At 42.8% G+C, this 117,954-nt stretch overlaps 3 protein-coding genes, 1 non-coding gene and 1 pseudogene across 11 annotated transcripts; 3 read left to right on the forward strand and 2 right to left on the reverse strand.

The window, feature by feature from the left end:
* The first annotated feature begins 8,688 nt into the window (after positions 1-8,688).
* On the forward strand, positions 8,689-63,055 carry KLHL23 (kelch like family member 23). Of its 4 annotated transcripts, XR_008381291.1 has the most exons (5): positions 8,747-8,961; positions 9,887-11,101; positions 19,316-19,468; positions 60,166-60,400; positions 62,195-63,055. XR_008381291.1 is itself a non-coding variant. In XM_053597861.1 (4 exons), exons 2-4 carry the CDS (start codon positions 9,889-9,891, stop codon positions 27,997-27,999), a joined length of 1,677 nt encoding a protein of 558 aa, XP_053453836.1. In that variant the 5' UTR covers positions 8,689-8,961; positions 9,887-9,888; the 3' UTR covers positions 28,000-30,519. The 4 variants fall into 4 exon arrangements, 3 of the variants coding, with proteins under 3 accessions (XP_053453836.1, XP_053453838.1, XP_053453837.1); XM_053597861.1 differs by lacking the exons at positions 60,166-60,400; positions 62,195-63,055 and adding an exon at positions 27,689-30,519 and having other exon boundaries at positions 8,689-8,961; XM_053597863.1 differs by lacking the exons at positions 60,166-60,400; positions 62,195-63,055 and adding an exon at positions 42,811-42,937.
* Positions 63,056-64,806: 1,751 nt separating this feature from the next.
* Positions 64,807-65,042, forward strand: LOC128590543 (DNA-directed RNA polymerases I, II, and III subunit RPABC4-like; annotated as a pseudogene).
* Positions 65,043-66,506: 1,464 nt separating this feature from the next.
* SSB (small RNA binding exonuclease protection factor La) lies at positions 66,507-80,429 on the forward strand. Of its 3 annotated transcripts, none has more exons than XM_053597867.1 (12): positions 66,507-66,631; positions 68,659-68,733; positions 72,642-72,745; positions 72,830-73,004; positions 74,476-74,583; positions 74,674-74,774; positions 77,082-77,153; positions 77,707-77,749; positions 78,450-78,590; positions 78,935-79,121; positions 79,409-79,540; positions 80,055-80,429. In XM_053597867.1, the coding sequence occupies exons 2-12, from the start codon at positions 68,668-68,670 to the stop codon at positions 80,141-80,143; spliced, it is 1,218 nt and encodes a 405-aa protein (XP_053453842.1). In that variant the 5' UTR covers positions 66,507-66,631; positions 68,659-68,667; the 3' UTR covers positions 80,144-80,429. The 3 variants fall into 3 exon arrangements, with proteins under 3 accessions (XP_053453842.1, XP_053453843.1, XP_053453844.1); XM_053597868.1 differs by having other exon boundaries at positions 66,545-66,659; XM_053597869.1 differs by lacking the exon at positions 66,507-66,631 and having other exon boundaries at positions 68,653-68,733.
* METTL5 (methyltransferase 5, N6-adenosine) lies at positions 80,125-99,609 on the reverse strand. 3 transcript variants are annotated; one of them, XM_053597874.1, is made up of 7 exons: positions 99,203-99,609; positions 95,456-95,570; positions 94,622-94,803; positions 93,261-93,343; positions 82,752-82,803; positions 80,632-80,681; positions 80,125-80,246 (listed from the first exon to the last, which is right to left on the reverse strand). In XM_053597874.1, exons 1-7 carry the CDS (start codon positions 99,309-99,311, stop codon positions 80,208-80,210), a joined length of 630 nt encoding a protein of 209 aa, XP_053453849.1. In that variant the 5' UTR covers positions 99,312-99,609; the 3' UTR covers positions 80,125-80,207. The 3 variants fall into 3 exon arrangements, with proteins under 3 accessions (XP_053453849.1, XP_053453848.1, XP_053453850.1); XM_053597873.1 differs by having other exon boundaries at positions 80,632-80,699; XM_053597875.1 differs by lacking the exon at positions 80,632-80,681.
* Positions 85,467-85,601, reverse strand: LOC128591061 (small nucleolar RNA SNORA2/SNORA34 family). The gene has a single exon (XR_008381497.1). It is a non-coding gene; the product is annotated as a small nucleolar RNA SNORA2/SNORA34 family (small nucleolar RNA).
* Positions 99,610-117,954: the final 18,345 nt, after the last annotated feature.

Raw genomic sequence — 117,954 nt, forward strand, 5'->3', positions numbered from 1 at the left:
TCAGCCAAAAATTTAAGATTGCTATGAGCTATGACAAGATGACGCTCTACTGAGGGTAAACAAAGTGAGACTGTCCTCCCCACACAAAAAAAAGGCCAGGTGCAGTAGCTTACACCTGTAATCCCAGCACTTGGGAGGCTAAGGCTGGTGTATTGCCTTAGCTCACAAATTCAAAACCAACCTAAGCAAGAGTGAGACCTTGTGTCTAATAAATAGCCAGGTGTTGTGGGCCTATAGTCCCAACTACTTGGAAGGCTGAGGCAAGAGAATTGCTTAAGCTCAGGAGTTTGAGGTTGCTGTCCACTATGACACCATGGCACTCTGCCAAGGGTAACAAAGTAAGATTCTTTAAAAAAAAAAAAAAAGGCTCGGCGCCTGTGGCTCAAGTAGCTAAGGCACCAGCCACATACACCTGAGCTGGTGGGTTCGAATCCAGCCCGGGCCTGCCAAACAACAATGACGACTGCAACAAAAAAAAAAAAAAAAAATCCAAAAATAAAAAGATTACACTGAGAAGAGCAACAATTAAGGATTTTCTGACTGGGCACGGTGACCATGCCTGGCCAACATAGTAAGACTGACCCCCCCCCATCTCTATAAAACATTTTATTTTCTTGATTTTTATGTATCTCAGAACTTTCATAATGACCCACATAAATGGAATACACATTTATGAAAAATATTGTTTGTATTGTATGCATTAATATTTTCTAAATCTTATGCTTGATGATATGTATCTAGATAATCTGGTTTTAATCCTCATTTTTTTTTTTTTTGTAGAGACAGAGTCTCACTTTATGGCCCTCGGTAGAGTGCCGTGGCCTCACACAGCTCACAGCAACCTCCAACTCCTGGGCTTAAGCGATTCTCTTGCCTCAGCCTCCCGAGTAGCTGGGACTACAGGCGCCCACCACAACGCCCGGCTATTTTTTGGTTGCAGTTTGGCCGGGGCCGGGTTTGAACCCGCCACCCTCGGTATATGGGGCCGGCGCCCTACCGACTGAGCCACAGGCGCCGCCCTTAATCCTCATTTTGAAATATAAACATCTAAATTGAATATATGGCTTCTTATTAGATTGCATTACACTTAGTGAAACAAATGTATTGATATACACTAACTAGGCTTTTTGAAATGTAAGATTCTTTTTCTTTACAAAAAAAGGAATCCCTGTTTTCCCAAAAGATAAGCAAATTCTCCATGGCCAATTTTTATCATGGTTAAATGTGCACTTACACAATAGCGATGTTAGGGTTAAACGTAAATTAAAAAGACTATAAAAGTGATGATAGAGTTGTATGTAGAAGCAGAGTAGAGGACCTCCTCTTTGGACCAAGTCTCTCTAGGATTGTTGTAGCAGGCCAAATTCTAAAAATGGCACTCAAGATTTCCTATCCCCTGCTGTACTCATCCTATGTACTCCCTGCTGCTGTAAATTTGATGTATCTACTATAGTGATTGGGTTATTTATAGGAGACCTAAAAACAAGGAGATTATCCAGGTGGGCCTGACCTAATCACATGAGCCCTTTATTTTATTTTTTATTTTTTTGAGACAGAGTCTCACTTCATCACACTGGGTAGAGTGCTCTGACATTGTAGTTCACAGCAACCTCAAACTCTTGGGCTCAAGCATCCTCATCCCTCACCCTCATGAGTAGCTGGGACAACAGGCACCCACCACAACACCTCCCTAGTTTTTCTATTTTTAGTAGAGACAGGGTTTCACTTTTGCTCAGGCTGGTCTTGAACTCCTCAACTGAAGGGATCCACCCACTTCAGCCTCCCAGAGTGCTAGGATTACAATTATGAGCCACCACACCTAGCCCACATTGGCTCTTTAAAAGCAGAAAGTTTTCCTGACTGGTTGCAGAAAAGATTTGAAGCACAAGAAGGTTTCAAAATGCCATTGCTGGACAGAGGTATGTAGTAAGGAATGTGGGCAACTTCTGGGAGCTGACAGTAGCCCCTGGCTGATTGCCAGCAAAGAAACAGGACCTCCTGCAGCTAAATGTAAGAAAATGAATTGTGCTGGGCGGCGCCTGTGGCTCAGCGGGTGGGGCACCGGCCCCACATGCCGAGGTTGGTGGGTTCGGACCCGGACCCGGCCAAACTGCAACAAAGAAATAGCCGGCAAGAGGGACTTTACCTAACAATTGCAATCAGTGTAACTGGCTTATTGTACCCTCAATGAATCCCCAACAATAAAAAATAAAATAAAATAAAATAAAAATAAAAAAAAAAAAAAAAAAAGAAATAGCCCGGCGTTGTGGCGGGCGCCTGTGGTCCCAGCTACTTGGGAGGCTGAGGCAGGAGAATCGCCTAAGCCTAGGAGTTGGAGGTTGCTGTGAGCTGTGTGACGCCACGGCACTCTACCAAGGGTGATAAAGTGAGACTCTGTCTCTACAAAAAAAAAAAGAAAAAGAAAATGAATTGTGCTAACAACTATATGATCTTGGAAGAAGACCCTGAGCCTCAGATAAGAAACATAGCCCAACCTGACCCCTTGATTTTGGCCTGATGAGACCCTGAGCAGAGAACCCAGTCATATTATGCCCAAGTTCTGACCAACAGAAGCTATGAAATAATAAATGTGTTATCTTAAACTACTAACTGTATGGCAGTAGACAATGAATACAGTATCTAATCCCATCTCTTAAGGAACAGATAGCCTAATTTCACAGGCTTTTTTGTAATTACTTACATATTTGGCCATTTATCTTATAAAAAACGGAATCAATTTTTATTCTTCTGACTAAATACCAAACATCATTAGATGTATGAAGAGATGCTAGTTAAAATGTCTCTTCCCTTGGGAGTTTTAAGGTTGATCTAAGTTTTCTGCTAATTTATTTTCTAATTTTTTAGTAAGATGAGTGCTTTTTAAAATATAAAAACAAATTTAAAGAAACGCACACCCCACCTACCAGTAAAGGGGGCAGATCGGAGCTACCAGACAAAATTGACTACATAATTTGCAAGGCCCAGAATACAATGAAAATACAGTACTCCTTGTGCAAAAAATTGTGAAGAATTCTAAGAGACAGTAGAGCATAAAATTAAGAGTGGGGTCTTTCTGAACATGGAGCCCTGTATGATTGCACAGGTCAATCCATGAAGCTGATTCCTTCCCCACACCTTCCCCAGCAACTTACAGATAAAAAGCTTAGGGTGGCGCCTATGACTCAAAAGGAGAAGGATGCAGGCCCCACGTGCTGGAGGTGGTGGGTTCAAGCCCATCCTCGGCCAAAAACTGCAAAAAAAAGAAAAAAAAAGCTTAGCCAAGGACTATACTTTTTTTTGTTTTGTTTTTTTGTTTGTTTTGCAATTTTTGGCCAAGGCTGGGTTTGAACCTGCTATCTCTGGCATATGGAGCCAGCGCCCCACTCCTTTGAGCCACAGGCACCGCCCAACCAAGGGCTATATACTTTCCAAAGGCCCCATGCATTTTTACTATTTGGGTGACATTAGCAAACTAATTACCCATAATGCTGCCATGTAGGGCAACCAAATTCTTTCAGAATTTTCTCTAAGTGTGTGTGTGTGTACATGTTTGTTTGCTCTTTGATACAAGTGAATTATTGTTTGGGGGTTTTGTTTTTGTTTTTTGAGACAGAGTTTCACTATGTTGCCCGCAGTAGAGTGCAGTGGAATCACAGCTCACAACAACCTCAACCTCTTGGGCTCAAGTGATTCTCTTGCCTCAGCCTCCCAGGTGGCTGGGACTATAGGCACCTCCCACAACAGCCGGTTATTTTTTTGTTGTAGTTGTTGTTTAGCAGGCCTGGGCCAGGTTCAAACCCGCCAGCCTCGGTGTATGTGGCCAGCACCCAAAACACTGAGCTATGGGCATTGAGCCTACAATTATATTTTAAATACATATAAAAAACATACTGTACAAGTTGACAATGTGTAATGTGATTTTAATAATCAATGGAAAAAAATTATGACTGTCCTGTGGCCTTTAAAGTTTTTTTGTTGGAACATTAAAAACCCTCTTTTTTGTTGTTGTTTTTTGAGACAGAGTCTCACATGTCACCCTCAATAGAATGCCGTGGCATCACAGCTCACAACAACCTCAAACTCTTGGGCTCAAGCAATTCTCTTGCCTCAGCCTCCCAAGGAGCTGGGACTACAAGGCCCAACACAGCACCCTGCTATTTTTTGGTTGCAGTTGTCATTATTGTTTAGCAGGCCCAGGCTGGGTTCAAACCCAACCTACTCACTGAGCTATGGGCGCTGAGCCTAAAAACTCTCTTACTGTTATAAATGTATAGGAAATGATAAAACAGAATAAGACTAATATTTACTTAGTAGATTTCAGTTTTATTTATTTATTTATTTAAGACAGTGTTCCTCTGTCACCCAGACTAGAGTACAGTGGCATTGTCATAGCTCACTGCAACTTCAGACTTCTGAGCTCCAGTGATACTCCTGCCTCAGCCTCCTGAGTGACTGGTATTACAGGTGGGAGCCACCACACTTGGCTAGATTTTCTGTTTTGTTTTGGTTTGTTTTTTTTTTTGTAGAGATGGAGTCTCACTCTTACTCAGGCTGGTCTTGAACTCCTGACCTCAAGCAAGCCTTCTATATCAGCCTTCCAGAGTGCATTGCACTTTAAAACATTAAAGGCCAGGTAAGGTGACTCACGCCTACAATCCTAACACTCTAGGAGGCCAACGCCGGAGGATTAGTTGAGGTCAGGAATTTGTGACTAGCCTGAGCAAGAGTGAGATCCCATCTCTACTAAAAATAGTGCTGTGGTGTGCATTTGTAGTTCCAGCTATTTGGGAGGCTAAGGCAGGCAGATTGATTGAACCCAGGAATTTGAGGTTGCTGTGACCTAGGCTGACATCATGGCACTCTAATCTGGGGCAACACTGTGACATTCTGTCTCAAAAGATAAATAGTCTGAGCAAGACTGAAACCCCGTCTTACTAAAAATAGAAAAACTAGCTACGCGTGGTAGGTGCCTGTGGTCCCAGCTACTAGGGAAGCTGAGACAAGAGGATCAGTTGAACCCAAGAGCTTGAGGTTGTTGTAGCCATGATGCTATGGCACTCTACCCAGGGTGACAGAATGAGACTTTGTCTCAAAAACAAACAAATATTGCCTGTAGCTCAGTGGCTAGGGCACTGGTCACATACACCAGGACTGGCGAGTTTGAACCGGCTCAGGGCCTGCCAAACAACAATGACAACTACAACAAAAAAATAGCTGGGCATTGTGGCAGGGGCCTGTACTCCGAGCTACTTGGGAGGCTGAGGCAAGAGAATCACTTGCACCTAAGAGGCTGAGATTCCTGTGAGCTAGGACACCACAGCACTCTACTCAGGGCAACAGAGTGACACTGTCTCAACAATCAATAAATAAATAATACTTAGCAGTATGGATAGCACATCTGTTTTCTTGAACAGTGTCATTAATTTATTTGAATTATGGAAGCTAATTATATTTTTCTGATTATATCAAATCTATCAGCACTTGCAACAGTCTCTTTGATAAAGCATGTGGTAAAGGAAAACTACTCCAGGTAATATCCTTCAAAACCTACTCTTCTGGCTTGGCGCCCCTCATCTCAGTGGTTAGGGTGCCGGCCACATACTTGCCCAAGCTTGCAGGTTCAAAACCGGCCCAAGCCAGCGAAACAACAATGACAACTACAACAAAAAAATAGTTGGGCACTGTGGCAGGCGCCTGTAGACCTAGCTAATTAGGGAGGCTGAGGCAAGAGGCTTAAGCCCAAGAGTTTGAGGTTGCTGTGAGCTGTGACACCACAGCACTCTACCAAGGGTAACATAGTGAGACTCTGTTTCAAAAAAAATAAATAAATAAATAAAAATAAACCCTGCTCTTGTCTTGGTAAGGTAAAGCATTCTAATAGTATATGTAATATATACGAATACATACATACTTTCAGGGAACATCAGGCAATGGAAGCAAATGTTTAATTGGTTTAATGTTTAAATGTTTAATTGAACCAATCTGAAATTATTGCACAAATGAAAATAAGTGAATTCTATTATTTAAAAATCATTTATTATTACTTGTGGTTAGGATTCTAAAAGCCTTTGCTCTAACTTAGATGGAACCTATAATGTTTTCTATGCATAAACTCGGCAAAGAGTAACTATAGCTACAACAACCATCTCTACACTTCAGTGACAAAAATAGAAAGAAAGAACACTGCTTAAATCAGTCACAATTGCGTCCTTGAATGGCAACACTGACAATAGCATCACTATCAGTTATGAAGGACAAACTGTAATTACAATTAACTACAACGTTCTTAATTTTTGAAGAAATGTTAATGAAATGATTTCCAAATTGATTTTGTGATGGAAAATTAACATTTATATACCAAATTCTAAATGCTTTCACATCAATAATTTTATTTTTTCTTTCTAATAACCTCATGTTAGCTTAAGAAAGTATTGATATTGCCTATGTTTTCCAGATTAAGAAAATTAAGAATCAGAATTTAGTAAGTTCTGAAAGGCTATGTGTTAGATAAGTGGCATAAGTGGCAGAAATAAACCTTAATGCTGAAATTAAATCTCGTATGCTTTCCTTCTCTACTAAACTGTTTACCAGATGTTGGGATGTTAAACCTTTCATTTTTGGTCCAAAACACATTTTCTTTCTTTTATTTATTTATTTTTAAATCATAAAGAGGTAAATCATGTATACATTAATGCATTTATGGGGTACAATGTGCTGATTTCATATACAATTTGGAATGCTTACATGGTACTGGTTAATATATCCCTCATCTCATTTACTTAATTATTGTGTTAAGACATACTCTATACTTAATAGAACCTACATGTACCCTTGCAATGTGTACCATAGGTGTGATCCCACCACCACTCTCCCTCCATCTGACCTCCCCACCTTCCCATCCTCCCCCCTCCTTCATCCTGGGCCATAGTTGTGAGCTGTTCTTCTTTTTTTTTTTTTTTTTTTTTGGCCGGGGCTGGGTTTGAACCCGGGACCGGCGCTCTACCCCTTTGAGCCACAGGCACCACCCTGTGAGCTGTTCTTCATATGAAAATGTGAGTGATTGTAAATTGGCTTCATAATAGTACTGAGTACATTGGATACTTTTCCCTCCATTCTTGAGATACTTTACTAAGTGGGATAGTTCCAGCTCCATCCATATAAACATAAAAGAAGTAAAGTCTCTATCTTTTTTAAGGCTGCATAATATTCCATGGTATACACATACCACAATTTGTTAATCCATTCATGGGTTGATGGGCACTTGGGCTTCTTCCATGACTTGGCTATTATGAATTGAGCTTCAGTGAACAATCTGGTGCAAATATCTTTGTTATAAAGTGATTTTTGGTCTTTTGGAAATACTCCTAGTAGAGGAATTGCAGGATCTTCTTTTTTTTGAGATAGAGTCTTTGTCACCTTTAGTAGAGTGCAATAGCATCAGAGCTCACAGCCTCCCTGGTAGCTAGGACTACAAGGTGCTGGCCACAATGCCTGACTATTTGTTAGAGACTGTCTCACTCTTGCTCAAGCTGGTCTTAAACTCCTGAGCTCAGGCAATCCACCTGCCACAGTCTCCCAGACTGCTATGATTACAGAATCGCTTAAGTCCAAGAGTTTGAGGTTGCTGTGAGCTGTGACACCATGGCACTCTACCAAGGGTAACAAAGTGAGACTCTTGTCTCAAAAAAAAAAAAAAAGGAGGTATTTTATGTGATTGGTTTGGGGAACAGAAAGTATTTGGCTTTCTTGGGTTGGTCCTGGTATGGAAATAGGGGTAAAAATAGGAAAGTTGAAAGCCGTTGAAGACTTCCTAACTGTTCTGGTCCAGTGATTACAAAGGTTGTGGTTTGTGTTCTTCTGTGGTTCAGAGATCTGTTGTCAGATACTTTCTGGCCATTGTCCACCTGTATATTTTGTTCCTCAGCCCATACTCTGAGAAACACACTGAACTTCTCTCATTATGACCACCTTCCTCTTTTACTGTGCCCAGACTGTAAAGTCATCTTTCACTGCTCTATTACCAATACGTACCCCTATCAGGCACTCATAAGGCGCTTAATGAATCTTGCTAACAAACCAATGAGTGATACATGAAAATATTTGATATTGGCTTGGCTATTGGTGGAACAAGAAAGTGAACTTTGTGGCATATAGCAGGTGAATATCTTTATGTGAATGGACTGTCAGCAAAAAGGCTGGAGGCTGCTCCTTCCAGCTACTGCGCTCTAAATTAAGTAAGCTGAATCCTAGAACTGGCTGACCCCAGTTTTTCCTCAAAGTTGGTTAACCCATGATGTGCCAGTCCGCCCCCTCCTGAGCGCTATGCTGGGGGTGGGATGGCGTTTGTGGGAAAGGGCGGCTACTTCTGGCATCTTGAAGGCAGCTCCAGTCTTAGACCTTTAGTTTTGCCACATTCTCTCCACACTTTTCCCTCTATGTCTCCTCACCATTAGGGCTTGGGGTGGTGACAGCTACTGAGGCAGGGGGAAAGTACACACTCACCCAAATATGGTCTTAACTCGGGACTCAGAGTTTATCGATGAGAAGACGCTCAAGAGTGTGTGAGAGGGAGAGACAGAGCCGAGTTAAGACGGGAAAGCCAGCGGAGCGGACGGTCCCGGCAGGGAAGCTGGCCCACCTGCTGCTGGGGGACCCTCGGGGAGGGGCCGCAGCCGCCCGCCCCGCTCCGCCCCGCCCCGCTCGCCCCACTCGCCGCGCTGCCGCCGGTCCGGGGGAGGTCCCGCGAGTGGCCCAGCGCCCAGGCTGCACGGGGTGCTGTTCGGGTGGAGGTGGGGGAGCTGCCGGGACACCAAAATAGGAGCCGCTTGTGGGCTGGAGCTGCACTAGCAGGCAGCCTCCGCTGCGCCTCTTCCAAAGATGGTCAGAGGGTCCGGCGGCGCCCCCGCTCCTGCTCGCTGCTAGCCCGCAGGTCAGCGCCGCGTCCCGGAACCTCGGCCTGAGGTAGGTGCGATGCGGACCCGCCACCCGAGGCTAACGGCGGGAGGGAGCGGGCAGGGAGGCCAGGCGCGGGATGGCGAGGCCGCGCCGCCTCCGGAGCCGGCCCGCGGCCGAGGAGCGCAGACAATGGCCGCGCGGGCGCCGGGCCGGGCCGAACGCGGCGCGCGGGGCCGCCTGTGGTGCCCTCCCCGCACCTGTGCCGCTGCCCGGACAGGGACGCGGGTGCCGGGCCCGACGGGCGGCACGCGGTGCCCTCGAGTGGAGCCCGCGCCAGGCCCCGGGGCGGGGCGGTCTCCGGGCGGGAACGTGGGGCGGGAGCCCGGGCGCGCGGAAGCCCCTGAGGCGGGCGCCGGGGACGGGGTGGGGGCTGCCGGGGCCGCGCCGTGCCGGGCCGCTTTCCGCTCTCTCCTCCCGTAAGCTAAAAGGCACCAGATTTCCCTTTTCAAAGATTTCTTCTTGTCCACTTATATCTCGGTCATCCCTATCCTGGTATTTCCATGTGCTTTGAAAGGGAGACAGAGGTAGGGACAAGGGTTGAATTGGGGCCCAGCTGAGTCGAGGCGGCTAAGATCCGGCCTTGAGTGGGATGACCCTTGGGACACTTAGCTTGTCTCGGGACAGCCAGGCCAGGGCAGATTGTGGAGACTGTGTGCGTGGGGTACCATTTCAATACGCTCTAAAGAACTACTGCAAAATATCGGATCCTCATTTCAGGCACCAAGCTACCCTAAATTCAAATTGACCACCATGTAAATTATGAAACAATTCATCCACGTTTTGCATTTGTTGCTTGGAATACTGAAGTTAAGTCTAGTTGCGGAGTGTATCCAATGCTACTCAATCAGTAGAATGACTGGAATATTTAGCATTGATTATTTGAGGTAATGTGTAAAATTGAAACACGTTTATTATTTCATATTTATTGCAGCTATGGCTCTAAAAGGACAAGAAGATTATATTTATCTTTTCAAGGATTCAGCACATCCAGTGGATTTTCTGGATGCCTTCAGAACATTTTACTTGGATGGATTATTTACTGATATTACCCTTCAGTGTCCTTCAGGCATAATCTTCCATTGTCACCGAGCTGTTTTAGCTGCTTGCAGCAATTATTTTAAGGCAATGTTCACAGCTGACATGAAAGAAAAATTTAAAGATAAAATAAAACTCTCTGGCATCCACCATGATATTCTGGAAGGCCTGGTAAATTATGCATACACTTCCCAAATTGAAATAACTAAAAGGAATGTTCAAAGCCTGCTTGAAGCAGCAGATCTGCTGCAATTCCTTTCAGTAAAGAAGGCTTGCGAGCAGTTTTTGGTAAGGCATTTGGATATTGATAATTGTATTGGAATGCACTCCTTTGCAGAATTTCATGTGTGTCCAGAACTAGAGAAGGAATCTCGAAGAATTCTCTGTTCAAAGTTTAAGGAAGTATGGCAGCAAGAAGAATTTTTGGAAATCAGCCTTGAAAAGTTTCTCTTTATCTTGTCCAGAAAGAATCTCAGTGTTTGGAAAGAAGAAGCTATCATAGAGCCAGTTATTAAGTGGACTGCTCATGATGTAGAAAATCGAATTGAATGCCTGTATAATCTACTAAGCTATATCAACATAGATATAGATCCAGTGTATTTAAAAACAGCTTTAGGCCTTCAAAGAAGCTGTCTACTAACTGAAAATAAGATACGCTCTCTAATATACAATGCCTTGAATCCCATGCATAAAGAGATTTCTCAGAGGTCCACAGCCACAATGTACATCATTGGAGGGTACTACTGGCATCCTTTATCAGAGGTTCACATATGGGATCCTTTGACAAATGTTTGGATTCAAGGAGCAGAAATACCAGATTATACAAGGGAGAGCTATGGTGTTACATGTTTAGGACCCAATATTTATGTAACTGGGGGCTACAGGACGGATAACATAGAAGCTCTTGACACAGTGTGGATCTATAACAGTGAAAGTGATGAATGGACAGAAGGTTTGCCAATGCTCAATGCCAGGTATTACCACTGTGCAGTCACGTTGAGTGGCTGTGTCTATGCTTTAGGTGGTTACAGAAAAGGGGCTCCAGCAGAAGAGGCTGAGTTCTATGATCCATTAAAAGAGAAATGGATTCCTATTGCAAATATGATTAAAGGTAAGTGCAGACTATGTTTATTCTGTATTTTTTAGATGTCTGGGGTTAGGCCAGCCATCTCACTTCTCTTGAATTTATCATTTTGGGGTGCTCTCTGGAAACTATATTGGATTATACAATCAGTGTTGCACAAAATGTTCCAGGTGAAAATATGGCATAGCTTGGCCTTCACTCATCTGAAAGTTACATGATTAGAATACACGAATCAGGATAGAAAAGAAATACCATTTATATAGGGAAACAATATTTTTCATTCTACTTTATATCTTAACTCTAGATCTTATTGAAGATCTTGCTTCAAGTACTAAGAATTTATTCTTAAGTCAAAGGCTAAATGAAGAGACAAATCTGGATCATTTTATGAGTTCATGTTTTAAGTTTTTTACTTGCTTTTAAAATTGAAACCTTTTACTTCTGCTTTAACTATTTAACTTTTCTTACACTCAGGAGATCCTTCATGAAAACCTTGGAAGGTTTGTTCCCTATACAATGAAAGGACATTCTCCCAAGAACTAGAAACAAATAACTGCTACTTTTTGTGATTCAGTCTTACCTCAGCTTAACCGAGAGGGACAGACACCATACCCTCTCTCATGTGGCCCACAGAGCTAGGCACACTCTTGATCTCAATATCTGTGTGGTAAACACTGTATTTTCTTCTGTATTTGGTGGTATGTTAGCCTTGTTCTCCTCTCCCACTGGAAAAAAAGTTCAACTGGAATCTTACTTCATTACATCTATTCATTGATGCTGGGAAGTTGCACAAAAACAGCTGGTAGTTTGTTACCAAATTTTCTCCTAAATGATTCTTCCCAGGCCTTTCTGTTTCTTTTTTAATGCTAGTGAGGGTGTGGGAATTTGACCTGGTCTGAAAATCTGACCTGGTATGATCCTCGGATGACAAGCAGGAAGCTGAAAGGCAGAATGGTCTTGTAGATTAGGCACACTGCTTCAGAGCTAAACTGCCTGGTTCCAAATCCACTTACTTGGTGATGAGTTTGGGCAAATTATTCAATCTCCCTGCATCTGTACAATGGAGATAACAATATTATCTAGCCTAAGGTCATTGAGAGGAGTAAATGAATGTATGCTTGTGAAGTGCTTAAACAGTGTTTGGACAGAATAGCGCTCAGTAAATGTTAGGCATGATTGTCATGAACATCATTATAGAGGATGCCCACTTCTTTAACATCATGTCGGCTTTGATAGGGCAGAAACACCTTTTGATAGGGCAGTGGTCATGACTAAACCATGACCATTCTTACACATGCCCACAGGTTTAGCAGTAGTTGGTAGAGTGGGAGAAGGTAGCTTAAAGCCTATTGCTATTGCCACTCTGGTTTTTGGCTTTGCCAGAGCTTAACCACTACTTACTGACTCTTAATGTCCTGACTCCTCTCCTGAAAAAGAAGTAAGGAAAGTAATATTTTAGCAGTTATAAATAAAGTTTATTACTTTAGTGACTTTTTTTTTTTTGTGGTTTTTGGGAGCCACAGGTGCCACCCCTTTAGTGAAATTTTTTAAAAATTGTATTTGTATTTCTTTTCGTGCTTGCTGAAAAAAAAAAAAAAGTATCCTCTGTCAAGGAAAGCCATCTATGTTCTTGCCTTAGCCTTGAGTGGAATAGGAGACCCTCACATGCCAAAGCCCTCCTAACTTTCACCTGGGTCTGAAATTCTAGTTTTATACTTGTAACTTGAAGCTTTGATTCTTGTGTATATCTAATCATTACAGAGAGGGGTAACAATTTTTGTCAATTATGTGTGACGTTGACCAGTACTTGTTCTGACGGTTAGACTCATACTGAACTTTTAGTTTCCTGTTTTTATGTAGAAAGGATGACATTTTTCTCAGTATATTTTAACTTGTCATGAAATGAACTAGCAGCTTTCTCTGGTGATGAGAACTTTTTTTTTTTTAGAAACAGAGTCTCACTTTATCACCCTTGGTAAAGTGCCGTGGCATCACATAGCTCATAGTAACCTACAGCTCTTGGGTTTAGGCGATTCTCTTGCCTCAGCCTCCCAAGTAGCTGGGACTATAGGTACCCACCACAACACCCAGCTATTTTTTTGTTGTTGTTGCAGTTTGGCCAGGGCCAGGTTCGAGCATGCCACCCTCTGTACGTGGGGCCAGCACCCTACTCACTAAGCACCCTACTCACTAAGTTCTCATCACAGGCACCGCCTAGGTGATGAGAACTTTTTTTTTTTTTTTTGGTAGAGACAGAGTCTCACTTTATTGCCCTTGGTAGAGTGCCATGGCGTCACACAGCTCACAGCAACTTCCAACTCCTGGGCTTAGGTGATTCTCTTGCCTCAGCCTCCCGAGTAGCTGGGACTATAGGTGCCTGCCACAATGCCCGGCTGTTTTTTTGTTGCAGGATGGCCGGGGCTGGGTTTGAACCCTCCACCCTCAGTATGTGGGTCTGGCATCCTACCCACTGAGCCACAGGCGCTGCCCTTTTTTTTTTTTTTTGAGACAGAGTCTCATTATGTCACCCCCGGTAGAGTGCTATGGTGTCACAGCTCACAGCAGCCTCCAACTCTTGGGCTTAAGCGATTCTCTTACCTCAGCCTGCCAAATAGCTGGGACCACAGACGCCCACCACAACACCTGGCTATTTTTGTTTTTATTGTTTTTGTCATTGTTGTTTACCAAGCCCATGCCAAGTTCGAACCCACCAGCCAGGGTGCAGGTAGCTAGTGCCCTAACCACTGAGCTACAGGCGCCAAGCCTCATTTCCATTTTTGTGATGTACAGAGAAAAAATAAATACTTGGTTATTTAGGAACTACTACATTTTTTTCTTTAAAAAACCCACTTTTAGGGTGGTGCCTGTGGCTCAAGGAGTAGGGTGCCCGTCCCATATGTTGGAGGTGGCAGGTTCAAACCTAGCCCCGGCCAAAAACCAAAAAAAAAAAAAAAAAAAAACCCACTTTTATCTTGCAGTAGACATGAATGAGGAGATTGAACATTGACTGCATCCTGCACATAATGATGCTAAGTAAAAGTTGGTGGAAAGACAAAACCAACTTTTCAACTAGAATGCCTCCTCATCTTTCTTCCTCTTCATCTCCCCCAACTGAGCCCATTTCCTCATCCTCCTTACTTTCTGTGTCATCAGTGTTTCCTACTTTTCCCAGCTCAGAACCTAAAATCAGGGTGGTTTATCTCCAGCTCAGTCAGTCATGCAGTCCTGTCCGTTTTAGCTTGTCTCTTACCTCTGTCCTCTTCTTTCCATACTTCTTCTATTTTTTTTTTTTTTGAGACAGAGTTTCAGTTTGTCACCCTTGGTAGAGTGCCGTAGCATCACAGCTCACAGCAACCTCCAAATCCTGGGCTTACGTGATTCTTTTCCCTCAGCTTCCTGAGTAGCTGGGACCTTAGGCGCCCACCACAACGCCCGGCTATTTTTTGTTGCGTTTTGGCCCGGGTCGAGTTTGAACCCACCACCTTTGGTATATGGCGCTGGCGCCCTACCCACTGAGCCACAGGCTTCGCCCTCCATACTTATTCTAAATCAGAACCTTAGTACTCCTGAGCTGGGCCAGTACCTAGATCTTTCTGACACCTCTCATCCTTCCTTTTTAGTCTCTCCTTTCTCTGTTTAAAAACCTTAAAAATTTAACTAAATAGGGCGGCGCCTGTGGCTCAGTGAGTGGGGCGCCGGCCCCATATGCCGAGGGTGGCGGGTTCAAACCCGGCCCCGGCCAAACTGCAACAACAACAACAAAAAAAAAATAGCCGGGCGTTGTGGCGGGCGCCTGTAGTCCCAGCTACTCGGGAGGCTGAGGCAAGAGAATCGCGTAAGCCCAAGAGTTAGAGGTTGCTGTGAGCCGTGTGACGCCACGGCACTCTACCCGAGGGCGGTACAGTGAGACTCTGTCTCTCTAAAAAAAAAAAAAAAAAAATTTAACTAAATAATATCCCGATTCTTAGTTAGGTTTTAGTATCCTTTGCCATGTGGCTTCAACTAACCATGCCAGCCTTAATTCCCATGCAACAGTGTGCCACCTGCCCCGGTCATACTGGGCTACTTGACATTGTCCAGTAAGCCTAGGCACAGACCTTTCCCTCTTGTTAGAATGGCTTTCTCTACTGTCTTCCTGCCAGAGTCCTACCTCTCTAGGCCTGGGGTCAGTTCTGCCACCATCTGCTGTGATTTCTGTGGTTAAAAGCGTTGTCTCTTTTCATTTATCCCCTTTTATGGTACTTCTTCTAGATCTTGTATTCTAATTATAGTCAAGAGTTGCTTAAGGATGGAGGAGGGGGTACATTTTCAGAAATGTGTCATTAGGGGTAGGTGCAAGTGGCTAAGGGGCCAGCCACATACATCTGAGCTGGCGGGTTCGAATCCAGCTCAGCCGCCAAACAACAATGATGGCTGCAACCCAAAAATAGCGAGGTGTTGGGGCAGGCACCTGTAATCCCAGCTACTTGGGAGGCAGAGGCAGGAGAATCGCTTAAGCCCAGGAGTTGGGAGGTTGCTGTGAGCTGTGATGCCATAGCACTCTACCCAGGGTGATAGCTTGAGGCTCTGTCTCAAAAAAAAAAAAAAAGTGTCATTAGGCAATTTTCTCATTGCGTGAACATCATGGAATATACTTATATAAACCTAGATGGTATATAGCCTACAGAACTATGTAGTATAGCCTATTGCTCCTAAGCTATAAATCCGTACTGAGTACTATAGGCCAGAGATGTCCAACCTGCAGCCTCCAAGCTTATTTTTGGAGGACTTTTTTTGCTTACCTGTGATGTCAGATATCACAAAAAGTACTCATGGACTTTTTTGTGCTATTCAGCCATTGTTAGTGTTTGTATATTTACTGTGTGGCCCAAGACAACTCTTATTCTTCCAATATGTGGCAGAGGTAAATACTAGATTGGACACTCCTGCAACAGGCAGTTATAATATAGTGGTTAGTATTAGTATCTCTAAACATAGAAAATTACAGTAAAAATATGGTATGAAAGATAAAAAATGATACAACTGTATGGGTCCTTAACCATGAATGGCAGTTATACATAGATAAACTGGAAGTTGCCCTGTATGAGTGGTGAGTAAATGTGAAGGCCTAGAACATTACTGTATATTTCTATAGACTTTATAAACACTGTACACATGAGGTATACTAAATTTATTTTAAAAATTTCTTCAGTAATAAATTACCCTTAGCTTTCTATAATATTTTTACTTAATAAACTTTTTTTTTTGAGACAGAGTCTCACTGTGTTGCCCTTGGTAGAGTGCTGTGGCATCACAGCTCACAGCAACCTCAGACTCTTGGGCTTAAGCGATTCTCTTGCCTCAGCCTCCCAAGTAGCTGGGACTACAGGCGCCCACCACAACACCCAGCTATTTTTTTGTTGTAGTTGTCATTGTTGTTTGCCTGGGCCAGGTTCTAACTGGCCAGCCCCCATGTATGTGGCAGACGCCATAGCCGCTGAGCTACAGGTGCTGAACCAACTTAATAAACATTTATTTATTTATTTATTGAGACAGATTTTCTTTTTTTTTTTTTTTTTTGGTTTTTGGCTGGGGCTAGGTTTGAACCCGCCACCTCTGGCATATGGGACCAGCGCCCTGCTCCTTGAGCCATAGGCGCCACCCAAGACAGATTTTCAAGCTGTCGCCCCAGGTAGAGTGCTGTAGCATCATAGCTCACAGCAGCCTCGAACTCTTGGGCTTAAGTGATCCTCTTGTCTGAGTTTTTCTATTTTTTAGTAGAGATAGGGTCTTGCTCTTGCTCAGGCTGGTCTCAAACCTGTGAGCTCAAGCAGTCTACCTGCCTCAGCTTCCCAGAGTGCTAGGATTACAGCCATGACCCACCACACCCTGCTACTTAATAAACTTTTTTTTTTGGAGACAGAGTCTCAAGCTGTCACCCTGGGTAGAGTGCCGCATCACAGCTTACAGCAACCTCAAACTCTTGAGCTCAATCAATTCTCTTGCCTCATCCTCCCAAGTAACTGGGACTATAGGTGCCTGCCACAACGCTTGGCTATTTTTTTGTTGTTGTTGCAGTTGTCGTTGTTTTAAACTGGCCCAGGCCAGTTTCAAACCTGCCAGCCTCCGTGTAAGTGGCCAGTACCCTGCCCACAGAGCTATAGGCACCGCTCCACTTAATAAACTTTTAAATTTTGGGCAGCACCTGTGGCTCAGCGGGTGGGGCACCGGCCCCATGTGCCGAGGGTGGCGGGTTCAAACCCAGCCCCTGCCAAACTGCAACAAAAAAATAGCTGGGCGTTGTGGCGGGCGCCTATAGTCCCAGCTACTTGGGAGGCTGAGTCAAGAGAATCACCTAAGCCCAAGGATTTGGAGGTTGCTGTGAGCTGTGTGACACCACGGCACTCGACCGAGGGCGATAAGGTGAGACTCTGTCTCTACAAAAAAAAATAAATAAAATAAACTTTTAAATTTTTTTAAACTTTTTTTTTTTTTTTAGAGACAGTCTCACTTTGTCACCCTCGGTAGAGTGCCATGGCGTAACACAGGTCACAGCAACCTCCAGCTCTTGGGCTTAGGCGATTCTCTTGCCTCAGCCTCCCAAGTAGCTAGGACCACAGGCGCCCACCACAACGCCCAGCTAATTTTTTAAAACTTTTTGACTCTTGGGTGGCGCCTGTAGCTCAAGGAGTAGGGCGCCGGTCCCATATGCCGGAGGTGGTGGGTTCAAACCCAGCCCTGGCCAAAAACCACAAAAGAAAAAAAACTTTTTGACTCTTTTTTTTTTTTTTAATCATCTTTTTTTTTCTTATTGTTTGGGATTCATTGAGGGAACAAAGAATTAGGTTACACTGATTATACTTTTTGATTTTTGTGTAATAACACTTAGCTTAAAACACATTGTACAAAAATATTTTCTTTATATCTTTATTACCTTTTTTCTAATTTTTTTTTAGCTTTTAAACCTTTTTGTTAAAAACTAAGATGCAGGCCAGGCACCCGTGCTCAGTGGTTAGGGCGCCAGCCACATACACCAAGGTAGGTGGTTCGAACCCGGCCCTGGCCTGCTAAACAACAATAACAACTACAAAAAAAAAAAAAAGAAACCCAGCCAGGTATTGTGGCAGCCACCTGTAGTCCCATCTACTTGGGAGGCTGAGCAAGAGAATAGCTTAAGCCCAAGAATTTGAGGTTGCTATAAGCTATGACGCCATGGTACTCTACCGAGGGCAACATAGTGAGACTCTGTCTCAAAAAAAAAACAAAGATGCAGGCTGGGTGTGATGGCTCATGCTTGTAATCCTAGCACTCTGGGAGGCTGAGGTGGATGGATCACTTGAGCTCATGAGTTCAAAACCAGCTTGAGCTAGAGCCCAGACCCTGTCTCTTAAAAAAAAAGAAAAGAAAAATAGCCAGGCACTGTGGCAGGCGCCTGTAGTCCCAGCTTTTCCAGAGACTGAGGCAATAGGGTCACTTAACGCCCAGGAGTTTGAGTTTGCTGTGAGCTATAATGCCACGACACTCTACCCAGGGCAAAAAAGTGTCAAAAAAAGAAAGAAAGAAAGAAAAACTAAGATGCAGACACATACCATTAGCCTAGGCCTACACAGGGTGAGGATCATCAATATCACTGTCTTATGCCTCTATATCTTGTCCCACTGCAAGGTCTTCGGGGTCAATAACACACATGGAGCTGTCACCTCCTGTAACAGTGCCGCCTTCTATAATATATCCTGAAGGCCCTGTTTGAGGCTCCTTATGAGAAATACACTTATTTACCCAAGCATTATCACAAATGTGTGAGTAATGCTTTGAGCTATTATTCTTTATAACAGCTATGATGTTCATAGGTGATAGGAATTTTTTAGCTCCATCATAATCTATAGGACCACTGTCATACATGTATGTGGTCTGCAGTTGCCTGAAACATTGTTTTCCATGACTGTATTAGTATGTATGTATCACTCTCTTAAAAGAGCACAAGGAGCCTTCCTTTTTAATTTCATCCCTCAATACCTAGTACAATACCTTCAATTTACCATCCATAATAACAAAAACAATAGAGGCGGCGCCTATGGCTCAAAGGAGTAGGGCGCCGGCCTCATATGCCAGAGGTGGAGGGTTCAAACCCAGCCCTGGCCAAAAACTGCAAACAACAAAATAAATAAATAAAATAACAAAAACAATAATAAACTTAGCTCAGTATTCATTGCAAAAAGGAATGAAGATCAATCTAACGGTATGATTTTAATTAACACACAGGTGTGGGAAATGCTACTGCTTGTGTCTTACATGAAATTATCTATGTCATTGGTGGCCACTGTGGCTACAGAGGAAGTTGCACATATGACAAAGTCCAGAGCTACAATTCGGATATCAACGAATGGAGCCTGATCACCGCCAGTCCACATCCAGGTAACAAAATACTGTCTCAAATAGTACTTGTTGTGATGCAGTTTATCATCATAAGGGATGGCTAAAAAGTGGGCTGGAAATAGAAAATGCTAATTTTATAGTAGACTAGGCATATATCTGTCTAGAAGTAATCGTAATTAGATTTCAATTAGATCACGTCCACAAATATTTTTCCTGATGTCTTTACACAATGCACATTTTAAGCCAAGTGTTTAAAAGTGGTAGTTTCTTTAAATTTTTTTTTTTTACGAAAGTTCTTTTTTTGTCTTTTCTTTTCCTTTGCTGTGTGCTTTCTTCCATTCACTACATGCAGTCTATAAAACACACTTTTTATATAGAGTTAAGCACTGATCTACCTACCAAATAGGAAGAGTGTCTGGTGATTGAAATTTAACCAGAGATTCTTTACCCTTTTAGCCCCATGTTCTCTCTGGAGTTCAGTTACATTAAGTATCATCACTCCTATGATATACAGAGCCCTATGTAGGCCTTACCTTAACAACCATAAAGGAAACATGTTGTCTGCCCAGGGAACAGCCTGCCTTCTTTGATGTCTTTTGTTCTTTGACTTGTCTCTGAAGAGCTGGGTTGGGGATAGGGACCACAGGTTTTCGCCTGTCATTGTTATACCATGTGTTTTTTTCATTAGGAAAGAGTCACATCATCATATCACCATTTCACTTTGAATCATTTTCCGTAGAGCATCAAGATTCCATGTGGGTCACTGGACAGTGTAGTTGAAATTCACAAGCTTGAACTGTCTGAGAGTAACAGTAATACCGAATATTCTTGAGCACTTTAGGTCAGGCACTGGCTAAGTGCTTTGTAAGATGACCTTAAATTTTCTCTATAGCTGTGTGACTAGGTATTGTTTATCACAGTTGTACATATTTGGAAATGGAAACTTAGAAAGAATAAGTAACTTTCTCAAGGTCACACGGTTTGAAAGTGGTGGACCAGGATTCACATTCTGGCATTCTGAATTCTATAACCTGTGCTGTGCCCACTAAGCACTGCCTCTTCAGAGAGCAAGGAGACTCTCCTGCTTTTGACCACTGTAGCTACTTCGAACCCACAAATTATCTATCTCATCTTATGGTTCAAGTTGTATAGCTTATTAACTACTTGAGTCTAAAAGGCAGTGTGACTTAATTCAAAGTATTAAAACCCATGGAAAATTGAAAATGAATCGTAAGATAGGCTCATAAATGAGCCTATCTTATGATAGGTTAGGGCGCCAGCCACATACACCAGAGCTGGCAGGTTCCAATACAGCCCAGGCCTGCCAAACAACAATGAGAACTACAAGCAAAAAAAATAGCTGGGTGTTGTGGCGGGCGCCTGTAGTCTAGCTACTTGGGAGGCTAAGGCAAGAGAATCACTTAAGCCCAAGAGTCTGAGGTTGCTGTGAGCTGTAATGCCACAGCACTCTACCGAGGGCAACATAGTGAGACTCTGTCTCAAAAAAAAAAAAAAATCAATCTAAGATAAACATTAAACTGCAGTATAAATCAATGGGAACATATAATGCTACTTGTAAAGTTTTGATTTACAATGGACTTTTTCCTCACAAAATGTAAAAAATAGGCATCAAATTAATGCACCCTGTTCTAGTTAGCTTTCATAGTGCTAAAAATATTTTTGAACTGGCTCATGACCACTATTTAAAATCTAGGAAATTTCAAATTAAAATAATAATTTCTGGCCTTTAGAAAAATTGGAAGATCGGGCAGCACCTGTGGCTCAAAGGGTAGGGTGCCGGCCCCATATGCCAGAGGTGGCGGGTTCAAACCCAGCCCTGGCCAAAAATTGCAAAAAAAAAAAAAAAAAGAAAAATTGGAAGATCTAGTAGCCTTGGACATATTCCTTCCAGGCAGCAATCACTGAAGCAGGTCATAGCTATTCCCATTAGATGAGGCTTATGTCCTCCATTTCACCATAATCCCTCCAATTCTTATCATATCCCATACCTGAGGACCTGTGCCCCTGGCCCTCACCACTCAACTAGTCTGTTATCTCCTTAAGTATTTGCATCAGCCTCCACTGAATTGCAGCAAGATGGACTGCTTTTGCACTCTTTTTGGAGACAGAGTCTCATTAAAGTGCCCTCAAGTAGAGTGCTCTGGCATCACAGCTCACAGCAACTTCAAACTGTTGGGCTCAAGCAATCCCCTTGCCTTGGTCTTCCAAGTAGCTGGGACTACAGGCATCCACCACAGTGCCCAGCTATTTTTAGAGACAGGGGATCTTGCTTTTGCTCAGGCTGGTCTCAAACCCTTGAGCTCAGGTAGTCCACTTGCCTTGGCCTCCCAGAGTGCTAGGATTACAGGTGTGAGCCACCACACCCAGCCACTTCTTTTGCACTTTACAATCCTGTCTTGAGGATTATAAAATGTCAATTTTGAGTTGACCCTAAATAAATACATAGACTAAGAAGAAATGACTAATATTATTGTTTAAAGGTATTATAAATGTTATCTTTTATCTTAACTCCTTTAACAGGGTAGCTTTGTATAACTGAAAAACATGGGATTATAGTTTCATTAAATTTAAGATTTTTATTGAGACCTTACATTTTCCCAGGGTATTCTGGTAATAATGTAAGATGCAAAGATGATTAAGTGCTAGTGTCTACTGCCATAGGAACTCAGAATCTAGTAGGAAATACTATTTACTAATCTAGTAGGAAATAATTATTTCTAGTAGGAAATAATACATACGTAATGGGAATACAGGACAATCTTTGGTGAGTTCTCTACAAACAAATGGTGTTGAACTTGAGAACTGAGAGTTCTTGAGAAGGGAAATCTGGCACTCTTAGAATGCTTCTAGGGGTAGGGGTAGCTATAATTTGGACCTTAATAAGGAAGGTGGCTTTTGAGGATGGGTTTTTCTGGCAAGAAGTCAGTCCAATGGAGGAAGGCATAGAGGAAAGTTTCAAGTATATTCCATTACCTGGGAGTAGTCATCAATTAATGAAATGGAAGAGGGTAGAATGGAAGATAGGATGGGAGGGCTTTAAATGGCAATCTGAAGAATTAAAAAAAATGGTGGCCTATTTCTCAGCAAGAGAATAATACATGATCAGGCCTAGTTTTAAGAAGAACAGATTGGGAGAAAAACAAAAGCCAGAAGCCAAATAGATGTGCTAAGACTTGTAATAAGCCAGATGAGGAATGCTAAAAGCCTGAAGTAGTAGGAGTAGAAAAGAGGGGCAGATGTGAGGAATATTATGGATTCAACAGCTGATTGCTTCCTTGGCTGATTGGATATAGGCAGTGAGTGAGAGAAAGTAGTTGACAGTCAACCCAGGGTCTTTGGCCAGTTGCTCGGGAGGATAGTGGGTATAGAAGAAGGAGCCAATGGGGAAAGGGAAGAATTGAAATGATAAGCTCACTTTTGAAGTTGAGGGTGAAAGACTAATTGGACCATTGTCCAGCAAGCAGTGGGAAATGTGGGTCTGCATCTCAGGAGGAGGAATGTAGCTAACTATAGAGATCTAGGAATTGTTTGGTTGAATGAGGCTGTGGGTATGGCCACGAATGAGATGCCTTGTGGAGGTGGGACCAACAAGACAGTTACAGGCAGAATCTTAGAAACAGGCTGAGTTGAGGAATGAGCTGAGGAAGAAGGGTATATGAAGAATAGGGAAGGAGGGTTGGGCACAGTGGCTCATGCTTGTAATCCTAGCACTCCGCAAGGCCACGGCAGGTGGATTGCTTGAGCTCAGGAGTTTGAGACCAACCTGAGCAACAGCGAGACCCCATCTCTAAAACTAACCCGGTGTTGTGACGGGTGCCTGTAGGCCCAGCTACTCAGGAAGCTGAGGCAAAAAGATTGCTCAAGCCAAAGAGTTTGAGGTTGCTGTGAGCTAGGACACCACGCCACTCTACCCAGGGCAACAGAATGAGACTGTCTCAAACAAACACAAAAATAAAAAGAATAGAGAAAGCGCTATAGATAATAAAGGAGAAGGACCTGTGGGGAGAGAGCGCTCTCTCCTGGATCTGCCATTTATTTACTTGCCCAAACAATGACTTAAACTTGTGGGCCTTACTTTCCAGTAAAATAAGGAAGTTGGACTACATAAGCTTTTTACAGGACTTTACAAGTCCTTTCAATGAGAACAATCTTAGGGGAAAACAATCGAAATCAGTTCCAATGGATAGTGTGGTTGTCTCTGCATCCCTCTATCTCTTTGTTCATACCTCTCATGTTAACATTGAAAACAGTTGCCATGTGTAATATTTGTGTGTAAACTCTGTGCCATGGTCACTGTGTCATTCTCATGCTTCATTCATTTGCTCACTCATTCACGTGTCTGACAGATATTTGTTAAGTGCTTCCTACGTACTATCCTATACAGAGTGGTAGGAGTACAATAAATAAGACACAGTCCTGTTAACCTCAGTTGCTTAGAGGAGCTGACTGACAAAAAAGGTCCTTACAGCTGAGAAAGAAAAAGTTCCTATCAATAGTAACAGAATATGGTACTGTATTTGGGTAACAGGAAAAAGGATCAGGAATCGCTTTATTTTAAGCATTTTTACTGCTATAAGGAGACTAAGATACCTATTTTAACATAAGAATCACAAAATCACTGAGGATTTTTTTTTTTCTTTGAGATAGAGCCTCAAGCTGTTGCCCTGGGTAGAGTACCATGGCATCACAGCTCACAGCAACCTTAAACTCCTGGGCTCAGCTGGGACTACAGGCGCCCACCACAACACGCAGCTATTTTTTTTTTGGTTGCAGCTGTCATTGTTGTTTGGCGGGCCCAGGCTGGATTTGAACCCACCAGCTCAGGTGTATGGGGCTGGCACCTTAGCCACTTGATCCACGGGCACCGAGCCCACTGAGGATTTTTTTGTAAACTTTGAATAATTTAAGAAAAGCCTAGGGCTCATTGTTGAATCACTTATACCAACTGATAAAACTTTTTTTTTTTAGAGACAGAGTCTCACTACATCACCCTCAGTGAAGTGCTGTGGCATCACAACTCACAGCAACCTCCAGCTCTTGGGTTTAGGCAATTCTCTTGCCTCAGTCTCCAGAGTAGCTGGGACTACAGGCACCCACCACAGTGCCCAGCTATTTTTTGTTGTTGTTGTTGCAGTTTGGCCGGGGCTGGGTTTGAACCCACCACCCTCGGTATATGGGGCTGGTGCCCTACTCAATGAGCCACAGGCACCGCCTTGATAAAACTTTTGAACCATCCTTAATTTCCACAATAACCACTGATGGAATGATTCATACAGTTTATATAAAGAGTATTTCACAGGTACTTGGAACAACTAACTCCTATAAAAATTTTACCTATATAGGCGGCACCTGTGGCTCAGTCGGTAGGGCGCCGGCCCCATATGCCGAGGGTGGAGGGTTCAAGCCCAGCCCCGGCCAAACTGCAACCAAAAAAATAGCCGGGCGTTGTGGCGGGTGCCTGTAGTCCCAGCTGCTCGGGAGGCTGAGGCAAGAGAATCGCCTTAAGCCCAGGAGTTGGAGGTTGCTGTGAGCTGTGTGAGGCCACGGCACTCTACCGAGGGCCATAAAGTGAGACTCGGTCTCTACAAAAAAAAGAAAAAAAAATTTTACCTATATAAAAAAAAAAATTTACCTATATATATATAACTGAAAAGTAAACAAGTGAGTTTTTTTGTTTGTTTGTTTTTTTTGTAGAGACAGAGTCTCACTGTACCGTCCTTGGTAGAGTGCCATGACGTCACTCGGCTCACAGCAACCTCTAACTCTTAGGCTTACGTGATTCTCTTGCCTCAGCCTCCCATGCAGCTGGGACTGCAGGCACCCGCCACAACGCCCGGCTATTTTTTTGTTGCAGTTTGGCCGGGGCTGGGTTTGAACCCACCACCCTCGGCATATGGGGCCGGTGCCCTACTCACTGAGCCACAGGCGCTGCCCAACAAGTGAGTTTTTAAGAGGTATAATTATTTTCTTGAATAATTGAAATGTCAAAATTGAATTAAAACTTCAGGGCAGCATGTAGAATCAAAACAAAGATCTTCTTCAGAAATTTTCCTTCTAGACCTAGTGGGCTTCACATGGTAGTTCATCCCTGTAATCCCAGCACTTTAACAGGCCGAAGTGGAAGGTGGAAGGATCTCAGGAATTTGAAACGAGCCGGGTACTTAGGAGACTGAGGCAGAAGAATTAGTGGAGCCCAGAAATCTGAGGTTGTAGTGAGCTATGATGATGCAACTGCATTCTAGCCTGGGTAATAGAGCAAGACCCTGTCTCATAAAGACAAAGAAAAAGAGAAAGAAAAAAAAATACCCAATCTAGGTAGCAAGAACTTTATTGATAAGTTGTCTCCCACTCTCAAAGAGGAAATTATAATTCTAATTTTACTTTCTTTCTAAAGAAGGTCTTGCTTATAAAATTTTCTTCTACATGATAATATGGGCACACATTGGTGCTCAAGAGGTTACAAGGTATAACTCATTTGTGATCCAACATACATTTATTGAATTTTTACAAGATAATCAGACACTGGTCATTCTCCAATTGTGAATAGACTAGTGGGCATGACACAGTTCTTGCTCTGCTAGGAGTAGGAGAGGAATAAGAAACAAGGAACATCCCAGATAATGAGGATTGCTATGGAGAGAATTAAAATGGAATGATGTGATAGCCATGCCTCACTGGCCACTTCAGGTGTCATGGTAAGGCTCTCTGGGGAGGTGACAGTAAGTTAAGATCTTCCTGAATGACAGAAAGCAGCCTTGGAAAGACCCGGGAAGAGGAGACAGTTCAAGGCAGAAGGAAGAGCTCAGCAATAGCAAGCTAAATCTTTGTTTATTTGTCCTAATGTAAATGGCACTGACAATTCTTACCTTCCTTCAGAGCAGCAAGTAGAAGTATTTAAGTGTAATTTTATGATACATATTCCAAGACAATGAATTATCAGGCTAGGAATGATTTTTAAAAGTGGAGGCATGGGCTAGGTGCCCATAGCACAGTGGTTACGGTGCCAGCTGGTGGGTTTGAACCCAGCCCGGGCTAGCTAAACAACAATGACAACTGCAACAAAAAAATAGCCAGGCGTTGTGGTGGGCATTTATAGTCTCAGCTACTTGGGAGGCTGAGGCAAGAGAATCGCTTAAGCCCAAGAGTTGGAGGTTGCTGTGAGCTGTGACACCATGGCACTCTACCAAGGGGGACATAGTGAGACTCCGTCTCAAAAAAAAAAAAAAAAAAAAAAAAGGCTTGGTGCCTGTAGCACAGCAGTCACATACACCGAGGGTGGAGGGTTTGAATCAGCCTGGGGCAGCCAAACCACAGTGATGACAACAACAACAAAAGTAGAGGCATGGAAGATATAGGGTTGGGGCTGGATGAGGCAAGTGAGACATTTGAGGCACAGAATCTGACGAGTCATCCACAAAGTGACTCAAAGGGTTGTGCCTCATTACATTTTACACCCCAAGCACCTCACTAGCTTCACCCTCATCATAGCCCTGGGAAGAGAGGAGAGGAAGTAGAGTTATAAAACATCTTGGTGCTTTGAAGATCCAGCAGAGAGGAGATGAATAAAATGGAAAACACTAAAACACCCTACGATGGGGTCGGGGGTCGGGCCTCTTAGATACAGACTTCCAGCCCCAGGACCCAGATCCCACACAGCAGCCCTCTGCCAGGGGGAGAGGCTGAGAGACTGTCATGCCCTATAGATATGGATGTATGTTTCTTTAACTTCCTCTGTCCGTAGCTGGACCAGCAGTGTGAGAGAAACAAGCAAGCCTGTTGTCTGTGGCACCTGTGGCAGTGGACGTGACAGATTGTCTGCCATTGGTTACAGGGATAGCTGCTAGGAGCTAAAAGAACCTACTCCAACTTAGGTGGTATGTCTTCATAGAAGGACTCTATTGCTGCCATCTTGACAGATAGGTGTCAAATAAAAGGCCTTCTGTGTTGAGAAATACCCAGAAGGATGGTGATCTCTGGGATAAGTTTCTCACTGGCGTTTTGCAATGCCTATTTCAGATGAGTTGAAATATAATGGCAGTGTGGCAGGAGCAAACAATCTGAATCAGGTGATGGGGATGGATGTTAAGCCTCAGCCTTGCAGTATTGTATGCCACATTCAAAATGTCACCATTACCCTATTTTTTTGTTCTGAGTTGTAAAGAATCATTACATTACCATACTATGGTATCTCTTTTGTTTGTTATCAAAAAAATTGCTCTTTTCTTTTCTTTTTACAAGAATATGGATTGTGCTCAGTTCCATTTGAAAATAAGCTCTATTTAGTCGGTGGACAAACTACAATCACGGAATGCTATGATCCTGAACAAAATGAATGGAGAGAGATAGCTCCTATGATGGAAAGGAGGATGGAATGTGGTGCTGTCATCATGAATGGATGTATTTATGTCACTGGAGGATACTCCTACTCCAAGGGAACATATCTTCAGAGCATTGAGAAATATGATCCAGATCTTAATAAGTGGGAAATAGTGGGCAATCTCCCAAGTGCCATGCGGTCTCATGGGTGCGTTTGTGTGTATAATGTCTAATTGAATCAGAAATGACCAAGCAATCACTGTTTTGGAGTATTTTGAAAAAACAAAAAGAATGGAATGCTGGTTTGGAGTTCCTTACTTGTTAATCTGGTCTGGCACATGATAGGGGATCGGTAAATTTTATTTCCTAACCCCATTCTACTCCCAAACCCAATGATTAATGGGCAAGAAAAATCTTAGGTGTATATAGAGTTGAATTAGTGGGATTAGCCCCTATAATCTCTGCTTTTCAGAGGTAATACAGAATTATGTATTTAACACTTGGTAAAATGTGAAATGTCTTTGTAGTGAATCTTTTTCTCCTGGTAGCATCAACACTGAGGATAGGTCAGAATCATTCTGTGAAATGAAATGTCTCTTAAGAGCCATTAACTAGGAGGAATTTTAAATTTAAAGAGGGAATCATCTCTACCTCTGCAAAATCAACACTTAAAATTTTTTTTTCTTTTTTGAATTTTTGGCTGGGGCTAGGTTTGAACCCGCCACCTCTGGCATATGGGACCGGTGCCCTACTCCTTGAGCTACAGGCGCCGCCCTTTTTTTTTCTTTTTTTGAGACAGAGCCTCAAGCTGTCACCTTGGCTAGAGTGCTATGGCATCACAGCTCACAGCAAACCTCCAACTCCTGGGCTTAAGCTATTCTCTTGCCTTGGTCTCCCAAGTAGCTGGAAGCTGGCCTGCCACAACGCCTGGCTAGTTTTCGTTTGTAGTTGTCATTGTCGTTTGGCAGGCCTGGGCTGGATTCAAACCCACCAGCTCTGGTGTATGTGGCTGGCGCCTTAGCCACTTGAGCTATAGGCGCCAAGCCAACACTTAATTTTTTTTTTTTTTTTTTTTTGCTTTTAAAATTATTTAGAACATAGACTTTAAGTCTAGTTTCTTTCCCTTTGTGATGTAATTAATTGTTATTATTCTTTATTTACTGACTACCAGAGATATATAAAATATCATGCAAAGGATTATTACTGTTCAGAGAGTTTAAAAACTAAATTTAAAACAATGGCACATACGAAAAATTGCAGAGAAGAGAATCAGATATTTGTTTTGTTTATGCTAAGGGCTATTTTTAATTTTCAGCTTTGATGTAAATTACTGGCTTAGGTGTCTTCAGTTTAAGCATGTTAGGAAATGCTCTTTAGTCTTAAGTGTAAGTACCTGTCTGCATATAAAATTGAATTTTAGAGGCAGACAGCATGTAGAACAGTGTGGAATAGCAGACAATACATTGACAAGAAGATAATTTGCATTCATTTTCTAGCTCTGCCACTAACTAGATTTTGCGACTTGAGCCCCTTAACCTGTCTTTGATTAGAACTTTCTGACCCATGCACACTGGCAGTGCAGGTCATAGATGTGCCTAACTGTGGATCTGCTTGTTCTCTCCCATTATAGCAAGAGGTGATTTGGGTCACCTTTGTCCATTTTCTCCTGTGTGCCTGTAGGTTCACTTTCCTTGTGTGCCATAACTTGAGCAAAGTTGGGAAGCACAGCTTAGGTTAACTCTTTTAAACTTTCAGTTATCTGTGAGACCCTCTATTCTATACTCTTCTTTTTTTTTTTTTTAAGAGACGGTGATTATTTTTAACTTTAAATACTGATGTTTAAAACTACCTAACACTTCTAGTTTTAATAAAAACCTCAAGAGATTTTTTTTTTCTTTTTTTTTTTTTGAGAAAGAATCTTACTCTGTCTCCCTGGCTAAAACACAGTGGTGTCATAGCTCACAGCAACCTCAAACTCCTGGGCTTCAGCAATCCTCCTGCCTCAGCCTCCTGAGTAGCTGGGACTACAGGCACCCACTACCATGCCTGGCTAATTTTTCTAGTTTGTGTATTTCTTGCTCAGACTGGTTTTAAACTTATGGCTCTAATCAATCTTCCCATCTCAGCCTCCCAAAAGGGCTAGGATTATAAGCATGAGCTACCACCCTGGCCAGGAAATTGTTTAATGTAGTGGTTCTCAACCTCCCTAAAGCCGCAATGTATTTTCATTCTTACAAAGGGGTCATGACCCGCTGGTTTAATACATTTATTTCAGATGTCATTTTAAATTGATACAACCCTTTGGGAATGCAGTATGGTACTGCACAGCAAGGGACATAAAAATGACCATATCTTTTGCCCCATAAATTCTATACCTATATTTTTAACCTTAAAAAGATTTAAAAAAATAAATACATGAAGATGTTTATGTCTGTATTATTTAAAATAGCAAAAAATTATATAAAATATCTCCAGGTCAAAGATGAAAGTGGGCTAATAAAAACAGTGAAGTATTAGAGTGCCGTCAAAATAATCATTTGGAAAGCTATGTAGAAACATGTACATGTCTGATATGGTAAGTAAAATGAGCACAATACAAAGTAGTATGCACACTGATTGTGACTTTATAAAGTCTTTACGCATGTGGAAGGTTAATATGCAAAACAAATTCATTGTGTTAGTGTAGGGGGATATGGAATCATTATTTAAATTTTTTTTCTTTAGTATTATTTTGAGTTTTCAATAAAAATAAATAAATCACTGTGTACATGGTAAGACTGCTTGAATTTGGGCCAATTGGGTTAAAGGACAGTTTGAATTAGTGAAACAACTGAACTATAGACTATTTCAAACTATAGTTAAATTATAGACTATTTTATTGCTTTCAAGAGCATACAGCAATTAATGCTGGACTAATATTGCCCAGTAGTGCTTTAGACATCCGCTCTATGGGACAGAATAAGGATCATTGAATTTACCTTCCCCTCTTCTGCCAATTTATATAGGTCCTTCTCTGGGAATTCTTCTCTGTTTTGGCCACAGTATAACTCCCATTTCATATTCAAGATTTTATCATTTATATATGCATAGTGTGTCTCTTCACTAAATTTGAGATTATGGACCACATCTTATTCTTAAGATGACTACAGGCACCCACCACAACGCCCAGCTATTTTTTTGATTATAGTTGTCATTGTTTGGCAGGCCTGGGCTGGATTCGAACTCACCAGCTCTCGTGTATGTGGCTGGCGCCTTAGCTGCTTGAGCCACAGTATTCTCAAGGTATTTCTTTCTTTCTTTTTTTTGAGACAGAGTCTCACTATGTCGCCCTCAGCCGAGTGGCATGGCGTCACAGCAACCTCAAACTCTTAGGATCAAGCGATTCTCTTGCCTCATCCTCCAAACTAGCTGGGACTACAGGCACCTGCTACAACATCCAGCTATTTTTTCATTGCAGTTGTCATTGTTTAGCAGGTCCAGGCCGGGTTCGAATCTGCCTGCCTCAGTGTATATGGCCAGCACCCTAACCACTGAGCTATGGGTGCCTAGCCAGGGTCTGTTTTTTTTGTTTGTTTGTTTGTTTTTTGAGACAGAGCCTCAAGCTGTTGCCCTGGGTCAAGTGCCATGGCGTCACAGCTCATAGCAACCTCCAACTCCTGGGCTTAAGCGATTCTCTTGCCTCAGCCTCCTGAGTAGCTGGGACTACAGGCACCCACCACAATGCCCAGCTATTTTTTTGATTGTAGTTGTCATTGTTTGCTAGGCCTGGGCTGGATTCGAACTCACCAGCTCTCGTGTATGTGGCTGGCGCCTTAGCTGCTTGAGCCACAGGCACCGAGCCCAGGTCTGATATTTCTTACACACAGTGCGCAAGGATGATAGCAATATTTTTTTTTTTTTTGTAGAGACAGAATCTCACTGTACCGCCCTCAGGTAGAGTGCCGTGGCGTCACATGGCTCACAGCAACCTCTTAACTCTTGGGCTTACGCGATTCTCTTGCCTCAGCCTCCCGAGCAGCTGGGACTACAGGCGCCCGCCACAACGCCCCGCTATTTTTTGGTTGCAGTTTGGCCGGGGCTGGGTTTGAACCCGCCACCCTTGGCATATGGGGCCGGCGCCCTACTCACTGAGCCACAGGCGCCGCCCGATAGCAATATTTTTACAGAAAGCATTCTGGAAGTGCTTGAAGAATCTTGAAAATTGTGATCTGAGGCATTTAATTTGCAGTTCTTATTTTACATGAAATTCTGTGTTACTATTGATTTATGCACAGAAGAAAACATTAAGGAAGATATTCACGTTTCTTCCAGTTATTCCAAGTTTCAAATCACTATAGTACAAATGAAAAATGTTTTACTAAAATCAAATGAAAGCCATTGCTTTGCGAGGGCAAACACTATACTACAAAATAGTGAAAACTGTAGAGATGATTTTAAGCATGATTTAAGATGACTTTTAAGTTTCCAAATTTTATAAGTCGCTGGTTCTCACAGGATTTATTTCTATTTTTGTTTTAGCAGAAAGAGGATTAGTATCTAAGGTATTTGCCTCTGTTTTCACATTCATGTAATATATTCCTGTTACAGACTGAGTGTGCATCTTCCCAAAATTCACATGTTGAAGCCCTGACCTTCAATATGACTATATTTGGAGATAGGGCCTTTATGGAAATAATTAAGGTAAAGTGAGGTCCTGAGAATGGGACCCAGCTCCAACAGAGTAAGTGTCCTAAGAAGAGAAACTTGGCTATATTCACGTCAGAAGCAAGCCCTCACTAGAACCTAATCATTTTGGCACCCTTCTCTTGGACTTCCAGTCTCCAGAATTGTGAGAAAGAAAATGTTTGGCTCGGTACCCATGGCACAGTGGTTACTGCACCAGCCACATGCACTGAGGCTGACAAGTTCGAACCTAGACCCCACCAGCTAAAACAACAATGACAATAACAACAAAAAAATAGTTGGGTGTTGTGGTGGGTGCCGGTAGTCCCAGCTACTCGGGAGGCTGAGGCAAGAGAACCACCTAAGCCCAAGAGCTGGAGGTTGCTGTGAGCTGTGACGCCACAGCACTCTACCAAGGGCAACAAAGTGAGACTCTGACTCTTAAAAAAAAATTGGGCGGCGCCTGTGGCTCAGTGAGTAGGGTGCCAGCCCCATATGCCGAGGGTGGCGGGTTCAAACCCAGCCCCGGCCAAACAGCAACCAAAAAATAGCCGGGCGTTGTGGCAGGCGCCTGTAGTCCCAGCTGCTCGGGAGGCTGAGGCAAGAGAATCGCGTAAGCCCAAGAGTTAAGAGGTTGCTGTGAGCCGTGTGACGCCACGGCACTCTTGACCCAAGGGCGGTACAGTGAGACTGTGTCTCTACAAAAAAAAAAAAAAAAAATCCATGTACCTGGCTCGGTGCCTGTAGCATAATGGTTATGGCACTGGCCACGTACACCAAGGGTGGCACGTTCAAACCCAACCCAGGCCAGCTAAATGACAATGACAACTATAACAACAACAACAAATAGCTGGGCATTGTGGCAGGCGCCTGTAGTCCCAGCTACTTGGGAGGCTGAGGCAAGAGAATCGTTTAAGCCCTAGAGTTTGAGGTTGCTGTGAGCTGTGACACCATAGCACTCTACTGAGGGCCACATAGTGAGACTCTGTCTCAAAAAAAAAAAAAAAAAAGGTCTTGTTCTAGAAGATGGATAGAAAGCCAACATGGTACAATCTCACATTTCTTGAATTTTTAGTTTTTTGGTTTGGGGGAGTTTTTTGAGGCAGAGTTTCAGTCTGCTGCCTAGGCTACAGTGCCATGGCATCAGCCCAGCTGACAGCCCAGCAACTCAAACTCCTCGGTTCAAGCAGCTCAAGCGATCCTCCTGCCTCAGCCTTCTGAGTAGCTGGGACTACAGGTGCTCCACAACACCTGGCTAATTTTTCTATTTTTAGTAGAGATGGAATCTCAACTCTTGCTTTGGCTGGTCTTGATCTCCTGAGTTCAAGAGATCCTTCCACCTTAGCCTCCCAGAGTGCTATGATTACAAGTGTGAGCCACCACACCTAGCCTCTTGGGGTTAGTATTACTAAAGTTTTTTCATATAATTTCTTTGCCTTTTTTTTTTTTTTTTTGATACAGAATCTCACTCTGAAAGAATCCCAGCTAGAAACATAGAACGTACATAACCAGTGGGAAAGTTTTAGTGCATTTTGTCCTATTTATTTATTTATTTATTTTATTGTAGAGACATAGTCTTGCTATGTTACCCAGGTTGGTCTTGAATTCCTGGCCTCAAGCGATTCTCCTGCCTTGGCCTTCCAAATTGCTGGGATTATGGGCATGAGATGCTGTTCCCAGCCAGCATTTTCTTTTTTATAATTTTGAAGGTCTTCAAAATACAGTGTTTGTTAGAACTTCTTTCTGCTTTTCTGTTCCCCAATTTCCAGCATAAAGTATGCTCAGGAGGACTCTTCCAGGTAACATTCACCCTTTGTCAACATGTTAAGAGATCTAATCAACACAAAAAAGAAATAAAATTATTTTCTAGTATTTTAAAATAAATTTAGAAACCCAACGTTATTGATTTTAAAATGTCTATTCTCTTTTATAGTTGTGCTTTCAAAATAAGTTTGGAAGACAAGGCAGGTAATTGAGTCTATAACCTTTGTTTGCTTAAACAAGAAGAAACTTCTCTAGGACAGTTTAGGGCAGGAATAACACACTGATAGGAAGCTCTATGAGTCCAAATATTTACTCAACCTTGCCAAAATTATAGCACACAACTAGTTTATGGTATTATTAGATAGTTTAAACCAAAGTTTGTACCCGAAGAAATTGTCATTACTCCCTTGGCTGGATACAACTTCAGTCTTCAAACATATTTTGTAGTTTTTTATTCTGTATTTGAGTTTTTCATCTTGCATACCTGTAATATTTTGAAAAATAGTTCTAGCTGGGTGTCTTTTCATAGTGATATCCGCCTTCTGTGAACCTTTGTACTTTTATTCTATAAGTTATAAATAAAGATGTTCTTAGCCAGGGCAATGAATGCTGAAACTTTGAAATTTTTTTTAAATAAGGAAGCTCAAAGCTTGATGAGAAAACAACTGTAAAAATATAACAAAACATGAAGTAGCACAGCATCCTGTTTCTTAAAATCAGGATCAGAAAGCATTAAGTCCTTAGAGCCACCTGCCCAGTTCTCCAGTGCCCTAGTCTCTTCAACTTGTACAGCATCTTTACTCGGGGTATTAAAGGGTAACTTGTGATCAGCTACTTTGTCACCCTCAGCATATGGGGCTGGCGCCCTACTCACTGAGTCACAGGCACTGCCCTTTATTTTATTTTTTTGAGACAGAGTCTCACTTTGTCACCCTCGGTAGAGTGCTGTGCCATCGTAGCTCACAGCAACCTCAAACTCTTTGGCTCAAGCAATCATCTTGCCTCAGCCTCCCTAGTAGCTGGGACTACAGTCTCCTGCCACAATGCCTGGCTATGTTTTTCAGACAAGGTCTCACTCTGGTTCAGGCTGGTTTCCAACCTGTGAGCTCAGGCAATCCACCAGAGCTCGGCCTCCCAATGCTAGGATTATAGGTGTGAGCCTCCTCCTCTGGCCAAATAAGCTAACTTTAAACATGACAGGGCTAGAAAGAAAAAAATAGCATAGCGAAGAGAACGGAGTGGCTAAGAGAGGAAAGGAGATTATTTTTTCCAAGTTAATTTTTTTCAGGAGATTAAAACTAAACATGGGGCGGTGCCTGTGGCTCAAGGAGTAGGGCACCGGTCCCATATGCCGAAGGTGGCAGGTTCAAACCTACCCCCGGCCAAAAACCCCAAAAAAAAATCTAAACATGTACAGTATACTCCTCTGTGCTCAGTACTGTTCTGGGCACTAGGCATAAACCATTGAACACAGAAGATGAAATCTCTGCTCCCAAGAAGTTTAAGACATTCTGTTGATGCAGACTGACAATAAATAATCAAATCAATATTTAATGTGTAGAGTCAGATTTACCATGATACCCCAGGGAGGACTGAGAATTGCTGAGGGTTATACACTGTTCTAGGTGACAAACCAGATTGCAACAACTATACATTCTTACATAAGCACTTCTAGTAAATTGCCTAAAGAAATTTTAGAGGAAAGAACTAAATCTCCACAGCTCCAGAAATTTGTTATGTTTTCTTTTCATATTCTAAGTAAACATTGTCTTTCACACTTAATTTTTAATTGTACCTTTTTTGTTGTTTTTGAGACAAGGTCTTGCTTTGTCACTCCAGCTAGAGTATATAGTGGAGTGATTATAGCTCACTGCAATCTCAAACTCCTGGGCTAGGGCAGTCCTCCTGCCTCAGCCTCCTGAGTAGCTGGGACTATAGGTGTACACCACTATTTATGGCTAATTTTTTCTATTTTTAGTAGATACAAGGTTTCACTCTTGTTCAGGCTGGTCTCGAATTCCTGACTTCAAGCAATCCTTCCAGCTTGGCTTCCCAGAGTGCTAGGATTTCGGTAGGAACCACCATACCTAGACTAATTGTAATTTATATATTTTTTTCTTTCTTTTTTTTTTTTTTCTTTTGAGATAGTCTCACTTTGTCACCCTCGGTATAGTGCCGTGGCATCATAGCTCACAACAACCTCAAATTCCTGGGCTCAACTGATCCTCTTGCCTCAGCCTCTCAAGTAGCTGGGACTACAGGCGCCCACCACAATGCCCAGCTATTTTTAGACACAGGGTTTAGCTCTTGCTCAGGCTGGTCTCAAACTTGTGAGTTCAGGCAATCCACCTGCCTTGGCCCCCCAGAGTGCTAGGATTACAGGTGTGATCCATCATGCCCAGTCTTTGTGTCTTAAAGAAGCCCCCTCTCAAACTCTGCAAACTTTAGGTACCACAAAATATGGATGTGCCCATAATAAGATATGAGGTGTTAGTTGAGCATGGCTAACAGAGTGAGACTTTGACTCAAAAAAAAAAAATCAGGATGAGAAAGATGGAGTGAGATAACTGTGGGGAGGTACTGTTTATATAGGGCGGTCAGCAACGGCCTCTCTGACAGAACAATGTATGTGCTGATGTAAGTGAAAGAAGCAAGACTAGAACCTTGGAAACACCCAGAAGCATATGTATCGTGAAGTCATCTGTACATTTTTTATCTAAAAAGATTTTTAAGGGTGGTGCCTATGGCTCAAGGAGTAGGGCGCCGGACTCATATGCCAGAGGTGGCAGGTTCAAATCCGGCCCGGCCAAAAACCGCAACAAGAAAACAAAGCAATATACTAAAGGATTTTTCCTAAACTAAATTCTTTTAAATTATTTCATATCTATAGAATCAAAGAACAATTATATTAATAAGTGCATATACTCATTAAGCTATCAATTCATAAGAAACACAAAGGGTGGACTTTTCATAAAAAGAAATTCATTTTCTACATGTAAATCTGGAATTGAGGACAGTATAGAGTCAATAGCCTGATTCATGTATTTTTACTTGGTCTTCCATGATTACTCCTGAAATCCTAAAATGATTAAGTTCTCTCTATTTATAATTATGGCCTGTCTAGCACTTTGCCTCTGAGACACAGAATACATCTTCTGAGTCATACAGTTTGCATTGTTCAGAGACAAAGGAAAACAGGGCAGGAAGAATCTTAGCTCTGTTTTCAGAGTAAACATAGCTATTTAATGAAAACAGGCAATGTGTGCACTGAGTGTTATTTTAAGAGAAACAGCACAGAAGGGAGGGATGGGGGAAAACCCAAAGAGATTAAAGGGTTATTAAACAACCTGGAATTAAAATACATGTTTTTTAAAGTTTCAAACCAGAAATCTTAGCACTCTGGAAGGTCAAGGTGGGTGGATTGCCTGAGCTCAGGAGTTCCAGACCAGCCTGAGCAAGAGCAAGACTTCATCTCTACTAAAAAAATAGAAAAACTACTCAGGCATCCTGGTAGGCACCTGTAGTCCCAGCTATTCAGGAGTCTGAGGCATAAGGATCACTTAAGCCTGGGAGTTTGAAGTTTCTGTGAGCTAAGATGATGCCACAGCACTCTACCCAGGGCAACAGAGTGAGACTGTCTAAAAAAAAAAAAAAAAAATAGGGCGGCGCCTGTGGCTCAGTGAGTAGGGCTCCAGCCCCATATGCCAAGGGTGGCGGGTTCAAACCCAGCCCCGGCCAAACTGCAACAAAAAAATAGCTGGGCGTTGTGGCAGACGCCTGTAGTCCCAGCTGCTCGGGAGGCTGAGGCAAGAGAATCGCGTAAGCCCAAGAGTTAGAGGTTGCTGTGAGCTGTGTGACATCATGGCACTCTACCAAGGCCGGTACAGTGAGACTCTGTCTCTACAAAAAAAAAATACACTGTAGTCCCAGCTGCTCGGGAGGCTGAGGCAAGAGAATCGCGTAAGCCCAAGAGTTAGAGGTTGCTGTGAGCTGTGTGACGCCACAGCACTCTGCCCGAGGGTGGTACAGTGAGACTCTGTCTCTACAAAAAAAAAAAAAAAAAAAAAAAATAGGTTAGGGCACCCATAGCTCAATGGTTAGGGCGCCGGCCACATGCACCAGAGCTAGTGGGTTCAAACCTGTCCCAGGCCTGCTAAACCACAATGACAACAACAACAAAAAATAGCCTGGCATTGTAGGGTGCTGTACAGGTGGGCACCTGTAGTCCCAGCTACTTGGGAGGCTGAGGCAAGAGAATAGCTTAAGCCCAAGAGTTTGAGGTTGCTGTGAGCTGTGACACCACAGCACTTCAAGGGTGACATAGTGAGATTCTGTCTAAAATAAATGAATTAATTAATTAAATTAAAAATTAAAAAATGAAATAAATCGGGAGGCTGAGGCAAAAGAATCGCTGAAGCCCAGGAGTTGGAGGTTGCTGTGAGCTGTGTGAGGCCACGGCACTCTACCGAGGGCTATAAAGTGAGACTCTGTCTCTACAAAAAAAGAAATAAAAAGGTAAAGTTTCAGGCTGGGCACAATGGCTCACACCTGTAATCCTAGCACTCTGGGAGGCCAAGGTGGGTGGATTGCTTGAGCTCATGAGTTCAAGACCAGCCTGAGCAAAGGATCTCCACTAAAAATAGAAAAACTGAGGCAAGAAAATTGCTTGAGCCAGAGTTGGAGGTTGCTGTGATGTATGATGCCACGGCACTCTACCAAGGGCAACACAGTGAGACTCTATCTCAGTTAAAAATAATAATAATAAAAATAAATAAAGTTTCAAACCAGAGTATCCTGTTTTTTTGCTGTCCACCATCTATAAAAAATGGTCATTAGACAGAGGCACAATGAATTTAACTTGACTAGCTTACCTGAGGTAAAAGGCAGAGCCTAAGTTTTGTTTACTTTTGGATCTTCAGGACCAAGCATGTTAAACTGACCACTAGCAACCATAATTCTTCTACATTACCTGGTGATACTTGGGTTTAATTTTATATATGGGCTTCTCACTGTTCTTTTACCATTAAATATAATACGAATGCAGAACTCTATGTGAAACACATGTACAGTTTAATGAGTTGTTAAAGGGCAATGCCCTTGTAACTGGCATCCATATCAGGAAAGAAGGCCTTGCCAACACCCTCCATGTCCTCATAATTAATAAAGTAAAACTGAAAGCATTGGCCTCAAGAACTGAAAAAAGACAAAGAAGACTGCTTTCACCACCGTATTCAGCATAGTACTAGAAGTCCTTGCCAGAGTAATCAGGCAGGATAAAAAAATAAAAGATATCCAGATTAGAAAAGAAGTCAAATTATCCATGGTTGCTGATAATATGATCCTGTATCTACAAAACCCAAAAGATTCCACCAAAAAAGTTCTTAGATTTGATAAATAAATTTAGTAAAGTTTCAAGATACAAAATTAACATACAGTGGCGGCACCCATAGCTCATTGAGTAGGGCACTGGCCACATACACCAAGGCTAGCAGGTTTGAGCCTGGCCCAGGCCTGCTAAACAACAATGACAACTGCAACCAAAAAATAGCCAGGTGTTGTAGTGGGACCCTATACTCCCAGCTACTTGGGAGGCGGAGGCAAGAGAATCACTTCAGCCCAAGAGTTTGAGGTTGCTGTGAGCTGTGATGCTACGGCACTCTACTGAGGGTGACATAGTGAGACTCAATCTCAAAAAAAAAGAACATACAGAAATCAGTAGCATTTCTATAAACCAATAATGATCTAGTTGAGAACCAAATCAAGAAGCCAATTTCATTTATGATAGCTAAAACAAACAAACAAAAAACCTCTGGGAATATATTTAACCAAAGAGATGAAAGATCTTTACAAAGAAAACTACAAAACTGTGATGAAAGAAATTGTAGATGACACAAACAAATAAAAAATATCCCATGTTCATAGACTGGAAGAATTAATATTAAAAACATCATAATACCCAAAATAATCTACAGGTTCAATGCAATCCTTACTGAGTGCACTCCCAACATCATTTTTCCAGAATTACAAAAAAACAATTCTAGGGTGGTGCCTGTAGCTCAGTGGGTAGGGCGCTGGCTACATACACTGAAGCTGGAGGGTTTGAACCCAGCCCAGGCCAGCTAAAACAACAATGACAACTGCAACAAAAAAAAATAGCCAGGCATTGTGGTGGGTGCCTGTGGTCCCAGCTACTTGGGAGGCTGAGGCAAGAGAATAGCTTAAGCCCAAGAGTGAGGTTCCTGTGAGCTGTGACACCACAGCACTCTACTCAGGATAACAGCTTGAGACTCTATCTCAAAAAAAAAAAAAAATTCTAAAGGTCATATGGAATCCAAGAAGATCAAGAATAACCAAAGCAATCTTGAGCAAAACAAAACAAAAAGAAAGCCCCAACAGTTTCCCAAAGTTGGAGGCATCATACTGCCTGACTTCTTACTTCAAATTATACCATAAACCTATAATAACCAAACAGCATATTCCTGGTTTAAAAATTGACACATAGAACAATGGAACAGAATAGAAAATGCAGAAATAAAGCCACATATTTATAGCTTTGACAAAGTCTACCAGAACTGGGGAAAGGACACCCTCTTCAATAAATGGTTCTGGGAAAACTGGATTGCCAAATTCAGAAGAATGAAACTAGACTCTTACCTCTCACTGTATACAAAAATCAACTCAAGGTAGATTAAAGACTTAAATGTAAAATCTGAAACTATAAAAACACTAGAAAGAAAAATCTGACACTGGGCAGCGCCTGTGGCTCAATCGGTAAGCCGGCCCCATATACCGAGGGTGGCGGGTTCAAACCCGGCCCCGGCTGAACTGCAACCAAAAAATAGCCGGGCGTTGTGGTGGGCGCCTGTAGTCCCAGCTACTTGGGAGGCTGAGGCAAGAGAATCGCTTAAGCCCAGGAGTTGGAGGTTGCTGTGAGCTGTGATGCCACAGCACTTTACCAAGGGCCATAAAGTGAGACTCTTGTCTCTACAAAAAAAAGAAAAATCTGAAACTATAAAAATACTAGAAAGAAAACCCAGGGAATCTCTTCAAAACATTGATCTAGACAAAGAATTCACAAGCAAGACCTCAGAAGCACAGGCAACAAAACAAAAATAGACAAATGGTACTAAAACCACAAAGTTCTGCACAGAAAAAGAACTAATGGCAGCCCCTGGCTTATGAACAAGATGGGTTCTGTAGGTTTGTTCTTAAGTTGAATTTGTATGAAAGTTGGTACAGGTACATTTATCTATGTTGCATTACCTGTAACGCCCTCCATTCATAAGTACGAGTCCTACATCAGTAGGATGTTTGTAACTGGAGGACTTGCTATAATAGCCTCCATTTGTAAGTGTGAGTTGTACTTAAGTAGGAAGTTTATAACTCTGTAATAAACAGAATGAACAGACAATCTGGAGAATGGCAGAAAATATTTGCAAACTATGCATCAGACAGGGGACTAATACCTAGAATGTCCAAGGAACTCAAACAACTCGACATCAATGACAAAATAACCCTTTTAGACAGTGGGCTAAGGACATGGGTAGATATTTTTCAAAAGAAGACTAACAAATGGCCAAAAAGCATATGAAAAAATGTTCAGCATCACAAATAATCAGAGAAATGCAAATTGAAACCACAATGAGATATCATCTTATACCAGTCAGAACGGCTATTATTAAGAAAAAAAAATTACGGATATTGGTGAGCGTGTGGAGAAAGGGAACTCGTTTTTTTTTTTTTTTTTTGGAAGAGCGGTACCTTTAGAAAGGGAACGCTTATCTGCTGTTGGGGATGTAAATTAGTGCAACACTATGACGATTTCTCAAAGAATTAAAAATAGAACTGCCATACAATCTAGAAATCCCCCTACTGGATATCTCTTCAAAGGAAGAGAAATCAATATTAAAAAAAAAAATACCTGCACTCATGTGTTTATCGCAGCACTATTCAGAATAGCAAAGATATGTAATCAGCCTAAGTGTCCATCAATAAAAGACTGAATAGGCCACAGGTCTCACAGGTTCGAGACCATCCTGAGCCAGAGCCAGAGTGAGACCTCACCTCTAAAAATAGCTGGGCATTGTGGCAGGCACCTGTAGTTCCAGCTACTTGGGAGGCAGAGGCAAGAGAATTTTTTTTTCTTTTTTTTTTGTAGAGACAGAGTCTCACTTAACTGCCCTCGGTAGAGTGCTGTGGCGTCACACAGCTCACAGCAACCTCCAACTCCTGGGCTTAGGCAATTCTCTTGCCTCAACCTCCCAAGTAGCTGGGACTACAGGCACCTGCCACAACACCCAACTATTTTTTTGTTGCAGTTTGGCTGGGGTGGGGTTTGAACCTGCCACCCTCGGTATATGGGGCCGGCACCCTATCCACTGAGCCACAGGGGCTGCCTAACAAGAGAATTTTTTAAGCCCAGGAGTTTGAGGTTGCTGTGAGCTATGATGCCACAGCACTCTACCAAGGGTTACAAAGTGAGACTCTGGCTCAAAAAAAAAAAAAATTGGATAAATGTGATAAATATATGGAAATATAAAAAATGTGGAAAACATGGTAAATATAAAGAATGGAATACTATTCAATCATAAAAAAGAATGAAATCATGTCTTTTGCAGCAACATAGATGGAAATGGACACCATATTTTAAGTGAAACAACTCAGACGCCGAACAACTCGGAACAGAGTGTGGAGACTCAGAGTACTGCAAAGGTGGGAGGAGGGTGGATAACAGAAGGGTGTTTGGTGGATACAATGTGCATTGCTCCCAGTGATAGAAGCACTGAAGGCTTTGACTTCACCACAATGCAATATATCATTTTTTTTTTTAGAGACAGAGTCTTATTCTGTTGCCCCGGTAGAATGCATGGTGTCATAGCTCACAGCAACATCAAATTCTTGGGCTCAAGAGATCCTCTTGTCTGAGCCTCATGAGTAGCTTTCTGAGTAGCTAGGACTAGAGGAGGGAGGCTGGGCCAGAAGATCTCTTGAGTCCAGGAGTTTGAGATTGCTATGAGCTATGATGTCTTGGCACTCTAGCCTGAAGCAACAAAGTGAGACTCTGTCTCAGAAAATAAAATGATATTTGGTTGAAACAATATATCCAAACCACAATGCCTTTTCAGCAGAATTTATTTACTAAATTTGTTATATATTCCTTCCTTGGAAACAGTCCCCTCTTTTAGCTTTTGTAGTACCATACTGTCCTATACCTCTCAGGTTCTGCTTATTCTACCTCCTATACACGCTTTTCTTCCTTTTTCCAATATCCAAAAAGTTTGAATGCTGGGGGCGGTGCCTGTGGCACAGTGGGTAGGGCCCCAGCCCCGTATATGGAGGGTGGTAGATTCGAACCCAGCCCCAGCTGAACTGCAACAAAAAATAGCCAGTCGTTGTGGTGGGCGCCTATAGGCCCAGCTACTCGGGAGGCTAAGGCAAGAGAATCACCTAAGCCCAGGAGTTGGAGGTTGCTGTAAGCTGTGACGCCATGGCACTCTACGGAGGGTGATAAAGTGCCACTCTGTCCCAAAAAAAAAAAAAAGTTTGAATGCTGGAGGTTTCTTACCTTCCCTATCTATACTCTCTGTAGGAGAGCTCATCTAATGCCATGACTTTAAAGGTCTATTATACAATAATGTAACAGAGGTAAAGGTCTGAAAAAGGGCAACAAAATGTTTTATACATTTTCTCTTTAAAAACTTCTACCTTCACATACACACACACACACATTTGGGGAATTAAAACCTGCATTCCTGCCCAAGGCCAGTAATCAAAGGGACAGAAAATCATTCTTTGCTCCTTGTTTTCTGGTATCTTATACCACAGAAGATGGCTCAACAGAATTGTCCTGACAGGGTCATAAGATCCTCACCACTGGAAATAAGGTCTACTGAAATCATAAATTATATTTAAACAACAATAGCCTGAAACCCTGACATGTGACACCAGTCACATAGACCTGAGCCAAGCTGCCACTAACCTCCCTTTTAAAAAGCCCTGTCTTGGGTTGGCACCTATAGCACAATGGTTACAGTGCCAGTCACATACACCAAGGGTGGCGGGTTCGAACTTGGCCTGGGCCAGCTAAACAACAATGACAACTGCAACACAAAATAGCCAGGCATTGTGGTGGGTACCTGTAGTCCCAACTACTTGGGAGGCTGAGGCAAGAGAATTACTTAAGCCCAAGAGTTTGAGGTTGCTGTGAGCTGTGATGCAATGGCACTCTACCAAGGGTGACATAGTGAGACTCTATCTCAAAAAAATAAATAAATAAATAAAATAAAGAGCCCTGTCTTTCTGCTTAAAGGCAGGATGACAGTCTTTGAAACTCAAGTCCACTGCCCTCCTCATTTGCCAGCAAATTTATAAACTTCTCTTTCTTTTTCTCAAACCACGGGTCCTTGTTCTTCTTTGGTACTTGTCCCTGAAGAACAAGGACAAAGTACCACTTGTCTTCAGGTACAGGTACCACTGTGCCTGGCCTAAAAACCAGTTATCTTTCTTTTAGAGCTTCCCTTCCATATCTGTCTCTGGATAGGAGATATGAATAAGGTCCTCTAAAGAGAACTTTTTTTTGGGCGGCACCTGTGGTTCAGTCAGTAGGGTGCCGGCCCCATATACCAGGAGTGGCGGTTTCAAACCCAGCCCCGACCAAACTGCAACAAAAAAATAGCCAGGTGTTGTGGTGGGCGCCTGTAGTCCCAGCTGCTTGGGAGGCTGAGGCAAGAGAATCGCTTAAGCTCAGGAGTTGGAGGTTGCTGTGAGCTGTGTGATGCCATGGCACTCTACCGAGGGCCATAAAGTGAAACTCGGTCTCTACAAAAAAACAAAAGAGAACTTTTTTTCTGTCTTTCACAGAAGATTCAGGTCTAGGTTTTTCCACCTCTGCTTCAGGACTGGAGATCTGGTTAGAGGTTTTTCAGAAACCTCTGTCTGGCCAGGAACAGTGGCTCATGCCTGTAATCCTGGAACTCTGGAAGGACAAGACAGGCGGATTGCTTGAGCTTAGGAGTTGGAGACTAGCGTTAAGCAAGAGCCAGACCTGGTCTCTGGCACCTATCCTCCCAGCTGTTTGGAAGGCTGAGGCAGGAGAATCACTTGAGCCCAGGAGTTTGAGGTTGCTGTGAGGTAGGACACCACCACACTCTACCCAAGGTGACAGAGTGAGACTGTCTCAAAAAAAAAAAAAAAAGAAAGAAACTCCTGTCTCATGGCAGAAAGTGCAGGTCAAAGGACTGGCAGTTAGGCATTAGCCTTTTCATTTTATACAGCATGCTTTTTATTTTTTTATTTTTATTTATTTTTTTTTTTTGTAGAGACAGAGTCTCACTGTACCGCCCTTGGGTAGAGTGCCGTGGCGTCACACAGCTCACAGCAACCTCTAACTCCTGGGCTTACGCGATTCTCTTGCCTCAGCCTCCTGAGCAGCTGGGACTACAGGCGCGCGCCACAACGCCCGGCTATTTTTTGTTGCAGTTTGGCCGGGGCTGGGTTTGAACCCGCCACCCTGGGCATATGGGGCCGGCGCCCTACTCACTGAGCCACAGGCGCCGCCCTGCTTTTTATTTTTTGATACAGTCTCACTATGTTGCCCTTGGTAGAGTGCTATGGCGTCACAGCTCACAACAACCTCCAACTCTTGGGCTCAAGCAATTCTCTTGCCTCAGCCTCCCAAGTAGCTGGGACTATAGGCGCCCACCACAACGCCCGCAATTTTTGTTTTTGTTGTTGTTGCAGGTGTTATGGTTGTTTTCTAGCTGGCGCCGTGATCACTGTGCTATGGGCGCCGAGCCTACAGCATGCTTCTCAGATTGCAGCTGTTTTCTGTTGCCTGAAAATTTAGAATTGGCCTTTCATTTGTGACCTGTTCTCAACTGAAAAGTGTTTTCCTTTTAGTCTTTCAGAAGAGTAAAATAGGAGGATCTCGTCCCTGAGCACTCTGCTGCCACCTGGAGGTTAGATATAGTTCAAGTTGTCGCATTTCAGCACTGAACACATTCCTAGCTTCGGTCACTTTTGAAAAAATTTCTGAATTATGGTAAATGAAGCTTAAAAATCTGAGTGCTCTTTTTAGAACTGTCATCTGGATTTATCTGTAAGACTCATGGTGCATCCTTTTGTCAGTATGTAGGAAAGTGGACTCACCTAACCCAGAATGGTCATAAGCAACTATGACTGAAATGGGGATCTTTTGAAATACCTATAAAAATTCCTTTGCACACACAATTGGGGAAAAGCTGCGTTTGCAAACCAGCATGAAGAGTAAATGAACCAAAGGGGGAATGGTGGGGAATTAAGAAAATAAGACAGCTCAGCACCTGTGGCTCAAGCCGCTAAGGCGCCAGCCACGTACTCCTGAGCTGGCGGGTTCGAATCCAGCCTGGGCCCGCCAAACAACAATGAGGGCTGCAACCAAAAAATAGCCGGGCGTTGTGGCAGGCATCTGTAGTCCCAGCTACTTGGGAGGTAGAGGCAGGAGACTCGCTTGAGCCCAGGAGTTGGAGGTTGCTGTGAGCTGTGATGCCACTGCACTCTGCCTAGGGCGACAGCTTGAGGCTCTGTCTCAAAAAAAAAAAAAAAAAAAGACACATAAAAGACAAAGATTACACAAAAAATAAGGATGGGATCAGGAGGTCTAGCATAGCTGACCACTGCAGCCAGCACCTAACCACGTGAACAGCTTTATTTATGTAGTACCTAAACAAAGTTGCTTATACTAACAATGTTGCAAATCAGCAAGGAAAGCAAGTGGGAAGTAATAGTAAGCGGGGTGGAGATTAACTTTAGGGAGAGAAGGCTACGTTTTAGGCGAAAGAAAAGTATACAGAAGTTCCTTGACTTCTGGCAGAGGGAGCAAGGAGAAAGGGCTATTGTTATTTCAGAAAGGGAAAAGAAGCAGTTGGAGGACAGTCCTTGAATGCACTTCCTGGCCTGTGGGGGTCTTGCTGCCTCACAATCTGCGCTCCACATCTCTTCCCTTTTTATTTCTTAGTGCTAATTTGTTAGTGCAAATTTGTGAACAAATGATTTTAATTGGAGGAGTTGCTTGACTTCAACTGTACATAAGAGTAACAAGAAATAATAGCTATCATAGCTGTAAAAAGTTTTTCATGGGTTACTGGCTTGACACAATGTTGCATAAGATCAGTTTCTTCCTCTGGGTGCGTGGCTCATGCCTGTACCAGCACTCTGGGGGACTGAGGTGGATAGATTGCTTGAGCTCATGTGTTCGAGACCAGCCTGAGCCAGAGCGAGACACCCCCCCCCAACTCTACTAAAAATACAAAAAACTGAGGCAAGAGGATCGCTTAAGCCCAAAAGTTGGAGGTGGTTGTGAGCTATGATGTTGCCATGGCACTCTACCCAGGGCAACAGCTTTGAGCCTCTGTCTCAAAAAAAAAATCAGTTCCTTCATGGGTCAGCTTCTTTAGTTGTCCCCATGTCAGGAACAACAGAAGATGTTGTTCATCTGCAACATCTTGGCTTAGATCACTTGGGGTGTCAATTTCAGCTTCTTCATAGGTGGCACATGAAGGTCTTCTGGGTCCATGTCTGACCAACCATTTGGGAAGCCAGTGAGGGCTGACAGCTGTTCTAGGAAACACACAAACATATCCTCTCCCCCATATTAGAACAGGGCCAGGTCCTTTCCAAATACTAGTCAGAGGGTCCTTTCATAGCACCTAAAGCTATTTAGAGTTGGGTGCATTACAAAACCACTCTGCTGCTGTGTGCACCTGAAACCAACATTTTAAAATTTTAAAGTAAAAAGGGCATGAGAGAGAAGATTATGAAGTGTATTGGGGTATGTCTCTCTCTTCTTTAACTTTTTTTTGAGGCAGAGTCTTACTATGTCACCCTCAGTAGGGTGCTGTGGCATCACTGCTCACAGCAACCTCGAACTCTTAGGCTTAAACTCAGCCTCCCAAGTAGCTGGGACTATAGGCACTGGCCACAATGCCCAGCTATTTTTTGGTTGCAGTTGTCATTGTCGTTTGGCAGGCCTAGGCTGGGTTTGAACCTGCCAGCTCTGGTATATGTGGCTGGCGCCCTAGCCACTGAGCTATAGGCACCAAGCCTCTTCTTTCACTTATTAAGTTGAAGTTTAAGAGTGTGGAGATTAACCAAAATGAAATTGGGATCGGGTGGCACCTGTGGCTCAGTGAGTAGGGTACCAGCCCCATATATCAAGGGTGGCGGGTTCAAACCCAGCCCCGGCTGAACTGCAACCAAAAAATAGCCGGGCGTTGTGGTGGGCGCCTGTAGTCCCAGCTGCTTGGGAGGCTGAGGCAGGAGAATCGCCGAAGCCCAAGAGCTAGAGGTTGCTGTGAGTCCTGTGACATCATGGCACTCTAACGAAGGCGGTAAAGTGAGACTGTCTCTACAAAAAAAAAAAAGAAATTGGGATCATTTCTTGTAAGTTGCCAGAGGTGGTTCTATCCTTTGAGAATAAGGGTGGCCAACATTCCATAATATGGAGTTAAAACCCATTTTAGTGTTGATTTATCAGTATGAATCTGGAGTTTTTGAGGGTATAGCTAATTATTTTCAATGAGGTGACCCAAATAGGTAAAGGGGGGAACATTTTTTTTTCCTAGGGCTATACATAACCCAGAGGCAGTCAGAGAGTCCTGTCATTGGTCAGCATAAAAGAATCAGGGTGGATGAGCAAATGAATAATATAAACAGTAGGAAATTCTTGTTGCCCTCAGTAGAGTGCTATGGCATCACAGCTCACAGCAACCTCCAACTCTTTTTTTTTTTTTTTTTGGCCTGGGCTAGGTTTGAACCTACCACCTCTGGCATATGGGACTGGTGCCCTACTCCTTGAGCCACAGGCGCCGCCCAGCCTCCAACTCTTGGGCTTAGGCGATTCTCTTGCCTCAGCCTCCCGAGTAGCTGGGACTACAGGTGCCTGCCACAAAACCCGGCTATTTTTTGTTGCAGTTGTCACTGCTATTTTAGCTGGCTGGGACTGGGTTTGAACCTGTCACTCTTGGTATATGGGGCTGGCGCCCTACCCACTGAGCCATAGGTGCCACACTGAATTAGCATTTTCATATGGTAGTTATTTAACAAGAATCATTCTTGCTTCACCATGGGTATCAAGGCGACCAACTGCCTGTAAAAGGCAAGAGACAAAATCTTGATAAGGTTCATCTAGGATGGGATAAAAATCCTGTCACCCTCACACCCCACCCTTTGTTGCCTTCCTTTTTGCTTCACCCTTAAATTCTGGGTAAATCAGCCTGCTAAATCAGCAAGACGGGAGATCATTAGCGGGAGAGGGGAGGAAGACTTCTTAACAGTAGTTTAGGGAAGTTACTAAGGCTTAACAATAGTTTAGGAGTAGGTAAAATAGATAACAAAAAGATTAATAAATGATAAACGGTAAAAGCATTAGACATTAAGTATAGTATAAGTGTGTAAGAAATAATAAACTGTTTATTGGGTGGCGCCTGTGGCTCAGTGAGTAGTGCACCGGCCCCATATACCGAGGGTGGCGAGTTCAAACCCAGCCCCAGCTGAACTGCAATCAAAAAATAGGCGGGCGTTGTGGCGGGCGCCTGTAGTCCCAGCTACTCGGGAGGCTGAGGCAGGAGAATCGCTAAAGCCCAAGAGCTGGAGGTTGCTGTGAGTTTTGTGACATCATGGCACTCTACTGAGGGCGGTAAAGTGAGACTCTGTCTCTACCAAAAAAATAAATAAATAAAAATAAACTATTTATTGTTTAATGAAATGTTAAAGGAGACAGAAGGAAAAGAAGGGGAAGCAGAGGTAGTGGTGCTGAAAAAGTCCGAGCTGCAGAAACTAGTCCACACTTCCCCAATTTACTCTCCGCAACCCCCACCATACTGAGAGGCCCAATCCAACATGGTGGCTAGAAAGATATTGTTAGAAGGAATGACTAAAACCAATGTGACTGGATGTCTGTGATTATTTTTATTGTACACCCTGTAAGCATTTAAACAATACCTGCCTCTACAATTTTCTGATCATGCAAACAAACCCAAGATTGGGTTATATTGATCAGCCCACATTATATAAGCTGAACTCTACCGGTGGTCTGGGCTGCTCTCCATCTTGGGGGAACAGCCAGCCGTTCTGTCTTTTCTTTAATAAAGACTTCCGAATTGGCACTATATTAATTGACTTTGGGTCTTGATATCTCGCATCCATCCAATAACACATCTGTCCCTTGACTAATCTTACTTAATTCTTCAGTCTTAACACTAGAGGTAGGTAACTTCCTCCAAGTTTATAATACCAATTGGTTAAAAAAAAAATTTTTTTTTTTGAGACAGAGTGTCACTGTGTTGCCTTTGGTAGAGTGCTGTGGCATCACAGCCCACAGCAATCTCAAACTCTTGGGCTTAAGCCATTCTCTTGCCTCAGCCTCCCAAGTAGCTGGGACTACAGGCGCCTGCCACAACTCCCGGCTATTTTTTTCTTGCAGTTTTCTTGCAGTTTTCATTGTTGTTTAACAGGTCTGGGCCAGGCTCAAACCTGCCAGCCTCAGTGTACGCCAGCCTCAGTGTACGTGGCTGGCACCCTACTCACTGAGCTATGGGCTCTGAGCCTGATTAATTTTTTGGTAGGCTTCAGCAGGATAATTAAATTGAGCTGCCATAGAGGCTCAAGGTCTTTCTCCCTAAAGAACATCTGCAGTGAAAGGGCTATTTTGTTGCCAATTATCTTCCGCCTGTTCTGCAGCCCAGTGGGATTCCCACAGTAAGTAATCACCACTAGAAAAGCATGCTTTTGCAACAGACTTCCAATCCTCAGGTGGAAGAGTATTATTAGACAAAGTATCCACTAAGGCAAGAGTAAATGCGGCAGCTGGACCACACTGTACACAAGCCTGGTTCAGCTCTCTGAGAGTTTTAAAAGACAGAGGCTGATGCTGGCAAGCTTGATTGCTTTGTTGATCAACAGTTTCAATAATTGGAAAAGAGGAAATCCATTTTAAAAACTCCTCGTGCAGGCGGCGCCTGTGGCTCAGTGAGTAGGGCGCCGGCCCCATATGCTGAGGGTGGTGGGTTCAAACCCAGCCCCGGCCAAACTACAACAAAAAAATAGCCAGGGCATTGTGGCGGGTGCCTGTAGTCCAGGCTGCTCCGGAGGCTGAGTCAGGAGAATCGCGTAAGCCCAAGAGTTAGAGGTTGCTGTGAACTGTGTGACGTCATGGCACTCTACCCAAGGGCGGTACAGTGGGACTCTGTCTCAAAAAAAAAAAAAAAAAAAAAACTCCTTGTGCAGGAGCTTGTCCTAAAGTTAGTTGCAAAGATGATTTGGAAATCTGTCCTGACATAACAGAAGGAGGTGGTGGGAATAGAAATTTAGAAGTGGGGGCAGATGGTGGGCAAAGTGGTGCATGAAGTCCAGCCATAGCCAATAGCCCAGAGGGATCAAGGTCTTCATCTGAAACAAAAGAGGAACGCTCCTCACCTCATCATACTTTCGTACATTTTGTAAGGCTTGTTGAGATGCAAGGGTAAGAGGTTTACCGTACTTGGGTCTTTGTGCTGGAGCAGAAGGAGAAACATTTATTGTCTGAAAAAGTGAACACATCTGTTCATGATCAGGATCTAAACAGTCCCTGACTAGTCACCAAAGAGAGAAAGCATCAGCAGGAACATTAGAAGGTCTGTTGGGTGTATAATAAGAACACAGTTTCTCCCCTATTCTGTTCCAGGTAGTGGCCTTAACAATGCCTTCCTCGGGGCACCAAGGACAAACTTCTTGAACAAAGCAAAGAAACCGCCCTAACTGGGTGACATGAATATGACAGCCATGGGCTTGTAACATAGATTTAAGCACTAGAATAAAGACCTTTTTTTTTTTGTAGAGACAGAGTTTCACTTTATTGCCCTCAGTAGAGTGCTGTGGCGTCACACAGCTCACAGGAACCTCCAACTCCTGGGCTTAGGCGATTCTCTTGCCTCAGCCTCCCAAGTAGCTGGGACTACAGGCGCCCGCCACAACGCCCGGCTATTTTTTGGTTGCAGTTTGGCCGGGGCTGGGTTTGAACCCGCCACCCTCGGAATATGGGGCCCGCGCCCTGCTCACTGAGTCACAGGCGCCACCCTAGAATAAAGACTTTTTAACATAAACTTAAGCATTTGAATAAAGAGTTTTTACTCCTTCCAGCCTGACTGTTCCATAATTTATTACGCCTGATGACTGCCCCTCAAAACAAATTTACTCAAGAACTGTGCAGTTTCTCTTTTCTCGTCACAGGGGATTCCCTCACCTGTGTGTACCTACTATCCTGTACTCTGGTCCATGTTCAGATTGCCACCTTTCAAGAACCAGCACGAAGAGTAAACAAACCAGAGGGGAAGGGTGGGGAATTGAGAAAATAAGACACAGATCACACAAGAGAGAAGGATGGGATCAAAAGGTCTAGTGCAGCCGATGACTGCAGCCAGCACCAGACCCTGTGAACAGCTTTATTTATGTAGTACCTAAACAAGGTTGCTTATACTAACAATGTCGCAAATCAGTAAGGAAAGCAAGTGGGAAGTAATAGTATATGAGATAAAGATGAACTTTAAGGAGAGAAGGTTACGTGCTTTTAGGCAAAAGACAGAAAAGTATATAGAAGTTCTGTGACTTCTGGCTGAGGGAGCGAGGAGAAAGGGCTATTGTTTTAGGAAGGAAAGAGAAGCAGTTGGGGGTCGTTTCTTGAATATACCTCCTGGGCTTTGGGGGTCTTCTCATCTCACAATCCGCACTCCACAACTTGGCTTTGTGGAGTGCGGAATTGATTCTCAGGCGGCGCCTGTTGCTCAGTGAGCAGGGCCCCGGCCCCATATACCGATGGTGGTGGGTTCGAACCCAGCCCCGGCCAAACTGCAACACGAAAAATAGCCGGGCGTTGTGGCGGGCGCCTGTAGTCCCAGCTACTCGGGAGGCTGAGGCAAGAGAATCGCCTAAACCCCGGAGTTGGAGGTTGTTGTGAGCTGTGATGTTATAGCACTCTACCAACCATGATAAAGTGAGACTCTGTCTCTAAAAATAAATAAATAGGGCGGCGCCTGTGGCTCAGTGAGTAGGGCGCTGGCCCCATATACCGAGGGTGGCGGGTTCAAACCCGGCCCCGGCCGCAACAAAAAAATAGCCGGGCGTTGTGACGGGCGCCTGTAGTCCCGGCTGCTCGGGAGGCTGCGGCAAGAGAATCGCGTAAGCCCAAGAGTTAAGAGGTTGCTGTGAGCCGTGTGACGCCACAGCACTCTACCCAAGGGCGGTACAGTGAGACTTTGTCTCTACAAAAAAAAAAAAATAATAAATAAATCCAGTGAGCTGTACACTTTCCTGTATCTATGTTACACTTCAATAAAAAATAAAAAAAAAAGAATTGATTCTCACTGGAAAAAAGATTTAAACTTAAGACATGAAACTACAAAAATACTAGAAGAGAGTGTAGGGAAAGATTCATGAAGATATTGGCCTTGGAAAATATTTTATGAGGAGGAGCCCCCTGGCAACTGAAGAAACACCAAAAATATATTACTGGGATCTGATCAAGCTAAAAAACTTCTGCACAGCTAAGGGCACTGTAAGAAAGCAAACAGACAGCTTTCAGAATAGAAGAATATTTTTGCAGGTTATGTTTCCAACAAAGGTCTGATAACTAGAATCTACAGAGAACTCAAATTAATCAGTAAGAAAAGAACAAACAACCCCATTTCTTTGTGGGCAAGAGACTTGAACAGAAACTTCTCTCTGATGATGGCAGGTGAATGGCCAACAAACACATGCAAAATGCTCATCATCATGGGCAGCTGGCCCCATACACTGGAGGTGGTAGGTTCAAACCCAGCCCCAGCCAAAAACAGCAAAAAAAAAAGCTCATCATCTTTAATCACCAGAGAAATGCAAATCAAAACCACTTTGAGATATCACCTAACTCCAGTAAGATTAGCTCACATTACAAAAAGCCCCAAACTGCAGATGTTGGCATAGATATGGAGAGAAGGGAACACTTCTACACTGCTTGTGGTATTGTAAACTAATGCAGCCTTTTTGGAAAGAAGTATGGAGAATTCTCAAGGAATTAAAAGTTGACCTACCATTTGAACCTGCAATATCATCACTCAGTATCTACCCAGATGAACAAAAATCATTTTACAACAAAGATATTTCCACCAGAATGTTTATTGCATCCTAATTCATAATAGCCTAGTTGTGGAAGCAGTCTAAATGCCCATCAAATTGTGGTATATGTATATCATGGAATACTATGCAACCATAAAAAGATGGAGACTTTACATCTTTTTTTTTTTTTTTTTTTTTTTTTTTTTTCAGTTTTTGGCCAGGGCTGGGCTTGAAGCCGCCACCTCCAGCATATGGGGCCGGCGCCCTACCCCCTTGAGCCATAGGCACCGCCCGACTTTACATCTTTTATGTTTACCTAGATGGAGCTGTTAAATATTCTTAGTAAAGTATCTCAAGAATGGAAAAAAAGGGCAGGCACGGTGGCTCACTCCTGTAATCCTAGCACTCTGGGAAGCTGAGGTGGGTGGATTGCTTGAGCTCACGAGTTTGAGACCAGCCTGAGCAAAAGCGAGACCCTATCTCTACTAAAATAGAAAAACTGAGCCAAGAGTATTGCTTGAGCCTGAGTTGGCGGTTGCTATGCGCTATGATACCACAGCATTCTATCCAGGGTGACAGCTTGAGGCTCTGATTTAAAAAAAGCATGGAAAAAAGTATCCAGTGTCCTTAATACTGTTATGAAACCATATATAAACACTTACACAGTCATACAAATGACAAAACACAAAGATAGTCCAGAAAAAAGAAGGGAAGAGGAGAGAGAGGGAAGAGAGAGAGGGGAGGGGAGGTGGACGGCAAGTGGAAGGCAGGGATTTCCTAAACATAGGCTCTCAACTAATGTGTACAATGCAAAGGTACATTTCAAAACACTAAGAGTATATTATAAATGTCTTACCGCAAAAATAAGTGAGGTGATGGTTATGTTAGTTTGATTTAAGCATTCCACATTATATATCACATCATCACATTGTACCCCATAAATTATACAGTTATGGTTTTTAAAAAATTAAGTTAAAAAAACTATAACATTAAAAAAAAGGATTTTAGGCGGCGCCTGTGGCTCAGTGAGTAGGGCGCCAGCCCCATATGCCGAGAATGGCGGGTTCGGACCCAGCCCCGGCCAAACTGCAACAGAAAAATAGCCAGGTGTTGTGGCGCGTGCCTGTAGTCCCAGCTGCTCGGGAGGCTGAGGCAAGAGAATCGCGTAAGCCCAAGAGTTAGAGGTTGCTGTGAGCCCTGTGACGCCACAGCACTCCACCTGAGGGCGGTACAGTGAGAATTAGGGTGCAATAAACATTCTGGTGGAAATATCTTTGTTGTAAAATGATTTTTGAGTTAGAGGGTGCTGTGAGCTGTGTGACGTCATGGCACTCTACCCAAGGGCGGTACAGTGAGACTCTGTCTCTACAAAAAAAAAAAAAAAGGATTTTAAAGGTGTAATCTGAAATTCCTTATGACTGTTCTAGCAAAGATAACTTAAAAGATAATATATAGGGCGGCGCCTGTGGCTCAGTCGGTAAGGCGCCGGCCCCATATACCGAGGGTGGCGGGTTCAAACCCAGCCCCGGCCAAACTGCAACCAAAAAATAGCCGGGCATTGTGGCGGGCGCCTGTAGTCCCAGCTATTCGGGAGGCTGAGGCAAGAGAATCGCTTAAGCCCAGGAGTTGGAGGTTGCTGTGAGCTGTGTGAAGCCACGGCACTCTACCTGAGGGCCGTAAAGTGAGACTCTGCCTCTACAAAAAAAAAAAAAAAAGATAATATATAGAGTTAGGTAGGGTAGCTCATGCCTGTACTCCCAGTGTTTTGTTTGTTTTTTTTGAGACACAATCTCATTTTGCTGCCCTCAGTAGAGTGCCTAAGATTTTCTATTTTTGGTAGAGACAGGGTTTCGCTTTTGCTCAGGCTGGTCTCAAACTTGTGAGCTCAAGCTATCCACCCACCTCAGCTTCCCAGAGTGCTAGGATTATAGATGTCAGCCAGTGGGCCTGGCTAATCCCAGTGTTCTGGGAGGCCAATGCAGGAGGAATGCTTGAGTCCAGGAGTTCAAGACCAGATGGGCAATATAGTGAGATTCTCATCACTACAAAAAAATTAAAAATTTTTAGGCAGGTATGTGGTGCTCCCTATAGTGCTAGCTGGTATGTAGGCCAGTGATTATCTTTTCTTTTCTTTTCTTTCTTTCTTTTTTTTTTGAGACAGAGTTTCACTCCGTCACCCTGGGTAGAGTACTATGGTGTCACAGTTCACAGCAACCTCAAACTATGGGACTTGAACAATTCTCTTGCCTCAGCCTCCAGAGTAGCTGGGACGACAGGCGCCTGACATGATGCCTGGCTAGTTTTTTTTTTTTTGTTGAGACAGAGTTTCACTTTATTGCCCTCAGTAGAGTGCCTTGGCATCGCACAGTTCACAGCAACCTCCAACTCCTGGGCTTAGGTGCTTCTCCTGTCTCAGCCTCCCAAGTAGCTGGGACCACAGGTGTCCGCCACAACGCCCAGCTATTTTTTTGTTGCAGTTTGGCTGGGGCCGGGTTTGAACCTGCCACCCTCAGTGTATGGGGCCAGCGCCCTACGCACTGAGCCACAGGCGCCACCAGATGCCTGGCTAGTTTTTCTTTTTCTTTCTTTCTTTATTTTTTTGTAGAGACAGAGAGTGCCTTCAGTAGAGTGCCATGATGTCACAGGACTCACAGCAACCTCCAGCTCTTGGGCTTCAGCGATTCTCCTGCCTCAGCCTCCTGAGCAGCTGGGACTACAGGCGCCCGCCACAACGCCCGCCTATTTTTTGGTTGCAATTCAGCCGGGGCCGGGTTTGAACCCGTCACCCTCGGTATATGGGGCCGGCGCCCTACTCACTGAGCCACAGGTGCCACCCTTCTTTTCTTTTCCTTCTTCCCTTTTTTTTTTGAGACAGAGTCTCACTATGTCACCCTCAGTACAGTGCTGTGACATCATAGCTCACAGCAACCTCAAACTCTTAGGCTTAAGCGATTCTCTTGCTTCAGCCTCACATGTAGCTGGGACTACAGGTGCCTGCCACAATGCCTGACTATTTTTCTGTTGCAATTGTCATTGTTGCTTGGCTGGCCTGGGCTGGATTCCAACCTGCCACCCTCGGTGTATGTGGCTGGAGCCATAACCACTGTGCCACAGGCGCTGAGCAAAGTTTTTCTTTTTTTTTTTTTTTTTTTTTTTTAATTTGGCCGGGGCTGGGTTTGAACCCGCCACCTCCGGCATATGGGACCGGCGCCCGTACCCGCTGAGCCACAGGCGCCGCCCAAGTTTTTCTATTTTTATTAGAGACAGTGTCTCCCACTTGCTCCGGCTGGTCTCAAACTCCTGAGCTCAAGCAATTCACCTGCCCCAGCCTTCCAGAGTGCTAAAATTACAAGTGTAAATCATTGCCTGGCCTAGGCCAGTGATTTTCAACCATGTGCTCAGGCACATTGGTGTGCCATGAGATGTTAGGCATTCCATGAAACATTTTAAAGATCATTAATTAAATTATTTTCAAAAGAAGTCCAAAGCACAGTAAGTATATCCTTTTTTTGGATCAACATAATTTAAGTGTACTGCGTACGTTTAACTGTAGGTTTAAGTGTGCCATGAGATAAAAAAATGGTTGAAAAACACTGGCATAAGCTGAGGTGGGAAGATAGCTTGGGCCCAGGGGTTTAAGGTTGCAATGAGTTATGATCAGGCCACTGAATTCCAGTTTTGGAAATAGAGAAAGACCTGTGTTTAAGAACAAAGTGAAACTGAGCACACAGTGGCTCATATCTGTAATTCTAGCACTCTGGGAGGCTAAAGTGCTTAGGAGTTCGAGACCAACCTGAACAAAGTGAGACCCCATCTCTAGCTGGGCATTGTGGCAGGTACCTCTAGTCCCAGCTACTCAGGAGGCTGAGACAAGAGGTTTCTTGAGCCCAAGAGTTTGAGGTTGCTGTCAGCTTTGATGAAACGGCACTCTACCCAGGGTGACTGAGTGAGTCTCTGTCTCAGGAAAAAAAAAGTGTGCATGTGGCCGATCACTATTCTTGTTATACTTTATGAAAATAATCAGACCAAGTATAATACTAAACTTACTTTGCAAGCAAATTGGTCCTGCTAAGATTTATCTTTGGCAGAAGTGGGGAACCAGTGAGAGAAAAAATATGTTTTTTTTTTTGCAGTTTTTGCCCGGGGCCGGGTTTGAACCCACCACCTCCAGTATATGGGGCCGGCGTCCTACTCCTCCGAGCCACAGGCGCCACCCAAGAAAGAATATGTTTCAGAGGAAAATTATAGGATATCTATTATTAGATTCCAGTCCTGGACATTGTTTTTGAGTTTTTGTTAGTTTCCTAAAATTTGGACTAAATCCCCAATGGAATAGATTTTACTATGTATCTCTCATTGTTTTACTTCTTCTGAGAAAACAAAAAGCATAACATTCCGAACACTAGACATTATTCAACAAGTGGCAGCAGTTATATAACTCAATGACTTTAATGAGGCCTGTCTGGGAATAAGCCTTCCCAGTGATAAGGGATAAAGAATGCATATTGCGGGCGGCGCCTGTGGCTCAGCGGGTAGGGCGCCGGCCCCACATGCCGAGGGTGGTGGGTTCAAACCCGGCCCCGGCCAAACTGCAACAAAAAAACAGCCGGGCGTTGTGGCAGGCGCCTGTAATCCCAGCTACTTGGGAGGCTGAGGCAAGAGAATCACCTAAGCCTAGGAGTTGGAGGTTGCTGTGAGCTGTGTGACGCCACGGCACTCTACCAAGGGTGATAAAGTGAGACTCTGTCTCTACAAAAAAAACAAACAAACAAAAAAAAAAGAATGCATATTGCTCTAACCTAAACCTGGATTGATCCTCAATACTGTTGTAAGGGGCAATGGGCTTACACCTACAATCCCATCACTTTGGGAGGGGAAGGAAGGATGATTGTTGAGGCCATTAAAGACCAGTCTGGGCCTTGCCTCAAAAATAAATAAATAAATAAAAAATAAAGACCAGCCTGGGCAACATAACAAGTTTCTAAAAAGAAAAACACAGACAGCACCTGTGGCTGAGTCAGCAGGGCACCGGCCCCATATACCGAGAGTGCCAGGTGGTGGGTTCAAACCTGGCCCTGGGTGAACTGCAACAAAAAAATAGCCAGGTGTTGTGGTGGGTGCCTGTAGTCCCAGCTTCTTGGGAGGCTGAGGCAAGAGAATCACTTAAGCCCAGTAGTTGGAGGTTGCTATGAGCTGTGTGACGCCACAGCACTCTACCAAGGGCCATAATGTAAGATCCTGTCTTAAACAAACAAACAAACAAAAAAAACCCACAAAAAATCCTCCCCCCCAATAAACAAAATGCTTCCATGGGAAGATTTTTGATGAGGTGGGCGGAGAATAAGAAAAGAAAAATAGCTCAAAATAATCCGAGCTATACAAAACTTATCAAGCCCAGAGAGACAGGAGTAGGGGAATTCAGTCATATCGCCCCTAAACCCAATTATTTAATACATTTTGGGGGAGCAATAATTCAAACACATTTTGTTCCTGACTAGCTCCTTCATCCATTATGTGTTTCTGATACAAAGAACTGCTGGGAGCCAAAACATCTCACAAAAATGCCCCTTGCTATCTTGATTTTACGAGCAAACTATTCTCAGGAATTCAACTGTAAACAGCAACTGTACTTTCCCCTTGCATATCTCCTCAAAAATGCACCCCCCGCCTTAGGGTCCTTCTCTTAGTAATGTTCCAGAAACTAGCCCCCTCCGCGCCCTGTTAGGAATAGCCCTTAGTTACTTCTTCGTTTGAATGCTTATAAGCCCAGCTGAAAAAATAAACTCTTCAGAGCTTGATCAGACTCTTGACTTGCTCTCATTCTTTCGTGTCTCTTGTCCCCTCATTCGACTGACCCCTTTGTTTCCCAGGTCCCCGTTGAATTCCCCATGGGCCGGGGCAATTGGCGCCCAAACGTGGGGCAAGGGTACGGGGGTGTCATCGAACGTTGCTGCCGGTAAGGGTACCCGTATCATTGGATTGCCGCAACACCAAGGTTGTGAGTGAAAATCCATACTGTGATCGCCACGCCACAAGAAGGACGTGAGTGAAGATCCGCACCGCGATCGCTGCAGAATTGCCCACCTGTGAGTCTGATCCGTCAAGGTAAGAGAAAGCAACAAGTTTATAGGACAAACGTTAAGTAAACATGACTTGTTTATTCAGGGACTCAAGGAGTCCCTCAAGACACGAGGAATTCGGGTAAAGAAAAAAGATCTCTATAAATTTTTTGTTTTTATTGGTGATATCTGTCCTTGGTTCCCCCAAGAAGGCACTATTGATGTTCTGAGATGGACTAGAGTCGGTGATTGTCTGAAAGATTATTATAGAACATTTGGCCCCGAAAAAATCCCCATTCAGGCATTTTCCTACTGGAACTTGATCTATGAAATTTTAAAAACTTACAACCAATGGCCTGATATCCAAGAAGTTGTTAAAGAAGGAGAGAAGACGCTTAAAGAACACTCCAGACCACCCTCAGCCTGCCCTTCTGTTTCTGTTCCTATGCCTGAGCCTGACACTCCCCCCAATCCTGAACCTCTCAAACCTCCTATTAATTCCCTATACCCCTCCCTCGAGGAGCCCCCTCCCAACTCCCTCTCCCCCGAAGAAACGACCACCTGGAAGAGGAGGCCGCTAATTCTAACTGGCCTCCCTTCCCTTCCGTCCTAAATCATCCCCCTTCCTATGCTTCTGCCCCTCCATTTTGTGCTCCAATTCTAGGTGTAGACACTCCAATTGAAAATGTCAAACGCAAATTATGTCAAGAGGTCTCCTCCCTTAAGGACTTACTCCAAACAAGGAAGGAACATTTAAAACTCATTCAAGAGTTACGTGCTTTAGAATTGGAGCTAAAAATCCCCCCCTCACCCTAACATTCCATAAACATAGCTCAAAACAAAAACCTTTAAAGGCGCTGCACGCCTTTCCTGTAACTAAGATAAAAGGGAATCCCCCTCCCGAATCAGAACCAAAACCTCCCTCTGATGGGAACGAACACCCCTCGGCAGATGATGCCTCGGATAATGACCACGAGGCCTCCGACTCAGATGCTGAAAAAGCTGAAACTGCCGATCAGCAGTATCGTCGCTTGAATTTCAAGCATGTTAAAGAATTAAAAACTGCTGTGTCCCTCTATGGCCCCACAGCCCCTTTCACTATATCTATAGTTGAATCTCAGAGTGAGCGGTGGCTCACCCCAAATGACTGGTTCTTTATAACCCACGCCACCCTGCCTGGAGGTGATTAAGTCCTCTGGAGAACCAAATATGCTGATAACTGCAAAGAAACAGCAGCCCGTAATCTTGAAAATAAGACCTCCAAGAAATAGACTAGGGATAAACTCATGGGACGTAGTCCCTATGATACTAACATTACACAAGCTAAATTTTCCCCCGGGCTCCTGGCCCAAATACAGAATGCTGCCCTCAAGGCATGGAGAAAGCTCCCTCCCAAGGGATCGGCAACTACCTCCTTGGCCAATATTCGACAGGGCATCGTTGAACATGCTCATCAAACCCTTAAAAATACCTTTCACAAATTAAAAAAGGGAGAATTATACCCCACGAAAGGATCCCCAAGAAACATTCTTCATCATGCCCTATTTGTCCTTAATTTTTTTAAATATGGATGCCCAGGGCAAGTCTGCCGCTGACCGCCTTTGGCACCCAGAAACAAATAACAATTATGCCACAGTCCTATGGAAGGATCCACTCACCTCAAAATGGAACGGCCCAGACCCAGTTCTTATCTGGGGCCGAGGATCCGTATGCCTATTTGATACCAAAAAAAAAATGCAGCCAGATGGCTGCCTGAAAGATTAGTAAAACAAATTGATAACAATTCTAAAATCCAGGGAGAAAAACCTCCCTAAGATTCTCTTTCTCCTTTCCCTTCCAGAACCACGGATTTCCATCCATGATGCTGCCTTATCTCCTGATTTTCTGCCTCCCAGCACTGGGCCAACCTGTTCCAACAGTCACCAAGCCCTTCGCTTGTAGATTTACAAAAACAAAAATTTTCTTCTGAGGCAAACGAGTGGTGGAAATCCTCCATGTACTCCTTACTCATGCCCCTTGTAGGTCCCCTTATTAGCTTGCTATTAATAATCACCCTTGGACCCATTATTCTTAACAAAATCATGAATTTTATCAAATCACAGATTGACTCCCTGGCATCAAAACCCATTCAAGTCCATTATCATAGACTTGACCTTGCAGACGGGGGCCTTGCTGAACCTAACAACGAAGATATTCCTCCGGGAACCATGTAAGCACTCAGAGCTATGCACGTTGACTCACCATCATATGTGAGTACAACCTGGGTACCTTTTTACGGGGTGCAATAAAGACACTGCAAAGGGAAGGCATAAACAGCCTCTCTGAGTCCCTTGGAAGCAAACCTGATTTGCATAGATGTTAGCGTCTTAAAAATTTCTCCTCTCCTCCCCAAAAGACGCTCAAACTTATCATGCGGTCATTATGCCCGTGGGAGGAATCAGGTCAATACTTCCCCCCAAAAGGTTAATGCCCTCTCTTCTACGCCGACAACTGACAGACCCCAACAATTTAAAAAACTAAAAGGGAGGAGATGCCGGGAGCCAAAACATCTCACAAAAATGCCCCTTGCTATCTTGATTTTACGAGCAAACTATTCTCAGGAATTCAACCATAAACAGCAATGGTACTTTCCCCTTGCATATCTCCTCAAAAATGCACCCCCTGCCTTAGGGTCCTTCTCCTAGTAATTTTCCAGAAACTAGCCCCCTCCCCGCCCTGTTAGGAATAGCCCTTAGTTACTTCCTCGTTTGTGTGCTTATAAACCCAGCTGAAAAAATAAACTCTTCAGGGTGGCGCCTGTGGCTCAGTGAGTAGGGCGCCGGCCCCATATACCAAGGGTGATGGGTTCAAGCCCAGCCCCAGCCAAACTGCAACAAAAAAATAGCCGGGCGTTGTGGCGGGTGCCTGTAGTCTCAGCTGTTTGGGAGGCTGAGGCGAGAGAATCGCGTAAGCCCAAGAGTTAGAGGTTGCTGTGAGCTGTGTGACGCCACAGCACTCTACCCTCGGGCGGTACAGTGAGACTCTGTCTCTACAAAAAAAAAAAAAATAAACTCTTTGGAGCTTGATCAGATTCTTGACTTGCTCTCATTCTTTCGTGTCTCTTGTCCCCTCATTCGACTGACCCCTTTGTTTCCCAGGTCTCCGTTGAATTCCCTGCGGGCTGGGGCAAAGAACAATATATAACTTACGTTATTTTATTGTAAATTCTTTTATTTATTTATTTTTTTAAATTTCAACTTCCTTGTTCATTCTTCTTCGTTTGAAGTACTCTTTTTTGTTGTTCATTTTCTTCTTCCTCTGGCGATGTTCTTGATGTTAGTAGAAATGGGGTCTTACTCTGGCTCACTGCTGTTCATACTGGTCTCGAACCTCTGAGCTCAGGCAATCCACCCGCCTCGGCCTCCCACAGGGCTGGGACTACAGGCGTGAGCCACCACGCCTTATTGTAAATTCTTAGTAGACAATTTAGGAACTTCCCCTTTTCTCCTTTAAAAACCCCACCTGTAGGCCTGGCATGGTGGTTCACACTTGTACTCCTAGCACTTTGGGAGGCCCAAGGAGGAGGATCACTTGAGTTCACGAGTTTTGAAACCAGCCTGTGCAAGACCAAGACCAGCCTCTACTAAAAATAGAAAGGGCGCTGTGCTGGGCACCTGTATTCTCTCCCAGCTACTCAGGAGGCTGAGGCAGGATGATTGCTTGAGCCCAGGAGTTTGAGGTTGCTGTGAGTTAGGCCTTCCCATCACACTCTTGTCTGGGGCAAGAGGGTGAGAGTTGCTCAAAAACAAACAAAAACAACAACAAAAAACCCCCCACTTTTCACTGCTGCTAAATGGAGCATATATACAGGGCAAGTTAAATCAATGCTCCTGGTTGCAGTCCTCAGTCTTGGCCCAAATGAATTCTGTAGTTTTTTTTTTTTTTTTTTTGACCGGGGCTGGGTTTGAACCTGCCACCTCCGGCATATGGGGCTGGTGCCTACTCCTCTGAGCCACAGGTGCCACCCTGAATTCTGTAGTTAACGTAAGTTTTGCCTCACTTTTTTCTTTTAGATTGACAATATTGCATTACAGTTAATGCTCATAACAATTGCTTGCAGCAGGTGATATTTCTCATTTGTTACACTTTTTTTTTTTTTTGAAGACAGAGTCTCAAGCTGTCGCCCTGGGTAGAGCACCATGGCGTCATAGCTAACAGCAACCTCAAACTCTTGGGCTCGACTGATTCTCCCTCCTCACCCTCCTAAGTAGCCCGGCTATTCATTTGCTATACTTTTTACACGAAGTACAGACAAACATAAACATGTCCAAAGTCACACAGTTTGTAAGCTGGAGAACCATTATTTGAACAAAGGCAGTCTGATTCCAGAGATCCAGCTCTTTCTATTGTTTTCCCAACTCTAACATTACATGACTCTCTGCTTTTTAAAAAAAATTTCACTTGTCGGGGAAGGTTCGCAGTGCTGCGTGGGTAGGATACAGTCGGATTGGAAATTCTGGCGTTGGACTACAATGGACACCCAAAAGGATGTTCAACCCCCAAAGCAGGAGCCAATGATACATGTCTGTGGAGAATGTCACACAGAAAATGAAATAAAATCCAGGGATCCAATCAGATGCTGAGAATGTGGATACAGAATAATGTACAAGAAAAGGACTAAAAGATTGGTGGGTTTTGATGCCCAATGAAACATGTGAATTCAGAAGATTGTCTTCATTTATATTTTAATTTGTCCGGTTAGTATTACTCATTATTGCATATATATTTCTATATAGCATACGGTAATACTCCCCACTTATCCTCAGGGCATATTTTATTTTCCAAAACCCTCAGTGGATGTCTAAAACCTCAGATAGTACCAAACCCCACATACTTTATGTTTTCCTATATGTACATATCTGTGATAAAATTTAATTTATAAATTAAGCACACTAAGAGATTAACAACAATAACTAATAGAATAATTATGGGCAGTGCCTGTGGCTCAGTCGGTAAGGCACGGGCCCCATATACCGAGAGTGTTGGGTTCAAAACCACCCCGGCCAAACTGCAACAAAAAAATAGCCAGCATTGTGGCGGGTGCCTGTAGTCCCAGCTACTCGAGAGGCTGAGGCAAGAGAATCACCTAAGCTCAGGAGTTGGAGGATTCTGTGAGCTGTGACGCCACAGCACTCTACAGAGGGCCATAAAGTGAGACTCTGTCTCTACAAAAAAAAAATAATAATAATTATAACAATATACTGTAACAAAAAAGTTATGTGAACATAAAAAAAAGTTTCACTGAGCTGAGCCACAGGCGCCACCTGTAGCTCAGTGAGTAGGGCGCCGGCCCCATATACCGAAGGTGATGGGTTCAAGCCCAGCCCGGGCCAAACTGCAACAACAAAAAAAATAGCCGGGCGTTGTGGCGGGCGCCTGTAGTCCCAGCTGCTCGGGAGGCTGAGGTGAGAGAATCGCGTAAGCCTAAGAGTTAGAGGTTGCTGTGAGCCGTGTGACGCCACGGCATTCTACCAGAGGGCGGTACAGTGAGACTCTGTCTCTACAAAAAAAAAAAAAAGTTTCACTTATCTTTTTTTTATTTTTGGAGCTATTTCAACACGATGTAGTTTGGAGATACACATAAACTAAAAACTTTAAATATGAAATAAAATATATTTTGAAAAGTATAATATGAAATTAAAAAAACCAAACACTTAGCCCAGGCCAGCTAAAACAACAATGCCAACCACAACAACAACAACAACAACAAAAAAGGCTGGTGTTGTGGCAGGCACCTGTTGTTCCAGCTACTTCGGAGGCTGAGGCAAGAGAATCGCTTAAGCCCAAGAGTAGTAGGTTGCTGTGAGCTGTGATGCTACTGCACTCTACTAAGGGCGATAAAGTGAGACTCTGTCTCTAAAAAAAAAGAAAAGAAAGAAAAAAGAAAAAGAAACACTTTATGTGAATGGAGGACCAGAGGAAGACCTAGGATACAGATGCTATCCACAAATACTCAAAAATAAATAATTTATCCTAACACAAATAAGAAGCCATCCCAAGCACACTTGCCCTGAGTTTTAACCCAGTCTCTGAGGTCCGTGGGAGCCTGCGCCGCTGCGCATGCCAGAGCGAGGCGCCAGCCCTCGCAGGTCTGCGGCCCCGCCCACTGGGCGCGCAAGGTCTGCCGGGACGGCGCCCATCTTTTTTGGGAGCTTGAGGCCGGCCGGCGGCGCTGGAAATTCCGGGCGTCGCTGGTGGTGGACCTTTGTTGTGGCCCTGTGGGAACAGGACCTTAAAGGTGAACAGCTCTCGGTGGCTAATGAGAAGTAGGTACAAAGGGCGCGCTCTGCGTGGTGCGCTCCGGCGCCTTCCCGTGCCCGGCTGCCCCACGCGGCGTGCGGCTGCTGCCCGCCGGCCTCACGTTCGGGCCGCAAGCTGAGTGGGCCGCGGCAGCTGGGAGGGGAGGGGGCGCGCATCGCCGCGGGGCTGCACCTGCCGGGAGTGTGGGAACCTGGGGTTCCCCGCGCGGGGCTGGGGCCCAGGTGAGCCTGTGGCTGCTTCAGGGCGGGTCTGCGGCGAGGTCTTGGGTGGAGGGTACCCCGCAACTTTTCATCCTTGCGGTTTCTTACCTCTACCGCTTTCTGCGGTAGCTGAAGGCAGAGGTTTCTGCCCGTGTGTCTCGTTTTCCTGGGAATATCGGCACCGGCACCAGACTTGCCCCCTGTGGGAATCGCGGAGGCCACAGGACTTGGCACCTCGGGTGTACTCAGTCGTCACTCGGTTGGGTTTTAGGGCCCTCGTACATTTATGTCAAGCTTCTTTGTGAAATGGGAATATTTCACTTCTAGTTTTACATTCTGGATAAGTATTTGATGGAACTTCCACAATTGGGCAGGGAAAAGAAGTCTTGCAACGATTACACAGTTTTTTAATCTCATCGTTTGTTTTATAAGGGGCCCTGGATCAAGGTAGTAATTTAGGAGTGTAGATCGTGATAGATGGACAAAGCAATTCAAAGATTGAATAAATTCTGGGTGGGATGTACACCAGGCGGAGCAGATCCCACTGCGCAGGTTGCCGTGTGTACCCAGGTGACTGAATAGCAGTTACAGCAATACCTTCGAGAAGTGTACCTACAATAAATAATTTGTCACTATAGTCAACTAATGACAGATATTCTTTGTTTTGTTTTTTTGCAGTTTTGGCTGGGGCCAGGCTTGAACCTGCTACCCCCAGTATATGGGGCCGGCACCCTACTCCTTGAGCCACAGGCGCCGCCCATGACAGATATACTTGATGAGTTTATTCATAGAACTTTTGTAGAGTAGGAATGACTGGGTGGGTCAGTTGCACACTGGAGGCAAGTGATGGGAACATCACAGCCTTCTTTTTTTCCCTGCAGTGTTAATGTCAGGGATGTGAAGCTATCCAACACACTAGCGTGTTAGTAGGCATAGCCCCTGGTTTAATGTTGTTTTAGTGGTTCCATGTTGTCAAATTTTTGTTTTCATAATACAGTGTCTAACCACCGCCACTAACTTTTATTTATTTATTTATTTATTTTATTTTTTTTTTTGCGCAGTTTTTTTTTTTTTTGGCTGGGGCTGGGTTTGAACCCGCCACCTTCGGCATAGGGGACCAGCACTCTACCCCTTTGAGCCACAGGCGCCGCCCACACCGCCACTTTTTATCTTAAACATTTGCTGACGAGTTTTTTTTTTTTGTGACTAATTTTAAAAGCAATGGACCCATACCAAGCAAATAGCACAGGGAGCCATGATTAAGTAATACTGACAGTGATCCGTTTAGAGCTAGAAATGTTAAGATGGAGTGGAGTTTTTCCCCCAGATTTGCTTGACCAGCTAAATGAAGATAACCAGTTACTTTGTTATAGAAGATGGGATGGATAGCCGGGTGTTGTGGCGGGCGCCTGTAGTCCCAGCTACTTGGGAGGCTGAGGCAGGAGAATCGCCTAAGCCCAGGAGTTGGAGGTTGCTGTGAGCTCTGTGACACCACAGCACTCTACCGAGGGCAATAAAGTGAAACTCTGTCTCTACAAAAAAAAAAGAAGATGTGATGGTGATTTACTGGATGGGGGGATTATTGATAGTATTTCAGTTGTTCATCACTTATTTCAAAGTGTTGTTTTATTGAAATAGTTGAGAACTGAGAAAGCAAACACTTGAAATTAGAAATTCTTAACTTAAGAAAACAATGAAATATTAATAATTTTTATACATTCTTTTTCTGGTCTTGAGTTTTATGTTAAAAAAAAAAAAAAAAAAAACCCTTAACCTCTTTCTGCTAATTTGGGAAAATTTACAGATAGCCAGGATGGCTGAAAATGGTGATAATGAAAAAATGGCTGCTCTGGAGGCCAAAATCTGTCATCAAATTGAGGTATGATTTTTCTGCTATAAGCTGTAAAAACAAATTCCTTGAAAGGAAATTTAGGGCCTCAAAACAAAGACAGAAAGAAAAATGTAATTTCAGTATATGGACCTATTAGAATTTTGGCTTGTCTTTGATTCTTAAAATTAAATGAACTGTTTTGTGTTAGTGGAGCTAGATAGTCTGAAATTCAAGAGCTATAAACATTTGAACACTGCTAGTTAGCAGTGTTACTTACTCTTTTATTTTAGTTTCCTTCTCTATATAAAATGAGATTGATAATAGTATCCTCACAAGGTGGTTTTGAGAATTAAGTTAGTTAATAAAGCATAAAACACTTAAAAGAGTGCCTGGTACATAAAATAACATCAGAATTCTTGGTAAAATAATTCTTGTTTCCCTGTTAAATAATACTATATTTTTAGTAGTAGTTTTTTCTGCCCAGTTGCCAGCTGTTAACCTGTTTTCAAAGTCATCTTAGCATTTTTTCAAATTTAAATTTAGGTATTATGTTTGTGTTACAGATTTACAGTATTGATAATGGCTGTTTGGGAAATTATCTCCAAATTTATGTTCTTATTGAGGAACCCTTCAGCTCAAATTGTTTGGTGTGAGGTTCTTTTTTGGCAACTCAGAAATATTTTTTTCTTTTTTTTTTTTTGGCCGGGGCTGGGTTTGAACCCGCCACCTCTGGCACATGGTACCTGCGCCCTCTCCTTAAGCCACAGGCACCGCCCCCAGAAATATTTTTTTCAAATAGCAGTGTCCATCTGCCATATAAACTTTCCTGTGTTACCTTTTTTCAGTGTTAATTTTTTTCTGATTGTGGAGAAAGTTATGAATTATTTTATGTTTAATGCTTAGAATAATACTAAGATGTTTATAGAAAAGGTTATTAATGTCCCTCCCCAAACCTGCCACCTCTTAAACCCTATCCTCCTGAGATTATCATGATTAAAAACCTTTCACATTTTGCTTCATGCTCACATTAATGTAATTTTTTTTTCTTTGAGACAGAATCTCACTATGTTGCCCTTGGTAGAGTGCTGTGGCATCACAGCTTATAGCAACCTCCAACTCCTGGGCTTAGGCGAGTCTCTAGCCTCAGCCTCCCAAGTAGCTAGGACTACAGGCATCCGCCACAATGCCTGGCTATTTTTTGTTGTGGTGTTGTTGTTGGTTAGCTGGCCTGGGTCTGGTTCGAACCTGCCACCTTGGTGTATGTGGCTGGTGCCGTAACCATTGTGCTACGGGCGCCAAGCCTAATGTAAAGCAGTTTTAGGTTCACAGCAAAATTGAGCATTAGGCACAACGATGTTCTTTATATTCCTGCCTTCATTCATATAGTAGCCGTCCCATTTATAAATAGCCCCCACCATAGTGGCACATTTAACAATTTTTATTTCCTTCCCTTTCCCCCACCAAACATGAGATGCATTTTGGAGAGTAAAGTTTTATGTCATCGATAATTTATCCATTCCCCTATTTAATGTGTAGATCAGAGGTGTCAAACCTTTTTTTTCCCCTCTGTTGCACATTGGAAGAATAACAGTTGTCTTGGGCCACAGAGTAAATATACAAATATTAACTAAAGCTGATTGGCAAAAAAAAAAAAAAGTCCATGTATACTTTGCATGATTTCCAACACCATAGATAAGCAAAAAAAAAAGTCCTCACATAATCAGCATGTGGCCCAGGGCTGCAGGTTGGGTACCCCTCAGGTAATTTATTTTGTTAGCTGTATTAGTTCTGTGATGAATATTCTTACATACAGATCTTACATGTTTATTGAGTACTTCTAGACAAAATTCCTTGAGAGACCTGCCCCTGGCTAAAGGATTATGCACACTTCAAAAAAATTGTGACACTTAACTGCCAATTTACATATTTACTTGCCTGACCATTTCTCTGTGTTTAGGCCAAAAATGTTTTTTGTTTTTGTTTTGTTTTTTGAGACAGAGTCTCAAGCTGTCGCCCTGGGTAGAGAGAGCCATGGCGTCACAGCTCACAGCAACCTCAAACTCTTGGGCTCAAGTGATTCTCCTTCCTCAGCCTCTCAAGCAGCTGGGACTTCAGGAGCCCACCACAACGCCTGGGCCATTTTTTTTTGTTGTTGTTGCAGTTATCATCGTTGTCCTAGCTGGTCCAGGCCAGGTTTGAACCTGCCAGCCCTGCTGCAAGTGGCCAGTGCCCTACCCATGGTGCCATGGGCGCCACCCCCAAAATATGTATTCTTCTGTGGGGAGGGTAATGTTAGCTAGTTAGGTGAAAAAATGTTAACTCATTGCTTTAAATTGTAATTCTTTGATTAAATAATGAAATTGGACTTAAATGTCCTTTACTTGTTTTTCTATTAGGGTGTTTCCTTTTTTTTTCATTTCCTCCTATGTAAGCATTCTTCTTTCTTCATTTTCCTCCTATGTAAGCATTCTTCTTTTATTTTTCTTTTTAGAGTCTTGCTCTGTCAGCTAGGCTGGAGTGCAGTGACATGATCATAGCTCACTATACTCTTGAACTCCTGGGCTCAAGGCATCCTCCTGCCTCAGCCTCCCAAATAGCTGGGACCATAGACATAAGCCATACCACTTAATATTTATTTTTTCTTTTTCTTCTTTTTTTTTTTTTTTTTTTTTGTGGTTTTTGGCCGGGGCTGGGTTTGAACCTGCTACCTCTGGCATATGGGACAGGCGCCCTACTCCTTGAGCCACAGGTGCCGCCCTTAATATTTATTTTTTCTAGTTTAAAAAATTTATTATTTTTGAGACACTCTGTTCCCCCAGGCTAAAGTGCCATCACATCAGCCTAGCCCACAGCAACCTCAAACTCTGGGTTCAGGCACTCTTCCTGCCTTAGCCACCCAAGTAGGTGGAACTATAGGCCCCTGCCACAATGCCTTGATCTTTTTTTTTTTTCTTTTCTATTTTTAGTAGAGATGGGGGTCATGCTCTTGGAAAGGCTGGCCTCGAACTCCTGAGCTCAAGTAGTACTTCCGACTCAGCCTCCCAGACGCAAGGATTACTTGTGTGAGCTATTGCACTGGGCCACCAGCTAATTTTTTTTTTTTTTTTTGTAGAGACAGAGTCTCACTTTACTGCCCTCGGTAGAGTACTGTGGCATCACACAGCTCACAGCAACTTCCAGCTCTTGGGCTTATGCGATTCTCTTGCCTCAGCCTCCCGAGCAGCTGGGACTATAGGCACCCGCCACAACGCCCGGCTATTTTTTTGTTGCAGTTTGGCCGGGGCTGGGTTTGAACCCACCACTCTCGGTATATGGGGCCGGCACCCTCACTGAGCCACAGGCACCGCCCTAATTTTTGAATTTTTAATAATCCTTTATTATTTTTTTTAATAGGCTCTTACTATGTTGACTTCAGTAGAGTGCCACAGCTCACAGCAACCTTAAACTCCTGGGCTCAAGTTATCGTCTTGTCTCAGCCTCGAGAGTAGCTGGGACTACACGCCCCTGCCACAATGCCCTGTTACTTTTTAAGAGATGTGGTCTTGCTCTTGCTCAAGCTGGTCTCGAACTCTTGACCTCCAGCAGTCCACCCATCTCAGCCTCCCAGAGTGCTAGGATTACAGGTGTGAGCCACTGTGCCTGGCCTAACAATTTATTCTTTTCACACTGATTAAAAACAAGAGACTTATAATGCATCTTCAAATATATTTTTGTTTCAAGGCTCTCTAGTCTATTGGCACATTTGTTACACTGTTTTAGAAATCAACATGTTAGTTTTATCTTTTTGTTAATTGTATTATAAACATTTTATTATAGCATAATTAGGAAAATTGTTTATTGCTTCTTGTCAGTTATAACATGCATTTTTAAAGAATAGAACTTGATTGTGTAAAAGTAATAAAAAATTTCAGGATTGGAGTCAACATTTTACATTACTCTGAATTCTAATCTCACAGTATTATTTTGGAGATTTCAATTTGCCACGGGACAAATTTTTAAAGGAACAGATCAAATTGGATGAAGGCTGGGTACCTTTGGAGATCATGATAAAATTCAACAGGTAAAAACCTTATTAAAATCAGATTTCCTTTTAACAATGAGAGCTTCTACTAAATCTTGTGGTATTTTTATATCAACTCTTTAGGTTAAACCGTCTCACAACAGACTTTAATGTAATTGTGGAAGCACTGAGCAAATCCAAGGCAGAACTCATGGAAATCAGTGAAGATAAAACTAAAATCAGAAGGTCTCCAACCAAACCCCTCCCTGAAGTGACTGATGAATATAAAAATAATGTAAAAAACAGATCTGTTTATATTGTAAGTGGGCCTTTAATGCATTTAATATCTTATATTTATTTAGAAAGTAGAATGAGTAAGAATAACGGCTCAGAAATCATAGTTTTGCCTTCATAAATATAGATATTTTCTTTTTTTTTTTTTTTTGAGACAGTCTCACTTTGTCACCCTCAGTAGAGTGCGGTGGTGTCTTAGCTCACAGCAGCCTCAAATTCTTGGGTTCCAGCAATTCTCTTGCTTCAGCCTCCCAAGTAACTGGGATTTGGGACAGGTGTGCACCACGGTGTGTGGCTATTTTTAGAGATGGGGTCTTACTCTTGCTCAAGCTGCTCTTGAACTGAGCTCAGGCAATCCACCCAGTTCAGCCTCCAGAGTTGTAATCCCTATTATGAGCCATGAGCTACCGTGCCTGGCTGTGGATTATATTTTCTACCTTATTGAACTGTTGTGGAAATTAAGTGCAGAAACCCATACACCATTCAATAAAATCTTTGGCATATTCCAGGGGTCCTCAAACTTTTTAAACGGGGCCAGTTTACTGTCCCTCAGACCATTGGAGGGCCGGACTATAGCTTAAAAAAAAAAACTTATGAACAAATTCCTATGCACACTGCACATATCTTATTTTGAAGTAAAAAAACAAAACAGGAACAAATACAATCACATTGCCGCATGTGGCCCGCAGGCCGTAGTTTGAGGACCCCTGAAACACTCAGTGCATATTAACTGTCCTTATTTGTCCACAGCTGCTAAATTTGGTGTCAGTTCATTTTAGCATACTGATTTTTTTTGAGACAAATTCTTTCTTTGTCACCCTCGGTAGAGTGCTGTGGCTTCACAGCTCACAGCCACCTCCAACTCTTGTGCTTAAGCAATTCTCTTGCCTCAGCCTCCTGAGTAGCTGAGACTACAGGCACCTGCCACAATGCCTAGCTATTTTTTTTTTCTGCAGTTTTTTTTTTGGCCAGGGCTGGGTTTGAACCTGCCACCTCCGGCATATGGGGCCGGCACCCTACTCTTTGAGCCACAGGTGCTGCCCCAATGCCCGGCTATTTTTTGTTGGAGTTGCCACTGCTGTTCAGCTGGCTGGGGCTGGGTTTGAACCTGCCACCCTCGGTATATAGGGCCAGTGCCCTACCCACTGAGCCACAGGCACCACCCAGCATACTGATTTTTAAATAGCACTTTTATTGGAAATTTTCAGACATAAGTAGATCATATAATGGGTGATGGTTCACCCAACTTTATCAGTTATTAATACAACTCATACATAATCTCATTTTTTTACTGCTTCATGTGAATTGTTTTGAAACACATACCAGTTGAGTCACTTTTATTGCACTGGAAAATAATGGCTTTTAAACAAGATTGTTAAGCATTTGAGAGAGAAATAGAGATAGTTATATATCTGCTTTGTTTGAAGACAGAATGAATCATATTCTCTGGCTGTTTACCTGAAAAGTCATTATTTGTACCTTCTCACTTTTTACAGAAAGGCTTCCCAACTGATGCAACCCTTGATGACATAAAAGAATGGTTAGAAGATAAAGGTCAAGTACTAAATATTCAGATGAGAAGAACATTGCACAAAGCATTTAAGGTATAATGGTATAATGAGACCGACTTTTTCTAGTTCTAAAATACATAGGACATGACTTTAAAAAAAAAATCTTTTCTTGCCTTTTAATAGGGATCAATATTTGCTGTGTTTGATAGCATTGAATCTGCTAAGAAGTTTGTAGAGACCCCTGACCAAAAGTACAAAGACACAGACTTGCTAATACTTTTCAAGTAAGTCTTTTGTTAATGTTTCTTCTGGCCACTTAGTTATATGGAATTGACATACAGGGGGTAAGGAACATGAAATAGCATCTCCTATAAGGCCAATATTTTTGGTATCCTATGAGAAATGCTTGAAATTTGTTCAGTGGGAACCATCTAATCTTTTGAAACTGAAAGAAAGTATTCGTTAGTACCTTTTCACTGCAGTTATAAAAGAGGCTATGTTTTGGTGCTTATTTTCCATCTAAAACTTGGAGTCAGACTAGATACTAAAAAAATTTGGGTTTTCTGAGTGATTAGACAGTAAATCACTGTGTAGTTTTCATCTGTTCTTGTTTTTCACAGTCTATGCCTACATTTTTATGCAGTACAAAAGATTTTTTAAGATTTGGATTACATTCTTGTGTGTGTCTAAAAATGAGCCAGGGCAGCGCCTGTGGCTTAGTGAGTAGGGCCCGGCCAAATTGCAACAAAAAAATAGCCAGGCGTTGTGGTGGGCACCTGTAGTCCCACCTACTCAGAAGGCTGAGGCAAGAGAAATCACCTAAGCCCAGGAGTTTGAGGTTGCTATGAGCCGTGTGACGCCACAGCACTCTACTGAGGGTGATGAAGTAAGACTCTTGACTCTACAAAAAAAATAAAAATAAAAAAGGAGGAGCCAGAACATTTTTGTGATAAAAGTTAGGTGTAGGAACATAGTTTCCTGTTTTTGCATCATACAGTCTACTAAGTGGTATGTATTAAAACTTACTGCCGGTGGTGCCTGTGGCTCAGTGAGTAGGGCGCTGGCCCCATATACCGAGGGTGGTGGGTTCAAACCCAGCCCTGCTGAACTGCAACCAAAAAATAGCCGGGTGTTGTGGTGGGCACCTGTAGTCCCAGCTGCTCGGGAGGCTGAGGCAGGAGAATCACTGAAGCCCAAGAGCTAGAGGTTGCTGTGAGTCCTGTGACATCATGGCACTCCACTGAAGGCGGTAAAGCGAGACTCTGTCTCTACAAAAAAAAAAAAATCAAAAAACAAACAAACTTACTGCCTTACAGATTCGTGATGAATCATACTTATGGGTGTTAAATCCTCAATTTTTTTTTTCTTTTTTTTTGCAGGTTTGGCCGGGGCTGGGTTCGAACCCACCACCTCCGGCATATGGGGCCAGTGCCCCACTCCTTTGAGCCACAGGAGCTGCCCCTTCAATTATTTATTTTTTTATAATTTTATGTATACATACACATATATATATATATATATATTTTTTTTTTTTTTTTTGAGACAGAGTCTCACTTTGTTGTCCTGGGCAGAGTGCTGTGACGTCATAGCTCACAGCAACCTCAAACTCTTGGGCTCAGATGATCCTTTAACCTCAGCCTCCCAGGTACCTGGGACTACAGGTACCTGCTATAATTCCTAGCTACTTTTTTTAGAGATGGGGCCTCAGTCTTGCTTAGGCTGGTCTTGAACTCTTGAGTTCAAGCAGTCCAACCACCTTGGCCTACCAGAGTGCTCAGTGTTTTAATTTTTTTTTTTTTTTTTTGTTTTTTGGCCAGGGCTGGGTTTGAACCTGCCACCTCTGGCATATGGGACCGGCGCCCTACTCCTTGAGCCACAGGCGCTGCCCGTGCTCAGTGTTTTAACATGATTTCTATAATTGCTGTTATTCTTGGGTTTGGATTTTAGAATTTTCTTTTTATGAAATTAACCTGTAGAAAACTGTCAAAACAGCTCGGGCATGGTGGTTCACTCCTGTAATCCTAGCACTCTGGGAGCTGAGGCAGAAAGATTACCTGAGTTGAGGAGTTTGAGACCAGCCCAAGCAAGAACGAGACCCTCTCTCTGCTGAAAATAGAAAAACTAGCTGGGCATTGTGGTGGGCACCTATTGTCCCAGCTACTCAAGCCCAAGAGTTTGAGGTTGCCATGAGTTATGACACCATAGCACTCTACCGAAGGCAACAGAGTGAGACTATCTCACAAAAACAAACAAAAAAAACCCTGTTATTTAAATATGAAAGTAACTTCTTTTGCATATTTTGAATTTTTAGGTGATTATGATGATAGAAAATGTAATACTCCTTGCTTACGCCATGTCCTTTTTTTTTTTGAGAGTTTTACTATGTTGCCCTCGGTAGAGTGCTATGGCCTCATAGCTCACAGTAAACTCAAATTCTTGGGCTTAAGCAATTCTCTTGCCACAGCCTCCCAAGTACCAAGGACTATAGGCGCCCACCACAACGCCTGGCTAATTAAGCCATGTCTTAAGTCATTCTAAGTAGTTTTCAGTCTTTGTTCTCAGGAACTTTGCCTCTGTATTGTGTTTTTTAGGGATGATTACTTTGCAAAAAAAAATGAAGAAAGAAAACAAAATAAAGCAGAAGCTAAGTTAAGAGCTAAACAGTAAGTATGCTGAACAAATCATGACATAATTTGAATTATTTTTTTTTTTTTACCCAGGCTGGGTATGAACCCACCACCTCTGGCATATGGGGCTGGCGCCCTACTCCATTGAGCTACAGGTGCCGCCCATAATTTGAATTCTTTAATCCTCTGACAAGAGTAGAGTTCTGGAAAAGTTGATGGTGTGCTCTGAAATGCGTAGCAATATGCCTTTTTTGCTAGCGAAACATTGAGAGGCTAAGCTGCCTTAATAATTTAGAGGCCCCATTGTGTTTAGCATTGGATAATCAGAAAACCTAAGGACTGGCTTTGATTATTTAATAATTTAGTGATCATGGGCGGCGCCTGTGGCTCAAAGGGATAGGGCGCCAGTCCCATATGCCAGAGGTGGTGGGTTCAAACCCAGCCCTGGCCAAAAAAAAAAAAAAAACACACACAAAAAGAAAAAAAAAATAATAATTTAGTGATCATGATCAAGGTTAACTTTATTAGGATTTAATTTTCTAATATACCAAATGGAAACGTGTTATAATTGTAACACTTTTATTTGTAGAGAGCCAGAAGATAAACAAAAGTTAGAGGATGCTGCTGAATTAGTAAGTATTTGTGGTAGGTCATACAGCTATAATTCAAAGTTAAAGAATTACTTAAAAGTCTGTGGACTTTCTAAAGAAAATAAGTAAGCAGATCTAGACTTATCATTGCACTGATGGAACATATAATATTGCCCCAAATTATCCAGAGATAGTTTAATCAGATTTATGCAGTTTATAACTGTCTGTATCACTTGTAGAAGAACTTAAGTAAATTAAAATCAGAAGCCAGGCCAAGCATAGTGGTTCATGCCTGTAATCCTAGCACTTTGGGAGGTTGAAGTGTAGAGGATCCCTTGAGATCAGGAGTTTTGAGACTAGCCTGAGTGAGCAAGAGCAAAATGCCATCTCTATTTAAAAAAAAAAAAGAAAAATTAGCCCGGTTTTGTAGAGGGAGCCTGTAGTCCCAGCTACTTGGGAGGTTGAGGCAAGAAGATCAATTGAGCCTAAGAGTTTTGAGGTTTTCATGAGCTATAATGATGCCCCGGCACTCTACCAGGGTGACAGAGTCTCTAAAATAAAATAAGAAGTAAATATATAAAAAAATCATAAGCCATTGTAAATGAAAAGTACACTATTAAACTATTTTAAATAGTATTTTGGTTTCTAGGTTTCTCCTTGTATAGGTATAGAGTGGTGTGAGCCATTTTTGATTGATGGTTGCTTTTAAGAAAGTTTTTGATTGTTTTATATATTTTTGTAGAAATCTCTAGAAGAAAAGATTGGGTGCTTGCTGAAATTTTCAGGTGATTTAGATGATCAGACTTGTAGAGAAGATTTGCACGTCCTTTTCTCAAGTCACGGTGAAATAAAATGGATATACTTTGTCAGAGGCGCAAAAGAGGTTTGGAAACATGTTTTATAGTAATTTAAAAAATCTGTAGAAACTTATCGTTTGGAAGATAAAATTAGAAAACAGTTTTTTGTTTATTAAAAGTATTTTGTTCTTGGTTATTTACTTTGTTATTCCTGTCGCTGGATATGTCTGATATTTTCTAGATTATACTATGAATAATTGGTGTTAACTGTTTACTTTTGTAGCATTCCTTTTCTAATGTTTAGTAAAATTCATTCAGACTGGTAATGGCATGGAAGATTTGCAGAATAGGAAAAGTTACTTGGAACAAAGAAAGTAATTGTGGGACTAAAAACTAAGGGTATGGTTTTCATTTTTTTCCTTTGGCATAGGGGATAATTCTGTTTAAGGAAAAAGCCATGGAAGCATTGGATAAAGCCAAAGATGCAAATAATGGCAACCTACAATTAAGGAACAAAGAAGTGACATGGGAAGTATTAGAAGGAGAAGTGGAAAAAGCAGCATTGAAAAAAATCATAGAAGACCAACAAGAATCTCTAAATAAATGGAAGTCAAAAGGTCATTTATTCTGATTTTTCTTTGTTGTAGTTGTCATTGTTTAGCAGGCCTGGACTGGGTTTGAACCTGCCAGCCCCAGTGTATGTGGCCAGTGTCCTAACTGCTGGGCTATAGGCACCAAGCCTATTCTGATTTTTCTTTAAGAGTTGGTTATTGAAGGCTTGAAGAAAACTCAGAGTAAAAATAATGAGTAAAATTATTGAGGGCTTGAGTAAAAATTTAAATCAGTGTTAAAAACATTGGCAAGAGAGAGTTTCTTTACTAAGTCTCACATATGTTTTCTACAGGTCGCAGATTTAAGGGAAAAAATAAGGGTAATAAAGCTACCCAGCCTGGGTCTGCTAAAGGAAAAGTGCAGTTTCAGGGCAAGAAAACTAAATTTGATAGTGATGATGAACATGATGAAAATGGTGCAACTGGTAAGTTTTTTCTTTTTTTAAGTCTTTTGATAGTTTGAAGAGAAATTTGTATTTTCGGGCGGCGCCTGTGGCTCAAGGAGTAGGGCGCTGGTCCCATATGCCGGAGGTGGAGGGTTCAAACCTAGCCCCGACCAAAAACCACAAAAAAAAAAAAAAAAAAATTTGTATTTTCATGAGAAATTGTCAGGGAGAACAGGGATGTAGATTTTTAACTTATGTAGAAGTGCTAATCTTGGTTTATTGCAGTTTTATCTCAGTTGTGCTGTTTTATGGGTGGGAGACAAGATATTTAACAGTGGTTCTCAACTTTCCAAATGCCGTGGCCCTTTAATACAATTCCTGTGGGTCGCGACCCATAAGTTGAGAACCGCTGGTTTAGAAGATTAGAAGATGAGATGGTTTAAAAAGCCTTTTCTCATGGGTTCAAGGAAGATGTTGCTAATCTTCTCAAAAAAGAATTAACAGTTAGATGCAGTGCTTACATGAATCTAACAAAAATTTTATCATTATATAGGACCCGTGAAAAGAGCAAGAGAAGAAACAGACAAGGAAGAACTCCCAGCAAAACAACAGAAAACAGAAAATGGTGCTGGAGACCAGTAGTTTAATACACAATTTTTTAATTTGTTTTAATTAGGTTTTAAAATGCCTTTGCTTTTGGAAGATTTTAAAATGAAAATCGAATTAGGTCCACTTCAATGTCCACCTGTAAGAAAAGAAAAGTTTTTTGTTGTTATCCAAATGAAGATTTTTTTTTTTTTTGGAATGTATAGTTTGTGTTATTTCAGATGACTCAAAAGGAAGATTCTTCCATTACATTAATTGCCTTTGTAATATGAGGATGTACTACCACAAGCAAATAAATATATCCTATATAAAAAGAGCAAAACCTTAGATTTTCTTTTTTATGCCCAAAGCATTTGAGAAAGAATTTAAAACTAGGTTAATGATGGCTCTTCCCAGTTAACTCATCCTATCTCTTAGGCTGGCTTTCTGTATTTACCCAGGTAACTTGATATAACATTAGAAATGATTATTTGTTACAAACTTTTCAGTACTGAATACAGACAAGCCAAAATCAGTAGACTTACTGATTTCTTTTTATGAAAGTTGTATGATGCTGGCAGGTCATATCGAAGCTCTGTAAAACAAAAGCCACCTAAAGATAAAAATTGTTTCCAAATATTTACTACGCTTGACTAAAAACAACAACAGAACTGAAGTATAAATGCTGGTAAACTGAACATTTAGACCTATCACTTTAATTTACCCAAGTACTGACTTGTTTATATCTCCAAGATTGGCCATTGCAAACTGAGTATGGCATTTCTGCTATTTTGGCCATTTGTAACAAAAATGAGGGTAGTAAAGGGTTTAGAAGGATAGAACAAGTGGACAAAAAAAAAATTACGAAAATGATAGTACCTTTCTATTTTTAATTTCCTAATCTGTAGCTAGCTCAAGTCTCGTAATAACTAGGCTTATTTCAAAATTTTCTTCTCCAGGTTTAGTAATGGTAGTAAGTAGCTATTTTCTTCATACGCTCTAAAATGAAAAAGTTTTTCATATTCTTCTAAAGAATAATGTATATTCTCTGATCTCTTACTACTGATCTATTTTAGAGGGATAGCAAGGACTCTACCTGTTCTTCAGATTTGCAGCATAAATCCTAATCCTGTAGGTCACAGTGCTCAAATTTTGATGTGCAATCAAATCACCTGGGGATCTTTTTTTTTTTTTTGGCCGGGGCTGGGTTTGAACCCGCCACCTCCGGCATATGGGACCGGCGCCCTACTCCTTGAGCCACAGGCGCCGCCCAACCTGGGGATCTTTTTAAACTGCAGATTGTAATGCAGGTGGGGAGGGGTGTCTAAAATTCTGCATTTTATTTATTTTTTTATTAAATCATAGCTGTGTACATTAGTATGATCATGGGGCACCATACACTTGGTTCATAGACCGTTTGACTCATTTTCATCACACTAGTTAACATAGCTTTCCTGGCATTTTCTTAGTTATTTTGCTAAGAGCTTTACATTCTACATTTACTAAGATTCACATATACCCTTGTAAGATGCTTTTTTTTTTTTTTTAAAACTATTTTTTTTTTTTTGTAGAGACAGAGTCTCACATACCACCCTCAGGTAGAGTGCCGTGGCATCACACAGCTCACAGCAACCTCTAACTCTTGGGCTTACGCGATTCTCTTGCCTCAGCCTCCCGAGCAGCTGGGACTACAGGCGCCCACCACAACGCCCGGCTATTTTTTTGTTGCAATTTGGCCGGGGCTGGGTTTGAACCCGCCACCCTCGGCATATGGGGCTGGCACCCTACTCACTGAGCCACAGGCGCCGCCCTGTAAGATGCTTTTAACAAGCTTGCTCAGGGATGTCAATACTGATAGTCTGAGGACATTTGGAGTTACAAGAATCTAGCTTGGTATACTACTTGGACTATTCCAAGGTATTCCATATTGTATACTGTAATAATAAACTAAGAAATGAAAATACTGAATACAAAAAGAAAACCACATAGTGCCAATCCATGGTTAGTTTATTGTATAAAAAACATGTACCCCTTAATGCACTTTTATTTCAAGCTTTTCAAAATTATTTGGAGTATGGTAAGCCTCTATATGCTTTTTCTGCTTTGATGTTTGTGACTATTAGCTAATTTAGTAACAAAAATGCCATCAAACATGGTAGTGTAGACGGTTACATTCTATCTCCCACCAAAAAGTAAAAGGTCAATGTTACTTAAGAATAGGGGCAATTAGAAAATTGAAATAGAAAGGCTATCCAGGTATAATCTGGATGCATTTCCCATAGATTTCAAACCAAGGTCTTAACAACGATAAGCCCGTATTTTTAGTCATTATGAAGCTGTGTAGTGTGCTGACTCTGGGGTGACTGAGTGCCAACAGAAATTTTCCATGAAATGCATAAATTGAGACTATTCAGGTAAACTTTGATAACTGTTCACCCTCTGCAATCCATTATAAGTCACACTTTACCACTCTGAAAAACACATTCTATGGCAGTGGTTCTCAACCTTCCTAAGGCCGTGGCCCTTTAATACAGTTCCTGTGGATTGCGACCCACAGGTTGAGAACCGCTGTTCTATGGTATATTTTCTTAGCCCTTGTATGAAAATTTGGTTGGGCTAATGCATGTTGGCCCCTTTAGATAATTAAAGTTGAGACTTGTCTTACCTGCAATAATATTTATCTTGATTTTCCATTCCGCAGCTTTCTTTAGAACATGCTGAATATAAATAATAGGTTATGAGCTGATTTTTTAAAAACTGCTTTTTACTAATACTTGAGATTAAGTTTTTTTCTTTCTGAGACAGAGTCTCACTTTGTCCCTCAGTAGAGTGTGGTGGCATCATAGCTCACAGCAATCTCAAACTCTTGGGCTCAAGTGATCCTCTTGCCTCAGCCTCCTGAGTAGCTGGGACTACAGGCGCCATAATACCTGGCTATTTTTTAGTGATGAGGTCTTACTCTTGCTCAGGCTGGTCTCGAACTCCTAAGCTCAGGTGATCCACCTGCCTTGGCCTCCCAGAGTGCTAGAATTGCAGAGCGTGCTAGGCGTGAGCCATCATGCCTGGCTCAAGTTTTCAAACTTAAAAAATTTCATTAGAGCTGGGCGAGTCCCTCATGCCTGTAACTCCAGCACTCTGGGAGGCGGGTGGACTGCCTGAGCTCACAGGTTCAAGACCATCCTGAGCCAGAGCCAGACCCTGCCTCTAAAAATAGCAGGGCATTGTGGCAGGCGCCTGTAGTCCCAGCTACTCAGGAGGTTAAGGCAATAGGATTGCTTGAGCCCAAGATTATAGGTTGCTGTGAGCTATGATGCCATGGCACTCTACCAAGGGCAACAAAGTGAGACACTGTCTAAAAAAAAAAAACACCTGTTTTTTAATCTATAGTATTTAACAACCTGAACCAAATTACATAATTAGATCAAGTAACAAAAAGTTACTATCATGTACCACCACCGTAATGATGTTTTACTCAACAGCAGACTGCATTTATAAGAGAGCTGAAAAATACCTTTGGCCTAGTGACATCCTGTCTTGATGCTAAAAGGAGCAGTGGCTCGCACCTGTAAAATTCTAGCACTCTGGGAGACCAAGGCAGGAGGATCTCTTGAGTTCAGAAGTTTAAGACTAGCCTGAGGAGAGGAAGAGTAAAACCCCATCTCTACTAAAAATAGAAAACTTATATTTGTTAGATAAATACCACTATGTTACAATTACCTATGGTATTTAGTACAGTAGCATGTACAGGTTTGTATCCTAGGAGCAACAGTTATACTATAATAGAGTAGGTAGCAGTTCACATGGCAACGAAATTGCCTAATAACACATTTCTCAGGATGTAGCTCTGTTGTTAAGGGATACATGACTACGGCAGAAATCCATCAGTAATCAGTTTCCTGCAGCATTATTTCATTAATACATACAGTTAGCTATCCTTCTGGAAATCATTTAGCAAAAAGATCTATATCCACAGGCAATTCAATGACCATACAGTAAGAGCGTGGTATCTTGATCTAGACTGCCCACATTTCACCTGTAGATCTACTTACAAGCTATGTAACAGAGTAAATTACTCATGCTCGCTGCCTCAGTTTCCTCATCTTATCAGAGTGCTGTAGACTATGAAAAATGTTCTGAACTATGCTAACAATAAGCCTAACATTCTTGAACCACTTCCCAAAGTATAAGTTTTTGGTTAGTAATTTGTTATTAAAATGGCTTTAAAATTTACAAATACACAACAATCCAACATCTATGGAAATGGAAAAAGAAAGTGACCATAATCGCTCTAAACTATGCAACTTCTAAACATGCTATAGTAAGAGATAACGGTATTTGGTATTAGAAGCATTTTGTCTATGTTGGGAGTCTTTTTTTTTTTTTTTGAGACAGAGTCTCAAGCTGTTGCCCTGGGTAGAGTGCCATAGCATCATAGCTCACAGCAACCTCCAACTCCTGGGCTTAAGTGATTCTCTTGCCCCAGCCTCCCAAGTAGCTTGGACTACAGGCACCTGCCACAATGTCCAGTTATTTTTTTTTGGTTGTTTGGTAGGCCTGGGCAGGATTCAAACCCGCCAGCTCTGGTGTATATGGCTGGCGCCTTAGCTGCTTGAGCTACAGGCGCCAAGCCTATGTTGGAGTCTTAATACATACAATTGGCAACAATATGATTGAACTTAACTTTTCCCAATATTTTGGGTTCAAATATTTCAATGTCATAATACAATATATTTGTACTTATAGTTTCTTCTTGAATTTAATAAATAATCCTAGTTCCGCACGTTTTTCCTCTACTTCAAGGTCTAGTATTTTGGTATAAGGATACAGATATTAATGCAAACAATATTATAATGGGATCTTAGGATCTGTGATAAATTTGTGAAAAACAGAATTACGACCTTTCTTTGTTACCTGCCCCCTAATGTTACTGAAAGAGGTTTTAGATATTATGCAGTGGGATATGGTTGGTTCCAACCGAGACATAAAAGAAAGAACAGGGTCAGTTTGGAATAAACACTGAAAGAATACAGTGCCAGGCTTAGCTACTCTGCTACTGTCTACTATGAGCCAAGAACAAAATCCTAAAAATGCCTGCTGAGGTAAGATAATGGCAACAACTTCCGGTCACACAGCTTGTTAGCCTATCTGCTGGGATATTCTTTTTTTTTTTTTTTTTTCATACTGTAGAATTATCTTTTTATTTTGGGTAAAAATCCACAGTCATTTTGGGGAGGTAATTAAGATTTAACAGCATTATAATTCTAACAAATAACTTAAATATCCTTGTGAGATAAATATAGTAATATTTTATGGGTATTTTGGAACCCGACAGTATTAAGACTACAAATCACACTAGCCTACATCTATCACCAATGACTCACACTGTTTCTTTCTAATGAATTGACCATTACATTTCCAAAGTTCTGAAATGGCCAACAGACCATAGAAAGATAATTCTTTAGGCTCCTGCTTGAAACCAACAGCTTCAGCAAACTGCTGGCCTTTGCTGGGATATTCTTTTACCTAAATCAGGGGTGGGGAGCCTGCGGCCTTAAGGCCATATGTGCCCTTCTTTTTTTTTTGTTTTTGTTGCAGTTTGGCCAGGGCTGGGTTTGAACCAGCCACCCTCCGCATATGGGCCAGCGCCCTACTCAGCCACAGGCACCGCCCACATATGTGCCCTTCTATTTAAGTGTGGCCTTCTGACTGAATCTAAATTTTACAGAATAAATCCTTTTATTAATATATTTTTATCTTATCTTTTAAAATGAATGTATTTAAAACAACAGAGAATAAAATAAATGTCAATGAAATAATACTCCCAGATTAACCTGCACAATTAGAACATTAGTAAGCCATAGGGCTGAACTGATGGCTGCTATGCTCACAATTTAGTTCCCCCACCAGACTGGCCCTGCTACCACTCAAGGCTGATTAGTGGGTTGAGCATACCAGTCTGTTGTTATCAGCTTTTAACAACAGCACATCATGTTTCTGTTTGAAGTGCTAATTGTGAATAGTTACACAGTTCAACAGTATTTTTTTTTTTTTTGAGACAGAGTCTCAAGCTGTCGCCCTGGGTAGAGTGCCATGGCGTCACAGCTCACAGCAACCTCAAACTCTTGGGCTTAAGTGATTCTCTTGCCTCAGCCTCCCAAGTAGCTGGGACTACAAGCGCCCACCAGAATGCCCGGCTATTTTTTGGTTGTAGTTGTCGTTTGGCAGGCCCAGGCTGGATTCGAATCCTCTAGCTCCAGTGTACGTGGCTGGCACCTTAGCTGCTAAGCTATAGGCGCCTTAGCTGCTAAGCTATAGGCGCCGAGCCTCAACAGTATTTTTTAATTCTGTCTGCTTAGTAGCCCATCACGTCAAGACCAAGAGAATGCCGAAGTTAGAAAATAGTTTTTTTGAAGATTGGGAATTGCAATATTATCTTGTTTCTGCTAAAGATGACTTGATTGCTTTGTGATACTGCAATATCAACATTAAAAAAAATTCAATTGTCAGGCGGCACCTGTGGCTCAAAGGAGTAGGGTGCTGGCCCCATATGCCAGAGATGGTGGGTTCAAACCCAGCCCTGGCCAAAAACTGCAAAAAAAAAAATTCAATTGTCTGTGAGAATAGTTAAATTTTATGAAGAAAAGAATCAAGCAATGTGAATTAATAAAAGATTTATATAGGAATGCATTTTTTTTTCTGTAATAGCATGTCAAAAATGAATATTTCTTTATAAGGCAAAATGAAGTCTGTATATGATATGTTGCAAAAAATCCAAACATTTAAAAAGAAAGCTACCTTTTTCCAAAATTCTTCTTCGAAAGGAAATTTCAGATAAACCTTTTCCCCACTTAGCAAGGGTCATTGATGAGCAAGATGATATGTGCAAATCATTTGAAGATGTACCTGTTATAGACCTATTAATTAGAGTATATAATGAAAATACATAGTAATTGACTTTAAGAATCCTAACATCAGGCTAGGCGCCTGTAGCTCAGTGAGTACAGCCCGGCCACATACACCAAGGCTGGCAGGTTTGAGTCCAGCCCGGGCCTGCTAAACAATGACAACTACAACCAAAAAATAGCCAGGCGTTGTGACGGGCACCAGTAGTCCCAGCCACTTGGGAGGCTGAGGCAAGAGAATTGCTTCAGCCCAAGAGTTTGAGGTTGCTGTGAGCGGTGATGCCATCCATGGCACTCTACTAAGGGCAACATAGTGAGACTATCTCAAAAAAAAAAAAAAATCCTAATATCAAAAGTCAGGCATGGTGGCACACACCTATTATTCTAGCACTCTGGGAGGCTGAGGTTAGTGGATCGCTTGAGCTCAAGAGTTGGAGCCCAGCCTGACAAGAGTGAGACCCCATCTCTACTAAAAATGAAAAATTGAGGCAAGAGGATCACTGGAGCTCAAGAGTTTTGAGGTTGCTGCAGCTGTGATGCCATAGCACTCTACTAAGGGTGACGAAGTGTCTCACCTTGTCTCAAAAAATAAAAAAATAAAAAGAATCCTAACACTATACTCAAATTAGCATTTCAGCCTCACACAGTTGATATCACCAAGGCACTTGAAGAACTACAAATCGAACTAATGGAGTTCTCAGCAGAGGACATTGTAAAGTCATGATCTGATGCTAAGATCTAACTGAAATATGGAAACATGCCCCTAATGGAGTTCTCAGCAGAGGACATTGTAAAGTCATGATCTGATGCTAAGATCTAACTGAAATATGGAAACATGCCCCCAAAACGTTTTCTTGCTTTTCAACCATTTATTGCTGTCAATCTACATTCTCCTACCTAACCCAAATCAAGACACTCTTAAACCAAATGACTGATACCCATCCAGAGGCTCAAGTGAGGCTCATGTCTATAATCCTAGCACTCTGGAAGGCCGAGACAGAGGATGGCTTCAGTTCAGGAGTTTGAGACCTGCCTGAACTAAAGTGAGACCCCGTCTCTACTAAAAATAGAAAACCTACCTAGGCACAGTGGCAGGCACCTTTAGTCTAAGCTACTTGTGAGGCTGAGGCAGGATAATGTCATGAGCCCAACCAAGAGTTTGAGGTTGCTATGATGACTCCATGGCATTCCACCTAGGGTGACAGAGGGAACTCTGCCTCAAAAATAAATTGACAACTGAAATTGCAGACCTCCATGCTGCAACCAAATATTCAAATGCTTTCCAACAAAAATCAAACATAACAAAATCATTAAAATGTTAATTAACTTAAAAATTAACAAACTATGTTCACTTTTTGAGATTATTAAATGTAAAATGTACAATAGATTTTACAAAGTAATGTACTTTTTTTTTTTTTTGAGACAGAGCCTCAAGCTGTTGCCCTTGCTAGAGTACTGTTGAATCACAGCTCACAGCAACCTCCAAATCCTGGGGTCAAGTGATTCCCCTGCCTCCGCCTCCCAAGTAGCTGGGACTACAGGCACCTGCCACAACGCCTGGCTATTTTTTGGTTGCAGCCATCATTGTTGTTTGGCAGGCCCAGGCTGGATTCGAACCCACCAGCTTAGCCACTTGAGCCACAGGCTCCAAGCCAATAATGTATGTTTTTTAGTATACCTAAGTGAAGTTTCTTAAATGCAGGTTCATTTGATTATGGCTCAAGTAATGTAGCCTTCCAACATGAAAAGTCTCCCCACCCAACTCCTGACCTAAATATTTCTACCAAAAAGTTACATCAAATATACCTATACTGCAGATAGAGGTCAAGCACTTTTTTTTTTTTTTTTTGGTAGAGACAGAGTCTCACTTCATGGCCCTGGGTAGAGTGCCGTGGCCTCACACAGCTCACAGCAACCTCCAACTCCTGGGCTTAAGCGATTCTATTGCCTCAGCCTCCCGAGTAGCTGGGACTACAGGCGCCCACCACAACGCCCGGCTATTTTTTGGTTGCAGTTCAGCCGGGGCCGGGTTTGAACCCGCCACCCTCGGGGTATATGGGGCCAGCACCTTACCAACTGAGCCACAGGCACCGCCCGAGGTCAAGCACTTTTAAAAGACAGAGGAGGGTGGCGCCTGTGGCTCAAAGGGGTAGGGCACCGGCCCCATATGCCAGAGGTGGCTGGTTCATACCCAGCCCTGGCCAAAAACAGCAAAAAAAAAAAAAAAAAAAAGAGGAGTCTGGGGTAAGGTTCAGTAATAATGTTACTTATATACAATATTTAAAACAAGCAAAATCAAAAGCTTATGGCAGATAAATCTTTTTTTTTTTTTTGCAGTTTTTTTTTTTGGCTGGGGCTGAATTTGAACCCACCACTTCCGGCATATGGGGTCAGCACCCTACCCCTTTGAGCCACAGGCGCCACCCATGGCACATAAATCTACAGCATAAAATAGTGTCTTAATATTAGAAGGAAATTCATTACTCTTACCTCTTTCCCAGTAAACAGAGTATGTACCAGATTAATTTCTTTTTTTTTTTTTTTTTTTTGGTAGAGACAGAGTCTCATTGTACTGCCCTCAGGTAGAGTGCCGTGGCGTCACACGGCTCACAGCAACCTCCAACTCTCGGGCCTACGCAATTCTCTTGCCTCAGCCTCCCGAGCAGCTGGGACTACAGGCGCCCGCCACAAGGCCCGGCGGCTATTTTTTTGTTGCAGTTTGGCTGGGGCTGGGTTTGAACCCGCCACCCTCAGCATATGGGGCGGGCGCCCTACTCACTGAGCCACAGGCGCCGCCCAGATTAATTTCTTAAATTATTTATTTACGGGGCGGCGCCTGTGGCTCAGTCGGTAAGGCGCCGGCCCCATATACCGAGGGTGGCGGGTTCAAACCCAGCCCCCGCCAAACTGCAACCAAAATATAGCCGGGCATTGTGGCGGGCGCCTGTAGTCCCAGCTACTCGGGAGGCTGAGGCAAGAGAATCGCTTAAGCCCAGGAGTTGGAGGTTGCTGTGAGCTGTGTGAGGCCACGGCACTCTACAGAGGGCCGTAAAGTGAGACTTTGTCTCTACAAAAAATAAAAAATTAGGGCGGCGCCTGTGGCTCAGTGAGTAGGGCGCCGGCCCCATATACCGAGGGTGGCGGGTTCAAACCCAGCCCCGGCCAAACTGCAACCAAAAAATAGCCGGGCGTTGTGGCGGGCGCCTGTAGTCCCAACTGCTCGGGAAGCTGAGGCAAGAGAATCGCGTAAGCCCAAGACTTAGAGGTTGCTGTGAGCCGTGTGACGCCACGGCACTCTACCAAGGGCGGTACAGTGAGACTCTGTCTCTACAAAAAAATAAAAAAAAATTATTTATTTACTGTGTTAATGGAAATACTTCTGTATTACGTGAAAAATGCACTTATATTAATGAAATAGTTGCTTAAAATTCAACCATTAGGCCAGGTACAGTGCACATGCCTGTAATCCTAGCATTCTGGGAAGCTGAGGTGGGAAGATGGCTTGAGGTCAGGAGTTTGAGACTAATCTGAGCAAGAGACCCTGTCTCTATAGAAAAATAGAAAAATTAGCCAGGCACAATGGCAACTGTCTATAATCACAGCTACTTTGGAGGCTGAGCCAAAAGGATTGCTTGAGCCCAGGAATCTGAGGTTGCTCTAAGCTAAGCTGAGGCCATGGCACTCTAACCTGTTTGACAGTCTCACTCTGTTTCCAAAAAAACCCACAAAAACAAACAAACAAAAAAATCAACCATTATTAATTTGGCCAAGGCAATGCTGATAATGCAGTCTCCTAGTGGTGGAGCATGGCAATACTAAACAGCAAAGATGGAGTTTTTGTAATGTGGTTACAGGAATTCATTCAAATAACTAGATTTTGCTGCTTAACTGTACCTTTTTCCCGTGGCGTATTTTTACTGCATGAACTGTTATTTGCACAGCATGGAATTCATACTTTGCCACATTGTGTAGAAAAGAGTTCATAGCAGGCCTGATTGCTTATCTGGGAAAGGTGTCCTTGTATTTTTCTTTCTCTTTCTTTGTTTTTTGAGACAGAATCTCACTATGTCATCCTCAGGAGAGTGCCTTGGCGTCACAGCTCACAGCAACCTTAAACTCTTGGACTTAAGCAATTCTCTTGCCTCAGCCTTCCAAGTAGTTTGGACTATAGGCACCCACCACAACGCCCAGCTATTTTTTGGGTGCAGTTGTCACTGTTGTTTAGCTGGTCTGGGCCGGATTTGAACCTGCCAGCCTTGGTGTATGTAACTGGTGCCATAATCACTATGCTACAGGCGCCGAGCCCATGCTTGTATCTTCTTCTGAGACAGTCTCACTCTGTTGCCCTGAATAGGGTACTGTGGGATCATATCTCACAGCAATCTCAAACTCTTGGGCAGAAGAGTTCCCCTTGCCTCAGCCTCCCAAGTAGCTGGGACTATAGGCATCCGCCACAATGATGGGCTATTTTTTTTTTTGTTTTTAGTAGAGATGAGGTCTTGCTCTTGCTCAGGCTGGTCTTAACTCCTAAGCTCAATCTACCTGACTCAGAGTGGTAGGATTACAGGCATGAGCCACCGTGCCCAGCCCAGAGCCTATGTTTTAATTTTATAAATTTTCTTTTTTTGTAGAGACAGAGTCTCACTGTACCGCCCTCCGGTAGAGTGCTGTGGCGTCACACGGCTCACAGCAACCTCTAACTCTTGGGCTTACGCGATTCTCTTGCCTCAGCCTCCCGAGCAGCTGAGACTACAGGCGCCCGCCACAATGCCCAGCTATTTTTTGGTTGCAGTTTGGCAGGGGCTGGGTTTGAACCCGCCACCCTTGGCATATGGGGCCGGCGCCCTAGTCACTGAGCCACAGGCGCCGCCCAAATTTTCTTTTTTTTTTTTGAGACAAAGTCTCACTTTGTTGCCCTTGGTAGAGTACCACGGCGTCACTGCTCACAGCAACCTCAAGCTCTTGAGCTTAAGCAATTCTCTTGCCTCAGCCTCCCAAGTAGCTGGGACTATAGGCACCCACTACAACGCTCGGTTATTTTTTGTTGTTGTTGTTGTTGTTGTTGTTGTCATTGTTGTTTAGCAGGCCCATGCTGGGTTCAAACCTGCCAGCCCTGGTGTATATGGCCGGCGCCCTAACCACTGAGTACGAGTGCCGAGCCACTATATTATACTTTCACGAAAAAAGTACTGTCCCGGGCGGCGCCTGTGGCTCAGTGAGTAGGGCGCCGGCCCCATATGCTGAGGGTGGCTGGTTCGGACCCAGCCCCGGCCAAACTGCAACAGAAAAATAGCCGGGCGTTGTGGCGGGCGCCTGTAGTCCCAGCTGCTCGGGAGGCTGAGGCAAGAGAATCGCTTAAGCCCAGGAGTTGGAGGTTGCCCTGAGCTGTGTGAGGCCACCGCACTCTACCGAGTGCCATAAAGTGAGACTCTGTCTCTACAAAAAAATAAATAAATAAAAAAGGACTGTCCCTTTCCCCAGTTTCCTGGAAGACATCTGAAACACCCCTCCATGTGTTATCTAGCTGGAAAAAATTATGGTAACTCAGATCTGTTTAGCTCCAGACTCAGTGTTCTTAAAAACCAAGGCTTGGCGGCACCTGTGGCTCAAGGAGTAGGGCGCTGGTCCCCTATGCCGGAGGTGGCGGGTTCAAACCCAGCCCTGGCCAAAAACGAAGGCTTACTGACTCCCTTCAGCACACCAGGCTACACAGGGACAATGGGATAAAATTGGACTTACCCAGGCAAACCAAAAAACATTATAACCCTAGTTACACCACGCTTTTCCTGGTAACAGTTCCTATCTGAACAAATCTTTAAAAAAAAGAAAAAAAAAGAAACAGGGTCCCACATTGTTGTTACCCAGGCTAGGTCTCAAACGATCCTCCTGCCTTAACCTCCCAAGTAGCCGGAAATACAGGCATGTACCACCACAGCTAACTAATTTTTTGTAGAGATGGGGTTCTTACTATGTTACTCAAGCTGGTCTTGACTTCCTGGCCTCAAGCAACCCTCCGACATAGGCTTCCCAAAGTGCTAGGATCACAGCACCATGACCAGCTATCAACAATGATATATAGCAGTCATATAGGCTAGAAAAAAGCTAGGCTCAGATGCTAGTTGGTTGAAGGGAAGATTCAGTTTCTAAGTGCCAGATGTCAAAAAGGTCAGGAGAAATAGACACTCTGATATTTAGTAGGCACAGCAAATCCCTAAAACATTGCTACGAATTTAAAAATAAATAGTACACAAAATCATGATGATTGAACTTACTTCTCTAGTTGAGGATTTGTGTAAAGAATATACTGCTGTTCTTGCCATTTCCAAAGCAGTCTTTAGAAAAGCCATATCTGTCCCTGTGAAGAGTAGAAAAAACTCCCATTTACATTATGTAATCTTGTCAAAATAGAAGATTAAATGAATAGGATTTAGAAACATTTTATTCCATCAAAACTAGCAGCTTAAAGAAAAAAAAAAAAAAGAAAGAAACATTTTCTTCCAAAGTCCAAAATAGCCACTTCAAATTCCTTCTGCAAATAAGACAGAGTATAAATAAATAAAACATCAGAATATTCTGTTAAGGTTGACAGAATAAAACTAGAATTACTGTCTTGGTTAAATAAGGCTAAAGTAAAAATTCTACTATATTCCAACTTCATGACTTTCAAAAAGAGGAGAAGGGAACACACAGTGTAGTTAGCAGGATCATTTTGGCAGAGGGCAGGTACTTTTTTTTTTGTAGAGACAGAGTTTCACTTTATTGCCCTCGGTAGAGTGCCGTGGCGTCACACAGCTCACAGCAACCTCCAACTCCTGGGCTTAGGCGATTCTCCTGCCTCAGCCTCCCGAGTAGCTGGGACTACAGGCGCCCGCCACAGGTACTTTTTAAACTATTTATGTTTTTCCTTCTTTTATTGACTTCCTACCCTCCTTTCCTTCAGTAAACACAAAATTAATAGCCACAGTAAGTCAGTGTTACTTATAGGCACACATTGAAATGCTTGGGTCTGTTAAGGCTTTAAAAACAGATGGTGACAGTATAAAATCCTTTGTAAGTTTCATCATCATTCATAAAGATTAGGCAAATTGTCCTTGAAAACAACAGTAGTCTAAATAATAAATAAGACAACTCTTTATTTAATATAAATTTGTAAAAACAGAGGTTGAAAAATTCAATTCCCTAGCCATGTGTTGAATAAATCTCTTTTTTTTTGGAGACAGTTTCACTCTGTCACATCTGGGTAGAGTGCCATGATAACATGGCTCAAAGCAACCTCAAACTCTGGGGTTTGAGCAATCAATCCTCTTGCCTCAGCCTCCCAAGGTGTGGGAATTATGGGTACTCGCGCAACACCTAGCTAGTTTATTAGAGACTGGGTGTCTCTCTTGCTCAGGCTGGTCTCAAACTCCTGAGCTCAAACAATCTACCTGTGTTGGCCTCCCAGAATGCTAGGATTACAGGTGTCAGCCACCACACCCGCCAACAAATTGAAATTTAAATTGTAATAAATTACAGGTAATAGTATGGTTTATTTAATGAACAGTGACAAAATCACTTAATCCAAAACAGTCAATGATGAAGTAATTCTGAAAACTTACTTTTCTACAAATACACCAATATATTTGTTACTAACCTTTATTATTTTTGGTCCCAAATGGAGGATTCATAATTACTGTGTCAAATGACTTGGACATTCTGTTAGATAATGAGAACACATCACACTGAACCATGTCAACATTTGTTAACTCAAATTCCTCCACATTCCTCTTAAATATTTCCAATGCATCTTCGTCTATGTCAAATCCAACACACAACCTATAAATACAAAACATACACAAAGAATAGCACCTTTAACTCCCAAGTCAAAGCAAAAACAAAACTAGCTATTTTACCATATATGTTTTAAAACCAATTGGCAAAGCAAGAGTGAATATCGCTTTTTTTTTTTTTTTTTTTTGGTAGAGACAGAGTCTCACTTTATGGCCCTGGGTAGAGTGCTGTGGCATCCCACAGCTCACAGCAACCTCCAACTCCTGGGCTTAAGCAATTCTCTTGCCTCAGCCTCCCGAGTAGCTGGGACTACAGGCGCCCGCCACAACGCCCGGCTATTTTTTGTTTGCAGTTCAGCCGGGGCCAGGTTTGAACCTGCCACCCTCGGTATATGGGGCCGGCGCCCTACCAACTGAGCTACAGGTGCCACCCGAGTATTGCTTTTTAATACCATGCTTTCCCAATCTGGGAGAGGTTGGAAACTCAGGTTTGTATAAAAGGGACTGCTGCTGTTACCATTTTTACTTAATTATTTTTCATTGTTTTCATCATCTGCCTAATTCAACGTGTATTCAGTCTCAATTTTTGCTGCCTACATCTCACACTGTAGAGTCCAATAAATATAATTCAATTGATCCTATTTACATGTCCTATTAAAGCCACCCCATATCTAAATAGTATATATTGGATGACCTACCCTGCTCCTAACATTGCAGTTCCGATGCTCAGCACTCCACAACCACATCCCAGATCTGCAACCATTTTATTTTCAATGTCATCGTATGTGTTATGGATTGTATAGAGCATACATGCTAAAAAAAATTTTTAAAAATATTAGGAAGTAAGTAAGGAAGCTGATAAATCCAATTTGTGCAAATAACTTTTTTTTTTTTGAGACAAGGCCTCATGCTGTTGCCCTGGGTAGAGTGCTGTGGCTTCACAGCTCACAGCAACCTCCAACTCCTGGGCTTAAGCAATTCTCTTGCCTCTGCCTCCCAAGTAGCTAGGACTAGAGGCTCCTGCCACAACGCCTGGCTAATTTTTGGTTGCGGTTGTCATTGTTGTTTGGCAGGCCTGGGCTGGATTCAACCCGCCAACACTGGTGTATGTGGCTGGCGCCTTAGCCACTTGAGCTACAGGCGCTGAGCCATAACTTTTTTTTTTTTTGAGACAAGAATCTTGTTGCCCTGGGTACAGTGTCAATGGTGTCATTGTAGCAGACTGCAACCTCAAACTCCTGGGCTCAACCTTCAGCCTTCTGAGTGGCTCCATAACACTCAGCTAGTTTTTCTTTTTTTGTTGTTGAAACAGAGTCTTACCATGTCGCCCTCGGTAGAGTGCGGTGGTGTCATAGCTCAGAGCAACTGCAAACTCTTGGGCTTAAGCGATTCTCTTGCCTCAGCCTCCCAAATAGCTGCGACTACAGGTGCCCGCCACAATGCCCAGCTATTAGTTTTTCTATTTTTAGAGAGAATGGGCTTTGCTCTTGCACAGCCTAGTCTCAAACTTCTGAGCTCAAGCAATCTCCCCTCCCCCTCCCCCACTCCCAGAGTGGCAGGATTACAGGCATGAGCCACTGCACCCTGCCAAATGACTCTTTCTAAAAACATCTATCTTGCATTATTTAGTCAGGTCCCTCAAATCGTGTTCCAGATTATTAAAAAAAAAAAGGTGTACTAAGTGGCACCATAAAGGAGGCTAATACTATGTACATGCCAGTGGTTCTCAAAAACTAATCTCCGCTGACAATGCCAATAATGACAAAACTGTGACCAATCTCTGAGGTCACAGATGAGTGAAATGAGAAGAATAAAGTCAAAATACCTATTTTTCCTCAGCCTGTTCAAAACAATGCCATATAGACATAAAAAAAGTTCTTTGATGCTGAAATAGTACTTTTAGTAAAGAATGGTAAGAATAAACAGGTTTTAAAAATATACTTCCTTGTTAAAATATATATTTGGCAACCCTATATCAGTCTCCAAAACTGTTCTGAAATTTTACTAATCTGTGAAATCTATATATCATCAAAAGCATTAATATCACAAGGACAGGGTGGCGCCTGTGGCTCAATGAGTAGAGTGCCAGCCCCATATACTGAGGGTGGTGGGTTCAAACCCGGCCTCGGCCAAACTGCAACAAAAAAATAGCTGGGCATTGTGGCGGGCGCCTGTAGTCCCAGCTGCTCGGGAGGCTGAGGCAAGAGAATCCCGTAAGCCCAAAAGCTGGAGGTTGCTGTGAGCTGTGTGATGTCATGGCACTCTACCGAGGGCGGTAAAGTGAGACTCTGTCTCTACAAAAACAAAACAAAACAAAAAAAACACAAGGACAAAGAAAAAATTTTTCTATAGTCACTTTATTTATTTTTTTTTTTTTGGGGGGGGGGGTGGTGGTGCAGCCGTCATTGTTGTTTGGCAGGCCCCGGGCTGGATTCGAACCTGCCAGCTACTCAGGAGGCTGAGGCAAGAGAATCGCCTAAGCCCAGGAGATGGAGGTTGCTGTGAGCTGTGTGAACAAGGGCGATAAAGTGAGACTCTGTCTCCACAAAAAAAATAAATAAATAAAAACATATTCATAATTGCCAAATGAGATCTGATAATACAATTACTGAAGAGCAGGGCAGAAGCTGCTGAAATTTGAAAGGGCATCTTTTAGGGTAGCGCCTGTGGCTCAGTGAGTAGGGTGCCGGCCCCATATACCGAGGGTGGCAGGTTCAAACCCAGCCCAGGTCAAATAGGACAAAAAAAAAAAAACAGCTGGGCGTTGTGGCGGGCGCCTGTAGTCCCAGCTACTGGAGAGGCTGAGGCAAGAGAATTGCGTAAGCCCAGGAGTTGGAGGTTGCTGTGAGTCCTGTGAGGTCACGGCATGCTACCGAGGGCGGTAAAGTGAGTCTCTGTCTCTACAAAAAAAAAAAAAAAAAAATATTGAAAGGGCATCCTGCAAATACTCCAGGGTCTTTGGATACACTGAAGGTTAAACATGAATAACACTGGTATCTCCCTGTGGATGTTTGGGCCCAACAGGACTGCTGGCCATCACTGATGCCTTAGGATGCAGAGAAAACACATTACAGGGGCATCTTGGACTGACTGTGCTATCCCATTCATTGCTGCAAGTGCTAGTGTTTTTGTTTTTTAAAATTACATTCCAGGCTGGGTACAGCGGTCATGTCTGTAATCCTAGTACTCAGGGAGTTGACGGAAAGGATCCCTTGAGCTCAGGCATCAGCCTGACAAGAGCAAGATCTATCTCTACTAAAATAGAAAAATTAGTTGGGCATTGCGGCAGGCACCTGTAGTGCCAGCTACTCAGTAGGTTGAGGCAGGAAGATCACTTGAGCCCAAGAGTTTGAAGTTGCTGTGAGCTAGGCTGATGCCAAGGCACTCCAGCCTGGGCAGCAGAGACCCTGCCTCAAAAAATAACTAATTAAATAAATAAATTTAAAAAGTTGGATTCCATTACATTAAAAAAACACTACTGAGAAAAACTGTCCTACCTTAAACCCAATAATTTTGTGCAAATTTTTAGTTGGAATGACCATATCTTGGAGTTTCACTGGCAGTTTAGAAACAACTGTTTTGAAGCTCAAAAAAATTCCTCCTTGCAGGTGCTCTCAGCAATCTAATTTTCCTGTGGGAACATATTTATGAAATATGAATGGTCTAGCACTCTGGGAGGCCAAGGCAGGTGGATTGCCTCAGCTCAGAGGTTCGTGACCACCCTGAGCCAGAGTGAGACCCTGTCTCTACAAAAAAAGCCAGGCGTTGTGGCAGGCATCTGGAGTCCCCCAGCTACTTGGGAGGCTGAGGCAAGAGAATCGGTTAAGCCCAAGAGTTGGAGGTTGCTGTGAGTGATGATGCCACCGCACTCTACGGAGGACCACAAAGTGAGACTCTGTCTCAATAAAAAAATAAATGAATAAACATGAATGGATTTTCCTGTACTCTTTCTTACTCTGGCATGAAGCAACAATACTAATTCTCACATTACGTTGAAATGCATCATCATCTTTATATAGCACATGCTCTGGTTTTGTTAAAACTCTGCTACCAACTATGGAATTTATTTCTAGGACAGAGTATATATAGCATAGAAATCCGTGCTCCAGCAATTAGTTGCTATAAGAAATGGATCCGTATTTATCAAGTATTTACTGAGCTTCTAAACAGTACCAGCAACTCTTCTAGGCACTAGGAATTGAGATGAAAGACTAATTCCTTGCCCTCAAGTTTATAATGAGAAAAAAGCATTATAAAGATGCCTGCCAGTGTTAAAAAGTATGCGGAAAATTGAACAGTACGATGATAAAGTGTATGTCTCTGAGGAGAGTTTTTAGGCGCAGCGTCAAGGAAGGTTAAGGAGAAATTCTTTTTATCTGAATAACTGTTCTATTTTCATCACGGAGTTGACCCAAAGCAAGGGCGTGGTGAACCAGCCGCCCTACCTGCAATGTGTGGGCTGGTGGGATACTGTTCTAGAAGTATCTTGGGCTTTTCGAATCCATCCACTTGTTGCAGGCGACTCTCTAGTTCCTTAAGTCTTAATTTCTTCATTTGTTGTTGTTGTTGTTGTTACGTGTGAGCTCGCAGGGTAACTGCACAGGATCTGTGGAGAAATCTATTTAACCGGGATCTTGCTTCCTCTTCGCCCCGTTTTCGGCGCTGCTGTCCGGGAGCGGGACAGGAGACGCGCTCCACGGAGAAACCGGGACGCAGGGCGCGCAGGGCCAGACTCGGTCGCGCCCCCGAATATCACAAGCCGCCCTCGGTCCCTAGAAGACGGCAACGGAGTGTGCCTAGAGCGGCTTAAGACCCTGACGCCACGTCCGCGCACCTCGGGAAGCAACCAACACCTAGCTCGGGGCCGGAAGCGCCACGGCGCACGCGCTCGCCGCCCAGCGGCCCGGAGCCGCGCTGCAGCCTCAGCGGAGGGACCTGCAGAGCCCGCCCTGCTCTCCAGACCCTGGACGGGCCCGAGCCGGCGGTCCCATGCCCATTATCTTCTGGTTTGCCCTGAGAACTTACCAGCCCTCAAAGGATAGGGGAAAGAAGTACAGGGAAAGTGATGCAGAAGGGAGGGTGTAAGTCACTGTGGTTTATCTCCCAGCGTGACTCTGCTGCTTTGTGTCTCTCAGCTCCCCACTCGGAAACTGGCGATCTTCACTCACCTTTACTTCTTTCGTCATTCGCGTGTCCTACTTTATCGTGGGGTTTTTTGCTTGCTGCTTTTTAGGTCAGCTGTGTCACTTACCTCAATCTCATAGGAGAACTGATATCAGAGAAACCCAAAAGAGAGTTTAATTGAGAGAATGGGCAGTGGTGTCAAAGGCTAGAAAGAGGTCAGGTATTTTAGAGGAGCATAAATCAAGTTGTAGTGGATTGTGGAGTGAGTGGAAGTTTAGAAAGAGTAAATGTGAAGTGACACGTGACTGTACTGATGTCTCTTAAAGAGAATATTCAGGTGTTCTAAGGTCAATTCAGGTAAGAGATGGAATATATTTTTTGATGTAATAATTTTATTACAACAAAATGGAATAAAAATGTTACACACTCAAAAAAAAAAAAGAAAGAGTAAATGTGAACAATTCTCAAGAACTGGCTGCAAAAAAGAGAGTGGTTTGATGTACTAGTAAGGCTGGGGGAAGCTTTCTAAGATAGGAAGAGATAAGAAAACATTTAAATTCTGATGGGATGGAGCTTATGTAAAGGGACGGGTTTAAAATATAAGAAAGAAGGGGTGGAGGGGGAGATAGGCTCCCACTTAATGGGTACAATGTAAGGATATATTGCACACCTTTTGGGTGCGGGACACAACTACAAGAGGGACTCTATCTAAACCAACAGAAATACTGTAACCTCGTTGTTTGTACCGTCACATTAACCTGAAATAAAAATAAATAATTAAAATAAAATAAAATAAAGAGGATAGCGAATGGAGTTAGGATCCTGAGAAGGCAGGATCCAGTACTTAAGTAAAAAGGATTGTCCTCAGCCTGTGGGATAGACACCTCTTTTCATCATTTTTATTTATTTTTTCTTTTTTGAGACAGAGTCTCATTGTATTGCCCTCAGTAGAGTGCTGTGGCATCACAGCTCACAGCAACCTCTAACTCTTGGGCTAAGCAATTCTCTTGCCTCTGCCTCTCAACTATAGGCGCACGCCACAACACCCAGACCGGGTTGGAACTCTCCTGCCTCGGTGTATGTGGCCGGCGTCCTAACCACTGAGCCTGAGCTACCTCTTTTCATTATTAAGGGAAGAAAAAAAGGAGTAAATGGATGATGATGGAGTAGTGAAGTGGTTCTGAGACTGCTACTTCCTGTGAAAAAGTATTCAAGGGGGCGGCGCCTGTGGCTCAGTCGGTAGGGCGCTGGCCCCATATACCGAGGGTGACGGGTTCAAATCCCGGCCCCGGCCAAACTGCAACCAAAAAATAGCTGGGCCCTGTGGCGGGCGCCTGTAGTCCCAGCTACTTGGGAGGCTGAGGCAAGAGAATCGCTGAAGCCCAGGAGTTGGAGGTTGCTGTGAGCTGTGTGAGGCCATGGCACTCTACCAAGGGCCATAAAGTGAAACTGTCTCTACAAAAAAAAAAGAAAAAGTATTCAAGGTTATCTGTTATGAGAATTAAATAAGTTAATACATATGAAGTTCTTCAAACATAAAGAACTTTGTCACACAGCAAATGCCCAATTAATGTTACTTCATAGTGGTGGTGGAGTAAGGGATTTGAGCCAAAAGGATAAAGTTAGCCAGATGTACAAAGGACAATTGGCCCTTCTGAAGTTGAAGGCAATTTTTTCTATTTGTTTTTTTTTTTTTAGATAATTGTAGATTCACATGTAATCAGAAAAAAAAAAACAAAACAGAGATGCTGTGTATCTTTTTTAAATGAAAGGGTAGGTAGTGGTGTTAAAGTCTGGAAAGACAACAGGTTTGCCAGGCGGCTGGTGGGCTATTGTCCTGGCTCTTTGGCTCCTTGCTTGAAAGTATCACAAGCAGGGCAGGTAAAACTGAGCGAACACAAACAGGAAGAAATTCCACACGGTTTTTGCTACAGAAAAAAAGGAAGCTATAAAAAGTGAAAATATGTTCCAGAAAGAGGAACAGGTCAGTCTCCACAAGTGGAGAAAGACACTGAGGATGCCCAGATAGTTTCCTTTTATTGCCTTGGTCTGGGGGAATATTACCAAATGATTGACAGGTGTTCTCCAGTAACAAGGTTGTAGCCACTTATACTCCACAGGTGTATAAACCTCAAAACCTCAGATTCTTGGTTTTTCCCTAACTATATTTTCCTGCAGTCCTTCCCCTGATTGGTCCCCAGCTTCTCTGGCCCTAGGAACCACCCTTCTGGCCTAAACCTTCCACCTACAGATTTGGTCCCTAACAGGTTTAATAGAATAGGAGCAGAAATCAAGTTGTAGTGCCAATTTATTTAAATTGCCCTTAATTTCTTTTAACCATGTTTTAAAGATTTTAGTGTATAAGTCTTGCGTTTCTTTGTTAAATTTATTCCTAACCATTTTATGCTTTTGGTACTATAGTAAATGGAGTTGTTTTCTTAATTTTATTTTCAGAATGTTATTGCTAGTGTCTATAAATATAATTAATATATATGTACATATATATTTTTGAGACAGAGTCTTACTATGTTGCCCTCAGTAGAGTGTCGTGGCATCTCAGCTCATAGCAACCTCAAACTCTTGGGCTTACTTGATTTTTCTTGCCTCAGTCTCCCAGGTAGCTGGGACTACAGGTGCCCCCCCACCACTGCCCTATTTTGTTGTTATTGTTGTAGTTGTTGTTGTTTAGCAGGCCTGGGCCGGGTTTAGAACTCACCAGCCCTGGGTATATGTGGTCGGCACCCTAACCTCTGAGCTATGAGTGCTGAGCCAATAATTAATATTTCTTTCTTTTTTTTTTTTTTTTGTAGAGGCAGAGTCTTTTTTTTTTGTAGAGGCCCTTGGTAGAGTGCCATGGCGTCACACAGCTCACAGCAACCTCCAACTCCTGGGCTTAGGCGATTCTCTTGCCTCAGCCTCCCGAGTAGCTGAGACTACAGGCATCCGCCACAACACCTGGCTATTTTTTTGTTGCAGTTTGGCTGGGGCTGGGCCTGAACCCACCACCCTCTGTATATGGGGCCGGTGCCCCACCCACTGAGCCACAGGCGCCGCCAATAATTAATATTTCTTATTGATCTTGTACCTTAGAGCTTTTTAACTCTAACAGTTTTGTGCATGTATGGATTTTTTTTTTTAGTAAATCTATGTATAGGTTCTTGTCTTCTGCAGAGACAGTTGTAGTTGTTTCTTTACAATATAGTTTTTTTTTTTTTTTGTAGAGACAGAGTCTTACTTTATGGCCCTCGGTTGAGTGCCGTGGCCTCACACAGCTCACAGCAACCTCCAACTCCTGGGCTTAAGCGATTCTCTTGCCTCAGCCTCCCAAGTAGCTGGGACTACAGGCGCCCACCACAACGCCCAGCTATTTTTTGGTTGCAGTTTGGCTGGGGCCGGGTTTGAACCCGCTACCCTCGGTATATGGGGCCGGTGCCTTACCGACTGAGCCACAGGCGCCGCCCTACAATATAGTTTTTTATTTTTTGTCCCGATCATCTTGGGTAGAGAATTTAGTATAAGATTGAGTAACAGTGATAAAAGTAGGCATCCTTTTCTTGTTCCCTTTCAGTCTTTCACCATTAACCATAGTTGTTAGTTATGCTTTCATAGATGCCCTTTATCAAGTTGAGAACATTTCCCCAAAGGTAATAGTTCTAATGCACGATTCAGCAAAATTGTGTGTATGTTTTCTCCCTGAAATGCTGAGTCAGGAGCAAGGAAGTTCTGACAGAGGAATAGATTCCAAATTGTTGTTTTAACAGAGGGATACACTCATGTAGGACAGGGCATGGGTGTTATTGGCAGGAAAATGGAACAGGAAGTCTGTGACTGAATGGAGAAAGAAGTGAAAAGGAAAGGAATGAGATTGAAGGGAATTGTAGTATGAAGGGTGAGGACTTACTAATGTTAATAACAGGATTAGCAGAAGAAAGGGAGAAATGAGAGATCCAGAATGGTAGAGGTTAAGGGAATAGAATATTGGGCTGGGTGTGGGCTCACACCTGTAATCCCAGCACTCTGGGATGTCGTGGTGGGTGGATCAGTTGAACTTAGGAGATCAAAACCAGCCTGAGCAAAAGTGAGACCCCCCTCTCTAAAAAATAGCCAGTTGTTGTAGTGGGTCCCTATAGTCCTAGCTACTTGGGAGGCTGAGGCAAGAGGATTGCTTGAACCCAAGAGTTTGAGATTGCTGTGAGCTATGATGTCCTATCACTCTACTGGGGACAAGAAAGTAAGACTCTGTCTTGGGTGGCGCCTGTGGCTCAACGAGTAGGGCACCAGTCCCATATGCTGGAGGTGGCGGGTTCAAACCTAGCCCCAGCCAAAAACCACAAAAAAAAAAAAAAACAAAACTCCTTAAAATAAAATAAAAAAGACTCTGTCTTAAAAAAAAAAAACAAAAAACAAAAAACAGGGGGATGGAATATTGAGATTTAAGATTTGTAAAAAAAGAAAAATATGGGTGGCGCCTGTGGCTCAGCGGGTGGGGTGCCGGCCCCATATGCCGAGGGTGGCAGGTTCAAGCCCGGCCCCTGCCAAACTGCAACAAAAAAATAGCCGGGCGTTGTGGCGGGAGCCTGTAGTCCCAGCTACTTGGGAGGCTGAGTCAAGAGAATCGCCTAAGCCCAAGGATTTGGAGGTTGCTGTGAGCTGTGTGAGGCCACGGCACTCCACCAAGGGCCATAAGGTGAGACTCTGTCTCTACAAAAAAAAAAAGAAAAATATTTGTATATGGCACATAGGGCTGACAGCTTGAGGCTCTGTCTCAAAAAAAAAAAGTTACCATCGATAGGGATTTAAGTGGATGCTGCAGGCCTTCTAGGCAAGTATTCTCCCCATATAGTCAGGGGATCTCTTTGCTTAAACTTTAATTAATGGATTAATGAAATTTGCTATTAGTTTTATTTTTTATTTTTGTAGAGACAGAGTCTCACTTTACCGCCTTCAGTAGAGTGCCATGATGTCACAGGACTCATAGCAACCTCTAGCTCTTGGGCTTCTGCGATTCTCCTGCCTCAGCCTCCTGAGTAGCTGGGACCACAGGCGCCCGCCACAATGCCTGGCTATTTTTTGGTTGTTGCTGTCATTGTAGTTTTTAGCGGGCCCTGGCTGGGTTCAAACCCACTAGCCTTGGTGTTTGTGGCTGGTGCCCTAACCAGTGAACTACGGACACCAAGCCAGCTTGTGGGAATTTGAAATGATTTTGTCTCCTTGGAAAATAGTTTGGCAGTTTCTTATTAAACATAATACTTTTTTTTTTTTTTTGAGACAGAGTCTCAATATGTTGCCCTTCATAGAGCACAGTGGCATCACAGCTCACAGCAACCTCAAACTCTTGGGCTTAAGCGATTCTCATGCCTAGCTTCCCAAGTAGCTGAGACTATAGGTACCCGCCATAATGCTCAGCTATTTTTTTTGGTTGCAGTTGTCATTGTTTAGGTGGCCCAGGCCGGATTCGAACCACCAGCCTCTGTGCATGTCACGGGCTCCATAAACACTGTGCTACAGGGCACAGAGCCTAAACATACACTTATCATATGACCCAGCAAGCTCACTTACCCAAGAAAAATGAAGGTATATGTCTGCATAAAAATTTATATACAGATGTTTATAACAGTACTATGGTCTGAATGTTTGTGTCTACTCCCAAAATTCATATGTTGAATCCTAACATCCAAGGCGATGGTATTAGCAGGTGGGGGTCTTTGGGGACATAATTAGTCTTGAGGATAGAGCATTAATCAATGGTATTATCAATCTTATAAAGTCGGTCAAGGCTCGTTCATTCCTTCCACCATGGGAGGACATAGCTAGAAGCCATAATCTATGAACCAAGAGGCCCTCACGAAGCACTGACTCTGCCTTGACCTTAGACTTTTTGGCCTCTAGAGCTAGAGAAATAAATTTCTGTTGTTTATAAGCTACCCATCTGCGGTATTTTGTTATAGTAGCTCAAATGGACTCAGACAAACAGCTCTATTCAAAATCTATAAATAACCAAAAAGTCCATCAACTGAGAAGTGAATATATTGTACATTCATCCATATCTAGAGTACAACTCAGAAGAATGAAAAAATGAACTACTGGTAAATGCAACAGTATGGCAGAATATCAAAAGCACCGTATTTAAGTAAAAGAAGCTAAACTAGCAAAGCTACATATTGTATAATTTCATTTTATATGACCCAGCAGAGCAGAGCAGATAGGGTGAGCAGCAAAAGGCTTTTCATTGTGAGAGTCTTGAGAATGGTAGCAGCTGCAGCAGCTGACAGAGTAGATTTTCTGGGACCAGGCTCTAATGGTTGGAATTTCTAAGGTAATATACAGTCAGTCCCCAGGTTGTGAATGAGATAGGTTTTGAAGGTTTGTTTTTAAGTTGATTTTCTATGTAAGATGGTACAGGTATATTTACCTATTCAATGCAACTTAGACAGATGTTTGTCTTAATAGAGTATTTATTTTTATTTTTATTTTTTTTGCAGTTTTTTTTTTGGCCAGGGCTGGGTTTGAACCTGCCACCTCCAGTATATGGGGCCTGCGCCCTACTCCTTGAGCTACAGGTGCCGCCCAACATAGTATTTATTTTTACTTTTCAGTGTATACAAATATTTAAACATTTTCAAGTAGAACTTTTAACAATCTTGGATGATGTGGAAGATGATGGACTTGTTGGAGAGGATGGGACTGGTATTAGAGAGTCAAGGTCTGATTTTGCTGCTGGAGTCAATTTCTTGAAGTAGGCATCAAGAGAGATTTGCACAGAGCTTTTCCTTTTCTCATTGTAAATGGCCCTATAGCATCTCATGCCTTCTGTAACTGTGTGGTAAACTTTGGTACACCTCTCTGTATTAGGATCTTGCTCCCCTCTAACTTTGCCATTCCTGTTTCAGTGAGATGAAAAGCATCATGTAACTTTTTTTTTTTGAGAAAGAGTCTCACTCAGTCACGTTGGGGTTGAGTGTCATGGAGTCATAGCTGACAGCAACCTCAAATTCTTGGGCCCAAGTGATTCTCTTGCCTCAGCCTCCTAAGTAGCTGGGACTACAGGTTTGTGCCACAATGCCTGGCTAGTTTTTCTATTTCCTCAGGCTGGTCTTGAACTCCTGAGCTCAGGCTATCCACCTGCCCCGGCCTTTCAGAGTGCTAGGATTATAGGTATGAGCCACCGTGCCCAGCTGACAAAGAGAATTTTAAAAGGAATGTTTTTGCCCAAGCAATAATGTTCAACAGCAGGAACAAAATGGTTCAAAAAATGGTCTTGAAAGATAGCAACTGTACCCAAGGCTTTGCATTTGTTTTCCAAGGAACAGGAAAAGATAACACATAGTGCCTTTGGGTTTAAGGGGTGATACATTAGCAAAGGTTTGGGCTTGAACTTCCCAGATGCATTACTTCCAATAATAAAGTCAGCTATTCTTCAATGCTTTATGTTCTGGTGCGCTTTTTTCCTCTTTTGAAATGTAGGTCCTCTTATGCATTTTTCTCCCAAACAAGTCAGTTTTGTCTATATTAAAAATTTGATCTGCAAACAGCCTCCCTTGTCAGTAATATCTTCCAATGTTTTGGGAAAATCACTGGCAACATGTACATCAGCACTCTCTGCTTCACCTTGAACTTTAATATTATGCAAATTTGCCCTTTCTTTAAAGGGATTGAACCAAAGCCTGGTTGCTACAAATTCTTTGTTGCAATCAGCTTTACTTGCTGTATGAGTAGCTTTTAAGCCATTGAAAAGGCTTCGAGCCTTTTCTTTCTTTCTTTGTTTTTTTTTTTTTTTAAATCATAGCTGTGTACATTGATATGATCATGGGGCATCATTCACTAGCTTCACAGACCGTTTGACATACTTTTATCACACTGGTTAACATAGCCTTCCTGGCATTCTCTCAGTTACTGTGCCAAGACACTTACATTCCACATTTACCAAGTTTCACATATACCCTTGTAAGATGCATGGCAGATGTAATCCCACCAATCCCCCTCCCTCTGCCCACCTCCCCCCTCGAGCCTTTTCTTTCACTTAAGAAAGAGTGATAGGCATCTATTGCTGATTTTGGTCTTCTATCCAAGTTATCAACAGTATCTTGAAAATTAAACCACTGTCTTGCTTGATAATAATCGTGGGGTATAGCCTTTCACATGCTCCATTATTCTACCTTTATCTGTTAAAATTTTTGTGACTGTTGACCAACTGTAAGTAAATGTTCTGCCGATGGATGATGGAGTTTCATCTCTCTCTGATCTCTTAATTATTTATACTTTATTGTCCATGGTAATGGTTTTCTTTTCTTTCCCCTATTACCAGCACTTGCATCCAATTTGTGTTTTGAGGACATCACTGCAGTGCATTTTAAAATGCCACTGATTTTAAAATGTGATATGTCAGTGTACAGGGTTACAAGAATAAGAAAAGCCAATTCCCTGTAATGTACAGTACCAGGAACCAGACTGGTAAGGAAAAGTGGGAACCCCGCCTTAACATGAGTACTGTAACTTTACAACAAGAACATGGTAACTAGAATGCTGAGCAGTAAGCCCTGGCTATAGCCCAGTGGCTGGGGATACTGCCATACAATACTGTAATAGCCTCCATTCATAAGTTTGAGTTGTACATAAGTTGGATGTTGTAGCTTGGGGACTTACTGGTATTAGGTAGTGGAAAATAATTGCAGCATGCTTTTTAATTCTCAGGAAACTATCCTAGCACTCTTAGAGGCCAAGGTGGGAGGATTGCTTGAGGTCAGGAGTTTGAGAGCAGCCTGAACAAAATAGTGAAACCCAATCTCTATAAAAAAAAAAAATAATTGGGCGGTGCCTGTGGCTAAAAGGGGTAGGGTGCTGGCCCCATATGCTGGACGTGGCGGGTTCAAACCCAGCCTCAGCTAAAAACTGCAAAAAAAAAAAATAATAATAATTAACTGGGCATGTTGGTGTGCACCTGTGGTCCAAGCTACTTGGGAGGCTTGGGAGAATGGAAAAATTAGCTGGGTGTGGTGGGAGATGCCTGTGCCTATGAGCCCAGCAAGTCTGAGGTAGGAGCATCGTTTCAGCCCAGAAGTTCAAAGTTGTTGTGAGCTCTGATGCCACAACTACACTTTGGTCAAGGTGACAGAGAGAGACCCTGTCTCAAAAAAAACAAAAAAAAAAAAAGAGAGAGAGGGAGAGAAAGAAAGAAAAGAAACTCAAGTTATATTATTAAATTACATTTGATTACGTGCCCTATCAGTGTGATAGTACACATGTAGGCCAGGTACCCTTAAAATGGGAAGCCAACCCTTGCGATCGTTGCCAAAACATCCTCTGCATTTTTATCTCAGGCTTTGTTCTATGTATCCTACTTCCCCCCTTTCTCTTTTTACACTGGTACACTAATCTAATCTTTCCTTTGTTTTTCTCTCTCTCTTTTTAAAATTTATTTTTGGTTTTTATTATTTTTTTTAAAGCTTTTATTTATTTTTTTTTTATTTTTATGGTTTTTTTTTTGGCCGGGGCTGGGTTTGAACCCGCCACCTCCGGCATATGGGACCGGCGCCCTACTCACTGAGCCACAGGCGCTGCCCTGGTTTTTATTTTTTTTTTAAGATACACAGTGTCCCTGTGTTGCCCAAGCTGTCCTTGGAACTCCCAAGCTTGAGGGATCCTCCTTCCTCAGCCTCGTGCACAGCCAGGTCTACAATCACATACTATGGCAATGACTCTTTTGCTTCTCTTTAGGGAACAAACTGCTTTCTCAAGATGGCAAACACGTGTGTTCCAAGTGTCTTTCTGCACATGCGGAAACACTGGAGATAGGAACTGCTTTTGAATTTTCACTCTCACTCTCCCAATGTGTCACTCTGGCTTCTGTATTGTCAAGAAATGAACTTTGCAGATTTTTTTTTTTTTTGTAGAGACAGAGTCTCACTGTACCGCCCTCGGGTAGAGTGCCGTGGCGTCACACGGCTCACAGCAACCTCTAACTCTTGGGCTTACGCGATTCTCTTGCCTCAGCCTCCCGAGCAGCTGGGACTACAGGCGCCCGCCACAACGCCCGGCTATTTTTTGTTGCAGTTTGGCCAGGGCTGGGTTTGAACCCGCCACCCTCGGCATATGGGGCCGGCGCCCTACTCACTGAGCCACAGGCGCTGCCCAACTTTGCAGATTTTTTAAAGAGAGGCAAAGAGGCCCAGAGAAATGTAAGCATAAAACTATTCTACTATTTCTAATATCAAAAAGTATATTCTAATATTTCAATTTAAATTAATTCAAAATCACATTTAACCTTTAATTGTGGATTATTTCTTTTTCTGTGCTGAAGATACATTACTTTAGTCATCTATTATTAATTGAATACACTACATATATATTTCTTTCCTTACTAATAGTACTAAATATTTATTATTTTTATTTATTCATTTATAGACAGAGTCTCACTCTACTGTGCAGGCTAGAGTGCCATGGTGTCAGCCTTGCTCATGGCAACATCAAACTCCTGGGCTCCTGCCTAACCCTTCCAAGTAGTTGGGACCACAAGCACCCCCCACGATGCCTGGCTAATTTTTAATTTTTAACAGAGGCAGGGTCTCAGTCTTGCTCAGGCTGGTCTCAAACTCCTGAGCTCAAGTGATCCTCCTACCTCGGGCTAGACTGGGCACAGTGGCTCACACCTGTAATCCCAGCACTCTGGGAGGACAAAGAGGGTGGACTGCTGCAGCTCAGGAGTTTGAGACCAGCCTGAGCAAGAGCAGGGCCCTATCTCTAAAAATAGCTGGACGTTGTAGCAGGCACCTATAGTCTCAGCTACTCGGGAGGCTAAAGCAAGAGGATCACTTGAGCCCAAGAGTTTGAGGTTGCTGTGAGCTATGAAACCACAGCATTCTACCAATAGGAAGCTGAGGCAGGCAGATCCCTTGAGCTTAGGAATTCAACACCAGCCTAAGCAAGAGCAACCCCATAGCTACTAAAAATAGAAAAACTTGCCCATTACTGTGGCACATGCCTATAGTCCCAGCTACTCAGGAGGCTGAGGCAGGAAGATTGCTTGAGTCTAGGAGTTTGAGGATGCTGTGCGTTAAGATGACACCACAGCACTCTAACCTGAATGACACAACGGAACTGTCTCAAAAGTTTTCTCACTTCAAGATCAGCAGTAACAATAATTGTAACAATTATAATATATTTTATTTATTTATTTATTTTTTGTGCTTTTTGGCCGGGGCTGGGTTTGAACCCGCCACCTACGGCATATGGGACTGGCGCCCTACTCCTTGAGCCACAGGTGCCGCCCTATAATATATTTATAAATTACAATTCATAATATGCTTCCTTCAGTTTATGAGTGCCATGTCAGGAGCATTTTTTCTGTATGAATATGATAACCCTGGGGTTGTACTATATCAGACCATGCCATGGACCACGTCTGTATTGTTCACAGTGCTTCCTCTGCTCTAGCAGAGAGGAAGAGGCCTAACAAGTATTTGTTGAGTTAATTTTTATGTGAATAAGGCAGTAGGTTAAAATCTTCCAGGCTTTTGGGCGGTGCCTGTGGCTCAAGGAGTAGGGCACCAGCCCCATATAACAGAGGTGGCAGGTTCAAACCTGGCCCCAGCCAAAAACTACAAAAATAAATAAAATAAAATGCCACTCTCTTTAAAAAAAAAAAAAAAAAAATCTTCCAGGCTTTAATAGAGATACAAAGAAGGAAACATTCCTAGAATTTTTTTTTTAAGTGAGGGAAAGAATGAGAGGACAACCTGTGACAGTCTTAAACAATAATGAAAAAAGACCCAGGAAGGTTGTTAAACATTTATAACCTTAAACAAGTTGCACAGACCGGTCTGTATAGGAACTAACACAGGGCAAACCTTTAATTCATTGTCATACTTCCCCCTCCAAATATTCCTAAAGCATGAGTTGAGAAATTTTCTAAAAATGTCCTTGCTTAGGGAAAGGGGAAAGGGAGGAGAGGGGAGGAGGGAGGATGGGTGGAGGGAGGGTGATTGGTGGGACCACACCTAAGGTGCATCTTACAAGGGTACATGTGAAACTTACTAAATATAGAATATAAATGTCTTAATACAATAACAAAGAAAATGCCAGGAAGGCTATGTTAACCAGTGTGATGAAAATATTTCAAATTGTATATAAAACCAGCGCATGGTGCCCCATGATTGTATTAATGTACACAGCTATGATTTAATAATTAAAAAAAAAGTCCTTGATTCATTATTAAACAAATGAGAGAACTGCAATAAGTAAGTGTAGTTGCAAGGTCTTAAAGGACTCAGTTATTGAAAAAGAAAGGAGGGAAGGAGGCAGGAAGACAGGATAGGTGGGAACCATGTGCACATACGTTCTTTTTCTTCCAGGGTTCTTTTTTATGTTTTAAGGGCTATGAATTGAAGGGGGCATAGTAGAAATTACCTGTCTGTGTTGTCGTGTATCTTAAATGTGATCACCTTGTACATAGTGTAGGCACAACGTTCCTCATTGTGTGAACTTCAATAACTGCCACTAGAGTAGGTGAACTTACTGTGCACATACAGGTGTGAATGTGGAGGCCAGGCAGAAATGTAGAAGCTAATACTGTTGTGGGCATCTTGTGGATGTACTGTTTGCCCAGGAGCTACTTTCTCCTCTCCCTTGTGGTCATAGGAGTGGCATGGGCCACGAGCTGGGTTGGTGGAAGGTCTTACCTGGGATTTGCAGCGGAGCTGACAGAGCCAAGACCCTTTTTCTTTGTTACACAGTTGTGGGAAATCTGGCCTGGAACTGGGGTTGGTCGAGGCCCGTGCACAGAAGCTGTTTTGGAGACAGTGGAGTTGATGCTCAGTGAGCACAAAGGTAGAGATGCATTTAGGTGCATGTCTCCTTCCCCTCCACTGCTTACGTAACCTAATTAGTCCCTTTTGACTCAAGCTACTTCAAATTAGGTTTTTGTCTCTTTTAACTGAAAGGGCATTTTGAAGTGTTTACATGAATTTTTAAGTTCTCTGTTAAGGGCTTTTTTTAATTTTGGAAGAAATCATGTTATGTATCATTTATCTTTTCTGTGTGGTTTATTTTAATTTGAAAGCCAACCTAGAAGTATTATAAAATTCTTCACTTTAAGCTAGAACACAGATTGTATGCATTGTTTTGTAGCTTTTTATACTAGCCATGTGTTGCATCGGCTATTGCAACTCGCTTAAATGTTGTACTCTTATGAGGTATAGAATTAAGAAAGGTATAACATTTTCAGCTAAGTTTCAACCTAGTTTTTCTCTTCATGGAAATATCATTATTGTAGCAATTCTCCATGACATAGCACAGTGATTTGAGAAAGAGGTAATTTAGAAGAGTTTTTATATTATACTAATACATTGAAAGAGAGGAAAGTCAGACTTCCTGGATCAGAATAAAGGAGCCCTAGAATTTTGGGAGAAACAGAGATTGAGAGCTTACCATATTGATTTTGAAAGCAAAAAGAGTTAAATGGTTTTTTTTTTTTTGGTTTGTTTTTTGAGACTGAGTCTCACTGTGTCACCCTTGGTAGATTGCTGTGGTGTCATAGTTCACAGCAATCTCAAACTCCTGGGCTCAAGCAATCCTCTTGCCTCAACCTCCAGAGTGGCTGGGCCTGCAGGCACCTGCCACAATGCCCTGCTAGATGGTTTTTGTTTTTTTTAACAGTCATGCAGTACTTCACTGGAGCTACTGACACAAAAGGGCTCTTTGGAGACTGAGGCAGGAGGCTATGTTCCTTGCCAGGCCTGGGACTGGGATGTCATGAACCTTGCCCTGGAGCTGCTTGACCTCATTCACCACTTGTGAGCCTAAATTCCAAGCTGGAGCAGGTGACCTCAGCTGAAGGTGAGCTGCCAGATGGAGGGATAATCAGGATGTCACTCTGGTGGTTCTATTCTTGGGCTCTGACCACTTGACTTTACCTTCTTCTGGTCTGAACAGCACTGGAAAGTTGGCCTGCCTCATTGGCATGGAGGGTGGTTACTTGGTAGATAGCAGCTCCTCTGTGCTGCGCTGTTTCTATCTGCTTGAAGTGAGCTACCTGCCCTCCCCTTCACCTTCAGCATGCCCAGAGGAGCTCAGTGCCTGGCTGGGGTGAAATGATAGACATTGTGTGGTGGGGAAACTTCCCCATCCTTGAAATGGGCCTGACCAGAGAGTTGAGGATAAGGAGGTCCAGAGAAGGAGGCTGGACTCCCCACAGGTCTCTGCCATGGCTATTCCCCTGTTCTGGAGATGGGATGCATAGACATACAGAGGGTCCCCAGGCTCTGATGGTCAAGATGTGGCCAGCTAAATGGCTCTCCCAGGGCTGTCCTGCAGGGCAGAGAGTTCCATCAAGTTTAGACACCACTCCTTCACCAATGTCAGTGGGTTGACAAGATTTGGTGAAGTGAGGACTCCTGTTATGTTCTCCGCCCTACCTATAGATACGTGCACACACTTTTGCATCCCTAACACCGCCTCCCCAACCCCACAACTGTCCTTGCAGAAAGTGGTGGGGAAAATGAACAGCCTGGGCATAAAGATAGACTTGTCTTATTCATCAGATACTTTGGAGAGGCAGGTGCAGGAAATGTTGTGGGCTTCTGTGATCTTCTCTCACTCAGCTGGCAGGGATGTGTGCCACCATTTGCTAAAGGTTCTTGTTGGCATTTCTGCAGCTTCTGATGGGTAGCCATCCCAGCCCTTCAACCCAGAGCCAGGCGTGCTTCATCCAAAGATTCTTGACTCTGAACAGAGAAAGCTACCAGCCTGGTTTCACCTACCCTTGGACTTAAGGCTAGTGAATTAACCCTGTTCTATCCCTTAACTCAAGGCCACATCAGTTCTCCCCGAGGACCCATAAATCCAGAGAGGTAAAATCTTTTCCAACCCCTGAAGCCAGGACGGAGCTGTCCCAAACAAGGCCCCCTTAGCATGGAAGGCACACCATGAGTCCAGAAGGGCTGAGCCGAGTGTCCCTTTGTCTATCCCTGTGGAAAAAGAATGGTGCCATCATGATGGTGACACACTGTTTGCTAATGTGTCCACCATGGCAGGTGATCCCCACCTCGGTTTTTTATGCAGCTCTGGCTTGGGCTGTGGTTGCCAGGACCCTCAGGACCACTCCAGTGGGCCCATGTTCCTGTTGGGCAGATCTCCCATTCTTATTGCCACTCAGATCTGGGGCCACAGAGTCAATGCTAATGGGTTTCATGCCTCTGTCTCTGAGTCCCACGTAAAAGCATTTCTTTTTTTTTTTTTTTTTTTGTAGAGACAGAGTCTCACTGTACTGCCCTCGGGTAGAATGCCGTGGCGTCACACGGCTCACAGCAACCTCTAACTCCTGGGCTTACGCGATTCTCCTGCCTCAGCCTCCCGAGCAGCTGGGACTACAGGCGCCCGCCACAACGCCCGGCTATTTTTTTGTTGCAGTTTGGCCGGGGCTGGGTTTGAACCCGCCACCTTGGCATATGGGGCCGGTGCCCTACTCACTGAGCCACAGGCGCCGCCCAAGCATTTCTTTTTTTAACAGCTGAACAGAACTTGACTATTTCAGTCATTTCATATAACAAGTAATATTATTGATTATTATTATTAACAGTTTTATTGAGGTATAATTTCATGTTTTAGGGTAGAATGTAATGATTTTGAGTAACTTTACTCAAAATTGTACAACCATCACCACTATCAAAATTTAGGACATTTTAGTTGGGCACAGTAGCTCACGCCTATAATCTTAGCACTCTGGGGGGCCAACGTGGGAGGATTACTTGAGACCAGGAGTTTGAGACCAGAGTGGGCAAAGTAGCAAAAGTGGGCAAAGTACAAAAAGTAAAAGGTGAAAGATTTGTTTGTTCTGAAGAGAAACCAAAGTGTTACAAAAAGTAAAAAAATCTTAGCATTTGCAGTTACTTAGTTACTTCCTGTTCTTACTTCCCAGCCTAGATAACCACTAACCTAATTTCTGTCTCTGCATTTGCCATTTTGGACAGTTCATGTGAATGGACCCTTATAATATGTGCTTTTTGGTGTATGACTTCTTTCGGTGACCTAATGTTTTTGAAGTGTGATTTTATGGAGCAAAATAGATGCTCTTTTATCAACTAAGATAGATCCTAAAGTTAAAGAAACAACAGTTACCTACAGATCAAGGGTCGGGGGCTCCACTGGCATGGCAACTTCCTAAATCCCCACAGGTACTAGAAAATCCACACTTTTGCTAAACTCCTTAACAATAGGAGCTATTAGGTAAATTATCTGACCATCTCCTAACTCTGATTTGCAACTTAGACAGCTACAACACTGACTGGACAGAGGACCAGCCTTATAAACGTTCTTTCCTGCTATCAGTTTCCTGATAAGTAACTGCACACCTTAAGCCAGTTTCAGCCAGCTTATAGAGACTGCACAGAACTGTCTGTGTCTCTCTTGATGTAAAGAGCCAAATTCTACCTCATTTTAATGTTAAGCCCCCACTCCACGGTGAACATGGGATGTGTGTCACATGTATGTGACCCACTTGTGGGTATATATGTTTACTCAGTTGTGCTTGACTTCCCTCATAAACATGCACAGCCTTTTCCCCAAATGTGCTAAATATGTATGACCATATTGTATATAATACAGACCCTCTGAGACAGAAAACCTGACTTGCCCTTTCCCTCTTCGAGTGAACACTTATGGCACATGGTGGAGATGGTCTCTTCCCAGTTTGCAAATTAAGACTGCCAGTAAAGCTCTCCTTTTATTGTTTGTTGTACTGATGGTCTTTTGCATGACAGGAGTTCATTTTGTAGCATGTTATTGTTGAATTGTTTTCCACTATATAAATATGCCACATTTTTGTTTATCCATCTACAAGTTGATAGGCCTTTGGATTCTTTCCGATTTTTGGCTATTTTGAATACGTTGCTATGAATATTCATCTAAAAGGCATTATGGGAAAATATGTTTTAAGTTTTCTTAGGTAGGTCCCTAGCAGGATTGTGGCTTCTATGATAAATTTATCTGTAACTTTTTAAGAAACTGTCTTGATGTATTAATCAAGAAGCTCTATCAATTTATATTTCTGTGATGTAAGAGGGTTTTGTTTTCCATACCCTTGCCGTTCCAGTGGGTATGGATAATGGTATCTCAGTGTAGTTTTAATTTGCTTTTTTTCCCACTGAGACGGAGTTTTACTCTGTTGCCCCAGGTCAGAGTACCTTGGTTTCAACCTAGCTCACAGCAACTTAAAACTCTGGGTTCAAGTGATCCTCCTACCTTAGCCTCTGGAGTAGCTGGGACTAAAAGGGCCTAGTGTCAAATGACCAGCTGATTTTTCTATTTTTAGTAGAGATGGGGTCTGCTTCTGCTGAGGCTGGTCTTGAACTTCTGAGCTCAAGGGATACTCCTGCCTTGGCCTCTGGGAGTGCTAGGATTAGAGGCATGAGCCACCTAGCCTGGCCATATTTGCATTTCTTTAGTAACTAATGATTTAAGCATATTTTCATATGCTTATTGATCTTTTATATATCTTTGGTACAATGTCTATTCACATTATTCACCCATTTTAAAAATCAGGTTATTTATATTTTTGTTATTATTGGTTATTTTTTTTTGAAAATTTTATTTTGTTTATTTATTTTTTTTTTTTTGGTTGCAGTTTTTGGCTGGAGTCAAATTTGAACCCACCACTTCCGGTATATGGGGCTGGCACCCTACTCGTTGAGCCACAGATGCCACCCTATTATTAGTTATTTTTATTTATTTATTTAATTTTTAATTTTTAATTTTTTTGCAGTTTTTGGCTGGGGCTGGGCTTGAACCAGCCACCTCTGGCATATGGGGCCAGCGCCCCACTCCTTGAGCCACAGGTGCCGCCCTATTGGTTATTTTTAATTATTTAAGTATTTTATTATTATTGGTTATTTTTAATTAATCTGATATTAATTATATCAGATTTTGAACAGATCTGATACAGCAATGAGCAGAATAGGTAGGAAATCTAGCAGATTTTTGTTCACTTACTGTGATGTCCCAGCAAGTTTATTTTTGTTTGTTTTTTTGTTTTTTTGTTGTTGTTATAGGGCTGAGGAGACCCTGGTGACAAGTGGCAGAATTT

This window comes from Nycticebus coucang, chromosome 7 (genome assembly GCF_027406575.1).
Source record: "Nycticebus coucang isolate mNycCou1 chromosome 7, mNycCou1.pri, whole genome shotgun sequence".
Taxonomy (NCBI): Eukaryota; Metazoa; Chordata; class Mammalia; order Primates; family Lorisidae; genus Nycticebus; species Nycticebus coucang.

Excerpts from the sequence above, each read along its gene's own strand:
- METTL5 (XM_053597873.1), bottom strand. The coding sequence starts at position 99,311 with ATGAAGAAATTAAGACTTAAGGAACTAGAGAGTCGCCTGCAACAAGTG. Across the intron at positions 94,804-95,455 it reads ACTGCAATGTTAGGAGCAGG|GTTGTGTGTTGGATTTGACA; the intron begins GTAGGTCATCCA and ends TTGTATTTATAG. Across the intron at positions 80,247-80,631 it reads ACTTTCATAAAAAGAAATCA|GTGGACATTGAAGTGGACCT; the intron begins GTAAGTCTACTG and ends CTTTTCTTACAG.
- KLHL23 (XM_053597861.1), top strand. The coding sequence starts at position 9,889 with ATGGCTCTAAAAGGACAAGAAGATTATATTTATCTTTTCAAGGATTCA. Across the intron at positions 11,102-19,315 it reads TATTGCAAATATGATTAAAG|GTGTGGGAAATGCTACTGCT; the intron begins GTAAGTGCAGAC and ends ATTAACACACAG. Across the intron at positions 19,469-27,688 it reads CACCGCCAGTCCACATCCAG|AATATGGATTGTGCTCAGTT; the intron begins GTAACAAAATAC and ends TCTTTTTACAAG.
- SSB (XM_053597867.1), top strand. The coding sequence starts at position 68,668 with ATGGCTGAAAATGGTGATAATGAAAAAATGGCTGCTCTGGAGGCCAAA. Across the intron at positions 74,775-77,081 it reads GACTTGCTAATACTTTTCAA|GGATGATTACTTTGCAAAAA; the intron begins GTAAGTCTTTTG and ends TGTGTTTTTTAG. Across the intron at positions 77,154-77,706 it reads GCTAAGTTAAGAGCTAAACA|AGAGCCAGAAGATAAACAAA; the intron begins GTAAGTATGCTG and ends TTTTATTTGTAG.